The 143,595-nt window shown below is 35.1% G+C and overlaps 15 protein-coding genes and 2 long non-coding RNA genes across 24 annotated transcripts; 8 read left to right on the top strand and 9 right to left on the bottom strand.

Moving 5' to 3' along the window:
• Window positions 1-900: 900 nt before the first annotated feature.
• LOC110807445 (nucleic acid binding / zinc ion binding protein) lies at window positions 901-3,973 on the bottom strand. The gene is made up of 4 exons (XM_088215566.1): window positions 3,739-3,973; window positions 3,163-3,227; window positions 2,370-2,568; window positions 901-1,560 (listed from the first exon to the last, which is right to left on the bottom strand). The coding sequence occupies exons 1-4, from the start codon at window positions 3,865-3,867 to the stop codon at window positions 1,192-1,194; spliced, it is 762 nt and encodes a 253-aa protein (XP_088071692.1). The 5' UTR covers window positions 3,868-3,973; the 3' UTR covers window positions 901-1,191.
• Window positions 3,974-31,254: 27,281 nt separating this feature from the next.
• Window positions 31,255-32,817, top strand: LOC110807434 (Peroxidase superfamily protein). The gene is made up of 3 exons (XM_022032564.2): window positions 31,255-31,588; window positions 31,721-31,912; window positions 32,062-32,817. The coding sequence occupies exons 1-3, from the start codon at window positions 31,379-31,381 to the stop codon at window positions 32,629-32,631; spliced, it is 972 nt and encodes a 323-aa protein (XP_021888256.1). The 5' UTR covers window positions 31,255-31,378; the 3' UTR covers window positions 32,632-32,817.
• Window positions 32,818-33,226: 409 nt separating this feature from the next.
• Window positions 33,227-36,844, bottom strand: LOC110807427 (Major facilitator superfamily protein). Its single transcript, XM_022032551.2, has 3 exons — window positions 36,237-36,844; window positions 34,028-34,959; window positions 33,227-33,937 (listed from the first exon to the last, which is right to left on the bottom strand). Exons 1-3 carry the CDS (start codon window positions 36,567-36,569, stop codon window positions 33,430-33,432), a joined length of 1,773 nt encoding a protein of 590 aa, XP_021888243.2. The 5' UTR covers window positions 36,570-36,844; the 3' UTR covers window positions 33,227-33,429.
• A 2,698-nt stretch (window positions 36,845-39,542) lies between these two features.
• LOC110807441 (uncharacterized) lies at window positions 39,543-41,692 on the top strand. The gene is made up of 2 exons (XR_002538478.2): window positions 39,543-39,924; window positions 41,431-41,692. It is a non-coding gene; the product is annotated as an uncharacterized LOC110807441 (long non-coding RNA).
• Window positions 41,693-60,859: 19,167 nt separating this feature from the next.
• On the top strand, window positions 60,860-65,742 carry LOC110807419 (uncharacterized). Its single transcript, XM_088215616.1, has 2 exons — window positions 60,860-61,281; window positions 65,184-65,742. Exons 1-2 carry the CDS (start codon window positions 61,077-61,079, stop codon window positions 65,405-65,407), a joined length of 429 nt encoding a protein of 142 aa, XP_088071742.1. The 5' UTR covers window positions 60,860-61,076; the 3' UTR covers window positions 65,408-65,742.
• LOC110807421 (DUF3339-domain containing protein) lies at window positions 62,927-63,524 on the bottom strand. The gene has a single exon (XM_022032545.2). The coding sequence runs from the start codon at window positions 63,310-63,312 to the stop codon at window positions 63,106-63,108; it is 207 nt and encodes a 68-aa protein (XP_021888237.1). The 5' UTR covers window positions 63,313-63,524; the 3' UTR covers window positions 62,927-63,105.
• A 1,124-nt stretch (window positions 65,743-66,866) lies between the features above and the next one.
• On the bottom strand, window positions 66,867-72,424 carry LOC110807417 (uncharacterized). Of its 4 annotated transcripts, none has more exons than XM_088215602.1 (5): window positions 71,736-72,424; window positions 71,460-71,575; window positions 70,103-70,186; window positions 69,745-69,976; window positions 66,867-67,069 (listed from the first exon to the last, which is right to left on the bottom strand). In XM_088215602.1, the coding sequence occupies exons 1-2, from the start codon at window positions 72,190-72,192 to the stop codon at window positions 71,562-71,564; spliced, it is 471 nt and encodes a 156-aa protein (XP_088071728.1). In that variant the 5' UTR covers window positions 72,193-72,424; the 3' UTR covers window positions 66,867-67,069; window positions 69,745-69,976; window positions 70,103-70,186; window positions 71,460-71,561. The 4 variants fall into 4 exon arrangements, with proteins under 4 accessions (XP_088071728.1, XP_088071719.1, XP_021888232.2 ...); XM_088215598.1 differs by lacking the exon at window positions 66,867-67,069 and adding an exon at window positions 67,382-67,545; XM_088215593.1 differs by lacking the exon at window positions 66,867-67,069 and having other exon boundaries at window positions 67,228-69,976; window positions 71,499-71,575.
• On the bottom strand, window positions 67,228-69,764 carry LOC110807418 (uncharacterized). Its single transcript, XM_022032542.2, has one exon. The coding sequence runs from the start codon at window positions 67,618-67,620 to the stop codon at window positions 67,408-67,410; it is 213 nt and encodes a 70-aa protein (XP_021888234.1). The 5' UTR covers window positions 67,621-69,764; the 3' UTR covers window positions 67,228-67,407.
• On the top strand, window positions 70,111-70,499 carry LOC110807420 (uncharacterized). Its single transcript, XM_022032544.2, has one exon. The coding sequence runs from the start codon at window positions 70,111-70,113 to the stop codon at window positions 70,318-70,320; it is 210 nt and encodes a 69-aa protein (XP_021888236.1). The 3' UTR covers window positions 70,321-70,499.
• A 4,193-nt stretch (window positions 72,425-76,617) lies between the features above and the next one.
• On the top strand, window positions 76,618-86,379 carry LOC110807413 (uncharacterized). The gene is made up of 3 exons (XR_002538476.2): window positions 76,618-76,948; window positions 78,215-78,294; window positions 86,082-86,379. It is a non-coding gene; the product is annotated as an uncharacterized LOC110807413 (long non-coding RNA).
• LOC148269102 (uncharacterized) lies at window positions 81,355-82,267 on the bottom strand. Its single transcript, XM_088215618.1, has one exon. It carries the CDS (start codon window positions 82,091-82,093, stop codon window positions 81,632-81,634), a length of 462 nt encoding a protein of 153 aa, XP_088071744.1. The 5' UTR covers window positions 82,094-82,267; the 3' UTR covers window positions 81,355-81,631.
• An 8,452-nt stretch (window positions 86,380-94,831) lies between the features above and the next one.
• LOC110812970 (uncharacterized) lies at window positions 94,832-96,633 on the top strand. The gene is made up of 3 exons (XM_022039936.2): window positions 94,832-95,040; window positions 95,304-95,485; window positions 96,356-96,633. The coding sequence occupies exons 2-3, from the start codon at window positions 95,334-95,336 to the stop codon at window positions 96,426-96,428; spliced, it is 225 nt and encodes a 74-aa protein (XP_021895628.1). The 5' UTR covers window positions 94,832-95,040; window positions 95,304-95,333; the 3' UTR covers window positions 96,429-96,633.
• A 2,971-nt stretch (window positions 96,634-99,604) lies between these two features.
• LOC148269103 (uncharacterized) lies at window positions 99,605-101,926 on the bottom strand. Its single transcript, XM_088215634.1, has 2 exons — window positions 101,308-101,926; window positions 99,605-100,008 (listed from the first exon to the last, which is right to left on the bottom strand). Exons 1-2 carry the CDS (start codon window positions 101,787-101,789, stop codon window positions 99,831-99,833), a joined length of 660 nt encoding a protein of 219 aa, XP_088071760.1. The 5' UTR covers window positions 101,790-101,926; the 3' UTR covers window positions 99,605-99,830.
• A 5,127-nt stretch (window positions 101,927-107,053) lies between these two features.
• On the bottom strand, window positions 107,054-110,899 carry LOC110813054 (NAD(P)-binding Rossmann-fold superfamily protein). Its single transcript, XM_022040046.2, has 5 exons — window positions 110,750-110,899; window positions 110,554-110,657; window positions 110,229-110,428; window positions 109,172-109,401; window positions 107,054-107,548 (listed from the first exon to the last, which is right to left on the bottom strand). The coding sequence occupies exons 2-5, from the start codon at window positions 110,643-110,645 to the stop codon at window positions 107,270-107,272; spliced, it is 801 nt and encodes a 266-aa protein (XP_021895738.1). The 5' UTR covers window positions 110,646-110,657; window positions 110,750-110,899; the 3' UTR covers window positions 107,054-107,269.
• A 9,472-nt stretch (window positions 110,900-120,371) lies between these two features.
• On the top strand, window positions 120,372-133,038 carry ABCI11 (non-intrinsic ABC protein 14). 4 transcript variants are annotated; one of them, XM_088215657.1, is made up of 13 exons: window positions 120,372-120,628; window positions 120,738-120,798; window positions 121,083-121,162; window positions 122,324-122,375; window positions 122,471-122,604; window positions 124,233-124,347; window positions 124,443-124,529; window positions 124,659-124,707; window positions 125,311-125,395; window positions 129,139-129,194; window positions 129,309-129,540; window positions 130,003-130,082; window positions 131,854-133,038. In XM_088215657.1, the coding sequence occupies exons 1-11, from the start codon at window positions 120,540-120,542 to the stop codon at window positions 129,419-129,421; spliced, it is 921 nt and encodes a 306-aa protein (XP_088071783.1). In that variant the 5' UTR covers window positions 120,372-120,539; the 3' UTR covers window positions 129,422-129,540; window positions 130,003-130,082; window positions 131,854-133,038. The 4 variants fall into 4 exon arrangements, with proteins under 4 accessions (XP_088071783.1, XP_088071790.1, XP_088071803.1 ...); XM_088215664.1 differs by having other exon boundaries at window positions 120,373-120,628; window positions 129,139-129,235; window positions 131,854-132,122; XM_088215672.1 differs by lacking the exons at window positions 129,139-129,194; window positions 129,309-129,540 and having other exon boundaries at window positions 120,381-120,628; window positions 131,854-132,122.
• On the bottom strand, window positions 130,362-133,564 carry LOC110824638 (regulator of nonsense transcript protein). Its single transcript, XM_088215651.1, has 5 exons — window positions 133,308-133,564; window positions 133,164-133,230; window positions 131,825-132,591; window positions 130,920-131,199; window positions 130,362-130,565 (listed from the first exon to the last, which is right to left on the bottom strand). The coding sequence occupies exons 1-5, from the start codon at window positions 133,311-133,313 to the stop codon at window positions 130,546-130,548; spliced, it is 1,140 nt and encodes a 379-aa protein (XP_088071777.1). The 5' UTR covers window positions 133,314-133,564; the 3' UTR covers window positions 130,362-130,545.
• Window positions 133,565-134,301: 737 nt separating this feature from the next.
• On the top strand, window positions 134,302-142,223 carry YSL6 (YELLOW STRIPE like 6). 2 transcript variants are annotated; one of them, XM_088215646.1, is made up of 8 exons: window positions 134,302-134,467; window positions 134,583-135,715; window positions 138,474-138,646; window positions 139,091-139,188; window positions 139,676-139,813; window positions 140,050-140,239; window positions 140,462-140,594; window positions 141,136-142,223. In XM_088215646.1, the coding sequence occupies exons 3-8, from the start codon at window positions 138,500-138,502 to the stop codon at window positions 142,071-142,073; spliced, it is 1,644 nt and encodes a 547-aa protein (XP_088071772.1). In that variant the 5' UTR covers window positions 134,302-134,467; window positions 134,583-135,715; window positions 138,474-138,499; the 3' UTR covers window positions 142,074-142,223. The 2 variants fall into 2 exon arrangements, with proteins under 2 accessions (XP_088071772.1, XP_021895731.1); XM_022040039.2 differs by lacking the exons at window positions 134,302-134,467; window positions 134,583-135,715 and adding an exon at window positions 137,051-137,631.
• The last annotated feature ends 1,372 nt before the right edge of the window (window positions 142,224-143,595 follow it).

The following is a 143,595-nucleotide window of genomic DNA, read 5'->3' on the forward strand; positions in this document are numbered from 1 at the left end:
GTTAATTTTCGTTTGTTTTTTTAAAAGTGATATTTTCGTAATTTTATTGGGTATTCTAAATTTTATTATTTCACTTCCGCTTTTAATTTATGATTTTATTTTCTTTTAAGTTACGGATCTTTATAAAATATCTATTTATATAATTTCGTTTGTATATCTCTCTTTTTCTTAAAAAATATTTATTTATATTAAATATTTATTTTTGGAATGGTAATTTCCTTAAATCCAATGAAATTCCATAAAAAAAACTTAATTAAAGGCAGAAAATTAATATTTATCTTGTGTTCAATACCTAAATAATGTAATTAAATATTTTTATAAATAATACTTATATAAATTAAACAGTTTAATAATTACTTTTTATTTGTACTGAGTTAGAATTTATATATATATTTTTTTTCACAATTTTGTTATACTTGTATTGAAAAATTAAATATAGTTGCATAAATTCATATTAAGACAATTATGGAGAGAAAGACATAATCCATCACCCAATCAAACATGTCTAGTCTTCTGTATTCTAAAATTAAAATTCTCTTCTTTGTAAAAAGTTACTTTGAATTTCTATTTTGTAAATTCATGTTTCCACAAATGTATACATATATATATGTGTGTGAAAAGTTGCTATAAATTAAAAAATAAATGAAAAACAATAAATACTATAACACGAATTTAAAAATTATTCTACTCTATTTTTAGACTTGGAGGATAGTTTCATGGACTATATATAAACTTTCGTTTACAAAAATATATGAAGTTAAGAAATAAAATGTCAATACAATTTCCTTTCACTAAACATGGCCTGACAAATTATGTAAAGATTACTTTTTTTTCTCCTTTCAGAAAGGCTTAATGGTTTCTAAAGCTTTCAAATTCATCCATATAAAAAACAGAGAGGAATAGCATCAACTCATTATATGATTTTCTCGTATTCAGTAAAATTTCATACAGAAGAAACCAATCCTAGGTGGGTGCCAATATCCCATATATAGCCAATTTGAATGTTGAGATCAAAATGTTGTCACCTTGTTTGGTTGATTCATACGGGCAAATCATTTCAGAAAGGTTCTGGTACCATCCATCGCATGAAAGATTTTCGGGGAAACTCAAATGGTAATATCTGCGAGAAAATCCGAGGGAATTATGGCATGAAGTTCATGAAAAAGGCAGAGGAGGGACTGGATTGGCTGGCTATCCTCCTCTCCTACCAGTCGGTGACCCTGACCTTCTCTCACGCTGAACAGCTCGAGGGACGAACGTTAGTCCACGAGTATGGCGGCGGCCAAAGCTGACTGTTGAGGGAGTGGAATCAGCAGTGCTTAATTTAGACACAGCCGAAACAAGGCCATCAATGGTTTCATCTTCTACCTCCATGGTATTTGATGCTTCCTCCTTACGTACAGCTTGTTTACGATGGAGTTTTTGCCTTTGTTTCTTCGATGGGCGTGTCTTCTTGAATAACTCGAAGGAAGTTGGGAACTGATGCTTGTCCATTAGATGCTGTTGCCTACTTTTGTAGCTCTTGAACTTCAGGCCACAGCCTTCAACAAGACACTCATACTGTTTATCAATAATGATAACAAGTCATATGTAAGTTAGTCTAAAATAGTTGAGAGACGCACCTTGAAAATTAAATATGAAGATTTATCGTCATATAAGCTAACGTTGCATTTGGTTTAATTCCTTCTCAGTTTCTATTTTTAATACTCATATTAGTCTTAACCATATGAATAATAGGGTTTTTAGTATTCTAGATTTCGCAATTTCCACATTAAATTTGTTGAAGATGGGAATTCAATCCTAATTTTTGTCAGTTATATTCCCATCATCAAGAAATTCAAAATAGACTCAATAAATTATCGTCTTATTATGTCTTAAGCATGGTAGTTAGAACAAGTCACTAAATGTAAGTTGATTCAAACACAACATAAAGCCCTTTTGAGGTCCATACTTGCTATCATTTACCAAGTCATGAACTTTGGTAAATAAATTACCAGCTCAATTGTACTTGATCAATAATTCACAACACTCATTTCTTAACTTCAAATTCTCCTTAACTTCAGTGAAATCTCACTTTGAATTCTTTAATGGTGAAAATTTAATTTCTACCATTAAAGTTGAGGGTGAAATCTCACTGTCCAGTACTTCCATAGAGAAGTGATAGTAGCTCAATCACTAAAATCTGTATTTTGCTTATATAAATTATTAACTAAAATCTGAATGAGAATTGAGTCAAACACAACAAAAGAATATTTAGTATTGACTGAAAAAGAAAGAAAACCTAACAATCAGGAAAACAAAGTAGCAGATCATATAAAAATGTAAAATGACTAAACAATCCAGTATAAAAGGGTAATAAGTGATCATACCATTGCATAACCACGGGCAACTTTTGCTTGAAAGAAAGAATCATGTGCTTCAGATACATGCATGCTAAGCAGCCGCGAAGTAGGGTAGACCCTGGAGCACACCGAACAAGATGCAGAATGTCGTGCATTATAGTGATCCTCGAAGTTATCCAATGAACTCAATCTTGCCCCACAACCGACTATAGGACAAAATACCTCCCTGCTCAAACGTTAACTATTTTGAGATCAGGCACAAAAAAAGTAGCGTAAAGATTAAGGTGCACAATGCTTCATTAACAGAAAATTATCAAATTTATAAGGGCATCCATTTCTGTTGTTTCAAATAAGTTAGTATCAGCTATTAAAGAAAATCATTAAAAGGCAAATGAAAGTAAAATTTTGATCACCAGTACTATAAGGAAAGAACCAGAACTATCTTTCCTAAAGTGAAAATAAAAACAACAGCTCATAAGTGTGAATGACTGAACCCAGAACACCTGAAATGTAGTGCTATAAATTTCAACAACTACATAGCATGAATTAGGTTTGAATGAAGAGTCTATTCCGTTGATCACCACTTTTAGCTCTCCAAAAAATATTACAAATAGAGCATCATAATTCATACAACACAACAATTTGAAGAACTTGAAAATCATCACTTTCATGGTCATTATCTCTCAAATCTATTTAAAACCTAGACATACAGCAGCCTTGATGAAAAACAAATTTCCAGTTCCAACAAATAAAGCCATTAAAGCTAGGCCACAAAGAGGGACTAGAAAATTTGAGAAAATTCACATTGAAGAATCAATACCTGCTCTCCTCCACTATCATATTCTGAAGCTGGTTTTTTTCATCTTCACTTATATCTAATGCAACCTGCATACCAACATAAGAAAAGAATCTGTAAGATTTTGGATTCTCTTCTGAAAATAAAAGTGTAAATTAAAAAGAATCAGCAAGATCAGAAGAACCCCAAACAAAAAATTTGAAAAAAAAAATCAAGAGAAGAAACAGATAGAGGACTTGTATTGTACTTCAAAAGACCACCATATTTCTCAAGTAATAAACTACACCTCTAAAAAAAACTCCCCATCAAAATTCAAAATCCTGCAAATAATTTGTATCAGATCTTAGTTCATTAAGAAAACCTACCAAATTCAGAAAACAGAAGAACAAAAACGATCAAATTCATAATATGAAATTCAACAAAATTTAGTCAATCAACCGCATGAAAAAAGCCAAAAAAAAAGAACTAAATTCCTCTATAATCGGCACATCGCGACCAATTTTACATCAATTAAGAAAACAAAACACCAAAATAAAATTATATTTCGAACATATTAATAAAAAATAAGAAAAGGAGTACATAAGGTACTGAGACCAAGACCTGTTTAGCAAGAAGCTCTCGCTCGATATTTCCAGAGGCAAAGAAAGAAGAATCAGGACCAAAACGACGCAGAACAGAGGTCCAGTAAGGGAAACCAAACTCAGTCTTCGTGTCTACAACCATGGCCATGGCTCTCTGGTGCTTTGTGCGAGTGGTAAGAGAGGCTGAGTTTCAGTACGCCATTTTCATCTCCTTTCTAATTTCAAACGAACTGAGCGTAAAGCGGCTCTAATGGCTCTCTACTGTGCCGTTCAGGTTTCTAGTAGATTTTGGGCCTTTTCATTTACAAAAGCCCATAATCATTACGTGAGTGATCATATGTTTTTTTTCCTCAAATTTATTAAATTAATCCATAAATTTTATTAAATTAATAATAAAATAATCTAATAATATTATTAATTTATTAATATATTAATTTAATTAATTAATTAAAATTATTTATTTGAATTTTTATTATTAAAAGATAAAAATAAATTAAATATTTGAAATAAATAAAAAAATTGAGAGATTAAATTGAAACAAAAAGAATATTAAAAGCTAAATTTTAAGAATTAATTTAATAATTTATTACTTTTTAATAAAATATTTTAAATATTATTATTATTTTTTAATTTGATTAGAATTTATATTTATAGCAGTTTCTATTTTATTTTATTTTTAAGAAGCACTTGCATGTTTTCTTTTTGTCCAAATGGCAAGAGGTATATATTTTATTTATATACATTTCTTCAAGAAAGAAAATACCGTTTTAAAGAAAGTACTTTAAGCTAGCTACTAGGGAAAAATATGTTTAATTAATTTAATTATATACTTTTCTTGAAGAAATAAAACACTGTACATACTATATATATATATATATATATAACTACTAAAAATATCTATGAAGAAAATCAAGAATTTAATTTATTATTTTTACTATATTTAATATTTTGATTATATAAAAGTTAGGTAAAGATATATTCAATTACTTTAAATTAAAGCATGAAATTATTAGACAAATAGGTGTGAAAAATATGTTAAAAATTATGTAACATTATTTTCAAAATTTAAATTACATTAATATTACATAAAATTAAATTAAATACTTGAAATAAATAAAAATATTAAAAATTAAATTATAATAAAAGAAATATGTAATAACCAAGCCCAAAGAAGAGAAGGGAGCCCAGGCGTAGGTTAGGAAAAAAAAGAAAAAAAAAAGGAGATAAAGAAACCCTTAATAGAAGGAGAAGAAGGAGGAAAAGAACGAGAAAGAAAGGGGCATGACTTACAACGTCTGCTATAAAGGTCCAAAAGTTTTTAAAAATAAATTTATAATTTAAATGTAGAAGTGAATAATAATATTATAATTTACATTTCTTATACAATAAATTAAATTGCCCAATAGGGCTACGCGAATGTTTCTTCTACATGGTTTATAAAAGACAAATGGTAATTAAAGAAAAATAAACAAATAAGTATTCTAAGACAACGTCCACTAGTACTTGAATAAAATCTAGGATGTGCACTACTCCCAACACTCTTATTAATCGGGATCTGGATCTTGGTATTCTTGACATAAAATGGTTAATGAAATGGTGAGGTACATTAACGCAGTAAGAATATTACACTAATCATTGATACGAAAAATCGAATGGTGATAAAAATCAGAAAATAACTAATGGAGCCCTTATTTTAAATAAATACATTTAACTTTAAAACTTTTTATTCGATACTTACCATTACAGTTTTTTTCTAAAATTAACTTATGAAGACAATTAATCAAATGATATTTCAATTTTAAGCATAGGATCAACAATCCTTCCTTTTTAACCTACTTATTGAGACCCCTGAGGGTATATAGGGATATCTCTCTACTCGTAGACCTAGTATCAAGATTGATAATTAACCCCATCGTCTTCATACCCTGTCTGGTAATGAGCGCCAAAAACATCATCATCTCGATACTCCGTTCGGTATGAGGGTGAAACGTATCTCCCAAAACCCTTTTAGTATGGAATTTCTCAGTTTTGTTCGACTGAGGTAATGTTTACAGTAGGGTTTCCCTATATACTGGGTCTGTCCACCATTTCTTAGGATTGCCCACTAAGCTTTCATTTATTTAGACTCTTATCATCCAAGCAACTACTAAAACATGCTAACACTCATTTCGTATTCATAGATTAATTCAAATGGCCAAATAGCCAAATAAATAATATAGTTTAGTATAGCCAAATAACCAATAATTAGAATACTGGATAAATACTGCAGAAAGAACCAAATAACCAAATAACTGAGAAGACCATAAAAACCATCAATTCAATTACGTGCAATATAATAATACGCAAAATAGGCAGTACAAAAAAATAAACAAGGAATTAGGACAAATGTAAACTAACCAGTTCCGGTTTTACTAGTGACCTGTAATATTTTTAAGATTTTTTTAATTTTTTATAAAATACACAATTATCGATTATTAATCCTTAATTTACTGTAACCGAGAATAGGGTGATGGATCCTTACCCGAATCGGTATTTCGAGACGTCGTGTTGTCTCCTAACAGGTCTTGAATTTTTTAAATTTTTCTATAGGCATCCAAAATACTCGTCACACAACTAAAAATACCCCAAAAATCCTAAATCAATGTTGAAAACCCTTCCCAACCAATTTTAGGGTTCTAGCATGGCATCGGGTCCGCTGCCCGCAGTGGTAGTTCACCTCGAGCTGGCCGGTTTTGCCAATTTTACATGTATACCTACAAAAAAACACATTAAAGGGTCTCGATTGGCCAAAAAATCGAACCTACTAGCAGAAAGTTCTTCAGGTACGGCGGCTCTATAGGTTCTCCTTCACAGTTAGGGTTTCTTCTTCGACTAACCTGCACAAAAAAAGATTGTGAACATAATGATCAAAAAATTTTGTGAAACGAAAAATGTGAAGGGGTTCATCAGAGTGGTTTTAGGGTTTTAGCCACGATGGCTTCGCCGAGCTTTACCAACAGTTTTTGGCTCACTCACTGTCCCTTTTGCTCCAATATGGCCACGGAAAGACTTAGAATCGAATTTTGAGCGGGTAGGAGAGAATTTTGCCTTTTTTAGCAGTCATCAGTGGCTCTAGTGCGGCGACGGCCAGGGGTCGGTCTCCTTCTCCGGCAGCTGGTCCTTCTTCTCTAGTGAGGGCAAGGCGGTTAGAGTTGGGGTTCTCCTGTGATGCAATGTTTATATACCAATCCCACCTCGATCTAGGCCGTTTATTTGCGTCGATGTGGAGTGAGGAGAGTCGTCCGATCGTTACCTATTTAGGTTGATTGCGTGGGCAAATCTGGACCGTTCATCACGATTGATCTCATTCGTCCAATCGTGCATAAGCATGAAATGCATCTGAGCTGTTCACGCACACGGGATATAATTTGGGCTGTTGGATCGCTATGCACGCGGATTGCCTGCGTGGTGCCGATGTCAGCATGTTCTGCCACACGGTATGCTCTGGTTCGTTGAGGATGCTGACTGGGCCGTCCCACGTTGTCAAATTTTTTCTTTTTGTATTTTTAACCCCTTGTTTTTACTTTTTTTCAAAAATACCATCTGAACTCAATTTTTTAGCAAATTTCTCCAAAATTATTTTTAATTACGTCCCTAACCTATTTTTCTTAAATAATTTAATAAAAATAAATTAAAATAATGTTTTAAATTATTTTTATAACACAAAACTTGACCTAGGGCCAAATTTCGGGCCCAAATATTACAACTTTCCCTCCTAAAAAAGAAATTTGGTCCCTCAAATTTGTCACCCTCTTACTTACTGAAACAGTTAAGGATACTGGGCTTTGAAGTTTGATTCTAGCTCTCATATGGCCTCTTTCTGTGTGTGATTCTGTCATAGACCTTGACAAAAAGAATTTCTCTATTGTAAAGTACTTTACTTTTTCGGTCTACAATGCTCACTGGTACTTTCTCATAGGATAGATTCTTTTAAAGTGAAAGGGGCTCATGGAATAGGATGTGTGAGGGGTTCGGGTTGTACATGCGTAGCATGGATATATGAAACACATTATGACCCCTGGACAGCTCTGGAGGTAGTGCCAGTCTATAGATGGTCGTACTAATTCTGTCTAAGATTTCAAATGGTCCAATGAACCGATGATTTAATTTTTTCCTCTTGCCAAATCTACTGATTCTCTTAAAATGGGGGATCTTGAGAAACACTCAATCACCTTTCTCAAATTTTAAATCCCTCATCCGGGTGTCCGCATAACTTTTTTGCTTGTTCTGAACTGTTTGGATGTTCTTCTTAATTTTAACTATCTTGGCTATGGTCTTCTCTACAAGATCTGGGCCGAATAATTTTTTATCATCCATCTCTTCCCAACATATCAGTGACCTACATGGGTGGTCATACAATGCATCGTACGGGACCATGCTGGTACTTGCTTGGTAGCTGTTATTATAGGTGAATTTTATCAAAAGTAGGTGATCATCCCAATAGCCCCCGAAGTCAAAAACACAAACTCAGAACATATCCTCTAGTGTGCGAATCGTCATCTCTGATTGTCCATCAGTTTGAGAGTAATAATGCAGTGCTAAGGGACAGTTTTGTCGCTATAGCTTGCTGAAAACTAGACCAAAACTAAAAAGTGAACTTGAGATCTATGTCGGATACCATTGTCACTGGAACTCTATGTAACCTGATTATCTCTTAGATATATATTCTCACTAACTTGTCCATAGGGTCGGTCATCCTGATACCCAGATAGTATCATGTCATGAGTGTGCCTTAGGCAACCCTGTCACGAAATTCATTCTGATATGTTTTCACTTTTACTTCAGGATTAGTAATGGCTAAAATAGCCCTACTGGGCATTGATGCTCTGCCTTAACCTATTGATATACTAGACACTTGAAGACAAAGTCAAATATCTCTCTTTTCATATCTGCTCCACCAAAAATGGAGTCGCATGCTTTGATACATTTTAGTACTTTTAGAATGTATGATGAACTTTAAGCTGTGAGTCTCTATCATGATGTCCCTTTTCAGTTCACTGTCATCTGAAACACACACCCTGTTTTGAAACCTGAGCAACCTAGTGGTGGAGACTCGAAATTCTGGATTTACTCACTGTTCTGCATCCTTCTTGAGAGTTGCTATGGTAAAATTGGTTAATTAGGCTTCCTTTATTCTCTAAATCAATTCGGGTTGGACTGTCAGGTGGACCAAACATGTAATTCTCTTCAAGTCCTAAAATCGTATATGTTGTGCGGCCCCTATTACCTTGTATTCAGAAACCATTAGGTGAGCTAACATACCTGTACTTTTTCTGCTGAGTGCATCGGCTACCATATTGTTCTTTTCTGGGTGATACAAGATATCACAATCGTAGTCCTTGAAGAATTCTATCTAACACATTTGACGCATGTTGAGATCTTTTTGAGTGAATATGTACTTAAAATTCTCTTGGTCAGTATAAATCTCAAAAGTCTCTCCATACAAGTAGTGGCACTTGGTCTTCAAGGCGTAGATAATGGAGACAAGTTCTAATTCATGGGCGATGTACTTTTTCTTGTGACTCTTCTACTACCTGGACCCATAGGCTATGACATTTTCATGCTACACCAGAACACAACCTAACCCCAAGTAGGAGGTATCACTATACACTGTATATTCACATGACCCACTTGGTAAGGCCAACACGGGTGCAGTAGTCAACCACTTCTTGAGTTCCATAATGCTTCTTTTGCAATTCTCATTCTATTCAAACTTAACGTTCATATTTGTGAGTCGGGTCAAAAAAGCGGCTAAGGTAGAAAATCTTTCCACAAATCTATGGTAATAACCTGTCATTCTCAGAAAGCTATGAATCTCTTTAACCGAGGTCCATTTCTCCCAACCAAGTACTGCCTCAACCTTTTTTGGGTTTACTAATACTCCATCTCTTGATATGATGTGCCCTAAAAAAGTAGTCTGCTCGAGGCAGAAACCACACTTACTCAATTTTGCACACAATTTCTTCTCCCTAAGAACTTGTAAGGCTTGAGTCATGTGATGAACGTGTTCCTCTCTGCTCTTTGAATAGATCAGGATATCATCGATGAACATGATGACGAACTGATCTAGGAATTATCTGAAAACTCTGTTCATCAAGTCCATAAAAATGACTGGTGCATTAGTTAGTCCAAATGGCATGACCAGGAATTCATAGTGTCTATACCTGATTTTGAAGGCTGTCTTAGAAATGTACTCTGCCCTCATATTTACCTGATGGTAACTTGAACGCAAATCTATTTTAGAGAAGACTTGGGCACCCTGCAACTGGTCAAACAGGTCATCAATTCTGAGGAGAGGTACTTGTTCTTGATCGTGACTCTATTCAATCATTTGTAGTCAATACATAATCTTAACGTCTTATCCCTTTTCCTTACAAATGTGACTCCAGCACTTCAAGGAGACACATTATGTCGGATGAACCCACTGTCCTGCAATTCATTAATCTATTTTATCAACTCTTTCATCTCAACACGATTCATGTGGTAAGGGACAACCGAGATAGGCTGAGTGTCAAACTGAAGATCTATGTTAAACTCAAATTCTCTGTCCACTAGCGGTTTGGGTAGTTCATCAAGAAACACATTCGAGAAGTTTCAGACTACTGGGATCTCTTGCATATAAACCTCTTTCTTAAGTTTGCCTAATGTGGAAAAGACAACTGAGTTAAAATACTATGTAATAAGGAAATTGTCATGAGGGAATAATATTTAAAATTTTTATTAACTTATAAATGACTCTTCGTTAGGAATGTTGAATATAAATTTCTTAGGAAAATAATCTACGGTGGCATGATACGCCACTAACCAGTTCATTCTTAGAATTACATCAAAATTTTTATTGTCAATCTCTATTAAGTCCACGCTTAATTTTCTATCTGCTATGTCTATGATACAAGCTTTGTATATAACATTCCATAGTAGTGTCATATTTTCAAGAGTAGACACAAATAATACAGAATTAAGTCTTTCAAGTAATACATTCACGTTTAGTATAAAAGCAGGTGAGACAAACGAATGTGAAACACCAATATTAATCAAAACATGTGCAAGGTGATTGCAGATAGTATACGTACCTTATATCACGTCCGAGTTGGCTTTAGCATCCTGCTGAGTGAGGTTATAAGCTCTACCCTGGATAGAGGTCTGACTTGGTTATGATTTCACGGGCACTCTCTCACGTAGTGTTGGGAACTCTTACATATGCAGTAGGTATTATTGAAACAATAGCAGGATTGGTCCTCATAATCTTTGCTACAGTGCTAACAAGTCCTACCGCATCCTGTTATCAGAGTCTGAGGGGGAGCCTGAGTCACTAGCCTATGTTTCTTGTTATACTGAACTGGTGCAAAGGGTATTAGTCTGTAATGTGAAACTGGGGGTTTGAAATCCCCCACTGCTAGAGGAAATGTGCGAAGGTTTTTCTTCATTAGCTGTGCCTTGGTTATAACGATTGAGTAGGTGCTGAGTTCAAATGTGTACAACTATTATCTGATCTCGGGACGGAGGCTCTACTCGAACTTTCTTACCTTTCTGCCTTCATCCATCATACTCTTAAGAGAATACTAGCCAAATTCTAGGAACCTTCAAATATATTCTGACACAGTCATATCACCCTAAACTAAGTGTACAAACTCTATTTCTTTCAATTGCTAGAAGTGCTGTGAGAGGTACTCTGCATTGAAGGCCATCAGGAACTATTTCTAAGTGACTGAAATGGGTAAGGTGGCCTGCTTGAGCTGCCACCAACGACCTGCCTCTCCCACGAGCATGTAGATGGTAAGTTCAACTTTTTGTTTAGGAACCACTCTAAGAGTTACGAAAGCCTTCTCTATCTTAGCTAACCAATACTCGACCTCTTCGAAAAAGGATACCCCTGCAAAGGTAGATGAGTTTAGTTTTTTGTACCTTTCAATGTAGTATAGGTCCATCATGGGTGGAACTGGATCCCATGAAAAAGGGACTGGATTGTGCTGGAGAGGGGCCGGGTGGCCTTGTGGCAATGCCAGATGATATAGTAGAGGTACTAGATTGTACTGTGGCGGTATCAGATGATGTAGTGTAGGCACCATATTATTCTATGACGGTGCTGGATGATACGATGAAAGAGTAGGGTTGTATCGGGGTGGTTCCGGATCTTTCCACTGCAAGGGTGGCTAATACTGTGACAGCAGGGGAGGGTCAGATAGCTCCCTCCTTTCCTCCCGAACCTGTTGAGAAGAGATGAGTCTCTCTAGCATCTTAAAGAGTCGATCAACATCCTCTCGAAGCGAACCATCCCGGGCTGCTCGATTTAGTGGGGGCCTTCCTCTCCTTATATCTTTGTACCTGCATTTTACAAGGAAGAGTTGAGCAATAGTTTGTATTTAATGTTTGTAAGTCTCTGTGTAATGAATGATTCTGAGGAACGTGACTTTGATACTAACTATAAAGGTTCGGAATCTTAAAAGAAATGAATTTATATAATATATATATATATATATGAAAGCGAATAATAATATTAGGGTTTACATTCCTTACATAATAAATTGAGTTGCCTAATAGGGCTACAAGAATGTCCATTTTACGTGGTTTATAAAAGACAAACGATAATTAAAGAAAAATGAATAAATAAGTATCATAAAGCAACCTTCACTAGTACTTAAAGGAAGTCGGAGAAGTGGACTACTCATAATCCTCTTGCTGATTGGGATATGGATATTGATCTTCTTGATATGAAATAGTTAATAAAATGGTGAGTTACACTAATTCAGTTAAAAAATTACACTAATCACTGATACGAAAAACTGAAGGTTGGTAAAAATAAAAAAACAACTAATGAAGCTCTTGCTTTAAATAAATATATTTAACTTACCGTTACAAATTTTTCTAAAATCAACCTATGAAGACAATTAACCAAATGATATTTTAATTTTATGTATAAGATTAGCAATCCTTCATTTTTAACCTACTTATTGGGACACATGGGGGTCCATAAGGATATCTCTTTACTTGCGGACCCAGTATCAAGATTGACAATTAATCCAGTCATCCTCATACCCTATCTGATAATGGGTGCCAAAAATATTATCGCCTCGATATCCCGTCTGGTAAGAGGGTGAACCGTACTTCCCAAAACTCTTCTGGTATAGGACTTCTCAGCCTCGTCCAACTAAAGTAATGTCCACAGTAGGGTTCCCTATGTACCAGATCGGTCTACTTTTTCCTAGGATACCTATTAAGCTTTCATTTATTTAGACTCTTATTATCCAAGCAGCCACTAAAGCATGTCAATATCTCATTTCATATTCACATATTAATTCAAATACCACTAAAACAAGCGATATAGTTTAGCATAGCCAAATAACCAATAACTAAAATACTGGACAAACAATGTAGAAAGAACCAAATAACTAAATAACCGAGAAGACCATAAAAATCATCAATTCAATTACACACAGTATAATTGTAAGTAAATATAGGCAGTATAGAAAAATAAATAGGGAATCAGAAAAAATGTGAACTAACCGGTTCCGACTCCACTAGTGACCTATAATATTTTTAGAATTTTTCTAATTTTTTACGAAACACACAATTATCGATTATTAATTCTTAATTACTGTAACCGAGAATAGGGTGAGGAATCCTTATCCGGATCAGTATTTCAAGACGTCCCATGTCTCCTAATGGCTTCTGAGTTTCCTAGATTTTTCTGCGGAAATCTAAAATACTCGTAACGCAACTAAAAATACTCAAAAAATCCTAAATCGGTGTCAAAAACCCTTTTTGGCCAATTTTAGGGATCCGACGTAGGGCGCCATTGTGCTCCAGCACCGGCTCTGCCGTCTTGCCTTAGCCTGGCCGATTTTGGCCAGTTTTGGCAGATTTTACATGTATTCATGCGGAAACATACGTTAAGAGGTCTTGATTGGCCAAAAAATCGAACCTACCAGTGGGGGGGTCTCGGAGTGCAGCAGCTCCGTCGGTTCTCTTTCGCAGTTGGGGTTTCTTTTTTGGTTAACCTACACAAAAAAGGACAATGAACATAATGATCGGAAAATTTTATGAAACGATAAGCGGGAAAGGGCTCATCGGAGTGGTTTTAGGATTTTAATCGCGGCAGCTTTGCCCGCAGTTTTTAGCTCACCCACTGTCCCTCTTACTCCAATATGGTCACAAGGAGACTCGAAATTGAATTTAGAGCTATAGGGGAGAATTTTACTTTTTTTTATGGTCGGTGGTGCCTCCGGTGTGGCGGTTAGTGGTCGGTCTCCTTCTCCAGCAGCTAGTCATTTTTTCTGGTGAGGGCAGGGCGGCTGGGGATTGGGTTCCCCTACAACGGAATATTTACATACTCATCTCGCGTCAATCTGAACTGTCTATTCACATCGATGTGAAGTGAGGAGAGACGTCCAATCGTTGCCTGTTTAGCCCGATTACATTAGTGAATCTGAATCGTTCATCGCGATTGATTTTATCCGTTCGAGCGCGCCTAAAGGAGGAAAGCATATGAGCCGTTTATGCCCGCGGGATTGAATTTGAGCTGTCGGATCGCTGTGCACGTGGATCGCCAGTATGGCCTCCTGTGTGGCCTCGACGTTAGCATGTTCTGCCACGCAACGTGCTCTAGTTTTTTGGGGCTACTAACTGGGTCGTCCCACGTAGTCGAATTTTTTTTTGTGCATTTTGACCCATATTTCCAGTTTTTCTTTCAAAAATACCTCTCAAATTCAAATTTTTACCTACTTTCTCAAAATTATTTTTAATTACGTTCCTAACCTATTTTTCTCAAATAATTTAATAAAATTAAATTAAAATAATTTTTTTATAACACGAAAATTGATCTCGGGCCAAATTATGGGCTCAGGTATTATACCTGCGGACAGGAAAGAGGATGTCAAACACATAATATAGGGCGCGTGGCACGCACTGCCGAAGAAGAAGAAGAAGAAGAAGAAGAAGAAGAAGAAGAAGAAGAAGAAGAAGAATAATAATAATAATAATAATAATAATAAGAGGAAGAAGAAGAAGAAAAAGAAGAAAAAGAGGAAGGAGAATGAGAAGAAGGAAGGAAGTAGGGCGCGTGGTGTGCACAGTCAAAAAGGTAAAGTCGCTCGTGGTGCTAAGCGCACAACACACGGTGTTGAGCTCGCGATGCGCAATACTGGGCGTACAGCACACGGTGCTGGGCGCATAACATGCAACGTGCAGTGCTAGACGCGCGACACACAGTGCTGACGTGCGATGTTAGGCACGTGACGCGTGGTGCTGGGTGCAGCGTGCGATGTGCGATGTTGGCCACGTGATGCATAGTGCTAGGCACATGGTGCACGATGCGCAATGCTTGGCACGCTTTGCCAGGCGCACGGTGCGCGTTGCTGAGGAAGAAGAAACAAAACATGTGTTGGGTGGACTTGATCCGAGTGAAGCAAACCACGGCGTGACATTCCAGATCCGTTCAAAGATCCGTGCGAGGCCAAAGATCAGGGAACCGGAGAAAGAGACTGAAACTGCACTCTTTCATATAGAAAGTCCAAATTCGACACCGATTTCGGTAAATTTTCTAAAAGGTGTTTTGCAAAGTTTTATATATATGTGAGTGGGTGTGTATTGAGCGTCGGTATTTTATAGGGTATATGTATAATAATATGGATACAAATATATCGTGCATGAATGAATAGGTAAAGATGTAGTATACATAGGCTGCTATTTGTTTAACATATAGGATTTCATGTATAAAAAGTAGATGGATTCTGGGGCATGTTTACGTGTATAGCTATACATATATGAGTATGTACTATGTGTTTACATATGTATATGTTGATATATACAAAGCTGTATGAAAATATAAATAGATATATATGTATGTTGGTATGAGCATAAATAGTCCTACGCATTGAATCCGTATGTGTGCAGGTGTAAAATAATGTAGGTAGTTACGTAGGTGTAGAAACTACTTATATGCATATTTGAAGTGGGAATATAGATGTATGTATTTTGTATGAGTATAAGTGGTTTATGTATGTTAAATCATAATTAGATTAAATATATATATTGTAAGAAAGTAAGGATATGTACATAATTAGAATAGGTTTATGGTTAGATATAATGGTACCAATATAAATTTAAGTGAGCAATCTGTGTAGATGTGGATTTCGGTTGCTTATGTAGTACGTTGGGTGTATGTTTAATACGATGTAAACTGTATATGTTGAGCATACATGTATGCATGTGATTGGTTGCTCAAATGATTTTATGTAAGTAGTTTATTGTTATATATACCCATTATGGGTGGAATGAGTATGCATCTCAATTGTGTAAATAGGTGTGTGAGAGTGATGAGTTTGGTTATTGGCTGTGTGAGTGAGAATATAAATTGATACCATTGTCGAATGTGAATTTTTCTTCAAAAATATAAATCTAATATTTGGGTAGAAAAAGAATAAAATATCAAGAATGTTTTGGTTTTTTAAATTGGGATATGAAATAGAAACAATTTTTAAAGAAGAAAAAGCTTATTGGGTATTACGGGAGAGAGTGTACAGACTTGGTACATAAGGTGAACCCTACCATGGATGTGTCCTCAGTCGTACGAGGCTGGAAAGTCCCATATCATATGGGGTTGGAAATTGATTTAATTACGCTCATATCGAATGGAGTATTGAAACGATCTATAATTGTGGCGCCCATTACTGGATGGAGTATAGAGACGACCGATGAACTATAAAAGAAATATTTGTACATCCGCATGTAGCGGAGATCCCTATGGGTCCCTAGTGATACCAGTAAGGAAAATGACAATATGTAATGGCAATGGAAGTGATCTGGATATGGTGTGGTTGATAGTATTTGTGAAAAAAATAAAATTATCTGAATATGAATCCAATACTATATGGTGATATTTATAAATGAGAATGATATGTACGATATCTAGACATAAATATGTCGAAATAATTAATAAAAAAGATGTAGTTCTTGATTGTTTCTTTTGTTATACTTTGTGATAATGACGATGAGTATAGTTGTCTTGCAAATTGGATTTATATGAATATAAAATTTGCATTGGGTTTTATCAAACTTATATGAATGTGTATTTGTATATCTCTACTTTGAACACTACTTTATTCTTATTGAATCCGTAAAGTTCACCCCAATTCACATCCCCCTATTGTAGATTAGTTCAGGTCATGAGAGAGTTCAAGATCAAAGAAATACTTTAAAAAATCCTTTAACTATCTTGAGCGCTTATTATAAAATAAATCTAAATGTATTATTATGATGTAATTTCGAAATATTGTTGTGAGCTTCATGAATTAGGACTCCGTATAAAGGATGTATTGTTGATTTATAGAGATCATCATAATATTGCGCATAAATTTATGAGGTTCACATGTAAGATGAGATTCCTTTCTCTTCAGAGAAATTGAGTCGTTACAAAATATTAAAAGATTAAATTATAATAAATGTTAAGTTTTGAAAACTAATTTGACAATTTGATATTTTAATAAACTTATATATATTATATAAATATATTCACTATATAAAAAATACAAAAAGACTACGATTTATTAATCTAACTACCTAAACAAATTAAATATTTAATATTTATTTATTTATTTATATGTATACATTATATTTACATATAATATGTCACACACGTGAAAAAGACCAGCTAATTAGCAGTTGGATTCTGACCTATACATATACACATGAGAAATTTGGAAGCTTTATATGAGCTGATTGTCATATATAAACATTACTTAGTCATCTGAAATTTTGACTTTATAATATAAATAATTAATGACCATACAATTGTATTAAGCTAAATTAAGCATTTCCCATGTGAAATTATTTGGTATAGCAGAGCATATATCTGTTATTATATCACTTTCATTACGTAACTTACAAGAAAAAACTAGATCTAAAATTACATTTGCAAACAAATTACATATCTTTGGTATTTTCATAATCTTATAAGAGGTTATGAGTTTGAATTGAGATATGTATTTTTTATTTGTTTTTATTAAAAGATTATATTATAATTTAATATGTATATATTGTCTAATTAATAAAATATATAAATTTTTATTTTAAAAAAATATTTAAATTTTCTTTACAATTATAATTAAAAGTTAGAACGGTTTTTTTTTTTAAATTTCGTTTTAACACAGACTCAATTTTTATTATTTTATAAATTCTTATAATTAATCATGCAAAGTAAATTAGTCTCATGTACAAAATTATAATTATTTTAAATTTTATCACTATTTAATTTAACAGTTGGTGTGTAACTTTTTTTACAATATGTAATACTCGGGCCCGAAATTTGGCCGGAGATTAATTTTTTAAATAATAATAATAATAAATATATAAAAATATAATTTTTAATTTTATAAATTTTTGTTTAATTTAAAATTAGAAAAAAAAAATAGGTGGATGATTAAATTGAAAATAATTTTGGGAGAAAGAAGTGAAAATTTGGGTTCGATGGGTATTTTTGAAAAAAAAAATAAAAAATTAGGGGTCAAAATGTAATTTTAAAAAAACGTGACACGTAGGACTGCCCAGTCAGCAGCTCCGACGAACCGGAGTGCACTGCGTGGCAAGATACGCTGACGCGGCACCATGCGGGAGGCCACGCTGACAATCCGCATGCCCACGATCAGACGGTCCGAATTTATTCCCGTGCGTGTGGACGGTCCGGATCCGTTCCCTCCTCAGGCGCGATCGGACAGTCGTGATTAAATACGATGAACGGTTTAGATTCGTTCTCTCTTAAACACGATCGTATAGTTCAGATCAAATTGCGATAAACGATACAGATTCATTTTCTCTTTAAAAGTGATCGGACGGTCAAGATCAAATACGATGAATGGTTCAGATTCAAGAGAGAAGATATAAATACCTCACTTCACACTGAACCTTAACCCTAGCTGCCAGTGTAGCACCCTAACCCTTTCTTTTTATTTTATTTTTTATTATTGAAATTATTATATGAATATAATTATTATTTAGGTAATAATATATTGAATTAATTTAGTTTAATTTATTTTAATAGAAATAATTATAATAATAATAATAAAAAGGGATAAAAATTATTTAGGAATTTAATTGAAAATAATTTTGAAAAAAATGGGTGAAAATTTGGGTTCTGGGAGATTTTTGAAAGAAAAATCAGAAACTAGGGGTCAAAATACAATTTAAAAAAATTGTGCCACGTCAGCTGCCCGGTCAGCAGCCCCGGCCAACCAGGACGCGCTAGGTGGCAGAGACGCTGACGCAGGAGGCCATGCGGAAGGGAGCCACGTGGGCGATCCGCGTGCGCGCGATTGAACGACTGAGATCTGTTCCCGCGCGCGGACGACCCAGATTAAAAACGCGCATGGACGGCCCAGATTGCATCGCACTCGGACGGTCCAGATTGCATCGCACTCAGACAGTCCAGATTGAATCGCATACGGACGACCCAGATTGAATCGCGATGAATGGTGCAGATTCATTTCATATTTAATCGCTATCAGATGGTCCAGATTAAATGCGATGGATGGCTCAGATCAAAAGTGGATGGTTATAGATAATCTCATCCGCACCCAAAGCCTAACCCTAGCCGCCAGAGCCCCTCGCCGAAGAAGACAGCCCAGCCGCCGGGAAGCTGACCGTCGCCACCCGCCGCGGTATCGGAGCAATTTTCGGCCGCCAAACGAGGTAAAAATTCTACCATTTGCTCAGAATTCGATTTTAAACCCACCTATGGCCAAATCGGAGTGAAAGCACCAGCTAATTGGCCGAAAAATGTCGCCAAAGCCTAGCGGCGCCGCCGCGGGGTGTCTCGATTTTTACCTTCGATGAGGCCCTTCTCGGTTCCCGTTCGATGTGATTTTTCCACCTTTGTGATCACCGTTTCCTCCTTTACAGGTTGACCGAAGCAAAACACCCAACTACAACGTGAGCCGGAGGAGACGCCACACCGGAGAACCCCACCGCCGGTAAGTTTCAATTTTCTATTTTTTTTGGGCCCACCGAGGGCCTTACGTGTGTTTTCTCGTAGGACCTGGTGCAAGCTTGGTTGAATTCGACCAAAAACAGCCAACTCGAGGCGGATCGCCGCCGCGAGCAATGGCATTGTCGCCGGAGCACGGCGGAGCCACCGTGCTGAAATTTTGAAATTGGCCAAGTAGGCCCTGGGTCTGATTTTTGGGTTATTTGGGACATGTGTAGATATCGTAAGAGCGTTTCAGTTCCCATAAAAAAAATTCAGGGACCGCTCGTAGGTGCAGTGAAAATCTAATTTTCGGCGTCAAATCAGATAAGGACCCCTCATCCTATTTCATATCATGGAATTAAAGTTCGAATAAATGGTAATATGGTATTTTTACAAATTAATAGATATGTATAATTAATTAAGGTTGCTAATGGAGCCCGAATTCGGACATTATTCTCTGTCGATTCTTGCTTGATTTATTTTACAGTTTAAATGCATTATGGTATTTGGTTTATTTATTCTATAGTTTTGAATGCATATATCACTGCTTACTTCACTACTGTTTGATTTTGAAAATCTAAGATATACTTGCTTTATTGGATGCACGTTACTTGTTTATATATTCATGCTTAAGTTGGTAATGGAAACTAAGGAAAAATAGGAAAGGTGTAACGGCCCCGGAAATTTAAAAGAAATGAATGCATAAAAAGTTCTAAGTACGGAAGCAAAATAAAAATTCTGATTAAAATCCCTTACACAATAACCAAAAACGTATTCAACGTATGAAAGAATAAACTAACTGTGGTAAATACTAGTAATGAATGCTATAAATAAAACTATGAAATCCTTAGACGTTTACTTGTCGTCTTCCTGCGGGACGGGCTCGGGAACCAAATTCTCCTGATCTGAAATGGTTAAATAAGGAATGAGCTACACTAGCTCAGTAAAGACATCATATTATTTCACTGTCACAGAAGTGTAAAGGTTGGTAGAAAACAAAAACGACCAATTGAGCATAATTTATAACAAAATCATTTATTAATAATAAAAACCTTTACTGTCCACTTACCTCGGTGAGATTCATGAAAATAACATATGAAAATAATAACATTATAACAATCATAAAATCATATACACTTTGTAACATAACACATGTTATACTTTTGCACTTTAATAATCAGACAACAATTCTCCTCTTTTATCAGCCTACTAGTATCCATGGGGATCCATAGGGCGGTCCCCGCTACACGTGAACCATTAACATTAATAACTTGATTTCAGAGCCGTCCTCATACCCCGTCCGGTATGGGCACCAAAACCATAAATTTCAATACCCCGTCCGATATGAGGGTGAAACGGGCCGTCCCCATACCCCATCCTGTATAGGCGCCAAAACACATAAAGTCTCCATACTCCGTCTGATATGAGAGACCACGTTCCCGATTCTAAGGACCCGGTCCATCCACCATCTCCCAAGATATCTAGTTAGGCTGTCGATATTATCCATTTATCAATTCACATACCTTTTTTCATTTTTCTTGGTCTCAATTATCCAATCATAAAGAAACACGTAAACTAGTAATGAACACCAAACAAAACAACACAACATCGGGTTCACCATAATTCAAACCATAATAAATGAAACCGTAATTCATGCATACCAAACTATAGAATAAATACATCAAGTGTCATACTGCATTTAAAACTATAAAATAGATCAATAACAACTGACCGAAAAATACATCAGATTCGGTCTCTATCAGTAACCTTTGTAACGACCCCGGAAGTGTGAAAATGAAATGAGTATTTAAACACATAAAATGCGGAAGCGAGATCAAAATTTCAGTTAACATCCCTTACACGAAAACCAAAAACGTACTTAAAATATAAAAGATTAAACTAACTAAAAGAGAAACTCGAAAATAAAACTATGAGTATGACTATAGAATCTCTAGGCATCCCCTTCGTCGTCCTCCTGCGGAACGGGCTCGGGAACCATGTCTTCCTGATCTGAAATGGTTAAATAAGGAGTGAGCTACACTAGCCCAGTAAGAACATCACGATATCTCACCGTCACGGAGGTAAAGGTGGGTAGAAAAACACAAAAGACCAATGGAGCATGATTTACAACAAATCCTTTTATTTATGATAAAACCTTTATCATCCACTTACCTCGGTGGAATTCATGAAACAATATAAGAAAAACAATAACATTATCATAATCATGGAATAATATAAGTTGTAAAACATAGCATTTATCACGCCTTTTGTAATTCAATCATTGTACAATATATCCTTTTCTCATTTACCAGCCTACTAGTATCCATGGGGGTCCATAGAGGTCCCGCTACCCGTTAACCTTTAACATTCATAATCAGTTTCCAGGGCCGTCCCCATACCCCGTCCGGTATGGGCGCCAAAACCATAAACCTCAATACCCCGTCCGGTATGAGGGTGAAACGGGCCGTCCCCATACCCCGTCCGGTATGGGCGCCAAAACCATAAGATCTCCATACCCCGTCCGGCATGTGAGACCACAATCCCGGTAGGGTTCCCTACGGACCCGGTCCGTCCACCATCTCCCAGGATATCTAGTCAGGCTGACCCCATCATACAATTATCAGTCTACACAATCTTTCATTTTCCTTTTCCTCAATAAGCATCATCAATTCATATTTAAACAAGTAAATCGTAATTCATGCCAAACAGACAACATACAGTATCAGTTCTTCAGTCATTCAGTCAATAATCAATGAAATAGTGATACATGCACTCGAAACTATAAAATGAACACATCAAACCTCATAATGCATTTAAAGCTGTAAAACAGACCAAATAACAGTAAATCATCAATCACACTAGACTCGGGCTCCATTAGCAACTTTAAGCAATTTCACACATGCGTTAATTCAAGAGATACCGTTTTATCATTTTGAACTTTAATACCGTGATAGGAAATAGGGTGAGGGGTTCTTACTTGTTTTCGGGATCCGAATATGATTCACAGTGCGCCTACAGGCCATCCCTAATTTTCCCTGAATTTTTCCCGGGGAACTGAAACACACTAACGGTACCTGCACGTATTCCAAAAAATTTCAAATTAGGCTCAGGGCCCCTTTTTGGCCAATATCGCAACTCCGGCACGGCGGCTCCGCCGTGCTCCGGCGACGGCGCCGCCGCTTGCGGCGGCGATTCGCCTCGGGTTGGCTATTTTCGGTCGTTTTCGGCCGAATTCGGCCACACTCGCATCGGTCCCTGCGAGAAAACAACCCTAGGGCCCTCGGGGGGCCAAAAAATCACGGAGAAACAGAGCTTACCGGCGGCGGCGCTCTTGGGTGCGGCGGCTCTCCGGCGAGGTTCGTGGTTTGGTGATTCGGCTCCAGTCAACCTGTAGAGAAAAGAATGGTGATCACGGTGATATAAAAATTGCATCAAACGGAGGCCGGGAAGGGCCTCGTCGGAGGCAAAAACTGAGAGGGGGCGCGGCGGCGCCGCTGGTCTTTGGCCGCGTATTCCAGCCGTTTGGCCGGGATTTTGGCTTCGATTTGGCCACAGGAGGAATTAGCGTGGAAAAACGAGTCGGGGGTATGAAATTTACCTCGATCGGCGGTCAGAAATTTCCCCAGTGCGGCGGCGGGTGGCGGCGGTCGGCCTCTGGTTCGTCTTCTCCGGCGAGCGGCAGGCGGCTAGGGTTTGTGGTCTGGTGTGGGGTTTCTATTTATAACCCCTTGCCTTTTGATCTCAGCCGTTCATTTTGTTTTAATCTGGGCCGTTCGTTTTTTATTGAATCTGGGCCGTCCGTGCGATTGCATCTGGGCCGTCCGATCGCGCGATTGATCTGGGCCGTCCGATCGCACCCACGCGGATCGCCAACGTGGCCCCTTTTCGGAGCGACGTGGTCTTGCCACGTGGCAGGCCCCGGTTGGCCGGGACTGCTGACCGGGCCTGCTGACGTGGCTGCCGACGTGGCTTTTTTTTTTTTCCTTCTCCTTCTCGGTCCGGGCGCGACAACCTTAATTAATTATACACATGTATTAATTCATGAAATGTTATTTTATTATTTATTGAGTTTTAATACCGTGATAGGAAATAAGGTGAGAAATCCTTACTTGTTTCGGGGTCTGAAATCAGCTTTGCACTGCGCCTACGAGCAGTCCCTAGATTCCTTGAATTTTTTTTCAGAAACTGAAACACGCTTCCGGTACCTACACGTGTCCCCAAAAAATCCCAAATCAGACCTAGGGCCATTTCGGCCAATATTAAAATTCCGGCACGGTGGCTTCGCCGTGCTTCGATGACGGCACGACCGCCCACGGCGTTGATTCGCCTCAGGTTGGCCGTTTTCAGCCGGATTGGACCAAACTTGCATTGGTTTCTGTGATAAAATAACCCTAGGGCCCTCGTGGGCCAAAAAATCACGAAAAATTGAGACTTACCGGTGGCGGAGCTCTCGGGTGCGGCGACTTCTCCGGCGGGAGTCGCGATATAATGCTTTGCTCCGGTCAACCTGTAGAGAAAATGACGGTGATCACAGTGGTGCAAAAATTGCATCGAACGGGAACCGGGAAGGGCCTCATCGGAGGCAAAAACTGAGGGAAGCTGCGGCGGTGCTGCTGGACTTCGGTGGTGTTTTCCAGCCGATTGGCCGGTTTTTTGGCTCCGATTTGGCCATAGGCGGATTCAGTATCAAAAAATGAGCTAAGAGGAGAAAATTTACCTCGTTTGACAGTTGAAAAATCCTCCGGTGCGGCAGTGGGTGGCGGCGGCCGGCTCCTCCGGTGACTGGTTCTTCTTCTTCGGTGAGGGTACTGGCGGCTAGGGTTTGGGGTTTGGTGTGGGTGAGGTTATTTATAACATTTTCTTTTTAATCTCAGCCATCCATCACGATTTAATCTGGACCGTCCATCGCGATGCGATCTGGGCCGTCCGCGCGCATGAGATCTGGGACGTCCGTGTGCGTGAGATCTGGGTCGTCCGCACGCATGAGATCTAGACCGTTCGATCATGTGCACGTGGATCGCTCATGTGGCTCCGTCCCGTGTGGCCTCCCGCGTCAGCGTCCTTGTCACGCGGCGTATTCTGGTTGGCCGGGGCTGCTGACGTGGCACAACTTTTTTAAATTATATTTTGACCCCCAATTTTCGATTTTCTTTTTAAAAATACCCCCAGAATCCAAATTTTCACATCTTTTTCCCAAAATCGATTTCAATTAAATCCCACAAATAATTTTACTCTATTTTATTATTATTTTTATTTTTATTTCTATTAAATTAAATTAAATTAAATTAAAACCTTATAAATTAAATATTAAAATAGAATAAAATTAAACAAAAATTTCTAATAAAAATTAAAATAAATTAAAAAATATAAATATAAATTTTGGGTGTTACAAAAGGGGTGTGATTTGATAAATGGATAAGATAACAGCCTCACTAGATATCTTGGGAGATGGTGGACAGATCGGGTTCATAGGGAACTCTACCGTGAACGTTGTCTCATACCGGACGGGGTATGGAGACTTTATGATTTTGGCGCTCATACCGGACGGGGTATGGGAACGGCCCGCTTCACCCTCATACCGGACGGGGTATTGAGATTTATTGTTTTAGTACTCATACCAGACGGGGTATGAGGACGGCTCTGGAATTAAGTTTGCTAAGAGGAATGGTTCACGTGTAGCGGGGACCCCTACGGATCCCCATGAATATTAGTAAGCTGATAAAAGAGGACAATTGTTGTTTGATGATATGAATATAAAAGTATAATATGTGCTATTTTACAGATTATATATGAATTTATGATATTTATAATGTTATTGTTTCCATATGTTGTTTTTATAAATCTCACTGTGGTAAGTGGACGGTAAATGGTTTAATTATTGATAAATGAATTTGTTTAAATCTACTGTTCCATTGGTTGTTTTAATTTTTTACCAACCTTTACTTCTGTGACGGTGATTAGTGTGATGTTCTTACTGGGCTAGTATAGCTCATTCCTTATTTAATCATTTCATATCAGGAGAACCTGGTTCCCGAGCTCGATCCACAAGAAGACGGCGAGCAGATGCTAGATACCTTATAATTTTCTTTATTTTTTTTTAATTCTCGTATTTCTTTTAGAGAACTTATTCTGTGATATTGTTTATTACTTTTAAGTTATTGTGTAAGGGATATTAACTTTAATATTTTATTTCGCTTTCGCACTCAGATTATTATTATATATATTTCCTTTTGAATTTCTGAGGCTGTTACAGCTAGTCCCCCGCCGGAGAAGAAGAGCCAGTCACCGGAGAAGGTAGCCGACCGCCACCCACCGCCGCACCGAAGCCACCTCCGACCATGAAAAAAAGTAAAAAAAATTTTATTCGCTCAAAATTTGATTTTGAACACCTCCATAGTCAAATCGGAGCAAAATTATCGGTGGATGAGCTGAAAACCGCAGGTAAAACCCGGCAGCGCCACCACATAAAAAATAAAAAATCGCCTCCCATGAGCCCCTTCCCGATTCCCGTTTTATGTGATTTTTCCACTATTATAATCATCATTCTGTTTTCTACAGGTTGAATAAAGAAAAATACATAACCGTGAAGGTGAGCTGGCAGAGCCGCCGCACCGAAAAATCCTTGTGACTTTTTATTTTTCGACTTTTTTCGACCAACCAAGTCTCCTTAATGTATTTTCTTACAGGGATGAGTATAAAACTGGCCGAAAATGGTCAGTTCGAGATAAACCACCATAGCGTGTGATGGTGCCGTGGCTGGAGCACAGCGGCATCGCCGTGCCAGAATTCTGAAATTGGCCAGAAAAGATTTTTAACACTGATTTTGGGATTTTTTGGGTATTTTTAGGTACTTAAAGCGTGTTTTAACCTCCGAAGAAAAATTCAGAAAACTCGAAAACTGCTAGTAAGCGCAGCTGAAAGTATAGTGTTTTGAATACCGATTTGAGTAAGAATCTCTCACCTTATTCGCTGTTATGGAATTGAAGTTTACTTATAAATAATACGATATTTTGCATAATTTAAAAAACTTCGATAATCAATTACAAGTTACTAATGGAGTCGGAATCGATTATTATTTACTGTTTGTCCTGTTTTAACTGATTGATTGATTTTACAGTTTTAAATGCATAATAATACACTGGAGTTAGTAAGATGATTCAGTTGTATTTCCTTGACGCATGTATTGCTTATTTTGCATGATTTATAGTTAAATTGTGAAACTGAAAATTAAATGTAAATAAAAAATTACTTGATTAAGTGAATGAATAAATGATAGCCTTACTGGATATCCTGGGAGATGGTAGACTTAGGGAACCCTACTGTGAACGTTGCTTCATACCGGACGGAGTATCGAGAATTGGTATTTTGGCGCTCATACCGGACGAGGTATGTGGATGTAACGCCTCGTTTTTTTTTCAACAGCATACGATCAACAATTTTATGACCCAACACGCCAAACTCATACCAGTAGCATTCCCCATAAGTAAAACTGGTCCACAATTCATTATTCTAACTCAAGGTAAACTTGTAGTTCTACCTATACATCAATGACACCCCATACCATACCCTTCTAGCAAGTCAACATCCATACGAATATAAACTTTTACAGGCGGTAACCCGCCACAAGGAGACCCTGGCCCAATGGTGCTAAAGACTAGCCTCCGTACCCAACTACTCAGATCCCGGCTCCATCCCTACTTCATCTGGAAAACGACAAAAAGTGAGTTCACATAACTCAATACGATAAAAACCAAGTTGCAGGTATAATATGCAGTGATAAGACAGTTAGTATATCTATATGCATTTCTCTTACACTACCTAAGTCATGCTTTCGAACCACCCTACAACTAACCGTTATTTACCTACCCCGAAAGACCAACTATTCAATAACACATACAGCAACAGCAACTCCAGTACTCCCATAAGTACCTTGTCTATACCACCTACCTCCTGCCTCAACCCTACCCTAGTACAACACCAGCCCCCTACCCTGGTAGACTATTCGGGTGCCTATCCCACGTGACTCCCCAGCCGAAGTCACACCCTAAGTGCCCCTGTTCACATTCATCACCAATATCAACTACTCGTACGCCCTTCTTTCCTACTCCACCCTAATAGGCCACCCACGCACACACACCACCATCTCGTGTCACCAACAGCGGCAGCTCATATCCACCACCTCGACCCCAATAGGCCACACACAGACACGAAGACTATTACCACACGTCACAAACATCGACGACTCATACTCACATCTCTACCTCTCGACCCCATTGGCCACTCACACACACAATACCATTCTCGTGCATCACCAACATCGGCGACTCATGCTCACTCCTCCACACTTCGACCCCAACAGGCCATGCACACACACAATCCGTCCACACCTCGACCCTAATAGTCCACGCACACACCTAATCCGTCCACACCTCGACCCCAGTAGGCCATACACACACACAATCCGTTCTCACACATCACCAACATCGGTGACTCATGCCCACTACCCTACACTTCGACCACAATAAGCCACGCACACACACCATCCGTCCACACCTCAACCCCAATAGGCCACGTACACACACAACCTGTCCACACCTCGACCTCAATAGGCCACACACACACACAATCCGTTCCCGCACGTCCCCAACATCGGTGACTCATGCTCACTACCCCACACCTCGACCACAATAGGCTACGCACACACACCATCCGTCCACACCGCGACCCCAATAAGCCACGCACACACACAATCCGTTCTCGTACGTCACCAACATCGGTGACTCATGCTCACTACCCCACACCTCGACCACAATAAGCCACGCACACACACCATCCATCCACACCTCGACCTTAATAGGCCACACACACACACAATCCGTTCTCGCCGGTCACCAACATCGATGACTCGTGCTCACTACCCCACACCTCAACCATAATAGGCCACGCACACACACCATCCGTCCACACCTCGACCCTAATAGGCCACGCACACACACAACCCGTCCACACCTCGACCTCAATAGGCCATACACACACACAATCCGTTCTCGCACGTCACCAACATCGGTGACTCGTGCTCACTACCCCATACCTCGACCACAATAGGCCACGCACACACACCATCCGTCCACACCTCGACCTCAATAGGACACGCACACACACAATCCGTCCACACCTCGACCTCAATAGGCCACATACACACACAATCCATTCTCGCACGTCACCAACATCAGTGACTCATGCTCACTACACTACCTCTCGACCTTATTAGGCCACATGCACACCAAGACTTCCCGCACACACCGGCGATGTTCCCTCGCCAACCTTTAAATTTATAGTAACTATACCAAACCTTCTCCCCTCACCACACTCTCGTTATACCCCTACCAACGCGTCCCTACTCTCTCGCCCTAAACCATACTCTATAGTCCCCTCCTATGCCATCCCAATCTCCAGAAAATACGTCCTTATCCCTCGCTAAACCGACCTCTCCCTACGGTTCCATAAGCCTCTTCCCTCATTCGAAACTTTTCATACATGTCAATTTCTATTCCATAGTCCCCTCCCTCTCACAGTGCGAACTCACACCGTCCCACTCACTACGCACGTCCCTCTCACCGTCGCACAATCCGAACTCACACTGTCACACTCCCCACACTTACCCCTCTCACCGGACACTCACCGAATTCGTTCCTCCTGCTCATTCTGCTCGCGACTCTCTCCGCACCCCCGCTCCTGCACACGACTCCCTTCGTCATCTCGTATTTCCCCATACACGCCAAACTGCTCACTCCCTCTTCCTCTCAGTGACCTTCCTTCGGTGCTCACACTCACCGCACACAACCTTCTCTCTCTCTCATAGATCTCCCGTACGCCCCAATGACGCCATCCTCTCCTTCTCACGACCTCCTCCGCGAACGTCTCCGCCATTCCGTCCTACACTCCACCTCTCAGCTCCGCCCAGCTACCTACGGACTCCCTGGCCTCGATAACCCGCAAATAGCATCATAACTCACCCAATACCTACACAACCAAAGTTTTTACCGTACATTCCATTTCCACTTTCCTTTTTCTTGCCGATCGCACCGTTCGTCGTTCGCGGCTCTCTTCACTCTCCCTTCTCGCTCCTCTCTGCTCCGACTCCCCTCTCTCTCTTCTGGAACCTTCTTCCCTCTCTGCCTTCCTCCTTCCCACTCTCCTCCTTCCCTGCTTTTCTCTTTTCTTTTTTTTTCCTCTCTCCCCTTTCCTTCCCGACCCCCATTCATATCCTACCAACTTACCCAAAACGACATCGTTTTCCCCTTCCCAAAACGACGTCGTTCTCCCCCTCCCAAAATAATATCGTTTTCCCCTCTTCAAAACGGCGTCGTTTCTTCAAACAAATTTTTTTTTCTTTTTCCCTTTTTCAGTCATTACAGTGGACAACCCGTTTTACCCTCATACTGGACGGGATATTGAGGGATGATATTTTTGGCGCTCAAACCGGACGTGGTATGGGGATGACCCATTTCACTCTCATACCGAACATGACGCTCATACCATACGGGGTATTGGGATGGCCGGTTAGTTGACAATGTTGAATAAGAGTTCGCGCGTAGTGGAGACATTCCTATGTACCTCCATAGATACCAGTAGGTAGATAAAAAGAAAAAGTTGTTGTTCTAACTAATTAAAAATGAGATTATGATATTATTTCTGTTATTGACTCTATAGGTCGATTTTAGAAACCTTGCTACGGTAAGTATGCAATAAATGATTTTATTTATGATAAACGAATTTGCTTAAAATAAGAGCTCAATTAGTTATTTTTATGATTTTTAACAAACTTCATTTCTGTATGGTAAGTAGTGTGACATTCTTGTTAGGTTAGTGTAGCTCACTCTTTCATTAACCATTTCAAATCACGAGAACCAAAATCCAGATCCCGATCTACAAGAAGGTTGTAAATAGAATGCCCAGTTGTTTATTTTTTATTTATTTTTTTGATTTTTCATGTATTTTTTTAGAATAGTCATTCCAATATCCCTATTGTGTATTTTAAATTGTTATGTAAGAAATGTAAGTCCTAATTTTATTATTTCACTTCCGCATTCAATTTATAATTTATTTTCTTTTAAGATCTGGGTCGTTTTACAAGAAGTTGTAAAGTTGAATTAAATTATTTTTTTATGTATGTCATTTTTAAAAGTTATTTGTATTATATTATGGTTAGTTTATGTATATTACCTAATTGATGAATATTTTTATTAAATAAATTGTAATTGCACTCAAAATTCATAAACACACTTATAATTTATTTTATATATATATATATATAAACGTGTGTGGGTGTATGTATTGTTGGAGAAAAGAAGAACTGGGTTATTAAAGACAATGACTTATACCCAAACAGGATTAAAGTAAGAGTTTTAGTAGACTAGGGTATTCAGTTTTTAGAAGCAAAGACCAAGTAAACAAAACAAACCCTTTAATTTGTTTAACTATAATTGACAGATATTACTTTATTTTTTTTATAAACTTTTCCAATTCCTTTCTACTTTCTCTTATTCCTTTTACTCTCATATATATATATATATATATATGTAAATGAATATGACGATGATCATCAACAAACCCATGTAGTATGTTAGAGCAATTAGAAGTTCAAATAGAGAATTAGGAGATGGTGGAGAAATGGAAAAGAGGGTTGATTTTGATAGTTGTTTGTGTGATTTTGCAGAAGGGAGATGGACAATTAGCAGAAAATTTCTATGGTGTCACTTGTTCAAACGTGGAATCCATTGTTAAGCAAGCTGTGCTTAACAAGTTTAGTCAGACTTTCACCACTGTCCCAGCTACTCTGCGCCTGTTTTTCCATGACTGCTTCATTGAGGTATACATACACGCATTCAAATACATGTATATACACATTTTTATAAAATTTTACATTGATGGTTTCTTTTGTTCTTTTTGGCTTCTGGGTGTTTTTTCTTTTTAATCGTCAAATTTGTTGATCTTTTTGAAGGGATGTGATGCGTCAATTTTGATTTCATCGCGAAACGGGGATGCAGAGAAGGATGCTCCGGACAATCTTTCACTTGCTGGAGATGGATTTGATACGATAATAAAGGCGAAGCAAGCAGTCGAAGCACAATGTCCTGGTGTTGTCTCATGTGCTGATATCTTAGCACTTGCTGCTAGAGAAGTTGTTGGCCTAGTAAGTCACATTTTAAATCATGATCTCGAAATTGAATAATCAAGCATTTAGCTCGCATGAGAACGTGGAAATGGCCTGATCATTACTCTTTTGTGAATTAAATTTTCAATTCTTTCTATGTTTATGCATATATGGATCAAAATTTTCAGGCAGGAGGTCCTTCATATAGCGTAGAGCTAGGACGTCGTGATGGTTTAATATCTCAAGCGTCAAGGGTACGAGGAGCTTTGCCAGAGCCTGACTTCAATCTTATACAGCTTACTGAAATTTTTGCAAGGAATAACCTGAGCCAGCTTGACATGATTGCGTTATCAGGAGCTCATACTGTTGGATTCTCTCATTGTAGTCGCTTTGCAAATCGACTCTACTCTTTCTCTGCATCAAATCCTGTTGATCCTTCTCTGAATCCGGACTATATGAAGCAACTGATGGCTGCCTGCCCTCGGAATGTAGACCCAAATATAGCCATTGACATGGACCCTGAAACTCCAAGAACTTTTGACAATGTATATTACAAGAATCTGGTTGCAGGGAAGGGCATGTTTACTTCTGATCAGGTGCTGTTCACTGATTCGTCAACACAGCCAATTGTCAAGGATTTCGCCAACGGTGATTTTAGCGGAGCTTTTGTCACTGCAATGACAAAGCTGGGCAGGATTGGAGTGAAGACTGGTACTGAAGGGGAAATAAGAAAAGACTGCACTGCTTTTAACTCATGAAGAAGAAAGAGAATCTTGTTAGAAAATAATACAGAGCATAGTGATTAAGAAAGATTTGAATTTGGTCATGAAATAAATGTTATGCAGAAGATTTCTATGTATATTTTATAATTTTAGATGAATATTGTTAATTATTTATGTATTTATCATAATTTTTATAAAGAATTGAACTATGATTTTCATTTATATCAGAATTTTAAATGACTGAATCTGAAAGAAATTTCCATAAAAGGATTTCCTTTTTCTTTTCCCAAGTTTCCTGCTAAACAAGATTAGCCTCTGAAAGAAATTCCCATAAAGTCATAATCTCAAAGGGACATGTTATACACATGTATACATATAGCAATCATTTCTAGAGGGATATTATCATCTTATCCTTGTTAATCACAGAAATCACAACTGGGTTCTTGATAAGGTCAACAGTCACAGAAAGCTTCAACCGAGTTTAGAAGAGAAGAACACAAAGAAGAATTTACAGTAATCTTCTAAAAAAATCACCCTGATTGATTGTCCGAGGAAAATGTTGAGAATATACATCAATTGAACAATTAAAAGCAGAATCTTCCATAACTAGTACCTAACCAACAATGGCAAGTAAAGAACAAACAAGACAGGCTTTGTGGTTTCTTGAAAAATAAATTGTAACATATACTCATCCCCATCCTCCTTACAAATACATATAATGACGAATCTGAGACCATAAGACACATCATAGTAGTTCGATTTTACGTATACACCACCATAAAAATGGGTGAGATGGCATATTCATAGAATGAACGAAAACTCGATTTTCAGCCATCAACTGCGTGGTTTTCCATACAAGTTGGAGTAGACAATCTTAGTGCGATGTACAAGGATCAAGCTTAAGACAAGGGCAATAATGCAAAATCCGGACATAATGATCGAAGTTAAGAAGAAACATACTGCTCCTTCACACTTAGGCGGTTCATCCAGAGCAGGCGGGGATGAGAAGATTGAGCCTGAGTAGTGGAAGACATGGTGGCGATGGTGATCTTGCTTCTCAGCTTCTCGGTCATATATACTACTTGCGATCAGACCTGAGAAGACAAGGGAGCCTGCAGGGTTTGCCAGTGTGAGAAAATTGTATAAAGCTCCGAATTTTTTCAGGCCAAATAACTCGGAAGCAGTAGCTGGCACAATTGCCCAGTGAGCACCATAGCCGAGCCCAATCATTAGAGTGCCAATGTACATTGCTCCAGGCCATCCGAAAGCATAGAAGATATGTCCAATAGCCATAATGAATTGGGCAACAGCCATTGCAATTGGCCTTGGATAAGCATAGTCTCTGATATAAAAAGAAACATATAAGAAAAGTTTATCAAAAATCAAAATAGAGGATTTAATCAGCATCGAGAACATACAAGATCAGGTTTACCTTATTATGATCTCCGAGAAGTACCCTCCACCAATTCGGCCGAGGAAGTTCCAAATGCTAAACATGGATACAAATACATGTGTATTATCATACCCTAGAGACTGGCTCATCTGACCTAGATTATCAATCACTGTTAACCCAGATCCGGAACCCAATAGAAGTGAAACAAAGATAAGCCAAAAATCAGCCTTGATCAAAGCCTGCATCAATGTAAAATCTTCCCCTCTATGTGGACCTCGTCTCCTCTTGACCCTCACTGCACCTTCTGCAGCTGCTTGGAATAGTTTTGCTTGCAACTGAGCAATTCGTTTCTGCCTCTCTGATGCTGGAAGCAAGTCTACTTCCTTAGGTTTCTCGTCCTCGAGCTCACTTAATATCACCTCATGGCCATCTGGTTCTGACTTGCCTGCTTCTTCTTTTTGTTCCTTGGGCAGAAGAGGTTCTTCTGATGCATCTATTGGGTCCAAGAAAAAACTCAACGAGAGAGGAATCACAATGGGAATTATTAGGAGGATGAATAAAATAACTGTGAAAATTATGATCACTTTGTGGCTCAACTCAACTAGATCTTCGACAAGCATAACCCCCATCAGGTAAGCAGCCAACAGAAGGCACACGCTATAAACAAAAGTAAAGCTTGTTCCGTCTGAAGGCCGGATTTGTCTGTGACCTCCAACTGGTCTTATAATGAACATTAGACCAATAACTACCATTGTTGGCCCAACTGCAACCATGAATATAAGAGATGCATGATCAGGGGAATGGATCATGGCATATATCTGAGTCAAAATTGCCCCTCCTAGCCCAGCAAAGCCCTTCAATATTCCCACAACAGGACCTCGGCTTTTCGGAAAGTTTTGAACGCAAGAAACTAAAGCAGCAGTATTGAAGTAGGTTTCACCATTATTTCCCACAAATATAAGAATGCACATCTGCATACTGATACGAGTTAATAATTTAACCATTTCAAGATTGCATAATGGATAAAATTTTCCGTCATATCAATTAAACAGTAAACGATCCAAAACTAACTAAATACATCTGAAAGATAAAGAAACCTATAAACCTATTCATTTTTTCTTTAATCAAATTCCCCAATCTGGATATACCTTATAAAAATTCAACTACCACCTTATCCATTCTACCAGACAAATCTCCAACTGACGTTACTGATTCGGTTCTGACTAAATAAATGAGAATCACACATACCATTCTTCATCTTCAGACATTAAAACATCAACAACTCCAAACTTGATCACCATGAGGAAATTTCCCCGGAAAGTATGAATCAAAATTTGATAATTCAGACAATTAGTACAGAAAATGCATAATTTAAATAGTAAAATCCAAATCCAACCTCACTCCAGATCCTGTTAAGGCCCATTCAAGTAGTTCAAGAACAACAATCTACCACATAAACAACATAAAAGCTTTTAAAAGTCTGATAGATCAACTTAATGCATTGAAAATAGAATCCACGACAATCCTGACATGGGAAAAGAAACCCATTTCTGTCAAGGCATTAAATGAGGAGAGTTTCCAATATTCACAAAGTAGATTCACAAAAGAAACGTGGCTGAAATGGAAAAAAACAAACTTTTAATAAGAACAACCTAAATTCAGAGCCAAACTCAGATCTTCCCACCTAATTTTTTTCAGAAAAAGATTAAAAAAGAGAACGTGAACGAAGAAAAAGAGGAAGAAAAATTCAAATACAGAGATGAAAACTAAAAGAGGGTTGAAGATGAAATCAATTATCTATTAAAAAATTCAATCCAACCACCATTAAGATGAGATTTAAGCTTTAAACCCAAAGAGATTAAAACACTTCAGGAAAATTCAACCACCCAAATCCTCAATTAACTCCAACCATTAAGGGAAAATTTAAATTCAATTCAACCTTTTTTTTTTTTGGAAATAAAATTCAAATTCAACAATACAGAGGAAAACTAAAAGAGGGTTGAAGATGAAATCAATTATCAATTAAAAAAATCAAACCAACCACCATTAAAATGAGATTTAATCTCTAAAAACCAAAGAGATCAAAACATAGAAGGAAAATTCAACCACCCAAATCCTCAAAATAACTCCAGTCATTGAAGGAAATTAAATTCAAAACCACAAACAGAAAACAAAATTGAAACGAGAGAATGAAAGATCAAAAGGCAATTAGTAAAAACCAAAAGCAATCTCGGATAATGATACTTACTGCCCACAAAGGCAAAACCGGAGCTCGACCAGTTACGACCAGCCAAACCCAACCATATCCAACAAAATTCTGAAAAGCTCCGACAAGCAAAGCACCCCATAGAGGCAAAACCTCGCATAAGCTCCCAGCCAAAAACCCGACACTGTCTCCGAGATCCTTAGCAACACCGAGCCTGGCAACCTGTTTCTGATTATAGTTCAATGAACTCTTAATCACCGGCGATATGCTGCCGAACAAGTAACCAACACCGGCGACGGACTGTATCCACATTGCCGCCACAAAAACCAGCCATCTATTGGTGATGAAAGCTCCTAACTTCTCTCGCAGACCCATCGCGATTATTCTGTGTTATACCCAGTGAGAAAAAGATAAAACAACCGATGATTATCTGTTCTTTGCTTAATTGCTTCGAGTTTATGGATTTTGCTTCTGATTATCAAAAAGAATTTTGAGAGAACAAATAGAAAAGGAAGAATTTAAATTGAAACAATTGATATTTTGGAGACGATCATTACAGTCTCTCTGCTCTAATGAGGAGCTTTTGGAATTTAAATTTAAAATAAAAAAGAAAAACAGAGAGAAAGAAGATAATAATGATGAGGTGTTTCTCTTCGCAGGTCAGCAATGGATCGTCGTCAACTCGTCGGCCGTATTTTATTTTCTCTTTTTTTTATATAAATTTATATTTTTAAAGGCCCAAAATTCCACGTGATAATTGATAAATTTTTTAGGGAACTTAATATTTATAAAATTATTAAATATGCATTTTTTACCTCTTAATTTTCAAAACATATGATTGATAAATTAAACATATATTTTTAAATTTTTAATTTAAACTTTTAAAAGAAAATAAATTAGGGTAATTAAAATGTAACACCCCAATCATTTTCTTTATTATTATTATTTTATTTTAATTTTTGTAATTATTATATGAATATAATGATTTATTATGTAATAATAAAGGATTTTAATTATTTTAATTTATTTAAATAGAAATAATAATAATAAAAATGGGTAAATTTATTTAGAGATTTAATTGAAAATAATTTTGAAAAAAAATGGGTAAAAATTTGGGTTCTGGAGGTATTTTTGAAAAGAAAACTAAAAATCGAAGGTCAAAACATAATTTAGAAAACTTGCGCCACGTCAGCAGCCTGGTCAGCAGCTCCGGCCAACCAGGACACACCGTGTGACAGAGACGTTGACACGGGAGGCCACGCAAAAGGGAGCCACGTGGGCGATCCGCGCGCGCGCGATCGAATGGCTGAGATTCATTCCCGCGCGCACGGAAGGCCCAGATTGTATCGCGATGAACGGCTCAAATTTATTTCTTATTTAATCGCGATTGGATGGTCCAGATTGAATCGCGATGGACGGCTCAGATTAAAAGCGGATGGTTATAAATAATCTCATCCGCACCCAAACTCTAACCCTAGCCGCCAGAGCCCCTCGCCGGATAAGATAGCCCAGCTGCCAGGGAGCCGACCGCCGCCACCCGCCGCCGCACTTGAGCAATTTTCAGCCGTCAAACGATATTAATCAAATGGTATCTGGTTTATTAATCAAATGGTATCTGGTTTATTTTATTCTATGGTTTTGAATGCATGAATCACTGCTTACTTCATTTTGGTATGATTTTGTGAATATAATGATATGTTTGCCTTGTTGGACGCTCGTTAATTGCTCTAGTATTCATGTTTATGTGGGAAACGGAAAACTAAGAAATAATAGGAAATGAGTGTGAATTGATAGATGAATAAGTTGACAGCCTCACTAGATATCTTTGGAGATGGTGGACGGACTGGGTCCATAGGGAACCCTACCGGGAATGTTGTCTCATACCGGACGGAGTATAGGGATGGCCCGCTTCACTCTCATACTGGACGAGGTATTGAGATTTATTGTTTGGCGCCCATACCGGACGGGGTATGGGGACAACCCTAAAAATTAAGTTCGTTAGAAGAATGGTTCACGTATAGTGAGGACCCCTATGAATCCCCATTGATACTAGTAGGCTGATAAAAAGTGGATAACTATTGTTGATGACTGAAAAATAAAAGTATGACATGTGCTATGTTACAAATTATATGTGAATTCATGATATCTATGATGTTATTGTTTCTATGGATCGTTTTTATAAATCTCACTGAGGTAAGTGGACGGTAAATGGTTTGATTATTGATAAATGAATTTATTCAAAATTTGTGCTCCATTGGTTATTTTTAGTTTTCTACCAACATTTACTTCTGTGATAATGATATAGTGTTATGTTTTTACTGAGTTAGTGTAGCTCATTACTTACTTAACCATTTCAAATCAGAAGGATCTGGTTTCCGAGTCCGATCCACAAGAAAACGACGAGTAGACGCCTAGATGTTTATTAGTTTCCTTATAATCTTTCATTTATAATATTTTTTTTAAAGAATTTATTTTTTGATATTGTTAGTACGTTTAAGTTATTATATAAGGAATATTAATCAAAACTTTTTATTTCGCTTCCGCACTCATATTCTTTATATACATTTACTTTTAAATTTATGAGACTGTTATATAAAATATTTTATGAAATTATTTTACATTTTTATTAAGTAATTAATAATATTAAGTTATAATTTTTTTCCGTATCAATTATAAATACTAATATTTTAAATAATTAAACAATAAATAGTCAATTCAAATTTTTAATAACTAATATTTCCGTCCCCATCCTTCCTTCATCCTAATTTTTTATAATAATTTATTGATATTATTTTTATATTATTATAAATAAATTTTTAAAATTACAACTTAGACATATGTAATATCTTGTAAAGGCGAAGGACTTGTTAGGAATTTTATGTTGACCGTTTCAACAGCTGCTGCCGTGACAAATGCCTGCCGTTGCTGTTCCTTGGATGATGATTTGATCATCTGGGCGCTTGCCACGTGGCATGCTCACTTGGATTTTATGATCGTGGAGATGATAGATACAAATGATTTCATCTTACATGCATGCATCTCTCATGCTCCAACAAACTAAAATACAAAACTGAAATGGAACCAAATTTACATATATATGTACATATGAAACAGATTTTTAAAGAAAAAATATTATAATAAAAAACATATACAGTATAAAGAATATTATAAGATAAAGTAGATTTCATCTTAACTCTAAACAAATATACTATTGTTAGAAATGTATATACATATAGTTTAATTTTACCATCGAAAACTAAATACCAAAAGAAAAAAAAAACAAATACTTAAATTTCATTTTAATACAAACAATATTTGTAAGGACTAGAAAGTAGAAAGAATAGAAAGAAAAATAATAATAATAATAATAATAATAATAAAAACGACGTCGTTTTAGAGAGTGGAAAAACGACGTCGTTTTGAAAGAAAGAAAAACGACGTCGTTTTGGGATGTAGGAAAACGATGTCGTTTTGGGGTAGGCTGGCAGAGTATAAAAGGAGGTCGGAAAAGGGAGAAGGAGAAAGAAAGGAGAAAAGAAAAAAAAAAGAAAGAAAAGGAAAAAGAGAAAAAGAGAAAAGGAGGGAAGGAGGACAGCGGAGACGAAGAAGAAGAGGAAAGTTCCAGAAGGAGAGAGGAGAGAGTCGGGGCGGAGGGGAGCGAGAAGGGAGAGGGAAGGAGGCCGTGGACGGACGACGCGACCGGCAGGAAGAAGGAGGATGGAAACGGGAGGTACGGTGAAAATTTGAGTTGTTTGGTGTGGTGTGTGTGTGTAGAGAAATTTGGTTGCAGGTTGCGGCGTCGGCAATGGCGCGACGGAGTGGAGCAGTGAAGGTAGGCCGTAAGCGTGGGGTTGTCCCGCGCGCTCACGGAGGTGATCGGGGAAGGAAGGGAAAGTATGGCGGTGTTGGAGGCGTGTGGGGGGGGCCGTGGGGAAGGATGGGGGTGGTACGGGTAGAACAGAGTGAGGAGGATGTGAGAGAACAATCTAGGGAGCGCGGGTGGGATAAAAACTCGAGAGGACAGAAGAGGTGTGTGTGTGGTGTGTGCGTGGGTGGGGATGTGGAGGGAGCCGTTAATAGGCGGTGATGTGTTTCCCCGAAATGCACGGTGGTGAGGGCGTGTATGTGGCGTGAAACGGTGCAAGCTGAGAGGTTAATCGCCCTAGGTAGGCAAAAGTGTATAGGAACCGGGAGGAGGCAGGAGGATGGGGGAGGTAGTGGGTAGGGGGCAGTGGGAGAGGGAAGGGAGCTGGAAGGTACGGCAGAGGGGACTAGGAAGCAGGATTTGAGGGGGATTGGATGGGAGAAGAGGAGTAATGTGGTCAGTAGGAGTTAGTAAGTTAGAATGCTTGGGACTAGCATGGTATAAGGGGAGATTTGGAGGCCGTTGGTAGGGGCGGGTTGAGTTGCCGATGTTGGTGGAGCAGGGAGGGGATATGTATGTGAGTGTGGCCTAGCAAGGCCGAGAGGGGTAGAAGGGTGCATGAGTCACGGATGGTGGTGACGGGAGGTGGAAATGTTTGTGTGTGTGCGTGGCCCAACGAGGTCGAGAGATGGAGGAGTGAGTATGAGTCGCCGATGTTGGTGACGCGAGAGGATGGTATTTGTGTGTGTGTGTGGCCTCTTTAGGTCGAGAGGTGGAGGAGTGAGTATGAGTCGCCGATGTTGGTGACGCGAGACGATGGTATTTGTGTGTGTGTGTGGCCTCTTTAGGTCGAGAGGTGGAGGAGTGAGTATGAGTCGCCGATGTTGGTGACGCGAGATGATGGTATTTGTGTGTGTGTGTGGCCTCTTTAGGTCGAGAGGTGGAGGAGTGAGTGTGAGTCGCCGATGTTGGTGACGCGGAATAATGGTGTGTGGGTGTGTGCGTGGCCTATTAGGTCGAGAGGTGGAGATATAGGTGTGAGTCGCCGATATTGGTGACGTGGAATGAAGGTGGTTGGGTGTGTGTGTGTGTGGCCTCGTGAGGTCGGGAGATGGGGGAAGAGTGTATGAGTCGCCGATGTTGGTGACGAGAGTTAGTGGATGATTGTTGGGTGGGGGGGGTTGTTTGGCCGTGCTATTGCCTTGGAATGGGACCTTGATAATTAGTGTAGGGAGAGGGTTATGAGTTGTTTGGGGTTGGGTAGGATAAATGCATATAGACATTTCTGGAAATTCTTGTCACTGCATATTACACTTACAACTTGATTTTTATCGTATTGAGTTATGTGAACTCACTTCTCATCATTCACAGGTGGAGTAAGGACGGAATTGGGATCCGAGCGGCTGGTAACGGAGCCCCGTCGGTAGTGCCATAGGGCACAAGTTTTGTTTGTGATTTAAAGTAGTTTGAAAGGATGGTTTAGTCTGGATATTGAATATCTAGGAATGTTTGATATTGTATTACTATGTGTTGTAGAGGTGGAGATGTATGTACAATTGATTTGGAACATGGAAGGTGGATAAATTTCTCTTGTGCATGGTTGGAATAATATGGATTTCGGTATTGTGTTGTATGGGTGCTTTATCGTACACTGTTAAGAAAAAAAAACGGGGTGTTACAACATTATATCGTTTTAATTAAATTAATTATATAAAAATTTAATTTATTATATTTTTAAAATAAATAAATATTTTATTACGGTTAATTTTTATTAATTTAAATAATTATAATAGATTAAAAATTAGATGTAATATTTTTTTATTTAAAAAATATAAACAAATTAGCTATGTTTTATTATTTTTTATTTGTCAAGTGACATGATCCAAAAGTACGTGTCATGTGATCCACTAGTAACAAATTAATTAGCTCCAATAACATATCGTGCAAACGTATATAAGTTGAAAAATAAATCAATCAATCAATTTTGTGAGAATTATTATAAGTAAAAATACTAGATTATTTTATGTGCTATTTTAGAATATTTAAATTACTCTTTATTTTATATAATTTTAGTCTTAATATTTTTAAACATTTTAATTTAATCCCTTTTTTTTAATAGGTACTAATATTGGAAGTAGTAAATTAAAACTAGTGTCTGCAAAAGTAGTTTTTATATTTTTAATTTTTATTAAAAATCAAATTATTTACGTGTCAAATTGTGCTCAAGTACAAATAATAAAATTATAATATGTGTTTAAATTGAATTCATATGATGTTTCTACTAACAGTGTTAATATACATTAATATATAAGTATTAAATGAGAAAAATCTTTAAAGCTCCAAGAAAAAAAAACAAAGTTGGAAAAGTACATGGGACAATTTTAAATATTTTAAATATTACAATTAGCAGTTTAATATTGTAGCATATATATATATATATATAAGAGAATAAACAGACAAATGAAAATCACATGGCACTGCGGCAGACTGCCAAACTTGAGTAAGATTTGTGATGTGGATGCACGCAAAACAACATTTTATTTTTTCAAAACCAAATTTAAATGATTCTTTACTTATAAAATAACTATAGATACATACATAAAGAAAATTAATTGTAGATACAAAAAATATTCAATTTTGTTTTATTTAAAATATTATCTTATTTTATTTAAAATTATAGCATTCCAAATATGAGATTTAGATTTGAATTAATGTAATTTAATCTTTAAAATAGTAATATCATGGTAGGGTTTAAGTTTAGTTTTTTTTTTTTTTTAAGATATATGAATTTTGAACAAATTTGAAAATAATTTTAGAAAAAATGGCGTAACTGTAAATAAATAGGGGTGTATTCGAAAGAAAAGTTTAAAAATAGAGGTCAAATTGTAAAAAAAAGTGTGAATCACATAGGACGGCCACATCAGCAGCACAGCTAGTCAAAACGCGTCACGTGGAGGACACGCTGGCACGAGCTCCATACGAGCGATCCCCGTGCCAGGACGATCCAATAACCCGTGTTCACTCTTGCGTGCATGAACGGTCCAGATTAATTTACCGGATAAGCGCGATCGGACAACCTATGTGTCTTCGATCAAATAGTCCATATTTGTTTCCCTAATAAACGCGATCAGACGACTGAAGATGATCCACGCGGGCCCAGATGGATGGTCCAGATTGAGGAAAGGGATATTTAAGCATCTATTCTGACCGAAATCCTAACCATAGCCGAACACACCTCGTCTAAGAAAAACAAAAAGAACGGCTGATGGAGAAGCCCACCACTAAAAGATGTCGGCACCACCGCACCAAAGACCTAAAACGAGTCGGTGAGTATGATTTTTCTTCTTGTTCTTTCTATTTCTCCGTCTTTTAGTCGCCTAACACATTTTCGATGTAGAATAACCAAAAATAATCACAACCCGTGAGGAAGGAACAGTTGAGCTCGGCTAAGCCACCTCATTGAAAGGTCGAAACTGCTAATAAGCTTCAATTTTTGGGCAATTTCTCACGTATTTTTACGTTATTTCGACGTACGTTTCTATCCTAACAGAAAAATATAAGAAATTAAAGAATAGAAAATCATCGAGAACTGTAATGAAAAAGGCAGTGTTCTGGACACCGACTTAGGATAAGAATCTCTCACCCTTTTTTCCTATTACGGTCAAACTGAAGCCAAACTAATAATAAATGAAAATTTTAGATAATTGATAGTCCTTTGATTAATTAAGTACAGGTTACTAATGGAGCTAATAACCGGTGAGTTTATGCTTGTTTTGAGTTTTAATTGTATTAATTATTTCTCTAGTCGTTTATTATACTTATTTATTCACTGTTCTATTCACTCTAATTTGTTCGCTTTAAATCTATGGGTAACATGATAAAGTTCTTAATTTATGTTGTCATGTCGCTCTATTATGTGCATGATATGTTTCTGTCAGTATAATGCATATTTATTCCACTCATGAACTCTGAAATATGAACTTCGTACTCATGCGTTGCTTGGGATGCATATATACGTGCCTTTTAGAGCTTAGTAGTAAATAAAAAAAACAATATGCATGAATCAACGATGTTGAATTAAAAAGGGCTTACCACGTGTCTTGGAAAAGAGTGTACAGACTTGGTGCATAGGATGAACCCTACCGTAAACATTACCTTCAATTGTATAGGGCTAAGAAGTCTTATATCGAATGGAGTTGGGCATTATTTTAATCACCCTCATACCGGATGAGATATTGAGGCAGTTGTGTATTATGGCGCTCATTACCGGATAATGTATGGGGACGACTATTTAATTATAGGGAAAATGTTCGCGTCCTCGTATAGTAAGAATTCCTATGAACCCCCAGCGACACTCGTAGGAAAGGTAAAATAATAGAGATGAATATGATAAGGAATTCAATTTTGAAAAATAGCGTAGGGTCAATTACTATATGTCTTTAGAATACGTATTGTAAATTTTTATTATGATTCTTACTTTAATAAATAACATTTAAGAATTTACAGGTGAGTTAAGAAACTACAAATATTTTCAGTTAAACGAATAATGAATGCACTAGCATTCGAGTTCTATTAAGAAATAGCTCCATTAATTGTTGTGACACTCAGGTCCGAAATTTAGTCCGGAATGATTTTACATTAATAAAATAATACATTAAAATAATTTAATTTAATTTTTATTTATTTTATTAAATTTTTTGAGAAAATTAGATTTAGAGATGCAATTGAAAATAATTTTGAAAAAATAGATGAAACTGTGAATATGGAGGGTGCTTTTGAAAGAAAAATTTAAAACTTGGGTAAAATCACAAAAAGAAGAAATACAGCCACATGAGACGGCCATGTCAGCAGCACAGCGAGTCAGAACGCACCGCATGGCTGACACACTAACACCGGCTCCACGTGAGAGCCACGCGGGCGATCCGCATGCCTGGGTGATCCGACAGCCTAGATCGTATTTTGTACACATGAATGGCCCAGTGCATTTCCTCTTCAGGTGCAATCGAGCGGTTAGATTCAATTCGATCATGAGGTCCATATTCATTCTCAGAAAAAGAGAGATCCAACGGACGAGAGAAGGTCACGTATCCCTGCACGGACGGCCCAGATCGACTCGAGAAGGGTATTTAAACTTTGCTTTCTAGGAAACCCTAACCTTAGTCGCACCAGTCCTCACCGGATAAAACAAAAAAAGGGTGGTCGAAAAGAAACCGACCACCATCGTCATCGTACCGGAGTCACCACTAATGCCAAAAAGGTAATTTTTTTTCTCCCTTCTCGTTCGAAATTTGATTCTAAACCTAGCCACACCCATATCAGAGTAGAAAGGGTAGTGGGTGAGCCGAAAAACACAAGCGTAGCTTGGCCAAACCGCAACCCGAAAATCCCTTCGATAACCTCCTTCATGTTTCTCGTTCCTCGTCATTTTCTGATAATTTTGTTCCTCATCCCTTTATGTGCAGGTTAGTCGAAGGAGAACCTTGACTGCACCCAGAGACCCTTCCACCAGTAGGGTTTTGGTTTTTGTTTTTTTCGACCAAAAGAGGCACCATAACTTCATTTTTTGCAGGTTTTCATGCAAAACTAGCCAAAATCAGCTAAAACTGGCTAAAAATGGCCAGGCTGAGAAGAACAGGTGCCCTGAGCGGCGGAGCTGACATCAGAGCACGACGGCAACAGCGCTGTGCCGGAACCCTAAATTGGTCGAAAAAATTTTAAAAAACCTATTTTGGCCTTTTGGGATATTTTTAAATACGTGATAGGTATTTTGAATTTTCACAGAAAAAACCAAGAAATCTGGGATCACCAGAAGACGCAGTAAAAAGTACGATATTTTGGACGTTCAATGTAAGAATCTCTCATCATTTTCTCCGTTATGGTAAATTAAAGCTTAATAATCAATAACATTGTGTTTTGTGAAAATTAGAAAAAAAATCTTTAAATTAATTACAGGTTACATCAATGGAGCCGGAACCGGTAAGTATATAATTACCCTACCTTATGCGTGTTGACTATTCATTTTCTTATACTGCCTAAATTGCTTATTATTACACCGTGCGCTTTAAATTGTAAATGTTAATTGCTTTCTTGTTTATTGATTGCATAACCATTATTTTTATCTATTAACTTATTTGAAATAAATACCCTAATTACGTTTCTTGATGGTTAAAGTATAAATTGTATTGTCTGTTTAAATGTCATTCTATTGATCTGTAATATAAAATGAGATGTTGGTATACGATTGATGATTGGTTGATGATGTGAATCTATATGTGTAAGGTTTACTAGGTACCCTAGAAAATGGTGGATGGATCCGGTATATACGAAAATCCTACTGTTGACATTTTCTTAATCTAACGGGGTTGAGAAGTCCTATACCGGAAGGAGTTGGGGGGTATAGTTCACTCTCATATCAAATGGAGTATTGAGACAATGGTATATTTGGTGTCAATTACTGAATGAGTTATGGGGACGACCGATTGATTAATAAATTGAATATTGGGTTCACGTGTAGGAAGATATCCTTATGAACTTCTAGGGACACTAGTAAATAGATAAAATGGTAAGTTTATTGTTATTGTTCATTTAGATAAAGAATTAAAATACGATTCGGGTTATTACTTTCGTAAGTCGATTTTAAAAACTTATAAAGATAAGTATGAAATTTACATTTTTATATAAAACAAATTTATTTAAGAAAGATAAATGACTCCATTTGTTATTTTATAATTTTTTATCAATATTAGTTTTCCATATCAGTGTTAAGTGTGATATTTTTTATTAGGCTAGTGTAGCTCATTCTCTAATTTAACCGTTTCAAAATTAAGAAGACCAAGATTTAGATCCTGAACCGTATGAGGGTTGCAGATAAATGTTACCTCCCAGACCCCATCAGAGTTGCCCAGCAGAAGTTAACCCCGTAGAATTTTTATTTCGTTTTGTTTTAACTATTCGTTCCGTTACTATGAATTTTTATAAAGGGATATTTTCGTAACCCTATTGGGCATTCTGATTTACTGTGTAAGGAATGTAAACCCTAAATTATAAATTGCTTCTGCTTATAGTTGATATAATCTAATATTTTCATATCCTTAAGCTTTGGATCTTTACAATTATTTTATATTTTCTATAACCCTTTAAATTTTTGTATCAATAGTAAGGTGTTGATATTCTTACTGAGATAGTATAGCTCACCCCTTTATTATTAATCATTTCATATCAGGACAACTAAGACCCGAATCTTAAATAACAAGAAACTAGTTAAGAGATTGTCTCTTCCGTTTCGTCAATTTCGAGTAGAGGTTAGTCATATTGGGCATTTTAAGTAAACTGTGGAAGAAATGTAACTCTAAACTTTATTTGCTTCTGCTAAATTATAAATTTCAATATTGTTCATTTGACTATTGCTGAGTTATACGTTCGGAATCCCTAATAGGGATTTGAACTTTTACAAAAATATTCAATTCTTATCCAATAACGTTTTTCTAAGTGGATCACTAAAAATATCACGATGGTGACAACTAAAATGAAAGATTAAATTTTAAGTAATTAGTTCACTATTTTCTGTATAATTAAATTAAGATAAATTTTAATGAATTTATTATATATTTTTAAAAAAATATATTTTATAAAAATCAAAATTTTTAATTAATATAATTGTAACGAAAAATTTAGTTATAGTAATTAAATTGAGATAATTTTTCATAAATTTATTATATTATATTTTTAAAATTTTTGTGATAATTAAATTTTTTTAGTTGAAATAATTAGATTGAATATTTACATTATTTAATAATTAACAAATATTCGAATCATTTCTACTCTAATCTATATATGTATAATGTATATATAATTACTTATATGCATGTAGGTAAAATTGAGAATGAATATATCAATACTATATTTTTAAGATATGATAATTTTTTTTTTATATTTTCATTATTTTTTTTATTTTAATAGTTTTGTTTTTTGCACTTATAGTGACACGGAACTTTAAATGAAATAAATTATAAATTGAATGTGGAAGCGAAATAATAAAGTTAGAGTTTACATTCCTTACACAATAATTTAGAATACCCAATAGGACTAAAAGAATGACCATTCTAAAAGAAGAAACGAAAAATCAAAGAAATAAATGGAAAGCAAACAACTAGGCATCCTATTCGCAACCCTCTTGTGGATTAAGATCTGGATTTTGGTTCTCTTGATCTGAAATAGTTATAAAAGAGTGAGGTATACTAATCTAGTAAGAATGTCACACTACTTACCAATACAGAATGAAAGTTGATAAAAATCATAAAAATAACTAATGGAGCTCTTAATTTAAGTAACTTCATTTATCATAAATAAAATCATTTATTACATACTTATCGTAGCGAGATTTCTAAAATTGATCTATAGAAGCAATAACACAAACAATATCATAATCTCATTTTCAATTAGGCAGGATAACAACTTTCCTTTTTATCTACTTACTAGTATCCATGGGGTCCATAGGGATGTCTCTACTACACATGAACCCTTATTCAATATTATCAACTAACTGGCTGACCTCATACCCCATCCGTTATAAGCGTAAAAAATATCATCCCTCAATACCCTGTTCGATATAAGGGTGAAACGGATCGTCCCCATATCCCATCCGGTATAAACACTAAAAATATAATCCTTCAATACTTCGTCCGGTATTAGTGGCAAAAATATCATCCCTCAATACCCCGTTCAGTATGAGGGTGAAATGGGTCATCCTCATACCCTATCCGATATGAGCGTCAAAATACCAATCTTTGATACCCCGTCCGGTATGAGGCAACGTTCACGGTAGGGTTTTCTATGTACCCGGTTCGTCCACTATCTCTCAGGATATCCAGTAAGCCTACCATTCATTCATTCGTTCACTTAATTAAGCAATTTTCCGTTTATATTTAATTTTCAATTCCACAATTTAACTGTAAATAACATAAAACAAGCAATACATGCATAAACGAAATACAACTGAATCATCTTACCAACTCCAACGTATTATTATGCATTTGAAACTGTAAAATCAATCAATCAGTTAAAACATGATAAATAATGATAAATAACCAATTCTACCTCTATTAGTAACCTGTAATTAATTATTAAAGTTTTTTAAATTTCACAAAATACCGTATTATTTATAATTAGACTTCAATTTCATAACAAGGAATAAAGTGAGAGATTCTTACACGAATCGGTGTCCAAAATACTAAACTTTCAGTTATGCCTACTAGCGGTTCTCGGGTTTTCTGAATTTTATTTCAGAGATTAAAACATGTTTTAAGTACCTAGAAATACCCAAAAAAATCCAAAATCGGTGTTAAAAACTTTTTCCAGCCAATTTCAAATTTTCAGCACGACAGCACCCGCACGCGGTGCTAGTTTGCCTCAGATGGCCGTTTTTAGCTAGTTTTGGCCAATTTTGGCATATTTTATACTCATCCCTACGAGAAATACGTTAAGAGGCCTCAGTTGGCCCAAAAAAATTGATAAACAAAAACTCACCGGCGACAGAATTTTTCGATGCAGCAACTCCACTAGCTCACATTCGCAATTGAGCATTTTTCTTGAGTCAGTCTATAGAAAACAGAATGGTGAATACAATGGTGAAAAAATTACACGAAACGGGAATCGGAAAGGGGCTCATCGGAGGTAATGTTTAATTTTTCCTACGGCGTCGCTGCCCGGGCTTTATCCATAGTTTTCGAGAAGGGGCTCCTCTGGCACGAGTCGCGATTTGACGTTTTACTCCGGTCAACATGTAGAGGAAAGGACGGTGATCACAGTGGTGTAAAAATTACATTGAACGGGAATCGGGAAGGGCCTTATCGGAGGCAAAAATCAAGAAAACCTGTGGCGGTGGCGCTGGGCTTCAACTTCATTTTTCGGCCAATTGGCCGGTGGTTTGGCTCCGATTTGGCCACAGGGGGGTTCAGCATTGAAATCCGAGCCAATGGGAGAAATTTTACCTCGTTTGGCGGCTGAAAAGTGCTCCGGTGCGGCGGGGGGCGGCGGTAGTCGGTTCCTCTGGTGGCTGGGCTGTCTTATCCGGCGAGTGCTCTGGCGGCTAGGATTTAGGGTTGGGTGTGGATGAGATTATTTATAACCTTCCCCTTTTAATCTGAGTCGTCCATTACGATTTAATATGGATCGTCTGATCGCGATTAAATTAGAAATGAATCTGGATCGTCCATCGCGATGTGATCTGGGCCGTCTGTGTGTGATTCAAGCTAGGCTGTTCGCACGCGTGCAATCTGGACCGTCCGTGCGCACATTTGATTTAGGTTGTTCGTGCGCGCGGGAACGGATCTCAGCCGTCCGATTGCGCGCACGCGGATCGCCCACGTGGTCCGTATTATGTTATACAGTTTATATATGATTTCATGATGATGATGATGTTATTGCTTTCGTACATTGTTTTATGGATTCTATCGAGGTAAGTGAATGGTAAAGGTTTTATTATTAATAAAAGGATTTGTTGTAAATTATGCTCCATTGGTCTTTTTGTGTTTTCTACCCACATTTACCTCCGTGACGGTGAGATATCGTGATGTCTTTACTGGGCTAGTGTAGCTCATTCCTTATTTAATCATTTCAGATCAAGAGGACATCGTTCCCGAGCCGGTTCCGCAGGAGGACGACGAAGGGGACGCCTAAAGACTCCATAGTCATATTCGTAGCTTTTACTTTCAAGTTTCTCCTTTAGATAGTTTGTTCTTTTATATTTTGTGAGCACGTTTTTGGTTTTAGTGTAAAGGATGCTATTCAAATTTTGACTTCGCTTCCGCATTTGATATTTTTAATATACATTTCATTTTAAATTTCCGGGGCTGTTACAGTTGGTATCAGAACCGCATTTCCTCGGACCCATCCCTTACACAATAGTGCCTTAGAGAAATATTCACCGATATATCGTTACTCAATCATTCCTTGTGAATGCAGGTACACGGGAATGAGGAGAGGAAGGCCCCCACTAAACCGAGTGGCCCCAGATAATTCACTTCGGAAGGATTTAGATAGACTATTCGAGATGGTGGAGGCTCTCGTAGCTGCCCAGCGAAGGCAAGAGGAGAGAAGGGAGTTACCGGGACCTCCTCCGCTAGCGCAGGTTGAGCCCCCGCTATAGCAGGCTGATCCCGAGCCACCCCGGCAGGAGCCTGTTCCCCCACAGTACCACCCGGCACCACAGCCGCGGTACGACCCAGTACCACAGCCACAGTACCAACAGGTGCCGCCACAACACATTCCAGTGCCCCCACCACATCAGCAAGTGCCACCACAGGGTCCCCCAGTTCACCCTCAACCGGCCCCAGTCCCTCTACCTCGGGACCCTGCTCCTTCCTTGATCGACCCCGGCTTCATAGAGAGGTACAGAAGACTGAACCCTTCTACTTTTTCAGGGGGATCCTCTTTCGAAGAGGCCCAATACTGGCTGGCAGAGACTGAGAGAGCTTTCGAGACCTTGGGAGTAGTTCCTGAGCAAATGGCTGCCATTTCCTCCTACATGCTGGTAGGGGAAGCAGTACGCTGGTGGGAGCTCAAGCGGGCCACCCTGCCTGCACCAGTTACTTGAGAGCAGTTCCTAGCGGCCTTCCATGCGGAGTACCTCCCTAAACACATCCAACATCTAAAGGAAATGAAATTTGCTCAATTGGTCCAGGGAAATATGACAGTGTCGGAGTATGCCCGTAAGTTCCTGGAGCTGGGCCGACATGCCCCGGAGACATTGTTGGATGAGGGCCGAAAGGCCAGGAAATTCCAGTGGGGTCTCCGCCCGGAGATCAGACAGCACTTACTGGTGATGGAGCTCGAGACATATTCGGCAGTCCTGGCAAAGGTGCAGATCATAGAAATGAGCTTCGACACCCGCCCTCAGCTAGCAGGAAGTTCCCGACCCTCAGCCCCGCTCCGCAGGCCAGCACCTACCATGTCTGTCCAACCCAGTAAGAGGCCCAGACCCGCCGTCCAGGCCCCTCCTCAGGCTACGGGGGCAGCACGTGGGAAGATCTGCCAGTACTGCGGCAGGGATCATGGGGACCGACCCTGCTACCGCCTCAACAACACCTGTCGCATATGCGGCAGTGCCCAGCACTATGCGAGGGAGTGCCCTAGGAACCAGAATCAAGGGAGGCCTCCAATCCAGGGCAGAGTTTACAACCTTACCCAGAAGGATGCCGACGCAGACCCAGACGTGGTACATGGTAAACCCAAGAAAGAAGTTTGTATCCAAGAGATTTCAGTAGTCCGAGACTTTCCAGACGTATTTTCGGATGAACTGCCCGGTCTACCAGGGGACAGAGAGGTCGAGTTCACCATAGACTTACAACAAGAAACCCAGCCCATCTCGGTAGCTCCTTACCGAATGAGCCGCATCGAGATGGAAGAACTAAGGAAACAGATCACTGAGCTACAAAACAGTGGCTTCATTAGACACAGCATTTCCCCATGGGGTGCCGGGGTTACTTTTGCAAAGAAAGGGGATGGAACGTTGAGACTGTGCATTGATTACAGAAGGATAAACAAGGTAACAATTAAGAACAAGTACCCTCTTCCCCGGATTGATGACCTTTTCGATCAGTTGCAGGGTGCACAGGTCTTTTCTAAAATAGATCTACGATCAGGTTACCATCAGGTAAAAGTGAGAGCAGAATACATCCCCAAGACGGCATTTCGAACCAGGTACGGACACTATGAGTTCCTGGTTATGCCGTTTGGGCTAACCAACGCCCCGGCCATCTTTATGGATCTAATGAACAGGATCTTCAGAGAATTCTTGGATCAATTTGTCATCGTGTTCATCGATGATATCTTAGTCTACTCAAAAAGTAGGGAAGAACATGTTCATCATCTTGCCCAAGTCCTACAGGTACTCAGAGAAAAGAAGTTGTATGCGAAGTTGAGCAAGTGTGGATTTTGGCTCGAACAAACCGCCTTCATAGGACATGTTATATCGAAGGAAGGGGTGTCGGTGAACCCCGAAAAGGTTGAAGCGGTACTTGGTTGGGAAAGGCTGACAACAGTTAAGGAAATTCGCAGTTTCCTAGGGATGGCAGGTTATTACCGCCGGTTTGTCGAAGGGTTCTCTAGTCTAGCAGCTCCTCTAACCCGACTCATAAAGAAGAATGCAAAGTTTGAATGGAACGAGAACTGCGAAAGGAGTTTTTCAGAGTTGAAGAAGCGATTGACTACTGCACCAGTGCTGGCTCTACCGAGTGGATCAGGAGGGTACACAGTTTATAGTGATGCCTCCTATCTGGGCCTGGGTTGTGTTCTAATGCAGCATGGAAAGGTTATAGCATATGGGTCTAGACAGCTAAAGAATCATGAGAAGAACTATCCTACCCATGACTTGGAGCTTGCCGCAATCATACACGCCTTGAAAACCTGGCGCCATTATTTGTATGGAGAGACTTTTCAGATCTACACCGATCATAAGAGTTTGAAGCATATCTTCACTCAGAAGGATCTCAACATGCGTCAGAGAAGGTGGATGGAACTCCTCAAGGACTATGATTGTGACATCCTATACCATCCAGGTAAGGGCAACGTAGTGGCCGATGCCCTCAGCAGGAAAAGTGCAGGCACCCTAGCCCATCTGATGGTTTCAGAATGTAGCTCCATTGGGGCTGCACAGCAGGTTCGCCTGCGAGATCTGAAGAGAGTCACATGTTTGGGCTACCTAGCAGTCCAACCCGAGTTAATCCAAAGAATAAAGGAAGCCCAGTCAGTCGACCCCGCCCTAGTAACCCGCAAGAAGGATGCAGAACAGGGAGTGAGCTCAGAATTTTAGATCTCTGCCGACGGATTGATTCGTTTCAAGGACAGAGTGTGTGTCCCAGACGACAGTGAGTTAAAAAGAGACATCATGACAGAGTCCCATAGTTCAAGGTTCGCCATGCATCCAGGAAGTACGAAAATGTACCAAACTATGCGACCTCGGTTCTGGTGTAATGGGATGAAGAGAGATATAGCCGACTTTGTATCTAAGTGTTTGGTATGTCAGCAGGTCAAAGCAGAACATCAACACCCAGGCGGGTTACTTCAGCCTTTACCGATTCCAGAGTGGAAGTGGGAACACATCACCATGGACTTCATATCGGGACTACCCAAGGCACGATCGGGACATGATGCTATATGGGTAATTATTGACCGACTCACTAAGTCTTCCCACTTCCTGGCCATCAGAATGACTGATTCTTTGGACAAGTTGGCAAGAATGTATATCCGGGAGGTAGTCAGACTGCATGGAGTTCCAGTAACAGTGGTATCCGACAGGGATCCCAGATTCACTTCTCGGTTTTGGAATAGTTTCCAGCAAGCTATGGGAACAAAGCTATCTCTTAGTACTGCCTTCCACTCCCAAACCGATGGACAATCAGAGAGGACAATTCGTACGCTGGAGGATATGCTCCGAGCTTGTGTCCTTGACTCTGGGGGCCATTGGGACGACCACCTACCCCTGATAGAGTTTGCTTACAACAACAATTACCAAGCAAGCATCGGCATGGCCCCATACGAGGCGCTATACGGGCGTCCGTGCAAGTCACCGATTTGTTGGGAGGAAGTGGGCGATAGAAGATTGTTTGGCCCGGATTTGGTAGAAGAAACCACGTCCAAGATAGTCAAGATCAAGAAGAACATCCAGATAGCTCAGAGTAGGCAGAAGAGTTACGCTGATACCCGGAGGAGAGACCTGGCCTTTGAGAAAGGCGACCGGGTGTTTCTTAAAGTCATCCCCTTCAAGGGAATTAGTAGGTTCGGCAGGAGGGGAAAATTAAACCCCAGATATATTGGACCCTTTGAAATCTTAGACAAGATTGGTACCATTGCCTACAGACTTGCACTGCTTCCTGAGCTCTCCCGGGTTCATAATGTGTTTCACGTATCTATGCTACGTAAGTACAATCCGGACCCTTCTCATGTCTTGGCTCATGAACCGCTTCCACTCCGAGAGAACTTATCTTATGAGGAAGTGTCGGTCGGTATCATGGACCGAGAGAGCAGAATACTCCGCAACCGGGAAATATCATTTGTAAAAGTCGTGTGGCAGAACCACACGCCCAGGGAGGCTACTTGGGAACTGGAATCAGAATTTAGGGCTCAATATCCCCATCTGTTCGATCAAGAGTAACAAGGCAAATTTGGGGACCAAATTTCTTTAAGAGGGGGAGAGTTGTAGCGCCCGGGAAATTGAAGAAGAAAAAAAAAAAAAAGGGGGCCACGTCAGGAGACCCAGTCAGCAAACCCGGCCAACCGGGACCTGCCACGTGGCAAGACCACGTCGATCCAGGACGGGCCACGTTGGCGATCCGCGTATGCGTGATCGGACGGCCCAGATCGAACGTGCGATCGACGGCCCAGATCGAACGTGCGATCGGATGGCCCAGATGCAATCGCACGGACGGCCCAGATTCAATCAAAAACGGACGGCCAAGATTAAATCAAAATGGACGGCTGAGATCAAAATGCAAAAGGGTATAAATAAGACCCCCACACCAGACCCTAAACCCTAGCCGCATGCCCTCGCCGGAGAAGACAAACCAGAAGCCGGCCGCCGCCACCCGCCACCGCACCGGAGGAATTTCCGACCGCCGATCGAGGTAAATTTCATACCCCCGACTCGTTTTTCCACGCTGATTTCTCCTGTGGCCAAATCGGAGCCAAAATCCCGGCCAAACGGCCGAAAAACACGGTCGAAGCCCAGCGGCGCCGCCGCGCCCCTCCTCGGTTTTTACCTCCGATGAGGCCCTTCCCGGCCTCCGTTTAATGCAATTTTTATATCACTGTGATCACCATTCTTTTCTCTACAGGTTGATCGGAGCCGAATCACCAAAACACGAACTTCACCGGAGAGCCGCCGCACCCGAGAGCACCGCCGCCGGTAAGCTTCGATTTTCCGTAATTTTTTGGCCCCCCGAGGGCCCTAGAGTTGTTTTGCAAGGATCGATGCAAGTGTGGCCGAATTCGGCCGAAAACGGCCAAACCGAGGCGAATCGCCGCCGGCCGTCGCCAGAGCACGGCAGAGCCGCCGTGCCGAAAATGCGATATTGGCCGAAAGGGGCCCTGGGCCTAATTTTGGATTTTTTGGAACACGTGCAGGCACCAGTAGTGCGTTTCAGTTCCCCGGGAAAAATTCAGGGAAAATTAGGGACAGCCTGTAGGCGCACTGTGAAGCCGTGTTCGGACCCCGAAACATGTAAGGACCCCTCACCCTATTTCCTATCATGGTTTTAAAGTTCAATAAATGATAAAATGGTATTTCATGAATCAACGAATGTGTGAAATTGCTTAAGGTCGCTAATGGAGCCCGAGTCTAGTGTGTTTGTCGGTTAACTGTTATTTGGCCTGTTTTACAGTTTTAAATGAGTATGAGGTTTGATGTTTTCATTTTATAGTTTCGTGTGCATATTGTACTGTTTTATTGATTATGGATTGAATGACTGGGATATTGATGTTGTATATTGTTTGTTTGGCATAAATTACTGTTTTGCTTGTTTGTATGTGGATTGATGATGCTGACTGAGGGAAAAGAGAATGATGGATTATGTAAATGGGTAATTGTATAATGTGGTCAGCCTGACTAGATATCCTGGGAGATGGTGGACGGACCGGGTCCGTAGGGAACCCTACCGGGATTGTGGTCTCCCATACCGGACGGGGTATGGAGATCTTATGTGTTTTGCGCCCATACCGGACGGGGTATGGGGACGGCCCGTTTCACCCTCATATCGGATGGGGTAATGAGGTCTATAGTTTTGGCGCCCATATCGGACGGGGTATGGGGACGGCCCTGGAAAAATGATTTCAAGTGTTAAGGGTTAACGGGTAGCGGGACCTCTATGGATCCCCATGGATACTAGTGGGCTGGTAAATGAGGAAAATATGTTGTGTAACGATTGAATTACGAAAAGTTTGATAAGTATTATGTTATACAGTTTATATATGATTTCATGATGATGATGATGTTATTGCTTTCGTACACTGTTTTATGGATTCTATCGAGGTAAGTGAATGGTAAAGGTTTTATTATTAATAAAAGGATTTGTTGTAAATTATGCTCCCTTGGTCTTTTTGTGTTTTCTACCCACTTTTACCTCCGTAACGGTGAGATATCGTGATGTCTTTACTGGGCTAGTGTAGCTCATTCCTTATTTAATCATTTCAGATCAAGAGGACATCGTTCCCGAGCCGGTTCCGCAGGAGGACGACGAAGGGGACGCCTAAAGACTCCATAGTCATATTCGTAGCTTTTACTTTCAAGTTTCTCCTTTAGGTAGTTTGATCTTTTATATTTTGTGAGCACGTTTTTTGTTTTAGTGTAAGGGATGCTATTCAAATTTTGACTTCGCTTCCGCATTTGATATTTTTAATATACATTTCATTTTAAATTTCCGGGGCTGTTACACCCTTCTCCGGTGACTGGTTCTTCTTCTTCAGCAGGGGGCTGACGGCTAGGGTTAGAGTTCAGTGTGGAGTGAGATATTTATACTCGTCTTCCTTTAATTTAGACCGTTCATTACATTTGATCTTGACCATTCGATCGCATTTAAAGATGAAATAAATATGAACCATTCATCGCGATTTGATCTGGACCATACAATCGCGTTTAAAGAGAGAATGAATATGGATTGTTCATCGCATTTAATCTCGACCGTCCAATCGCGCCTAAAGAGGGAAAGGATCCGGACCGTCCACGCATGCGGGAACAAATATGGATTGTTCGATCGCGGGCACGCGGATTGCTAGCGTGGCCTCTCGTGTGGTACCGCGTCAACGTGGCTTACCACACAGCGCGCTCCGGTTCGTCGGGGCTGCTGATTGGGCGGTGCTGCGTGACACATTTTTCTTAAATTGCGTTTTGACCATCAGTTTCTGATTTTTCTTTCAAAAATACCACTCGAACCCAAATTTTCACATCTTTTTCTCAAAATTATTTTCAATTTCATCATTCACCTATTTTTTTCCTAATTTTGACATTAAATAAGAATTTATAAATTTAAAATTTATATTTATATGTATTTATTTTTATTTTTATTTTTTTTAAATTAATCCCCAATTAAATTTTGGACCTGAATATTACAGCACTTGTGACTAAAATATTGTTCTTAAGAACTATTAAAAGTATCTCTTAATAAAAAATTATACATATTATTAATAATTAAATATAACATGTTCATTAATTATAATATAATTTATTAATAAAAATATAGAGTCACACAAGTTAAATTAAATTTATAATCTGTTGTACTCTTACTCATTTTTATCATATCCTTTCCTAGGCCTACATTATATATATATATATATATATATATACATATATACATATTATATGCAGATTAAAAGTTTGCATTGGTGGACATGATCTCCAAATATTTTAAAGATTTAATTATAATTTTATTATACTTAGATATTTTGCTGAATTTTTATTTGTAAGGTCGGTAACTTGGTCCCGCAAAAAAGAATACTATGAAAAATATGTGTTTGTATATGTATATATATAATTTAACTTTCACTTTCATTTTAAATAAAGAAGTCACTAATATAATTGTTAGTACAAAAAATTTCATTATAATTAATCGTTTAAGTTTTTTTTTGCTTCATTTTCTTTAAAAATAAGTAGTTTGATATTATATTAATTTAATATTTGTAGTGTTTATTTGTATTTAATATTTATAAATTAAATTTTAATTATTTTGTATAAAATTACTAGTTTTTCAAAATGTTAAAAACCAAAATTAAAAGAAAAATGAAAGTATTAACAAAAACTTAAACTAATAATTTCATATAAAATAACAAAAACTAAGCTATGATAAATAAAGTTATAATTTTAAAGATTAATTATATAATATATAAATTAAAATCAATTGAAAAATAAATATTAATTTTACATTTCAAAGATTAAGTAGATAATTATTATATGTATTATTAAAATTATTTTTAGGTTTAAAAATTATATAATGTATAATTTATAACTAATTAAAAATTAAAATTTATTTTTATATTTTAAAATTTGAAATAACTAAATATTATATGTATTAGTATAAGAAAAAGGTCAAATCACATGATCATCAATAATGCAAGTTGTGAGAGAATAAGTTTGTCATTAGATCCAGTTGACAAAATCAGAAGACATAATTTTTTTTTGCACAACAATTTTGCTTTTGATGGTGATATTGCAACTTAAGTTGATAGATACATGTATGTACGCACACACACACACACACACACACACATATATATATATATATACACGTGTGTTTGAAAATATACAAGAACTAAATTTTAAAAAATAATGAAAAAAAACAAAAACAATATATAATTAATATATATATATATATATACATACATACATATATAATTTGATTGATAGATAGTTTTAGATAAACTTCCCAAGGTGTCTTTTGCTTATCCTTCACTCTCTCTTTGTCTTAAATGGGGTCTATACATGGTCCCAATTAATTATCAAATTAATTTATAAAATTTGAAACTTATTATAATTTGGTCCTTTATATTTTCTTTTTTTTTTTTGTTACAACTTTATTTTGAACTTTTTATATTTATTTCAAATATCTAATTTTTTAATTAAAAAATTAAAATAATTAAATTACATTTAAATATTTAAAAATTAATTAATAACAATAAATCGTTAATTTAAACTTAATTATTCAAAATCATTTAAAACTATTTTAATATATTTCAATTAGAAAATTTTACAGACTAAATTGTGACAAAAAAATATTGAGAGTCAATGTATTAAGTGTTAGATTTTAAATACTAATTTAATAATTTATCTTAGAAATTAATTTTTTTTTATCCAATTTAAAAGTGAGAACAAAAATTCATAATTATGGCATGAGAAAATAAGCTGCAAAACTTGATGGGCCCAAAGGAGAATGGGTCAAACTTTATGGGTCTAATAGAAAAACATATAATCATTGTATTGGAAAAGAAGCCCCTAAACTTGATGGGTCAAAAAGAAGAATGAGTTTTCATTATAACAAAATAAGCAGCTTTTTTTTTTTTTTTTGGTTGCAAAAGCCAAGAATAAGCACTTATTGTATATATGGTATCTCCCAAGCAAAGTATATGGTATCTCTGAAAGTATGAATAGCTTATTAGGGACTGATCTCATTTTTCAAATGGCAGTTCCCAATTAAGGAGAGAAGATTGAAGAATGTTGATCTTGTAAGCAACCAAAATATGCTTTCTTTCAACCATTCAAGCACTAGACTAAAAAGCACTAATACTATACTTATTTTTATTTTTTTATTAATATTTAAAAAATTAATTTTTTTTTTAATTAATGATTCCTTTATATTCAGATCATATAACCAACAAACGCAACAAAATTCAAAAAAATAAAAGTAAATTCATAAAATCATTCAAAAAATTTAAGTTTACAACTCATAAAAATATATTAAGTTTATATTTGTTGACACTTATTCTTGAACCTGTCATAATTAAATCTCTTTCAATTAATAACAAAAAAAAAAATTAAGTTCATAACTTATAAAAATATACTCATTTCGCATTCGGTGATGATTGAATTCATTTTTATTAATAATTAAAAAAATTAAATTAATAACTTATAGAAATGAATCCAAGATGAAACTCACAAGCTAAAATACATCCAAATTCCTCCAACAACTAAGAAATTTCCTTCACTATTAAGACTTATAAAACATTGTAAAGCCCATGTGCTCATGTTGAGCACTAAAAAACAAAAAGGGTACATACATATATATATATATATACATAATTGAAGACATATAAACATTGTAATACCTATGAATCTCAATAGCTTCATTCTTTAATCTTCACTTTTCCAACTCACCAATTTCTTATCTCTTCTTCCCAAAGCCATTACGCCTCCTTGCTTCCTTTATAATCATCTCCCTACCTTCCCTCATTTCCACCCTCTAAAGAAAAATTCAACATCAATATCAATAATTAGGAACGAATCTCTCTGTGTCTGTGTGAGTGATTGTAAAAAAAAAATGTCGGATTGGGGGCCGGTATTCGTGGCCGTTGTGCTTTTCATCCTTTTAACGCCCGGATTGCTGATTCAAGTACCGGGGAAAAGCCGGTTCGTGGAGTTTGGAAATTTTCAGACAAGCGGAGTCTCCATATTGGTTCATTCAATTCTCTACTTTGCTCTCATTTGTATTTTCTTGCTAGCTGTTGGTGTCCACATGTATATTGGTTCTTGATCCTAGTTACAAAAAATTTAATAATCAAAATAGTGATTTTAAGTGTGTGTATTAACTGGGTTTTGTGATTAAATTTTAGGGTAATTAACGTTTTTTTTTTTTCAGAAATTATAATTATATCTACTTGGAGTTTTTTTTTTTTTTTTTTTTCTGAAATTTTTCTTGTAATTAGTTTCTGGTTTTATAAAGTGAGATCTGTATATTGAAGTCTTGTGAATTTAAGGATTTAATTTGTTTCATATTTTCATCTGGGTTTTTTTTTTTTTTTTTTCTTTTGAGTGAATATGGCAAGTGGATTCTCATCCGCACACTCACACGTGTATGTGTATATATATATACGTATATATTATTAAGGGGATAAAAGATCAATCAAGTATCTTTTCCACTACTGCTAACTAGCGAATCTGCGTATTCCTTAGATCCGTAAGGTTTGACTGAAAATATTGCTAATGCATGTATATATGTATGTATGTATTTATCCTGCTGTTAATCAGGCTGTTTCTTCAGCAACAAAAACTGCAGCGTTTTTTCTCCGTACACCAAAAAGAACTAGTAAATTATCCACTGCAATATATGTATGTTTATATATGCGTATATATAACATACATAGTGTATCAAGTTGATCTATAAAACTTCCTCTGCTATTTGCTTGATATATATAACATATATATTGTATCAAGTTGATCTATACATGTATCTAAAGATATCATTACCCAAAAAAGAAAAAATAATAATAAGGGTATAAGTGCATCTCATTAGTCTTGATTTGAACAGAAACTCATATTTTGTTACCCTTTCACTCTATACATACACACACACACACACACAGGCATATATTTGCTTGCTTGACAATAAGCTACAAGCACATACAAGAGCAAGAACCAGAGTGATTCTAGCGGGGTTGCCAAGTTCCAAATCTTCAATAGCAAAAGAGAGCTTACAATACCAAGTAAAAGGGTGAATCATGAAATTTAACTTTTCCTTTTAGTATGAAAATAACTTTTTATATAATGTTTTTATCACAATCACTACTAATACTTAAAAAATTTAAATTTTAATTATTGATATTCCATGCGAATTTAAGTATCACAATTTTCACCACTCAAATATTTAATATCTTTATTAAGTTCAAAACTTTATAATATAGTTAGAGTTATTAAATTATCACAAACTTTGATACCATTTATAATATTTTTGACTAAAGTATCGTATTTTCATTTCGGGTTAGTAGAGTACGAGTGTGTATATATGCGCGCGCATGTATATTGTTTTAAGGTAAGATTATTTGGTGAGCTAGTTTTTATGCATCAAAATTAAGTTTTTTCTTTCAAACAATCTTAAAGGGTAGACTCTTCTATGGAGCACACAAGAAATAACTGTAGAGATTTAGACCACCTGGACTACTTAAGCTTTTTTTTTTTTTTCTTAAACCTTCCATGATTTCTTGATAGTTACATACATATATATATATATATGGGCTTGAACAAGAACCGAATAACTCTCTTTTCCTGTTGATCTATTCACAAATATAACCCTCTATTAAACAAAATCAATCGATAACTACTTTTTCCTCTACATATCCCCGTAAGAGGATGGATATACATACATATACACAGATAAATAGCAAGAACAGAGGGTACTTTTGAACGGTTTCTTCATTAACAAATAGAGCTTACAAGGCTAAATCTAAAGGCAAAAGGGTGTTCATCAAACTCTCTTCACTTTTTTTTTTTTGGGGGGGTCAAGAACACAAATCTTTTTGCTTTTAGTACTTTTGCTACATATATATACATATACGTGTATATATATATATATCTTAGAGGTAGAGATGAACATGAAGAACAACAAGAAACAACATAAGAAACAAGCAATAGAGAACAGTATGTACAAAGATTGCTGCCACACTTGTCTTCATGTTCACGAAATCAACTGGCCTTTGCTTCCCTGGTATTTGAAAAACCAGTCCTGGTGACAGAAACGCAAATAGAGCAGCAGCAATCAATGGAGCAGCCCAATCATTCATCTTCTTTCCCTAATTCCCAAGAAGAAGAAGAAAGAGTAAAGAGAGAATATATACATATATACATTTATAATAAAGCTTTCATGTTCCTAAAGACATTAGTTGGTTGTGGTTATTAGAAGAGGAGAGATGAGAATAAGAATCCTGAAAAGCTAAAATGATATAAGTTATCATTTCTCACTACTTTATTGTATTTGTTTTTCTTTTTTCGTTTGTTGGGTAAGGGAAAAAGCATGTGTGTCTATTAATATTGTTTTTAAAACTAATTTTTTTTAAATTACCACTTTTAAATAAAAATTTATATCAAATAATTAAAAGAATATAACTAATACCGTGATCTATTAGTTAAATTTTTTTTATTTTATTTAAAGATTACGAATTTCAATCTCACTGAATTAAAATACAACTCACAAATTTATGAATGTATCATGAATTTATATCGACCGGCTTATAACATTTATTTTAAATAAATTAATAACTTAATTTATTAATATATTAATAAAATTATAATAACTAAAATAAATTTTATTTTAACGAATCATAACAAATAATTCTCTTCAAAAATTTTAGAATCATTCCAAAAATAAATTCTTTTACAATCAACTAAGAATAGATTTGGATGTATAAAAACCAACTTCATAATTGTTGACCTAAATAAAGAAGGATACACTTGGTTAAGAATTAGTATATATATATATATATATATATAGAAAAGGTATATTTGTGTGTATAAATTATTGAGACATCAATTCCACATTCACTAAAGGTGGGGTTGTTGGTGCATAATTATATATGCCTTTCCCTTTTGCAATCAATTTAAGATTTTGATGTACCATTACAAAGTTGGTCTTGGTCTAGTTCTATCGACATTTTTTAATTTTTTTTTTTCAAAAATGATGATAAGTGTACAAAATTTTATTCCCTATATAATACTTAAATTATAATATTATTTAAAGTAAATATATACAAATATGCATTCAAATTTTTTTTAATAATATTCTCTTAAAATATTATCTAAACTTTACTCTATTATATAATATTCTAAACTTTACTTCTATAATTAAAATATTAAATTTTTGTTTAAAAATTAATTAATTAAGAATATAAAGTTTATTATTTTACAAGTGCATAGGCAAATTGGGGTCCATCTACCACTTCCTTTAGGCCTCATATTCTCAATTAACTAAAAGCCGAAAAACCCCTAAAAAGAGGGCATGAAAAAAGCTTCACTACCAACAAAAATTAATACAATCGAATTTGGACTTTTTTCAATCCCATATAAATATATAAAATTAGATAAATATTAATAATTTTATTATAGAATGAAAAATACTTATTTTTTTTTAACAAAGTAAATACAATTCTCTTTAATTCTAAAAATAAAATAAAATCTTTATACTTCAACAAGATACAGTTCACTCTTTTTTTTCTTTTAAAAATAAAAAATTATATTAAATTTTTAATTAATTATAACTATTCTAATTAAAAAAATAAATTAAAATTTTAATATAATTGAATCAAATATTTTAACAATTTAAAAATATAATTAATTTATTAAAATTTAATAAAAGTAATATGTTAATAAATATTTTAATTAAAAATCTTAATAACTATGCGACCGACTTGTTTTCGAGTCACTCTTTGAAGCGAGTAAATTTCCCATGTCAAGAAGCGAGGCAACTCAGACAAAGCCACGTTCACGGGTGACTCACTGTCTTTCTCGTGCTTGAAGAATAATTTTTTTAAAATAAATAAATATTTCGCCTCAACTATCGCGATCAGTCTCCACAACTTCCCTTCCCTATCCTCAGCACTGCGTTACCTCAAAGCTACTAAACTCCAACGGATCTCCGATTTCTTACTTGTACGAGGAGATTTCAAGGCTTTAATGGCGGACTGGGCTCCCGTACTAATCGGGGTTGTGCTCTTCGTGTTGCTGCAACCGGGACTTCTGTTTCAGTTACCGGGACACCACCGGCAGCTGGAGTTTGGAAGCATGAAGACGAATGGAAAATCCATTGCGATTCACACTCTCATCTTCTTCGCCATCTACGCCGTTCTCATCCTCGCCGTACACGTGCACATCTACACCGGCTGAGCCGGTAACCGGTAAGGTGGGAAGGGAGGGGGTGGAGTAATGGTGGTGGTGGTGGTGGTTTCTGGTTAAGATCTGTGGTAGTTCTTGTTGTAATTCTGTTCTAATCGCTGATTTTTTCACCGGTTAAGCTGAAAATCTTAGTGCATACATAAAAGCACAGATCTTTCATGTTGCTTTTTTGTTCCTAAAGAAATGATTTTTAGAAGCAGTTTGATTTTATTTAGTTGGGTAAGCACTTCGATTAGGTTTGGAGTGTGTAGAGGGCATGATCATCGTAATTTTTAAATACAGGGTTTCCATACTAAGCCTCATTTTCAATGCAATTTTTTCCATAATTTAATTGTATTATCGGAGGGAGATTTAGATATGCATAATACATGTGTGTATGTGTGTGGTGGGGGGTAAAAAATTCGACTTCGTATTTTATAATTAAAAAAATTCAATTTGCTTGGAATGCAATATTAGCTTGATTCTTTGGAATTATATTCTAATTTAGATAATATAATTTTTTTATTAGTTCAAGTTGGAATCATATTCTAACCCTTGTCTCCAAAAAAGAATAAAAGCTTTGAGCTATTCGGGGACTTTCAGATTGGCTTATAATTTTAAGCCTTAACTTTGTTTTAGTTTATGGGTAAGGCATATTATAAATCCAGCAAGTTTATTCAATTTCTACATGTGAGATTGAATTCCCATATGTTAAAATTTGTTTAAGATGAGAGTAGTGAATTCTTATTTAGATTTAGTTTATAGGTTAAGTAAGGTTTATAAGTTATGGAAGTTTAATTTTTTCGATTTCTACATTTGAGATTGAATGATTTCCTATTATTAAAACTTTTTAAGAGGAATTTAAGATGAGGGTTACCATAATTCTATACCATATATACATATATATATATTGGTTAATGTGGGAATTAGAAATAAAAATTGAAAATTGAATTTTACATTTAAGCTCAAAACAATTTTTTAAAAGAAATAATTTATCTAAAGTTATACTGGTTTTTAAAACCCGAATCATCAACCACTCCTAAAGTCTCTCTCTGAAAAATAATTTTTATTTTTATTTTTATTTCACATAATAAAATAAGAACATCACTATATGAGTTAATGCAATTATTATTATATATATATATAAGGATATTGTGATGCAAGGAATCCCATTAATGAGGGACGGATGTACCCACTAGCAAGAAATGTTATGGGTACGTCCGTGCCTTGTTAGTAGATTCAAGACGTTACAAATATTGAGTGATAATCTAATCAATATATAGATTTATTTATCTCTCTCTCTCTCTCTCTCTCTCTCTCTATATATATATATAGAGAGAGAGAGAGAGATAGATAAGATGTATGATTTAGCATACCTATTTGTGTTGTTTCTCTTTATTCATTAGTTTTCCAAACTAAAAATTGATTCTATCTTCCCACAATTACATAGTAAATGTTAGTACTTACAAGGTTAGTTCAAGCTTGTTCATATTATTTACTTCTCAACATCCAACCAAAGACAATGTACAGTAATCCCAAACTCACAATATTAACTGTATGCATCAATTGGATATCAATGTTTAAAACTAACAATTTTTAAAAATTGTAATCTAACGGTTAAAGTACTCTTGCTTCGAGCTAACATTGTAAGTTCGATCTTAGAGTAACACTACCCTGAAAAGGAATCAACCAGGCAACCAACCATACAACAATTAACAAGGCAGCCAGTCTGAAACCCAATTGAAAGGAAAAACTCAGCAATCTCAGTATTCAAAAAAGGAAAAAAGAAAAAGAAAAGAAAAGACAAGAAAATTCTGTAGACAACATGAAAGTGAGAAGAGAAGGGAGAGTTTTGATATTAATTGACATGTATATGGATTCCAATTGCAATCATCAAGATGGTGAGTGTGCAGAAGTAGTTTTCATTCAAAAAAAGAAAAAGAAACGAAAAGAAAAGAAAAGAAAATTCTGTAGACAATATGAAAGTGAGAAGAGAAGGGAGAACTTCGACATTAATTGACATGTATATGGATTCCAATTGCAATGATCAAGATGGTGAGTATGCAGAAGTAAATGATTGCATGAACCAAAATAGCAATCCCACTTGTAGACATGTTACCAAACTCCACTACTCTTGTCCTTGCTGGTACCTGAAACAAGAGTCCTGGTGACAACAGAATGAACAAAACCACTGCTACAACAACTGGTCCCCAATCAGCACCCATCTGCGTTTTGTCTCTCTCTGGTTTTTTTTTTCGGGTGCTCCTCTGATTTTTGCAACTTAAACACAGAGCAATGAAAGAGAAAGGGATTTTCGCTTGAAGAGAAATTTGGAGAAGAAAGTGAGGCACATTCCTAATAAGTAGTAGAAGAAGACTAATTTTCTTGAGGGTTAAGGAGATGATGATGCTAAACTTAGTGACAAAGAAGAGCAATGGGTTTAAAAGGGAGGCAAGGTATGGTGTGGCATGTGGGTCTTATTTTGCTTTTATGTGTAAAGGTTGAAGAGAGAACGAGAGAGAGAGAGAGAGAGAGAGAGAGGTTTTGTTGCATTATTTTGAAATCACTGTTCATCTCTGGCTACTTTTTTTCACTTGCTTTTGAAAATGATGAAGTTTGCTTTATTAAAGGGATCATAAAAGAACAAATGGGAATTGAAAAAAATCTTAAAGAGAGTGTAAAGTTGGTGGTGTTAAGTGTAGGCCTCTTTTGAATGACTTGATTGTTGGGTTTACCTTTTTCTCTCATGTACTGTAGCTAAACGCTTCTATTAAGCAAATGTCTTCTATTGTATTGTCGTTTCCTATTATTTTTATAAAAAAAGAATTACAACCAAAACCCTAAATTGACGAATCAAATTCTGACTTAAAAATACAGAAATACAAAACGTTTGTAATTTCATTCTATAAACTGTAAGTACTTATGAACATTTTGTAACCATTTATTGGTATTAACATTGACAAGATTTAGAAATTCTCATCTGGAATGAAGATGTGATAAATAGGCTGACAGGTTTTCTATACAACATGATAAAAATATGACAGAAAGAAAAAGAAAAAATCCGATAAAAGAATATACAACACAAGACCACAAAAACATATTTGATACAAAATGAGTCATTTTAAATGAAATCTATTTGAAGAAAGGTCTAAGTTTGGCAGAATAAGATGTAAATGAAACATGAAAAGGTCCATCCTCTCAATTATGTCCTTGACGGTAACTTATGAAATATTTAAGGTAATTGGTTTCTAATCTAAAGCAAGTATAAGCAAGTCCAATTATTTTCATAGAAGTTTTCTAATCATATATCAGCAAAGCCTTTTTAAAAACTTGGCTGAATTAGAATTGTGATTTACAGTAAAAGCCTGTATTCCATGCTTACAATGATCTATTAGAAAACTTCTGTGAAAATAAAGGCCTTATTAAAAGTTTGGCTGAATTAGAATTGTGGTCTATAGTAAAAGCCTGTATTCCATGCTTATAATGATTTATTATTTACTTTCCATCATTCAGGCGAGGATTGGACACAAATTTACGCAGATGATAGACCATGACTTCTATGAAGAACCCAAAGGTGGCTAGGGTTTCATGGTTTTATTCCTTGGGCTCAACTTGAACTCAAAGAAGAATAGGCAAGCCCAAGGTCCACTCCCTAATGAATAACTACACTTGGATATAATCAACCAAATAAAACTACAAGTCTACACGGATCTATCAACTCCACTACTAATGTTAAGTGTCATATTATTATATCTGCATGAGTACCTAACAGTTCAAGATATGTTTTAAATTATTAAATTTTGATTATGTATATTATCATTCATTTTGAAGTCATTGTTTGTGATGCATCTTAAACTGACAAGTCATCAGTGCTAGTAATATAATATCCATGTAGGAGCACATAATTACTCAAATGTTGTAATCCCAGTTAGCGTTAAATTGAAAGGAACAAAGAAAAAAGAAATTTCACCCAACACATATTAGTTTACTTGACTAAGAGATTTGTTCTCCATTTTGATCACCTAGATTTAATTGTTATAAGAAGTAATCTGACAATTAATTCTTAAGTGCATTATATTTGTTAGAGAGTAAGCTTTTAAAATTGTAATATAAAAAATGTAATCTTGATGAGCAAGAATTGACGAACCTTATCACCAAACACCCCCTCCCCTCCACCCCAAAGGAAAAAATCCCATCTAATTGTGTACTTCAGATCATGAATGGAAGCAAATCAATACCTTTTCTCTCCCTTTATTTTCCCCTTTGACCCTTTTGTCCCCTGATCTGTTCATGCAGATTGCAGTAAAACTATATAAAAAGGCAAGAAGAACCGAGTAGAGAATGCTTACTCAATGTGACAGCCGTCCAACGAAGAGGAAGATGCCAAATGCATGCCGTCCTTGGGGGTTGTAGCTGTCAAAGCAACGTGGAAACCTATGCACCCTTCTGAGTCAGCAGCCTTTTCTTCTTCCTCCACCTTTTTCTTTGTCTCCATTCCTCCGTTTACGTCTCTCTCAAGCTACTTACTCCACTCTCTTCCTCCCCTCTTCTTTTTTATGCTGGTTCAGTTTGTTTTCTTACCTGAAATCCATCTCATATTCAAAATTACTCTACCATTCATCACATCAATAAACACCCACAAAGAAATTAACATATTCTTGCATTATCTGATATAGAAAGAGGAAGTTAATTAAAGAAACTGATAACCTGCAGAGATGGCGGATTGGGGGCCAGTGGTGATAGCAGTGGTGCTCTTTGTGTTGTTAACGCCAGGACTGTTGTTCCAGCTGCCTGGCAAGAACAGAGTGGTTGAATTCAATAACATGCAGACAAGTGGTATCTCCATCTTGGTCCACACCATCATCTATTTTGGCCTCATCACTATTTTCCTCATTGCCATAGGCGTTCATATCTACACTGGATAGTTGTTTTGTTCTATTCCTCTGTCTTTTTTTTACAAGAAAATCTCATTTTGCCTTGATCTGCTTGTGTGACTTTTGGTGAGTTAGATCATTTGTGTTGAATTGATTATTGACAAGCTGCTGCTCTGAAACCTCACTACAATTTTCACTTATAAATTTTCATGAAAGTTTTTGTGTTAATCTACCTCATCATTCTCAAGCTCCTAAGTTTGTGATTTTGTATCGTCTACATCATCAATGGAGAAAATTTTTCTTGCAGACAATTGAGACTATCTTCATAAACTTCTTGTTGACTAAAATTATCAAAGAAAATACTAGGAAGATAACTTGTGAACATAGTACTTGTAAGATCTTCTAGAGGTTAAGGAAACAGTTAATATAAGGCTATAAAGTCATCTATTGCTTCAATTCTCACTCAATTTTTGTAGTCAATTCTTAATTCTAATTCTCATTTAAGTCTTAATACATATAACTAGAACATGGTATTTTATATTTGAATTAGGATCACTCACCCTTAAATTCTTCCTGATGGGAATTCAACCCACAACTTAAAAATAAGAATAAGATTTTTGCTACTACGAAATTCTTTTTGTTTTCTTTGACAAAACTATTACGAGATTAAAAGTGTGAATGTTACGAAGTTCATGCAAGATTCACATAGCTAACAAGTCCAAAGGGCTGTTTGAGAAGATGAAATTCTCATGACCAAATAGCTGAGATAACCACATCAGTGTTGGAACTTAAAAAGGAAAAAAAAAAAAAAAAGAATGAACTCATAAGAGAGGAAAAGAGAAAATAGGTATTGATCATATTTTTTATTTGAATTTTTCAGTTAATTGACCAACCTTTAAATAAGTAAATTACATTAAAAAATTGGAAAACACTAATCTCTACTTACTGTCATTTTTATATGATAGTTATTATCCTTACAAATGAGATTCATCACATATCATTTTCTTAAAATAGTAAATAAAATTCCTATTGATAACTTCATCACTTATTAACTTCTTAAAATAATACATAATTCAAATTAACTAAATTTTAATAAAATTAAATACTAAATTTATTCAACAACAAGAGTTCACAACAAGAACAGCCATTAATAAACAAGACAAGACAATAGGGACCTCAACCAAGTTCACCTCAGTATCCCATAAAAGTTTTCCCAACAAGCAGCTGACCTCAAAACCATGTCCCATGTCCTCTTTTGCAGCTCTTTATGTTCCAATCCATGCCTCGGCATATCAAAATTTCCATGCTGCAGGAAAAGAAAAATGTAAACGTGAAATTATAGTTCACAACCTTTCAATCAAAACCCAAATCGATTTGTAATTTCAAAATCAAAACCCAAATCACCATTAAACATCTACTTAGCATACATTCTGAAAACTTAAGAAACAAAGAAACAAGAAACTAACCAGGAACGTCTGCAGGAGAGAAAATGGAGCGACTCAGATGTGATAAGCTGGACATAAACCCAACAAAGTAAAAGAAAATAACCAAACCCAGAACCCAAGGCAACAAAACAAAGCCAATCGCAAAAGCAACCGAGCCAAAGACCATCAACGCCACTGAAATCCCAAGCAACAGCAACGCCAAATCCACCAGAGAGACCCGTGGCCACGAAACGGGTAAACCCGGGTGAGCCTGCAGGTGCCTCGAAGACGACGAAGAAGAAGCAAAGGAGTAAGTAGGTGAGAACGCGAGATGAGTTCGACGAGGAGGCGACTTAAGGATTTGAATTATCAGATAACATAGCTCGTAAAACACTCCCCATTGCTGGTCTTCTGCTGCTCTCATGGTTACCCTCTTTTCTGCTTCGAGATTGTTGAGAGTAGGCCTTAGCCTGTACTGTTTTTGAGCGGATATGTGCATCTCTGAATCTTATCTTTCGTGGATGAAGATAACGAATCGGGGAGGAGAAAGGATAAACTCTGAACAGATTGGAGGAATGGATGGAATTTCCGCGGGCAACTTTTGGGATTCGTGCAGATGAAGATGATATTTTTTTCTTGGAATTGACGAAGAAGTATACTGCTGTGTCATTTCTGTCGCATCCAATTGGGCAGGATGAACCTGAAAATTTTGAAACAATTTGGAAAAATCCGTTTTGTATAGGAAGATAGCAGTTAATATACGTATTTGAAATAATATAAAAATGTTTTTGTTTAAAAATAATTAATTTTTCAACTACTCTTTAGTATAAAATATTATTTTTATTTATAAACTATTTTAATTTGTTATTAACTTTTTAATTTTACAAATTATTTTTCTTAAATATTTACCTATTTATATAAAGTGTATATGTAATACTCTTAATTAATTTTAATATATTTAAAATTAATATATAAATATAATTTTTAAAGTTTTAAATTTTTATTTAATGTACAAATAAAGAAAAATGGGTGAAGTATGAAATTGAAAACAATTTTGAAAAAAATAGGTGAAAATTTGGGTTCTGAGAATGTTTTTGAAAAAATAATCAGAAACTGTAGTTAAAACGCAATTTAAGAAAATTGTGCCAAGAGCCCAATCAGCAACCCCGGTGAACGAGCACGTCGCGTGGCAAGGCACGCTGATACAGTGCCACGTGGGAGGCCACGCTAGCGATTCGTGTGCCCGTGATCGGACGGTCCGGATCCGTTTCCCTTTTAAATGCGATCGGACGATTCAGATTAAATCGCGATGAACGATCCAGATCCACTTCCAATTTAAACGCGATTAGACGATTCAGATCAAATCACAATGAACAGTTCATATTTATTTCTTATTTAAACACGATCAGACGATTCAGATCAAACGCGATGGACGGCCCAAATTAAAAGGAGACAGAAATAAATAACCATCTTTACACCAAACTCTAACCCTAGCTGCCAGACCCCCTCGCCAAAGAAGAAGAGCCAGTCGTCGGGAAGGGAGTCGACCACCGCCTGCCACTGCGCCGGAGCCACTTCTGACCGCCAAAAGAGGTAAAATTTTCTCCATTCACTCGAAACTCAATTTTGAACACCCTCATGACCAAATCGGAGAAAAATGACTGGCGGATGGGCCGAAAACCGTAGGAAAAAGTTAAATCTACCTTCGATGAGGCCCTTCCCAATTTTCGTTTTGTGTAATTTTTTCATCATTGTAATCATCATTCATTTCTCTATAAATTGACCGAAGCAAAACACCCAACAGCTAAGGTGAGCTGGCAGAGCCGCCGTACCGAAAAACTATGACGCCGGTAAGCTTCGGTTTTTCGACTTTTTTGGGTCAACCGAAGTCCCTTAACGTATTTTTTTGCAGGGATGGGTACAAACAGACCGAAATCAACCGAAAACGGCCAACCTGAGGCAAACCGACGCTGCGAGCGGTGGTGCCGTTGCTGGAGCACGACGAAGCTGCCTTGCCGGAATTCCAAAATTGGCCAAAAGGGTTTCTAACACTAATTTTGGATTTTTTTGGGTATTTCTAGGTACTTGAAGCGTGTTTTAATTCTCGGAAAAAAATTTAGGGAATCCGGGAACTATCAGTAGGCGCAGCTGAAAGTGTAGTATTTCATATATCAATTTGAACAAGAATCGCTCACCCTATTCCTTTTTATAGAATTGAAGTTTAATTATAAATAATGTGGTCTTTTGTACAAATTATGAAATATCCATAATTAATTACAGATTACTAATTGTAACGCTTTGTTTTTTTTTTCTTTTAACGACGTAGTCTCAAACAGTTCAATGGTCAAATACTAAAATCTCATTCAAAATCAGTCGCACACATAGAAAAGAAACTACCACAATCTACTGCTCAATATCAAATATAAACCTTTAACCATAAATGTGTCATTATAGTGAAATACAAACTCATATATCCCTAGTAAGCACACAATCTACACTACTACTAACTATTTATATACTCAATTCTACCAGTAGAAATTCTTGCACTGTTGCTCTATACGCTAGGCTTGGAAACTAACAACTCCGATCCCGACTTCATCCCTACTTCATCTATGAATAATAAAAAGTGAGTACATATAACTCAGTATAGTAAAAATTAAGTTACAAGTATCATATGCAAACCAATTTAAAACCCCATTTTTATATGTTTTCTTTTTCTGTAGCCTAAGTCATACTTTCTTACTACCATTTAACTACACAGGATTAATACGTATCCCCCGGTATTTTAAGTGTTGCTCATGCTAGGTGTGACCGTCCCCCGACTTCACCCCCTCGACTTAGGTTAGACCACTCAACCGTACAAATATTCTCATCCGTCACCAGTATCGACGACCATCAATGAATTTTCTATCACTCGACCCCTAATAGGCCACTCACACACACCAATACTATTTTCTTCTGTCACCAATATCGGCGACCTAACTCCTTACCCGTCGGAGACCCCCAACTATCACCACTATCGGCGATCCACTTACTCTTTCTAGATAGCGACAACCAATATCGGCGTCCCCCAGTGCAACCACCTCAAAAACAACTTCATCCCGTTCTTACTCAAGTTACCCAGTAAACTCGCATACTTGATTTTCCCCATTACTGGTATACCATTCTAAACAGTTCATACACCACAACATTGTCATAAAGCTCTTCTATACTTTTAACATGTGTACAGGACCTACACACGTCTCCCCATATAACACATACTCACACTTAGCACGCATACACCAGTACACCCCTATCCCTAATGCTCACTTACCAACTTCCTAAATTTACAGCAGCTATACCAACTTGCATGCACATGTAACTCACACCTGCACACAACACATCCCCACCAATACACCTCTATTCCAATCCCTCACACACACCCGCTACAGGTCTCCCTTTCCTACTCCTTAATTTTCAGAATACACACACTCCACCCCTACATGCCTACCTTCTCTGTTAGCACTCAACTCACTCTCTATCCCTGCCTTCACTCCTCTCCAAATTGCCTCGGCTTTCCATCCTTTCCTCCTAGAGGTATCAACTCTCATAGTACCCTACCTTTCCTATCCTCTTATGCCAGCTCCCCCTCTACTACTCTCCTAAACCTATTCTGTCCCTAATCGCTCCTCTCTCCACACCTCTCTCACCTCTCTTCACTTACCTCATTCCGTGCGTTTCTGCCCGTCGTTACTCACTCCTATTCACCTCATCTCCCTACAAACTCCCTTACACATTTTTAATCACCGTATTCCTCTCTCTCACGGAACTCACTCACTCACCGAACTCCTCACTTTCTCTCCTCTCGCGACCTCCTCCATGCACCTCCACTCACAGTTCATTTTCACACCTCCATGGTTTCACCGTCTCTTTCCACCTGCCTATTCCATCTATCACAGTTTGTTTACCTTAAGTAAAAATTTAATTTTACTTAAATTAAGAGTTTCGTTAGTTGCTTTTATGATTTCTACCAATTTTTATTTATGTATCGGTGAGTAGCGTGATATTGTTACTGGATTAGTATAAATCACTCTTTCAATTAACTATTTCATATCAAGAGGACCAAGATGCAGAGTCCGATCCACAAGAGAATTGTGAGTAGGACGTTCAGTTTGTTTACCTTTTATTTATTCCTTTGATTATTAGTTGTTTTTTTAGAATGGTCATTCATGTATCCCTATTGGGTATCATTAATTATTATGTAAATAATGTAAACTCTAATGCTATTATTTTGTTTCCGCACTTAATTTATAATTTATTTCATTTCAAGTTTACGGACTATTACAGTATAAGTAAAATGAATATGCACTAGTTAAAGCCAAAAATTCACTTAAATTTTTAATAGTTTATTTACTTGTGAAATTAGTTAACATAAGTGTTATAAAGTATTGTATAATTTATCAATAATTAATTAGAAACCCAAATTAATTTTGTATAATTAATATGCTGTCAATAAAAATGCAATAAAAAATTGATAAATCATTAAATTAACTTTTAAAATTTAACATTTTTTATGATTTAATTTTTAATATTAACTATTTATAACATAGTTGAATTTATCTTTAATTTTTAATAAACAATTAAAATATTTAAATTATATTTTGATACTTTAGCAATAATTTTTAATAATTAATTAAATCAAATAAGTTAATAATAAGAAATTAATAACACTAAATTGATATTAATTTATTACTTTAATTAAATAATTGAAGTTACTTTTAAAATTAATTTTTTAAAAAAATTAAATATGATATAATTATTTTAATTTTTATTATAAGATAAAAAAAATAGATATTTAAAATAAATATAAAATATTAAATTGTAGTAATAAAAAAATTTGAAGGGTAATTTAGTGATCTCGATATTCAGCTCAATTAATTTTTCATATAGCGCCACTCGCCGCGCGCCCAATCTATTAGAAGGAGAGGCAGAAGGCTGCGACCTTAGCATTAAGTAGAGAGAAAATGAAACCAGAAGAACGGAAATGAGCCCAAGAATTTTAGAGGGAAAAATCTGAGAGTAGTAGACGGAGAAAGAGATGAATCGTCGTTGATGATCGATGTTGAAGGTGAAACATTCTGCTAAGAAAGCTCCACATCGATTGTGGAGTCAATGAGCACCAGAGATCTGCCCGCGGGGACAATGTAGGGATTTGTAGTCGTTGATTCATTGGCGGCCGATCGGATGGATAGCGGCGGCGTGAATTTCAATTTCTGGTAGGATCCCGATGTACGCACTGAATATAACTTTTGTAGTTGAATTTTAAAGGCTCTGGTTCTGTCCTGATTAATTCAGTTTTATGATATTTTCATGTTTCTGGTAACTTTTAATTGAGATTCATTTTAAATAATTTTGCAATTTTCTTTTGTTTGTTTGTTTGTTTTTGTTGATTGTAGTAATTCTATGGCTGATACTCTGGTGTAGTAAAAGAGTTTGTAGTGAGTTAAAGTGGGGTACATTGATGATTTTGAATAAACGTAGCTTTACTGTTTTAAGCTCACTCGAGCCTGTAATTTAATTGATATCCCCAGTGTTTTAAACAGTATATTATAGTTCTTACAACTTATATATATATTATTGTTTTCAGCTTACTCGAGCTTGGAATTTAATTGATAGCCCTAGTGTTTTCAACAGTATGTTATAGTTCTTAAAACTTATATATATATATATATATTATTCTCTCAGTATTTACATTTAATAGTTAAAAACTATCGTGTATAGGTAAAATTGGAAATCTAACTAAGTGATATTCTCTTTTTGGACAATTTTGCTTTTTAAGATCATTTAGAAACTCCTTAGTTAGTTGGCTCCTGTTTGCTAAGTTTCTTATTTGACTTTGTATTTTCGCAATGCAGTAAATATTGTGATCATGGCCAAAGAGTTTGGATAAAGAACTTGTGGTTGCTTTCCTTGTAATTGTGGTAGCACATATATATATATACACATATATATATAAAACATAGGCAAAATTACTTGAGAGTAATTGATGTTTGAGTTTATTTTTTTTTAAAAAAATAAATTAACATTCCCAAGTAAAACTAAAATACATTTTTAGTTATCATACTCATATTAACTTGGATGGCAGGTCACTTTGTCAAGAAAATGCCTGTTTCGTGCCTTTGTGTTTTATTTTTTGCAAGTTTTGTTTTTCTAGTTCATGCGAAATACCATCATTTATACATTGTACAATGCAGCTGTGATCCTCCTTCAAAGTAACACAGTTCAGGAAAAAATTTTAACACAACATATGAATTAGTTTTAATCTTTGATGACCACATGTTAGTTATTCAAACTGTTAGACATTAGAGACATATTTTAAGTTTAGCAATCGAATTGAATTAAACTAAAAGGATTTCTCACTTTGTCTAACATTATTTTTGGGCAATTCCTTGGGTTTAAATCTTGGAGTAAACATATGAAAAACCAGTTGTATAAACTTTCCCAAGTCTGATTTAAGCATCCAAGAAATATTGTTATTTCAGGATCTAAGGCAACACATAGGAGCTTAGGTGTTAAGTGGAAGCTGGGGTGTCAGTAGCCGAACGCTGGAGCAGAATGCATGGTTTGAATTTCTATTCCCCACTAAATCTGCAATTAGTTTCTGTTTACTACTTGCTATTTGATATTTGATTTATAGTTATTAACTGCTTAACTCATTGTGTTCTTTTGCTAGTCTAGTTTTTTGATTCTTTTGTATAGGGGAAGTTTCAATCTATTAAACATATTGTCGTTTTGGAAAATATGAGAATACAATGAGCTAACCAATCCTCATTTCTTCAACTCTATCTCCATTCTACTATTTTTTCTCACAAATTCTCTTCTGCAATCTCTGCTACTTACTCCCTTTTTCTTCCTAAGTTACATCTGTGCAGATTCATGACTCTAGGAACCTGATATTTTGGTGTTATAGCTATTCAAACCTCGGCAACTAGGATTTCTTCTTCTTCATCTTCTTTCTCTCATCAACATCATGTTTCTCTCAAAATCTCTCTTCCTTCTTATGTGATTTATTCCTATTTTGTTTGCTTCTCTCCTCTCTCTAGAATTCTGTCTGTAAATGCCACGGGAACAAGCCATATAGTGACTTAGCAAATTGAGGGCTCCACGGGCGTGGAAAGCTCAGAAATAAGATGTATTTCATTATTTGAAATTAGAAAAGTTTTACAATTTTCTCGCTCCTACCTCTTGCAAAATGCAAATTTCCTAACTCTTAAAGGAGTTAGGAGATTGACGGAGCAGGACCTAGGATTAGAACAATATGCACTGGATGTGCATAAAAAATTTTTGTTGAGGAATGTGTTACACAATAGGTTATGATGACAATAATTATGTTAGTGAGGACAAATTTTGAATCTGATTTGAAAGGTGAAACGTAGTTTTTTGTAAAGTATGGATGTTTGATAACTTTAATGGAACTGAAGTAGAAAAAGGGTTATATCATATCGAACTGGTTGGGAATAGATGTGATTCAATGAATGACAACCGGTGTTTGTTAAAATTTCTCAACCAAAAGGTTAGGCTGAGAATCATATTGAAATGACAATTTTAGAAGCTGTTACTTCCAAGAATTTACTAGAATTCCTTTACAAGAGTGTACCCTTAGTGATGTTTGGATGCATGTGAAACATCATTCATATAAGCAATTGATGCTCGTCTTCTGCCAAACTGTTGAACAGTGGAAGTGCACTAGCATCTGAGTTTGATGTGCTCAACAACAGGCCACCAAAAGACTCATATATGATTGATGATGCAAGTGTTCTTGGTAGACTTATGTCAAACCCAATAAATTACAACCAGGAAAGAAGAAGTCAGTTAAGTTAGTTAAGGAAAGAATACACCATAGTAAGATATATTTTCTTTTTGTCCCTTTAATTTAGTTATTCTACATTGTTGTTTCCAGATGCAAGGTGGTTACTGCCTGTGTGCCGTTAGGACCACTCTGCCGTGCAGAACTAGGGTTGCATGTACTACATATCACCGACCAATGGCTAGAAATAAGCCATCTCTGTTGTAAAGAATTATGAATCCATAAAAACATTTTCACTATTATCTGGTTCTCTATTCTCTCTTCTCTGTTTTCTCGATATTCTGCTTCTCTCTTTCTTGCTATTTCTCCCTAACGTCTCTAAACGCTCACACAAACTGCCGGTTACCAGCGAAGCTCACTACCAATGCCAATGCTCTTGAATATGCTGACTTAAGTTATTGGCGCACTTGTATCTGACTGTTGAAGAGGGAAGTAAAAAGTGCAAAAAGTAGTCAATGGTGGCCCTGCTTTTTCTGAAGTTGTTGGAGGAATTATTCTTTATGCCATTATTTCAGAAAATCGTCCTGTCTTGGCTACAAACTAAAAGTACAGGAAAGCTGGGAAAGGAGAAAGGTGTAGCCAAAAGTTTGGCAGTGAGGAGGACATGGCTACTTTTGCAATCTAAGGATTGAGTCCTTCTGTGTATTCTTGAGGACAAGGATGCCTTCTCGGGGAGAGTAATATCAGGATTATCTCTGCTACTCACCCTCTTTCTTCTTAATCCACATCTGTGTAGATTCATGACTCTAGGAACCTGGCATGTAAGTACTTGGCAACCTAACCCAGAAAGAACTTCTACATCAATTACTTAATTCAGAGACAAGATAAGTTTTTTGAAGCAAACTCACAACGGTTAAGGTCTCAAAGCCATTCTCATTTCTCAGAGAAAGAAAAAAAAAAAGAAAACATTTGCCGAGAACGATTAAATACATCATTAATTAATCATAGTTATATACTAGACATTCGTCAAAATTTTACCATAATTTTTTAAAGAGACATCCAAGTTATCTATCTTTTCAAGTGCCTAAAACTAATTATTTATACATAATTCACTTAATTAATAATAAAAACCCTTCAAAATCATCTTTTGTTTTTTTGATTCAGTGGTCCCCTAAATTTTCAAACTCTCACTCCATTGACATTAGTAAAACGCTTTCGCTAACTCCATAAGTGAGTCTCAAGAAGCTGAGTTTAGCAAGTTGGTCCCTTCACAATTCAGTCATCTGAAGACTATCTTTTCCCTCATTTCTGTGTTTGTTTTGCTCCTTTTTCTTTAAAAAAAAATTCTCTTTAAAAAAGAAGAGATGGCATATACTTATATATGCATCGCTGTAGGATTCTATCATGTGAAGCATCATTTTACATATAAAAGGTTTTGAATTATTAATTTTGATGTTTCTGTACAGTTGAATCTTCTTTTTTCTCTTTGAAGTTGGCTCTTATAATTTGTTGGAGAATTTATTCGAAAAGGAAATTGCACCCATCTATATATTCATATTTACCTTTTTACCCTCTCAAGAATTAGATTTTCATTGCTAATTAATTATTCATAAGATTATTGTAGGCTTACAATGACAAAGAAAAGCCAAACCGAACCTTACTTTTTACACCATTCATGTTTGCAAATATTTTCTGTCTGTACATTGAACCTTACTTTTTACACCATTCATGTTTGCAGATATTTTCTATGTATCTGGACCCCCTTTAATTCTATTGTATATAAAAACTAATATTCTTCATATATATACACACATATACGCACACACACATATATATATGAAAAAGTGAATAATGATTATTATCTTAGTCTATTAATTAGTCACAAAGATAACGGCTTAATTTCATTCTTGCATGCAAGTACTCATCAAAATCCATAACCAAAACAATATGGCACTTCCAAGTGTTTCCCTTACATATTATAACAGATCCTCTCTACCCAAAATAAAATCTACGTACATCTATCCCTTTTGGATATATATATATATATATAACATGCATATTCATATAATTATTAATTTATTTAATATGACTAGGTAATTATAAAATATTATAACTATTGTACTACAAGTCGCGGTAGAATACACCTTAATAATTAGCTTGTAGTTTCTACGGCGTTGTTCCCTTTAACACGCTCCGACTGAAGCCTGAACCGCTCTTTCATCAAAGCTATATAACTCGTAGCTTTAATATCGACACTCTCATCTCCTACCACCCCAAACAAGTTCTCTATCTGGCTTAGCTTGTAGTGATCCCCTGCTGCATTATGCACCATGAGCGAAACCTTGTTGCCCTGCAGCTTTGCCTGATGATGATCACGATGATGATGATAATTGACCTTGTTGTGATAATCATGGTACTGAACGTAATATCCAGTTGTGGAAGTTGATGATAATGGTGAAGAAGATGGGGAAGAAGAAGATGACTGTCCAGGCTTGTAGTGCAGGTGGCTTGAAGAAGAAGAAGATGATGATGATGATGAAGGTTTTGCTGCTTTGTAAAATGGCATCAGCTTTCCCTTCAAAAATCCTCTTGATCTCTTCCTGTTAGACTCCATGATAGGATTTCTGTAGAAGTACCCACTTCAAGATCTCTCTGCAACTTTCTTTTTTGTTTTCTTTGAAGCTCAAGGTAGGCTCAGATGGTGGGAATGGAAGATGAGGAGGGGGATATTTATATAAAAATATAGATAACAAGTGTATATGTGTAAGTAGAGTAGAGTATACTACCATATTTCTTGGGTTAGATATCCGGAAAGCATAATCTGTGTTTGGCAATATATTCCATTAATGATTAACTTAAAAGAGAGAATTTTTTTTAGATTTAATCATATAGCAACTTTTTTAGACACAGAGTATTACTTTAATTATGCTACCAGATCAAGCAAATAGATTAATCTGTAGAAATCTATTACATATCCATAAAAAAAATCAAAATAAAAATATGGAGCTAAAAATAAATTAATATCTTTATCATCATAAGTATTATAATATATTGGTATCTTTTACATGTATGTATATACATTTGAACTTAAGATTTTATGTTTAAACTTTATTTAATTTATGTACATGAAATGTTTTCTAAACTTGTATATTAATATGCTTTTGATATGCAGTCCCTCAATATATTATTTTTATATATTTTCATAAATTTATTTACATGTATAAATTTAAAGTAGCAATTAATTTAATTAAAACAATATACTAAATCGAACATATAGATGTTAACATATAATTGAAATGTGAATAGAAAATGTGTCAATAATTTATAAATAATTATTACGTTAATGGATTTGCGTAAAAGAAACTATTTAAAGGTTCTCTTGTATTTTTTTTAATTTGTTCTAATCTAAGGTTCTCTTGTATATTTTATATACAGATAATTATAGATTAAATATATAGATATATACACTTGTGGAGGGAATCAACCTGCTGTTAGGCAAATTTAGCCAAAAGCTTAAACAAATGAGCTTATCAGTTAGGCAGTATGGTGGATGCTAATCATAATTAATTAGCAACCGGAGAATAAACGTGATCTTGTTAAAGACTTTTGAGGCATTGAGCCATTGATTAGTTCTAGAAGTTCTGACATTAACAAGCGTGATTTAATTTTATAATTAATTAAGTTGTCTCCTAATCAATGCGATTCCAGTTCTGATACTTTTATTTGAAACTGACTGGTCATTTGTCTAATTTAAAATCAACCTAGAATTGAAAACAAATCAAAATGGAGAAAAAAAAAAATTCTTCTACATTGGGTGCACCTTGACGCTGTGTCACATTTTTATTAATAATTTATTAAAAACTATATTTATCAATACAAATTTAGATGTAATATGTATTGTGCTTTTAATAAAAATATATTACGATATTAATGTATACTTTTCATACAAAATAACTACCGATTTTGAGAAGCGCACACCATTTTTATTTAAGAGTAAAGTATGATTTGCTTCAAAATCCAAATAAGTTAGTCCAATTGATAAAAAAAGTATATTTATTTATATTTTATTGAGTATTGGTAGATAAAAGGTTTTCCCTTCAATATCAATTAGAATTAGAATTAGAATTAGAAAAAATTTACTCATAAAAAAAATTTACTTTCTCTTTCGAATAAAATGTTTATCGAGGTAGAAAATTCGAACATAATAAAATTTTTCTAAACTTGACAACATACTCATTTAGGAGGCTGTGTTGACACTTTTTACGTGATAAAATTTTGATAGAATAATATTTCATTTGGGTTCGAAAAAAATTCTATTCGCATCAGATCGATTATCTATTGATTTTTATATGTATTGTTCTTAGAATAAAATCTTAAACGTATTTAATTAATTAGAAAGAAAAAATAGTTTCTTAGAAAAATTTAATTAATATGATATATTTATCATAGTTAGGAGTGAGTAAATGGTTGATTTGACTAATAATCGAAATAAGTTAAAAAAATTAAAATTGTGACATGAAGGAAGAAGGTCATTGAGTATAGAAGGTTAGAAGAGAAGTTGAGGTGTTGAACTATGTTGGCTAGTGAGTGCTAAGTCATATTCATGCCAGGGAAGGAGATTAGGGTGGAAACCTAGAATTGAACTTGGAAGAAGATTGAGTCGTGCTAGTAGCTTGAGTGTTGAGTCAAATTCATATCATTTACTCGTTAGACAATGGAATTTAAGAAGGAATTGTGGAATGTTGGAAGAGTAGTTTGGAACTGGAACTTGGAAGACAATTGAGTTGCTAAGAGTGAGAGGTACAAGTTGGAACACACTGGAGGAAAAACTTGGAACTTGAAGAAAGTAGAGCCACTGAGAATGAGAGCTAGAGATAGAGCGAAAGTTAGGGGAGGAAGGAAAAGGATGAGAAAGATACGATGTAGCAGTTTAATGATGACATGTACAATTTTACTTTTTGTTCAATATATTTTATTATATATGTAATAAAAAAATTTGATTAACAATCAGTTTTAGTTTTCAGAAATCGAAGTGGTTGGAGAACTAATTTTTATAATTGAACTAGTTTCTTATAATCGATTTGGTTCCTATAATTTTTTTTACTTTAGTTAGATTTTGTTCATTGCAAATCACAAAAAAATGTATCACACCATAAACCTACTTATATAATTAGTTCAATTGTTAAATATGTATTTGTATATGTGTTTATATATTTACTTTGACTTGAGTTGTAAATAGTAATTTGAGAGTAAAAAATTGTTAATGCACATCATTACTTTAGGAGTGTACTATAGAAAAAACATAGTTTTCATATTCAAAAATTAATAAAAACAAAAGTTATCACTAAAATTAAAAAAAAAAATTAAAAATGTATAAAATATTCAACGATGAAGTAAATAATATGAACAATCAATATATTTAAATAAAAATAATTAAATATTATAATTATTTATATTCTAACAGTTACAAGTATGTGTGATAAAATAGAAGAAATAAACTTGAACATCACTATATTCCTTTAACTAAATTGTAGACGAGGATCAGGGGACACTGATCATAATAGAGTTTCGATTGCTCACTTAACATATATCTTATAATTTACTAACCTATAATAAGCCAAAGCTTCTAATATACACTAGTAGTACATGCAAAAAAGCAGTAGATCATACACACCCAATATTTGAAAATGAATAAATAAACAATTTAAATATTCTCTAGTTTGTGATTTGTCTTTTTATTGAAGGACTATCTAGGTATTGTATAATAAAAATTGATATATATGTATTTATATTATGAAATATCATGAAAACACAAATTAATTAATCAAATGCTTAGATTCATATCTGAAATTGAAATATATATTAGTTTCTTCCTATGAAAGTGAATAACCTTAGGGGAAAATAGGTGTATTTTAGGGGGTATAATATTAATCATGATAAGATGAATGTCTTTTTCAAGTAGTACTGTTGATACTTTTTATATGAGTTAGCACTTTCAAAGAATAAGAGGATAAAAACCTTTTGATTAAAAGTTGCATAGTAGATGCAAATTTAGTAAAAGATGCATACTATACATGCACAGACATATATGAGATGATGATCTGTAGAGTAACTCAGCTAGCATGGATAAGCAACTCATACAGGTTTTTCTTTCTTTTCTTTTATTTTTATTTTTTTAAGACAAAAGTAACTCTAGAGGTTACAAGGCATAATATTGTGATTGCACGTAAATATAGGCATGTGTATAAATAAATAAAATTAGGTTGTCTAATTATAAGTTAACAACTTACAGTAGTTACTTGTAATATGGGAGTTCAACATTCTCTTCCTAAATCTTCTTAAATAAAGAATTACGCTTAAATATATTATTTGAATTGGGTGATTTGAAAATTATATTAATATATGATACTGACTATCTAAATCTGATAAAAAAAGTTAATATTTGAATTAAGTATTAATTTAGGACATACATATATATTCTACCTTATGGGTGTATATACTTATACAGATATAGATATATGGGTTAAATTTTTTTCAAGTGAACCCGTAGGATTATATACACAGGGTTGATGATGTTATGTTATTCTCTTTGTATGATGTAGGTTAGCGATGTGCAAGTTGGATTGGTTTACTTTACTGAGACATTTACTAGACAGCGGTAAAGTTTCTCCATTTGTCTTTCATGGATAAGATATTCTACATGATTGATTGACAACTCCACACACGCACATACAATCCAACAATTCCCAAGTGGTCATTTTGCTTTTATTCTTCCCTATAATCTCTTTTTACCCTTTTGTTCTTATTATAACTAATTAATACTCCATTTTCTACACTTGAATTTTTCTTTTTTTTAAAAAAAAAAAATTGAATTTAAACTTTATGTTTATCCAAATAAAATTGGATAAAGTGACCAAATTCAGGTATGATATTATTTAAAAATCTTAACTCTAATATTTAAGTTTTCAATTAATATTAGTAGTAATAATATAAAAATAATGTTAATCATTTTATTTTAAGTTATTTTTTATTTTATTTTAAAGTTTTCTTATTAAAATACAATTCACATTAAAAAAAAAAATAGGAATTGAGTTTTAATTTAAAAAAAAAAAAAGAATTAGAGTATTAAACCAAACACAATAATAATAATTATTATAATTATAGTAAATGGCGATTTAAATCACGTTTTTTCCACCTAATGTAAAAAAGCTTTAAAAAATCAATGTTTAACTCTTGTTGTATAACTCACTAATCCAAAAGAACAAGCACCAACATATCCGATTAATAAAAAAAGAAGAAGTCTCAAAATTCTTTTCCCAATCGATGAAACCATTGTTTTTCCTTTCGGGGGTGAAATAGCTTTTATTGGGAATTTGGAATGATCTTAATTAGTAAAAAAGATAGAAATTAAATGTCTTAATAAATCATTTGCCTAAACTGAAAGGTACTTAAATCTATCTTAAGCTAATTAATTAAATTTTCCCTTTCGGTATTTGTTGACCAGAATAAACATGAACTGTTCGTCACATGTTAGCTCTAGATTTGCTTTTGATTTCCAAAGAGAGAATAATATTTTCATGGACCCAAAAGTGCACTTGCTTTTTATCCAACAATATCTATGTACATTTGAGGATTGATATTTGATCTACTTTGAAAGTTGCACAAAAAATATATTACATGCGTACATCTACACACACACACACACGTAATCTTAAATTTGTTTTACTGAATTATCAAATAGTTTTTTTTTTTTTTTTTTTTTATAATCCGTTAGTAAGTACATCTCTTTATAAATTAGATTATAAAAATAGACTAGACGTGTATCTTCAAATCTCCATTTTTTATAATCCATTAGCAAGTACGTATTGTAATACATTAAATTATAAACATAGAGTAGGTGGGTATTTTCAATTTCTCCTTTAAATTTGTTATTGATATATTGGTTTGATACAAATTATTTGATTTAAGGCTACTTTTAGAGTAAGTTGAGAAATCTTTTAGAATTCATTTATAATTCTGTACTTAATTTATTAGGAAAAATGTAATATCTTATCCCAAAAGTTAGTTCGAGAATAATTTTAACATTTTAAATATATTAAAAAAATTATTTTTAAATTATTTTATTTTAATTTTTGTTGAAATTATGAAAAAAAAAAAAATAGATTATGAATGAAATTGAAAATAATTTTAAAAAAAAAAATGGATGAAAATTTGAGTTCAATAGGTGTTTTTGCAAGAAAAATTAGAAACTAAGGATAAAAGTACAAATAAAAAAAATTTTGTCATGTATGACTGCCCAGTCAGGAATCTCGACGAACCAAAGTACGTCGCGTGGCAAGGCATGCTTACGTCAGTGTCACGCGGGTGATCCGCGTGCCCTACGATCGAACAATCCAGGATCGATCACGTGCGCGTGGACGACCCGAATTTATTTTCCTTTTAAATACAATCGGACGGTCGAAATCAAATCTTGATGAATAATCCAGATTTATTTTTTCCTTAAACACGATCGGACTGTCGAGATCACACACGATCGAATAATTGAGATTAAACACGATGAACGATACAGGTTAACGCAAGATGGGTATAAATATTTCGCATCACACTGAACCCAAATCCTAGCCGCTAGCCTCCTGCCAGAGAAGGGAGTCGACCGTCAATCGCCCTCATACCAGAACCACCTTTGATCGCCAAAAAAAAAAAATAAAAATTCTCCTACCTGCTCAGAATTTGATTTCAAGCATCTCTGTGGCCATATTGGAGCAAAATAAATTGTGAGTGAGCCGAAAACCGCGGGTAAAGCCCACTACCTCCTCCAATGAGCACATTCCTGTTTTTCGTTTCATACGATTTTTTCACCGTTATGTTCACCATTTTGTTTTCTACAGGTTGATCAAAGAAAAAATTTCAACCGCGAAAGTGAGCCGGCGAAGCCACCGCATTCGAAAAATTCCACCACCGTTAGATTTCTGTTTTTTTATTTTTCGGCCAACCGAGGTCCTCTAACATATTTTTTTGCAATGATATGTATAAAGGTGGCCGAAACCGACTGAAAATGGCTAGACCGAGGCAAACCGCTACCGCGAGCGATGGTACCATCGCCGGAGCATGACGGTGCTGCCGTGCTAGAATTTTGAGATTGGCCGAAAATAATTTTTAACATCGATTTTGGATTTTTTGGTGTATTTTTAGGTATGTGAAGCGTGTTTTAATTTCCGCAGAAAAATTCAAGAAATTCGAGACCATCAATAGGCGCAGTAGAAAATTCGGTATTTTGGACACCGATTCGGGTAAGAATCTCTCACTTTTTTCTCTGTTAAGACAAATTGAAGCTTAATAATTAATAATTATGTATTTTTATGAAGAATTAGAGAACCTTAAAAATAATTACAAGTCATTAATGGAGCTAAAACCGGTTAGTGTACAGTCATTTCGATTTCTTATTTAATTTTCTGTATTGCCTATATTTATTTATTATTATACTGTGCATAACTCAATTAATAATTTTTAAGGTTTTTTTTTATTATTTTGTTATTTGTTTTCCCTATATTGTGTGCCGATATCCCCGTCATTGGTTATTTAGCTGTGTTAAACTATATTATTGTTTAAGTGAACTGTAACAGCCCCGAAAATTTAGAATGGAATGTATATTAAAATTATCAAATGCGGAAGCGAAATCAAAAATTCGATTAACATCCCTTACATTAAAACCAAAAACGTGCTCACAATATAAAAGATCAAACTACCTAAAGGAGAAACTTGAAAGTAAAAGCTACAAATATGGCTATGGAGTCTTTAGGCGTCCCATTCGTCGTCCTCCTGCGGAACTGGCTCGGGAACAAGGTCTTCCTGATCTGAAATGATTAAATAAGGAATGAGCTACACTAGCCCAGTAAAGACATCACGATATCTCACCGTCACGGAGGTAAAGGTGGGTAGAAAACACAAAAAGACCAATGGAGCATAATTTACAACAAATCCTTTTATCAATAATAAAACCTTTACCATTCACTCACCTTGGTGAAATTCATAAAAACAATATACGAAAGCAATAACATCATCATCATCATGAAATCATATATAAACTGTATAACATAATACTTATCAAATCTTTCGTAATTCAATCGTTACACAACATATTTTCCTCATTTACCAGTCCACTAGTATCCATAGGGGTCCCGCTACCCGTTAACCCTTAACACTTGAAATCAGATTCCAGGGCCGTCCCCATACCCCGTCCGGTATGAGTGCCAAAACTATAAACCTCATTACCTCGTCCGGTATAAGGGTGAAGCGGGCCGTCCCCATACCCCGTCCGGTATGGGCGCCAAAACACATAAGATCTCCATACCCCGTCCGGTATGGGAGACCACAATCCCGATAGGGTTCCCTACGGACCCGGTCCGTCCACCATCTCCCAGGATATCTAGTCAGGCTGACCACATTATACAATTACCCATTTACATAATCTTTCATTCTCTTTTCCCTCAGTCAGCATCATCAATCCACATACAAACAAGCAAAACGGTAATTTATGCCAAACAGACAACATACAGCATCGGTTTCTCAGTCATTCAATCCATAATCAATAAAACAGTAAAATATGCACGCGAAACAATGAAATGAAAACATCAGACCTCATACTGCATTTAAAACTGTAAAATATGTCAAATAATAGTTAACCGACAAACACACTAGACTCGGGCTCCATTAGCGACCTTAAGCAATTTCACACATTCGTTGATTCAAGAAATACCGTTTTATCATTATTGAACTTTAATACCGTGATAGGAAATAGGGTGACGGATCCTTACTCGTTTCGGGGTCCGAACACGGCTTCACAGCGCGCCTACAGGCTGTCCCTAATTTTCCCTGAATTTTTTTCGGGGAACTGAAACGCACTACTAGTACCTGCACGTGTTCCAAAAAATTTCAAATTAGGCCCAGGGCCCCTTTTTGGCCAATATCGCAATTCCGGCACGGCGGCTCCGCCGTGCTCTGGCGACGGCGCCGCCGCTTGCGGCGGTGATTCGCCTCGGGTTGACCGTTTTCGGCCGTTTCCGGTCGAATTCAGCCATACTTGCATCGGTCCTTGCAATAAAACAACCCTAGGGCCCTCGGGGGGCCAAAAAATTACGAAAAATCGAAGCTTACCGGCGGCGGTGCTCTCGGGTGCAGCAACTCTCCGGTGAGGTTCGTGTTTTGGTGATTCGACTCCGATCAACCTGTAGAGAAAAGAATGGTGATCACGGTGATATAAAAATTGCATCAAACGGAGGCCGGGAAGGGCCTCATCGGAGGCAAAAACCGAAGAGGGGCACGGCAGCGCCGCTGGATTTCGGTCGTGTTTTTCGGCCGTCTGGCTGGGATTTTGGCTCCGATTTGGCCACAGGAGAAATCAGCGTGGAAAAACGAGTCGGAGGTATGAAATTTACCTCGATCGGCGATCGAAAATATCCCCGGTGTGGCGGCGGGTGGCGGCGGCCAGCTTCTCCGGCGTCTGGTTCGTCTTCTCCGGCGAGGGCAGGCGGCTAGGGTTTTTGTGGTCAGGTGTGGGGGTTCTATTTATACCCTTTTACCTTTTGATCTCAGCCGTCCATTTTGATTTAATCTGGGCCGTCCGTTTTTGATTGAATCTGGGCCGTCCGTGCGCATGCTTGATCTGAATCGTCCGATCGCGCGTACGCGGATCGCCAACGTGGCCCGTCCCCGGTCGACGTGGTCTTGCCACGTGGCAGGTCCTGGTTGGCCAGGACTGCTGACTGGGTCTGCTGACGTGGTTGCTGACGTAACGCTCTTTTTTTTTAAAAAAAAAAAAAACTTAATAAAAATATTTAATAATAAAATAATAAATTTTTTCAAATTTTCCAGACGTTACGCAACAATCGTTTTTATAAAAGTATATATTATTGTAATTGAACAAAAAAGGCTCCACCTATAGCACAAATTTAAGGTTTGATTTGAATATATATATATAAAGTTAATTTAATTATATATTAAATATTTAAATGATATCCCATATGTATATATATATATAATAAAACATGAGAATTGTACAAGAGCAAAATAAATTTAAACTAAATACAATTTTTATAACTAAAATGACAACATGAACATTGAGTGCTTTATGAAGAACTAATTAACTATTAACGAAGCTAAAAAATAATTAACGCAAATAAAAAATTTCGGTAATCATGTTGTTCAATGAATGAAGAATCTGTGTCTCATACGACACATTCTTTAAAATTCTTTAGTGGAATGAGTCGTGCAAAACAAGAGATTACGTTACATATATATATATATATATATATTAAAAAGCCAAACGAAAACTTATTTGGTGGCCTCAAACTTTAATAGGTTCATACATATATATATATATATATATATATATATAATATTAACAATAATTGAGAGAAAATAGTTAATTTATGAACATAATAAATTATAAAATTTTATGAACATGTGTATGTGTGTGTGTGTGTGTGTGTGTGTGTGTACGTGTGAAAAGCCCATGCTACTAGCTAGTTTCATCCATTTTTGTTTCTTCTTCAAAAGAGCCCAAAATTCTTGATGAATCAAACCCATTACACTTCTATTGCCGGTTGATTTGTTTCATGGGCTCAGTAAAAATTCCAATTAAATTATTGTATTCATTTAGATAAATAATAGTTTTTTATTCTCAAATTTTAATTTAATTATATTACAAGAATTTAAATAGTAAAAATAAATTATATAACATAAAAATAGTGTAATCTTTGAAATAAATCATTATATTAATATTTACCAAATCTAATATCATTAAACTTATAACTTATTTCAACTTATACTCGGTTAAATAAAATAAAAGCCAATTAAAATTTTCATTCTTTAATGAATTAGTAGCCACTATGAGTCTCTCTTATATACTTATAATATATATACCTATAAACAAATTTTATTACTTTAGTAATTCATTTAATAATTGTTTGGTACGTAAAATCAAATTATTAACACAAATTTTTTCAATAAAATTTTTATTATTAGAAAACAGAAGTAACGTGGATTATTCAAAAATTAAAATTGATTCATTTTATAGAAAAAAGTATATATATCAATGAACCTTCTATAAAATAATTTCACATAATTTAACTAATTGTCTCAATTGTGAGATATCATTTAAAATTAGAAATACGTGATCAAATATTGTTATTCCATTAATTTCAATTTTTTTCTAACTAAATTTAGATTAGATCATAGACAATTACCCAAATCACAAACTGCAATTAATTTGTATTTTATGTGCTAAGATTTTTATATATAATTAAATAGATGATGTTGTGGTGACAGCAATCTCTTGCTGGGCAATTTAACCTATATATAGATATGTGTGTGTGTATAGAAAAAGGCAATCTAAATTTGGAAATTGGGTTGGGAGGGACCATTTAAAACTAATAATTTCACAACCTTTATTAAAAAAATATATATGTTAGGTGTAATAAAGAGAAAAAAATTGAACTTTTACTCCCCATGATACACGATAAATTTCTTCTTTTTTCATAGATTACCTTATTATTATATATTTTTTATATACAACTCTCACTTTCTCTTCCTATATAAAGCTTCAAAGATTTAAGAGGATAAATATATATCCACAACATATATATATATATATATATATGTGTGTGTATACTATCATATATGTTGGAATTCCAACAATATTACTCTTTCATATTTATAGTTTAATGATCGATTGATTTATACTAATGTTTTTTAATCATTTTTCTTATATTTTATGTACTATATGATTGAATATATAGAGTTCGTGTATGTCTAGGCGAACGATGATGATCGGCATCTGATTTTTTAGTTTTATTTTATAGATCATGGATATGTTATGTATATAGCTCATGCACAACATATATATATATATATATGTAGTTATCTTCTGAAACATCTCCCTCCTGATATTGATCTATATTGATGTTGTGTGTGTGTGTGTGTGTGTGTATATATATATATGCAGTGGTGGAGATCTATGGATGATCATGATCATATACTTGTGGAGGGATGATAATCATGATGAAAGTTGTTGGATGTTGGCATGGTTCAATCAAATTAAAGCTCTCATTAATGGCTGGAGATATTCATGTTGAGTTCTTTTAGTCTGATTGAGCCGTGCCAATATCATTTTCACTCAGCCCTAATTTCCTTCATGACAATCCATTCCTATTTCACCAACATCATGTACATAAACATACACATATACATATACATATACATATACATATACATATACATATACATATACATATACACACACACGTATGCTTCTTCATCATTTAGCTGCATTCATTCTAAGTTAGGATAAGTTTTAAGTTAAACTTTTTATAAAAATAGATGGGTTTGAATTTGGTGAAATTTATCCTCAAACAGATATCGATTTTGTAGCCATCTATATGTATATAAAATATATATACATATATATATATATATGTATATAGGTAGAGGTGTTATGTACGTTTGGAAAAGGCTTAAAGTGAATTTTCTTTTTTTGGTAATTGAGGAATGTCATAAAATGGATGGTGGTTTAATTTCTATAAAGGATCTCAGACGTCTCTTTTAGCTCTCTTTATAATGACAGCATAACCACCAAAACAATCCGCATTGATTTTAACATTATAATATTTAATACATTATATTATATAATTGTAACACTAGCTTGGCTGTCCAAGCAGTAAATATTTTTCTATTAATTTTATTGAAACTTAATTTTATAGAGTATATATAAAAATATATCACAAATAAGATAAATATTTAAATGAAATTAATATTATAAAATATTATGTTATTTTTTCAAAATGAATACATTAGTGAAATTTATATGACTATATATTAAATAAATAAATAATAATTAACTGTTGCCGCAGGACTTTGAAGTACATTCAAAATCATGTTATTGTATGCTTTAATATTAATAGAAGAGGCTATTTGGCCAATAGATAAATAGTGATTAACTTCTATAATTAAGATTATAAAAATTTAATGAAAATGCTGTGATCTTATAATTAAAATTATTAATTTTGACTTAAATATTATTGATTTCAGTATTGTCGAGAGCGATGAGCTTAGTATTTTATATATGTATAATGAACTGACAGTAACTCGTCTATGATAATTTATTTAATACAATTAATGATTTAATTCAGTATTGTATTTATAAAATTATAATGACAAAAGTTATCGATTCTAAAATTAAAATTAAAAAAAATATCAATAAAAATAAAATGGATAATCAAAGGAACAGATTAATAAAGCCCAACTTAATTTCTCTGCCTCCGTCCAGCCCAAAAACCAAAAGAAGAAAGGGATTCACACAGAGAAGCATCTGGAGAAGAGAGAAGCTGAAAATCTCGCACAGAGAGAGGCTGCTAGGAGATCGAGTGCGCGAAGAGCAGAAAACTTGCAGAGAGATAATCGAGAGCCAGCGATGACTGATGTTTGAGAGGAAATTGGAGCAATTTTTGAGGGAGGGTTAATTTTCTAAGCAAGAGTATAGGAATCCGGAGGAGAGGAGAAAGCTCGGTATGTAACATTGACTTGGTTTCAATCGACTGATGATTAAGAATCATATATTTTTTAATATTGTTTCTGCTATATTTCTGGTGGGCTTCTATATTTTAAGAATTTGTGTTGAAACTAGGCATTTGATGTGAGAGTGTGAGCTGAACTAGGGTAACGAGATTGAATATCATGTAATTTGAAAAAAAAAAAATGGCAACTTTTATTTTCTTACCTCTTTCCTGAAATTGAAATTTCGGTATTCGTTTTAATTTGTCCATCTCTAGAAATTTTGGGACGAAATCGAAAAAGTGAAAATGGCGTTAACAAATTTCATACTGACTGTTGCGGGAGTTGGTGCGGTGGTACTTCTGCTCAGGAGTGATGTTAAGCAATCTGCCGCCATTTTCAGGCGCAACGTCAAGCATATCCGTCAGTGGCTTGAGGAAGAATCTGCTTCTGCTTCCAAGTTAGCTCCTGTCTCTCTCGTTATTTATGTCCGTTGGCTTTATATATCTGTATATGTTTTCTGGTGATTATGCATTCCACTTGATTATGAAGTTTTATTTTTCTCCAAAGGTAGCTTTTTGAATGAATAAGGATTGTGGGAGCTGGATATTTTAGGCTATACATCAGAGATTTGTTTTTGGTGCTGCATAGATCGGTTCCTATGGAATTGCATATGATTATGTGTATTATTGCTCTATTGCATCTAATAGATTTTTGCTTTCAAGATATTATGGTCTGGTGGATCGAATTGTTGAAGAGTGTCTTTTATATCATTTAACTGAACTTTGTGCAAGGAGCAATCCTTGCTTCCTCTAAATGGTGGTGGCAATTATATTTCCAATGTCGCTGGGTAAAGTAAATCTAATTTTTATCACCTTAATATATTTCACTGCTTTGCATTGTGTTTCTAATGGCTCTGTTTATCAATGCTGCCGTGACAGTTTATGCGGCTATGTTGGGAATAAATCAAGAATTATTTTGGAATTTGTTTGGAAATTTACACCTAGCTCTACCATGAAATAACGAAAATCCAATCTAAAATGAAAATTGAGCTCATAGGTAACCAAGTGAAAGTTAGATAATTTTACAAAAATTTGATAGAATTTAAAATATATTATTTCAATGGTACATGGAATTCTCCAAGAGATCATGTTTTTATCATCTCGTTATAAAATTTTCATCTCATCTAAGTTAAGTGAAGCATGAATTTTTAAAGAAATTGTATTCTTGTTATTTTTCAAACATAGCTTGCTTTTATTAGTAAAGCTTTCTGTAAGTTATACTTTAAATTTGATTATCACTTGCTCACTTAGGTTGATGTCCTCTGCAGGGCCGCAGAGAAGATGAAACCCAAAGAACTAGAATCGAAGGTACCTGAGAAGGATGTCCGCAAGGATCATTAGGTTTGGGGATTGACAGTATGTATAAGATCTGCAGTATTTTTCCCCTTTTGAGTAATAAAACTTGACTTTTCGTAAATAGGTTACTCTTGCAGTTCCTTACTGAGTTTTCTGATCCATTTTTTATGGATGAATTTTGTGAAATATCTAGCACAGAAACTTTATCAATTCAGTCACGAGGAAGATGGCAGGCAATGTTTTGTTGAAATTTTTTGACTTTTAAACCTATCCTTTTGGCATACCAAGCAAAATCAACTGATTTTCCTTGTTATGTCACCTATATCTTGCCAAATGAAGTTTTGAGGGGAAAAAAGAGTAGAACTTTGGGTTTGGGACATATTATGTTTAGAGAAATGCTAAATGTATAATGTCTTCTTTGTACAAACTGATGTTACATTTATAGACGTAAAAAAATTTAGTAATTGACACACATGAAATGTCCCCCAATGAAGCCAGTTTATGCATGCATAGAATTACTCTGTTGTTTAATGGGCAGGAAAAGCTTGTAGTCTATCCTGTTAGAATGAACCTATAGGAGCTTGCACATGGGGTTAAACATCAGTCTCATATTGGAAAGTGATACAATCTTTTGCAAGTTTCTGTGTGATAGCTCATTTTTTCGGCTATTTGATTATATATAGACTTGAGTTTTGGTGGTCATGTGATTGCACCAGCAATAGCTCTTGGAAAGTTCACACGGACCCTTCCCTTTTATGCTTTTGTCTTGATTCTTTTGTAGAACCAACAATTATTTAACTGGGTAGTATCTTATTCTTAAGAGATTGTGGATTCAAGTCGTACTGTGTGTTTCTGTATATCTCGGTTACTGATCTGTCTTTTAATCGGTATATATATATATATATATATATCGCATGATTAATAAAATGTATGTATCTTTATTCACAAAAAAAAAAAAAGAAAAAAAACTTGCTTCTTGGTAAGCACTGAGGTGGTAGCCTTAACTGCTAAAACATTTTTCGTCGGAGAACTTTTCGGAATAGTTTGTGTTTTTGATCGTTGTGCTGTGCTGAGGGTTACCTTTCAGTGGAATTGCAGTGATAATTTTCCTCTTTAGTTATGATTCAGAAAATACTCTTTAAAGATATGAAGACATCTATTTTAGTTTTTGGTTTAGAACTCATATAATTCGTAATTAATTTCTAGCTCTAATTATCATATTTGTGTTAATTAACTTAATTAAAATATAATTGATTGTATTTTGATTAACTTTGAATTTTATTATAAATTTTTACTAAAGAAATAATTAATTCCAATTCAAATTTTTACTGTTTTCATAATTTTTTACTGAGGGAAAAATCTTACCGTAAATTTAAACATATAAATGAAGATGATTGAGCTAATAACGAGTTCACATTATCAATAGTAAGTTTGTTATTAAGCAAATGGTATGTATAATTGACAAGCCATGTGGTGTTGGAAATTCAATAGCAAAGCAATGGCATTAGCAGAAGACTATATACAAGATTTGAGAGAGAAAGGCTACCAAGTTCTTAGATTGACCCATATTATTGACTATAATATATATACATAAATACATATATATAAACACACACGTATAGAATGTTAAGTATAATTAGAAACCGCTGGTTTCATATTATTTTTCTAAAAATTAAATAAGATTACTCACCTGCAGAATTAAAAAAAAAAAAAGGTCAAATTAAATGACTTTTTTGTTCCTTAGACTTGCTATTTTATTATTGTGTTTTTATTTTATTTTAATTTTATTTTCTCATCACCGATGTCGTCATGCCTTTCAAACTAAGATTCTTTTTTTGAAAAAAAACAAAGATGGAGAAAAACAAGACAAGCAGAAAAGAATCCCATTGTTTCAAAGAAAGGGACAATTTGCCTGCTTACAATAATTCTCTAATTACATACACATACATAATATTCAACATAGATTTCTAACCCACTTTTTGTATACATATATAATATATATATATATATATATACTTATTTTTACTTTAGATAAAAAATTCAATTTTTAATTTTTACTCAGGTATGTAGTAAAGAAATTGATTAAAAGAATCTTTGGTGAAATCAAAACTCTAAAACTAATCAATCATCAAATTAAGACTCAATTAATTAACGACATGTCACTTGGAAATTAACTTCTCTCACAATATTGACTTTGTAATAATAGAAATATATGTGCATATATATATAATTATAATAAATAATATCGCAATGTAAAATATAATTAATTTAATTTCTAAATTTGACAATAAGGTTATTTTTGTATTTGGTCCCCTATGATGAATTATTCTATAAATATTAATATTAGAGAAGAAAAATTAGATTAAATTGATGTCGCTTCTAAGGAGAAAAACTTTTGTAGATATTATGACCAACGCTATTTTTTTATTTTATTGTTCATGTGAATTTATTTTTAAAATTCAACACATATTATAATTTAATTTCTAATATTTTTTTATACTTTTTATTTTTTTTTTTAAATGTTTAGTTTACTTTTATTTTCTAACGAAAAAAAATTAAATAATTTATCATATTTAAATTCTTCAAAAAAATAATTCAAAAATATTTTGATTAATTAAATTAATAACAATTAATTTAATTAATTACACTTTTTTTGTTACTTTTAAAAGGATCCAAATATAATCTAATTATTTAATTTTTATGTTATGAAATGAATGAAAATAAGGCGTTTAAAACAAATATCAAATATTCAAACTTAAATTATGAGGAGTAAATTAATTTAGCGATATGAAAACTATTAATTAAGTTGTAAATACTGGGTTGTCATGTCTGATATCTAAGTAATAGTAAGAATATCATATACAGAAATTAAAAATTTTAAGTCTAACAATCACGTAATTTACATAGAGAAACAAATAAATCATGTAAATTTAATTTCGATGAGACTGCTTTAGTGCACGAATCAATAAAAACAGTAATTACGAGTACAATAACATAAAAATGTAGCGGGAAAATGATGATTGTAGAATTGTCTTTTACCTCTTGTTGTTACCTCTTTATGAATACTCAAAAGGTTGCAAATTTAAATCAATTGTTTTACCTCTTACTGCTAGAAAGTTGTGTTATAATTAGTGTATATATATATATATATAACTGTTAATTAATAAAATATATAAATTTTTATATTTCATCCAAAGCAAAATTAATTAGCAATCGAAAAATGAAATACGAAAAGAATACAACATTTGATTAAATGTTCAATTCAAACATAGATATCTTCTCTCTCCCTTAACAGGATCTTACAAAGAAGCAAATTCAAAATAATATACACATATATGAGTCCTAGTACATATATATATATGTATATAATTTCATGCACACATGAAATTATAAATATAGATAAGATATATATATATGTGTATAGTCTACATAGAATTAAGTATAGTCTTAAAAGGGGGCATAGATTTGCATTTGAGTCAAGATATGTTCAAAATTATCAGTAGGCTTCTCAATGGGATGAGAGTGAATGCCTTCATATGTTGTCACCACAACTCCTTCATCTTTTGTTAGCCTTTGTACTTGCTTCTTCACATTGCACCCTTGATGTGTACACCGGTAGTAGCTCCTGTGAACACACACACACACCATATCATATATATTATATATATATACACATCACATATGTCCATGTATAAATACTTGAAAAATTAAGTGAAAGTTTTATTGTATCTTTAATGTTGTTTACACATGTACGCACCAGCACTAAAATGATATAACTAAAATAAAGTACAAGAAAAAGTTAAGTATATACTTATATGCATGTATATGAGTGTGTGTCTATATATATATATATATATATATATATATATGTATCTCTTGTTATGCAAAACCGATATCAAATTAATTATAGTGGGTCATTTTGGAAAGTAAGTTAAAAATGGATTGTTTATACTAAATTATTTGTATTTAAACATAAAATACATATACATAGATATAAACTCATTTGCCACTCTAGCTAGAATCTCATGCAAGTCTTTAGTTATGGTTAAATAATATATGTACTTATACACTTATACACCTATACATATGTATATTTAGTGCCTGATATATTATGATGGAACTATTTGTACAATTAACACAATAATGTTTTGATATCTAAGTGACAAATTTACTCTATTATACAGGCAATAATTAGGGTTCAAATACCAAATTCTCATAAGTAATTGACATATTTCCATATGTATACTTATTTATTTATATATAGATACCTAAGTAATTAATTTACTCCCTACAGGCAATAATATCAAATTCCCTGAGGAATATATTCGCATATATATATATATATATACACACACATATCTATGGTGGAGAAGAAATTTGGGGAGGACAAGATCAAAGAAATTAGAGAAACCCTAGATAGATAGCTAGCTAGTGGAAAAACGCAGTATTAGTGTATCTATAGTTAGCGTATATATAATGGATATCAAATAGTTCGTACATATGTGTATACATATATATATATGTTGTAGTTGAATACTCTAGTCATCTCAACAGGGTTAGATTTCAAGTTTTAGCTTCCTTTTTCCGGGTGCAGGGAACTTTCAGAGGATAATGGTGGGGTACTCTGTCTGCTGATAAGATTAATTTCAAATCTTTTCCATATATGTACACACACCTATACAATCATGCATATATATTCATATACATATGTATGTTCAAAAACTAAAGAAATCATAATCAAAAGACCTGGATGCTCGCCAGAACAAACCAGTACTAGTTGTTATTGCTAATAATCTTTGAATTAATTAACTAGCAATTTAAATAATTTATATTCAACCATTAACTGAAAAAAAATTCTTTGTATATGTGTGTGTATACATATATAATCAATCATAATTATCAATAAATTTAATAAATTAATTACCTGGGAAACTTATTGTTCTTCACAGATTTCTGTCCATATTTCCTCCACCTATATCCATCATCGAGTATATCAACCTGGCTTCTTGTCTGAAAAGCATATCTGGGTTTTCTTATCTTCTTCTTCTCCGATCCTTTCTTCTTACTATTTTCCGCCACTGATTTTGCTTCTTCTTCTTCTTCTTCTTCATAAGTTTGACAGCCGCCATTAACGAAGCTTCTTCTTCCTCCTTCTGATCCTGATCCTGATCCTGCTCCTGCTCCTGCAACTTGACCTATTTCCGGATCTTTATTATAATCATTAAATGATTTTGGGATCAGAAAACTGTTTTCTGTCTTCAACCCTAAGAACCCAGTTGAGACTTGTCCGCCATGAAAGTTGCTGTTGAATACCTGTGAAGAATTCGCCGCCATGTGAGTAGGTGTAGGGTAAACTGGTGAAGATCCAGTGGATGAACATGGAAAAAACATTTGATAGCTCTCCATGTGTGTCTATATATATGTCAAGCCACTGTAAATATATGTATGTGTGTAAGTATATATCTGTTTATATATTAAGAAATCTAAGAAGATTAAGAAGAAGAAGAAGAAGATCTAGAGAGAAGGATTAAGAGGTAAACCCTTGTTGGCCAAATAGCAAATTGATCAGCCTTTTGTAGTATTTGTAGGTGGGAAGAAAAGACAGAAAAATCCAAAGAGGTATATACATGTATATACATATATTTATTTTATATATATATACGTGTGTGTGTGAGAGGGTTTAGAAAATGTTTCGTAAACGGCACGAAAATTTTCTTAATCCGAAGAAACTATTAAATTATCTATTCGGTCCTTTACTTTGACCTTAATTACAATTTTAAGTGTTAATATTTTTAAGTTATTTTTTTAATTTAAAATTTTCAAATTATATATTTTTTTCATATTTTTTTGGATTTAACAATTTTAAATTATTTACTATTTATGTCGATTTAATCAATTTTTTTCCAAATAAAATTTTAATTAACTCAATTAAAATGAAATTAGACTCTGGGATCGGTTGAATTTTTAATTAATTTTAGAAATAATAATCAATTTAAATGAAAATAAACTTTTTATTAGAAATAAACTAAAATATATATAATTAAATATATACATAGATAGATATCGCCGTACAAGAAATATGTGTATTAGCTTCATCAGCGCGCGGATTGATTAGATAAAAAGTATGGTGCAATTGGAAAGTGGAGCTGGCGGCTTCATCATTAAAGAGGAAAAAAGACATATACATGCATATATATATATATATATATATGTACCAAACCCACATAAATATTATTTAAAAAATTGCTGAAAATTTTCTAGCTTAGTTTGAAGCTACCAGAAGAGGTTGAATCATGCCTTTGAATTCATGATATCACACGTGTATATACATACATTTTATATACAGAACATATATAGCGTTCATCTTGGACTACCTGCAAAATTCTTCTGTTGCTATTTTAATGAAATATTTTTCTAATAAAAAGTTCCAAGTACATATATATGTACAGGTGTATGCATATATAATCTGGTGGGCGCAAAAAGTTGTGTGTTGTTAATGTATGTCTGCGTCTTTGTAGCCGCGGATATATATATATATATATATATATATATGTCCGATAGAGAGTTTCCATGAAGGTCACCTTTAATGGTGAATGCACTTGGCTTCACTTTATGCTACACCTGTCTTCATCCATTTCTACTATAATAAATTTGACTATTTGACTGCATTTCCATTTATATATATATATATATATGTGTATGTATATATATATATATATAGTATTTATATTTATCTTCTCGCTGATTTTAGTCAATATAGGATCTGCATATTGATTGAACAAATATAAATTGATTAATTTAGTAAAGTTAATAAAATATATATTAACTAATATAAAATTAAAATTCAACGAGTATATATTTTACTATAGAAAAATAGATTATCATAATCTTCACCACCTAAACGCTAATATTCTCATTAAAATAGTACATTATATAATCAAAAATACTAAATTAAATTTTTTAAAAAAACAATTAATAATATATTTTTTTCAATATGAAACTTATATATTACGATCTCTATTATCTAAACTATTAACATTCTTATCAAAATCGTACATCATATAATTACAAATATTAATCACATTTTTTTTATACGAAATTAGATTATTGCAATTTTCATTGCTCAAATTCTTAATGTTATCATCAAAATCATACATTACATAATTATATATACTAATTGTATGTTTTTTCAATACGAAACATGGATATTACAATCTTCGTTACTTAAACTATCAAAGTAGCATATTGCACAGATCGTAAAAATTAGTTACATATTTTTTTTTTATATAAAACTAAAATATCATAATTTTCGTTGCTCAAACCATTAATGTTCTCGTTAAAATCACACATCACACAATCACAAATACTAATTGCATTTTTTCAATATAAAATTGGGATATCACAATCTTCAGTACCCGAACGATTGAGATTCTCGTTGAAGTTGCACACTATATAATAACAAATACTAGTCGCACATTTTTTCGATATAAAATTAGAATATTACAATTTTTACTATTTAAATCATTAATTTTCTAGTCAAAGTTGTACGTAAATATTACTCGAATAATTTTTCGATATAAAACTTGGATATCACAATCCAACCACTCTATATGGTCACATCAAATAACCATAAATACTATTCAAACTAATTACTATTTATAAATATTCTGTAGACACATTCTTTTTTATATATCATTTTACTTTTCAAATTAAACAATATATATATATTATCTCGTAAAATTGGGAAAATAATTAATGATTTATATAAAAAATAAATTTATCAAGAACATGTGAGTTTGAATTTTTGAAAAAGTGGACCGAAAGCCTCCTTCCTGGTTATCTCCTGGGCGCAGCCCTTCTTCACAAATTGGAAAAAAAGCAAAAGGGAAATTTATGATCTTTCTTTCTTCTTCAATGTCCCACAGAATTTTTTGGTCCATCTGATTTTTCAAAATAACTTTGAAATGTCAAATACCCACTCCATACAAACTCATTAATTTACTAATTCCATTAATTATTTTACTTTTAAAATTAAGTCCAATTTTTAAATATATTATAAGAAACTTAACTCTCTCTCTGCATAAAATATAATATATAATTTTGGAATGCTGATAGGATCTCCTCGGTTAATTAAGTCGCTAATGATTCTTCTCTATTTATTTCTAAAACTTAGATTTTTGTTTGTTTTCATTTCTAGTTTTTGATGAATTTTTCAGTACCTATCAAATTTTATATCTCATTAAATTTACGGCTCAAGCGCGCCATAGTGTGAGCGAAATAAGCATGTTATTGGTGGATCCATACGAGGTCGGAATCTCTGGTAGATTACTAAGAAAATTGTATAAAAATAACATTTTGATCTCAAATTCTTTTAATCTAATTCGTTCAAATTCGATCTTATATATTTTTTTTTAGATTTAGATTTGAGTTATTGAAATCTTTCAAAACTCATTCCAACTTAATTTATAAAGGTTCGAAACTTAAAATAAACGCATTTATATTTAAAATGTGAAAACAAATAATAAAGTTAGGGTTTTTATTGATTACACAATAAATTATAGTTTCCTACGTCTGGTTCTTCTTTTCTGACGATGGCTGAGCGGCTAGGGTTAGGTTCTCCTGCAAATAGGAGTTTAAATACTTCTCTTTTCTTCGATCCACGTCGTCTGTTTGTGTCAACGTGAAGCTAGGAGGATCGTTCGATAATTTTTTGTTTAGGCATATGGCATAGACGAATTCGGACCGTCCATCATGATTCATCTCGTCCGTCCGATTGCATTTAAAGAGAGAATACATTTAGACCATTCACGTGCGCAGGATGAGGTCTGGATCGTCAGATTGCCAGAAATGCAGATCGCTCATGTGGCTTCCCGCATGATGCCGATGTCAGCCTGCCTGCGATGCAGCGTGTTATGATTCACTCGGATTGTTAAATGAGTTATCTTACGTGGTCAAATTTTTTTTTTACAATTTAATTTTATATTTTTAATTTTTTTTAAAAAAATATCTCTTAAAATTAAAATTTTACTCTTTTTTTTTAAATTATTTCAATTTCGATTATAGTCAATTTTTTTTATCAAAAATTCACTAAAATTAAATTAATTATTGATATAATTTTTATAAATAAAAAAATTATACCGAATCATAATGTATTAGATACGTGTATATAAATACCTATTTAATTTATCATTATTATTAGTATTATGTAGTGTTGGACGATGAGATTGGAAGCATCCCTTTCAATTTCAATTTCACTTTTCAATAGTCAAACGTCACGTTTCTTACATCATGGTAGAGAAAAATTAGGTATGTTGACAAAAAAAAAAAAAAAAAAAAAAGGAGAAATCAAGAAATATTATTCTTGTGGTTTAAATAATTATACTCTTTGGATTGTAGTAAGACCAGGGTGTTTTGTTCAAACGTAAAATCATTGTATACATAGATAGATGGGTGCATCCCCCCTTTGGAAAATAATGAATTTAATTAATGTCAGAATTTTGAAAATGATAGATATATGTGCATGAAATTAAAATTTTTATAATACCCATATTACTCTTTCTTTAAATTATTATTATTTTTTTTAATTTTATCTTAAATTATGACACAATATATAATATACAATATATTTTTTTATTAAAACTAAATATTTAATTTAATAAGTCTATGTTGATCAAAAGTAAACTTAATTTTATAAGTTTTCTTTGTTGGCAACAATGGGTAAATTTTTACATTCGTGTATTATTTTTTTACTTTTTAAATGTATTATAAATAAATTAATATTTAATTTATAATTTTTGATTTAGTAAAATTAATCTCTCAACCAAAATAATATTTTGAAATGATTAAATTTTTTTTGAATTGGGATAACCAGGCTAACACATAATTCAACCTTTTTTGAAATTTAAAAATTATTAGAAAATTTTGGAAAATTCTAGCTAAATTATATATATATATATATATATATATGTAGTGTTTTTTTTTTCTTTATTTTGAAAGAGAAAAAATGGTAGGTTGGATCTTTCACCCACTATGATTATTCCAACTAAAAAAAATTAATTGTCACAAAATAATTTTATTTCCTGAAAAAACGCAGTAACTTCACTCAAATTTAATTTAATTTGATCACAGCTGTCCTAATAATATACTAATTAATTAAGCCTCTAATTTTACTAAATATATTTACAGTCTTAATAAATAATAAAAACTTTCGATTAGTCAATATAAGGACAAATCTGCTTGTCAAAAACAAGTCATTAATTTTTGTAACATAAAACTGAAGAGAATTACAATTTTACACTCAGATTAAAGTAAAATTTTATTAATTGGACATTTAAAATTTTAATAAAGCAAACAATAATTACAGCCAAAACTGAATTCTCTCTTAGTTGTGGAAACATATATATACATATATATATATATATATATATCAGTGTATCAGAAGATATCTCTTACTGTTGCTTCTAGATTATTTTTTGATTAGGTAAAATCCTATTTAGACAAACAAAATCATTATTATATTCTTATTGTAAATTTTGGTTGCAAGAATCCACCAGACTTCTCTCATGTATCTGGTTTTTCTTAGTTTGGAATAATACTTTTTTTAATTCAAAAAAACCGAAGTATTTTTTTTTTTTTTTAAATTTTAGATATATTTTGTATAATAATGAACAAAGCAGAAAAGCAAAATTCTCATTCCATCACACAGAAGTAATATTCTGATATGTATAAGAATCTAAACACTTAATTCATTATTGTGATGCTGGGTTTTAAGTAATCAAGTTGGGATAAATCTCAACTTGATTCAACCAAGTCATTTTTAGTTTTTCATAAGATCTATTGAAAAAAAGTGGATAATTCAATTTTATCAGATTTACCCGAATGACTTACTACATATAGGAGCGCATCCGAGGCCTTGTCAAAGACTGACCACCATCAACAAGAACAATCGTACCTGTCATATATCGAGAATCATCACTGATAAAATAGATAATCGAAGAAGAGAGATCGTTGTTAACATCAAGCCATCTCTCAAGTGGTGCAGCATCCTTCACGAACTTCTCTGCTCTCTCCTTCCCTACCATCTTTGGGTATTCATCATCCAGGTGCAACCCGCGGGAAATGGCATTAACCCGGATGTTGTACTTTCCGATGTCAATGGCCGATGTCTAAGAAGAGTAATCAGGAGGGTTAGGTATTAGCAACCAAATCTGAATATATAGAATTGGGATGTCAAATAATGTCTGCAGAACATGGCCTGCAACGAAACCAAATAGCTTATCGAGGCAGTAATGTAACAGTGTTCCTAGCCGAGGGTTATGATGATCTGGAGGCATAATGCCATTAGCAACTTTGTCAGTAATCAGTAATCTTATGAACATCACAAAGTTAGGTGATGGTGTCTCCAAGGCACCATATAGAAACCCGACAAAAGAGCTTATTGCTCGAAAAACCTTTAGTAACTAATAACCCTGTAGCTTAAAGTCATTGTGTTTGTTTTATCAGTAATCAGTAATCTTATGAACACCACAAAGTTAAGTGATGGTGTCTCCGAGGCACTATATAGAAACTCAACAAAAGAGCTTATTGCTCGAAAAACTTTTAGTAACTAGTAACCCCGTAGCTTGAAGTCATTGTGTTTGTTTTGGCTTCTGCATAGTCAATGCAGAAGCAGCCTTGAGAAAGCCCAAAAGATTTAGCATTCAAATCCACATATAGAAAGCCTGAAAATGTAGAGAGAGCCACCTAGAAGAACTTATTACTAACTAGTAACAACCCAGTAGCTTTAAGCCATTTTCTGTTTGGCTTCTGCTTAATCAATGCAAGGACAACCAGAAAAAACCCAAACAAAGAGCAGACTACTTCAACTGATTTCATCTGTTTGCCTTCTGCTTAACCCATCAATAAGCAGCCTAGAGAAAGCCCAGACAAACAGTAGTGAGTGGACAAGTAGCTTAAATTTGATGGTGTCTGTTTGGCTTCTGCTTAACCAATGAAGAAGCAGCTTAGAGAAAGCACAAACAAGTAGTAGAACTATAACTTGGGCCTAGCTTAAGCTGAAGGCCCCAAACCCATAAAATGCAAACCATCAAATGTCTTCTTTGATAAATAAATTTATCAATGAGATAGCTGTGTAAGTTCATGTTTCAACTTTTGCAGACAAAAATTTCTCCAACTACCAGGACCAAAGGGACATCCACTAAGCATATACAGGTCCCATGATACTGTTCATTTCATCTATAGCTATAATCTAACAGAACGATAGAAACTTTACTTTGCTCGGTCCACAGGACTACAAATCCCACTAGCAATAGCTATAGATTATTGAAAAAAGGACAACAAATTCACTTCTGATCTACTATTTTTATAACAATGACTTATATTCATGCAAATAAATCAACAAAAAGTTCTGCTATAGCTCTTTTTTTTTTGTAACAAAAAATAATGTGTTTAGCCTTGTAATTCTGCATAATCTGAAAAACATGTAAATGTAATATAAAAAACTAAGGAGATTATGTAATTACTAAATGACTTAACAAATCCTAGTTTATACATTTCTAGTCCCATGCTCTGGTAGCTCAGGAGATAAGTTAACGCTTTTGCATAAAGTGATATTAAAAGTCAACTTGGAGCACCTAGATCGAGAACTAGAAGTTTATTTGTGTTGTTCAATGAGATAACAACTCAATTTGTTATGTAGCTTGGAGGCAAAACTTTTTTTTTTCTTTGAAATAACTTGGACGCAAAACATAATATTCAAAGAGCAACGGGACTGTTACCGAATAACTTACCCTGACCAACTGATGAAGTCCAGCCAAACATGAACCATAAGCAGCAAATCCTGGATAAAGCCCTCTCTCAGCACCAATTATCGAAGTCAAGAATATAATGGAGCCTCCGGTCTGATGATCCCTCATTCTTTTCGCAACAGCCTTTAAAAGAAACCACCCAGCCATGAAATTTATTTTTGTTATCTTTTTGAACTCATCTCCATCTAATTGCAGAAGATTCTTCATCTTTCCTGTTTCACATTGGCAAGATGTTAAATTGGCATACTTCCAACTATATTGCAGCCAATTTGAATCTCATATTCATAGTGATTACCGATGGAAGTTAAATGGGCAAAAAAGAGAATATAAAGCATGCGTAATACATGGAGTCCTGCAATTAGTCGTAGTCCAAGAAATTAACCATGACATACTAAGGTTGCCTTTCACTCAATACTTATTCAATTCCTAGTCATATTCTCAGTTGTAATCTTCATATCATCTTTAATATGATTGATTCCTTTACCTGGGTGGTGGTAAAACAATAAATTATTCCTTTAATGGTTGGAATGTAATTCCTGTTTTCGAATAAAGGGATTGACTTTTCACCATTAAGGAACTCAATATGGAATGATGATAATAAAAAAATCCAACAAATTGTGTTCTAATTATGCATATTAAGACACGTGTGAGAATTAGAACCAATGGTTCATTAAAAATTGAACCAGAATTGAACCAAATGGAGAGTACCTATAGTAAGCAAATACGAAAAGGATAGCATGTAAGGTCAGAAAATCCTGATCTACAAACAAATGTAGGCAAGAATTAAGTATCTTAAATCACAGGTTGTCGCAGATTATATTCATTACCCAAATCATCTCTTGAATAATCATGAGTTAAGTAATGCCAAAACCACAAAGAAAACATGAAATGCTCACAAATTTTCCAAGAAAATCAGGAATTCTTAGTGATGAAGCAGTACTTTCAAAACTTCCTAGTTAATAATCATTATTAATATATATATACAAATAAGTCATATCAACTTCTCAGTTAACAATCACACAGCCCAAAAGGTTTTTACCTTCATATGTGTAACCATGGACAAAAGCATCCAAATGGCCCAAAATCCCACATGCCTTGTCCACAGCGTCATCAAAAACTCCTTCCTTCTCCTCTTCCATATCCACTCCAACCACCTCTACTGGCCATACATCTTTCTCTGAGTCCATGATCTTATCCCTAACTATTCTCAAACAGTTCTCATTGCCCATCAAAACCAACCTAAACAAATCAATCATTATCAGATCAAAGCATTGGTCAACTCATCCCTATGGTTAATTGATTAATTTTCTTTTCCATTTTCTCGGGAACCAAACAATACTATAGTTCAGAATCTTAGAGTTAACCTGCATCCCCGTTTGGCTAAAGTGAGAGCAATATTCTGCGATACATCATCTCCGTTCGAGGTCATCAAAACTCTCTTCACTGAATTTGCCATTGACAAAACCACCTGCACATCAAAATCAAAGACCCCCATTACTATTAACCCACATAACCAAAAAGCAGATTTCGATTTAGAAAAAAAAAAAAAAAACCCCCCACCTAAGGAAAAAGAATAATACGTTTCGAACTCCTGCCAAACCGAAAGAGAGCGCGGCGGAAATATAATGAAGAGCAGGGAGAGAGAGAGAGAGACAAATACGAAAAAGAAAACTAGAAACAACTAAAAAATAAATAAAATCTCCTATTGTACTTGTCTTTCCCTATACGTCAAATGAACTCTTCAGATGTCTTTTACGTCGGCTCGAGATGCTATAACCCGCCTTCTGGCATGCGGTGCGAAGCCAACAAAGCAGTGAATCAGTGTATGAGAAATGAAAAATAATCGGGTGTGACTGGCACAAAGTGCTTCCTTCACTTTTGCCACGTGTCTTGTTTTTATTGGATTTAAACGATTTTTTTAATCGTTGACCATGGTAAAAAGGGCCAGTGAAAAAGGTACGAATCAGTGGTGACGGTGAGTTGGTGGTGGCTGATCGACTCGGATCATAGTGCTGACCTGAGGTCTGCTTGACAAGAATCTCCCAACCTACCTTCTAGTGTCAACACAATTTAAATTTTAAATTAATTTTTTTAATAAATAAAATACGATATATGATTTTTAGTGCAACATTACTATCATATTTAAAAAGATTTAGTTGTTAAAATATTCTGAATAGTGGTATGTTTTTAAACATAGTTTAATTTATTTATTGTAATCATAAATATTAATAAATTAAATTATAAACTATAATAAATTTTAAGTATTATGGGTTTATTGTAGTTAACTCGTATCACATCCAATTCTTCAATTAAGGATGGTCCTCGGATGGGTTACACACACTCATTAGCAAACATGAACTCAAGCGGTTATGTGCATATATTGTAACGATGCGAAACTTGAAATGAAATAAAAATATGAATTGAATGTAGAAACGGAATAATAAAATTAGTATTTACATTTCTTACATAATAGTTTAAAATACTTCAATAAGGCTATAAGAATGTTCATTCTAAAAGAATAAATAAAAATTAAAGAAATAAACGAAAAGTAAATAATTAAGCATTATAAGATGACTTTCACTAGTTTTTGAAAGAGTCTCGGTGATGAATTATTCAAAACCCTTTATTAATCGGGATCTAGATTTTCATCCCCTTAATCTGAAATAGTTAATGAATGGGTGAGTTACACTAGACTAGTAAACATATCACACAACTCACCAATATATAAATTGAAAGTTGGTAAAAATCATAAAAACAACCAATAGAATTATTAATTTAAGTAAATTCATTTATCATAAGTAAAACTATTTATTGCATACTTACCGTTACGAGATTTCCAAAACTGACCTATAGAAACAATAGCTCAACAACATTATAATCTCATATTCAAGTAAGCAAGAATAACAATTTTCTATTTTTATTTGTCTACTAATATCCATTGAGGTCCATAGGGATGTCCCACTACGCGTGAACCAACATCAAACATTGTCAACTAACTGGTCGTCCCTATACCCCATCCGATATGAGTGTTAAAAATATCATCCCTCAATACTACGTTTGGTATGAGAGCGAAACGGCTATCTCCATACCCCATCCGGTATTAGCGCTAAAAATACAAAATCTCGATACCCAGTCCGGTAAGAAGTGATGTTCATAGTAGAGTTCCCTATGTATTCGGTCCGTTCACCATCTCTCAGGATATCCAGTAAAGCTACCATTCATTCACTTAATCAATCAAATTTTTATTTACATTTAACTTTTAGTTTCACAATTTAATCGTAAATCAACGCAAGACAAACAATACATGCATCAATGAAACACAACTGAATCATTTTATCAATTCGAGTATATTATCATGCATTTAAAGTTGTAAAATCAAACAATCGGTTAAATAAAACAACAATAATAAATAACTGATTTTGGCTCAATTAATAACCTATAATTAATTCTCGAAGTTTTCTAAATTATACAAAATATCGTATTATTGATAATTAAACTTTAATTCCATAACAAGGAATAAGGTGAGGGATTCTTACATGAATCGTTATTCGAAACATCAAACTTTCATGTAACGACCCTAGAAACATCCAAATGAAATAAATGATAATTAAAGTGCATAAGTGAAATAAATGTTAAAGGTTTACATTCCTCATATAATAACTTAAAGTACAAAATAGTGTTACGAAATTCACCATTTAGAAAGAAATACAAGAAATGAAGAAATGAAAGGAAAATAAAGAAAACTAACATTTTACTCGCAATTCTCTTATGGATTGGGTTCTAAATCCTGGTACTCTTGATATGAAATGATTAAATAATTGATGAGCTACACTAGTCGAATAAGAATATCACACTATATCACTGACAAAAAAATGAAAATTGATAGAAAATAAAAAACAACTAATTGAGTACTAAATTAAGCAAATTCATTTATCAATAATAAAATCATTTACCGTCTATTTACCGTAGTGAGATTTATAGAAAATAATAACATTATATATATGTAACACCCCAAATTATTATTATTTTTATTAATATTATTTTATTGTATTTTAAATTTTATTGTAATTTATTATGTAATAATATATGTTTTTAATTTAGTTTAATTTAATTAAATAGAAATAAAAGTAATAATAATAATAAAAAGAGATAAAATTATTTTTGGGATTTAATTGAAAATAATTTTGGAAAAAATTGGTGAAAATTTGGGTTATGAGGGTGTTTTTGAAAAAAAAAATCGAAAATTGGAGGTCAAAACGCAATTTAAAAAAATTGTGCCACATTAACAGCCCGGTCAGAAGCCCCGGCCAACCAGGACACGCCGTGTGATAGAGACACTGACGCGGGAGGCCACGTGGAAGGGAGGCATGTGGGCGATCCGCGTGTATGCGATTGAACGGCTGAGATCCGTTCCCGTGCGCACGGACGACCCAGATCAAAAGTGCGTATGGACGGCCTAGATTGCATGCGTACATACAACTCAGATTGAATCGCGCATGGACGGCCCAGATTGTATCGCGATGAATGACCCATATTCATTTCTAATTTAATCGCGATCGGACGGCCCAAATTAAATCGCGATAGACGGCTCAGATTAAAAGCGAAAGGTTATAAATAATCTCATCCACACCCGAACCCTAACCATAGCCGCTAGAGCCTTCGCCAGAGAAGACAGCCCAGCCACCGAAGAACAGACCGCCGCCACCCGCCGCCGCACCAGAGCACTTTCTGACTACCAAACGAGGTAAAAATTCTCCCATTGACTTAAATTTCGATTCTAAACCCACATGTGGCCAAATCAGAGGCAACACACTGGCCAATTGGTCGAAAAACGTTGTCGAAGCCCAGCGACGCCGCCACAGATTTTTTCAGTTTTTACCTCTGATGAGGCCCTTATCGATTCCCGTTCGATGTAATTTTTACACCATTGTGACCACCGTTCCTTTCTCTACAGGTTGACCCAATCAAAACACCAAATCGCGACTTGAGCCGGAGGAACTGCCGCACCGGAGAGCCCCGCTGCTGGTAAGTTTTGATTTTCAGTATTTTTTCGGCCCACCGAGGGCCCTAGGAGTGTTTTATCACATGAACCAATGCAAGTTTAGTCGAATCCGGCCGAAAATGGTCAGAAACGGCCAACCCGAGGTGGATCGCTGCCGCGTTGCCGGAGCACGGTGGAGTCGCCGTGCCGGAATTCTGAAATTGGCCGAGTAGGCCCTGGGTCTGATTTTGAGTCATTTGGGGTCATGTGCAAGTACCGTAAGTGCGTTTCAGTTCATGTAAAAAAAATTTAGAGAATTTAGGGATTGCCCGTAGGCGCAGTGAAAAACTGATTTTAGACTTCGAATCAAGTAAGGATCCCTCACCCTATTTCCTATCGTAGAATTAGAGTTCAATTAAATGAAAATATCGTACCTTTGCAATTAGTAGATATGTATAATTAATTGAGGTATCTAATGGAGCCTGAATCTAAAATATTTTTCGGTTAGTTCCTGTTTTATTTATTTTATAGTTTTAAATGCGTTACGGTATGTGACTTATTTATTTTATGGTTTCGGATGCATGAATCACGACTTACTTCACTGTTGCTTGATTTCGTGGATTTAATGTATGCTTACCTTATTGAATGCACGTGCTTGTTTAAGTGTTCATGTTTATGTGAGAAACAGAAAACTAAGAAAAGAATAGAAAAGGGTATGTGAATTGATAAATGGACAAGTTGACAGCCTCACTAGATATCCTGAGAGATGATGAACGGACTAGGTCCATAGGGAACCCTACTGGGAACGTTGTCTCATATCGGACGGGGCATGGAGACTTTAAATATTCTGGTGCCCATACCGGACGGGGTATGGGACGGCCATGGAATTAAGTTGTTAAAGTTAATAGTTCACGTGTAGCAGGGACCCCTATGGATCCCCATGGATATTGGTAGGCTTATAAAATAAAGAAATTGTTATTTGATTATTGAAAAATAAAAGTATGACATGTGCTATGTTACAGAGTATATATGAATTCATGATATCTTTGACGTTATTGTTTCTATGCGTCATTTTCATAAATATCACCGAGATAAGTGGACAGTAAAGAGTTTTATTATTGATTAATGAATTTGTTAAAAATTGTGCTGCATTTGTCGTTTTTGTTTTTCTACCAACCTTTTACTTCTGTGACAGTGATATAGTATGACGTCTTTACTGAGCTAGTGTAGCTCATTCCTTACTTAACCATTTCAAATCAGGAAGACTTGGTTCCCGAGCCCATTCCGCAGGAAGACGGCGACTTCACCCGGGATTTTTGGTCAATCGGTCGGTTCTCTTGCTCCGATTTAGCCATTGGGGTGTTTAAAATTGAATTTCGAGCAAAACAAATTTTTTTTTACCTTTTTTGGCGGTGGGAAGTAACTCCGTCACGGTGGCGGCTGGCGGTGGCTCTCGTTCCCAGCGGTTGGGTCTTCTTCTCCGATGAGGGCGACTGGCGGCTAGGGTTATGATTTGGTGTGAAAATTGTTATTTATACTCGCTTATTTTTTATCTCGGCTATCCATCGCGTTTGATATGAACAATTTGATCGTGATTAAATAAGAAGTGAATATGAGCCGTTTATCGCGATCCAATATGGGTTGTCTATTGCATTCAAATATGACCGTCCGATCGCATTTAGAGAGGGAACACATCTAGGCCGTTCGTGAGCGTGAGAACGGATCTGAGCTGTTTGATCATGGGCACGCGGATCACCCGCGTGGCACCGCATTAGCGTCCGGTGCCACGCGACACGTTCTGGTTCGTCGAGATTGCTGATTGAACATCCTACATGGCAAAACTTTTTTAAAATGTATTTTGACCCCCGATTTCTAATTTTTCTTTTAAAAATACCCATATAACCCAAATTTTCACCAATTTTCTCCAAAATTGTTTTGAATTTCATCCCCACAAAATTTACTTCATTTTTGCATTAAATTAAAATTAAAAAATCAAAAAATTATATTTATAATTAATTTAATTTACAATTAAATTAATTTTGGCATTACATTTCAGCTGCACCTATTGTCGGTCCCTAGATTCCTTGCATTTTTCAACGAAAATTAAAATACACTTCACGTACATAAAAATACTCCCAAAAAATTCAAAATTGGTGTTAAAAATATTTTTTAGTCAATTTCATAATTTCAGCATGGTGGCACCACCGTGCTTCGGCGACAGCACCATCGCTCAAAATGGTGATTTGCCTGGGACTGGCCATTTTCGACTAGTTTTTGCCGATTTTAGCCTATTTTATACTAATCATTGCCAGAAAACACGTTAGGAGACATCAGTTGGCCGAAAAAAGTTAAAAAATAAAAACTTACCAATTATAGAATTTTTCGGTGCGGCGGCTCTGCTGACTCACCTTCACAGCTGGACATTCGATCAATCTGTAAAAAACAGAATGGTGAACACAATAGTGAAAAAATCAAACAAAACAAGAAGCGAGAAGGGGCTCATCGGAAGCGATTTTTGTTTTTGCATGTGGTAGTGCTGTCGGGCTTTACCCACAGTTTTCGGTTTATCCGCCATTTCTTTTGCTCTGATTTAGCCATAGGGGTGTTTGAAATCAAATTCCGTGAGGATAGAAGAATTTTTACATTTTTTGTCATTCGGAGGTGGCTCCAGAGTGGCAGCGGGCGGCGGTCGGCTCCCTTCTTCAATGACTGGTTCTTCTTCTTCGGTAGGGAGCTGGCGGTTAGGGTTTGGGTTCAGTATGATGTAATATATTTATACCCGTCTCCCTTAAATATGGATCATTCATCGCGTTTGATCTCGACCGTTCAATCGCGTTTAAAGAATAAATGAATCTGAACAGTTCATCGCGATTTGATCTGCACCGTACGATCGTATTTAAAGAGAAAACAAATATACATCGTTCATCGCATTTTAATTAAAGAAAGTTTTAATACTATATTAATTCATCTTATCTACTTTATTTTTTTTATTTTAAAATTTGTTAACGAATAAAAATATGTTAATTTTTTTAATATGTTATAATTATCTTAATTTAAAAAAAAATTAACTTATAATAAAATCTAATGTATGAATAATATAATTTTTTAGATTATATTTGTAACACCCAACCTTTCTCTTTTTCTTTTTATTTATTTATTTTTATATGAATATAATTATTTTTTATGTAATTTTAATTTAATATAATAATAATAATAATAATAATAATGGGTAAAATTTATTTAGGGATTTAATTGAAAACAATTTTAGAGAAAATAGGTGAAAATTTGGTTATGGGGGTATTTTTGAAAGAAAAATCGAAAACCAATGGTCAAAATATAATTTAAAAAAGTTGTGTCATGTCAGCTGTCCGGTCAGCAGCCCTGACCAATCAGGACGCGCTAGGTGGCAGAGATGCTGACGCGGGAGGGAGCCACGTAGGTGATCCGCGTGCGCGCAATCGAACGGCTGAGATTCGTTCTTGCGCGCAATGACGGCCCAGATCAAAATGCGTACGGACGGTCCAGATTGAATCACGCACGGACGACCCAAATTGAATCGCGATGAACAGTCCAGATTCAATCTCTATTTAATCGCGATCGGACGGTACAGATTAAAAGCGATGGACGGCTCAGATAAAAAACGGATGGGTATAAATAACGTCATTCGCATCCAAACCCTAACCCTAGCCGCTAGAGCCACTCGCCGGAGAAGACAGCCCAGTCGTCGGGGAGTCGATTGCCGCCACCAGCCGCTGTACCGAAGCAATTTTCGACCGCCAAACGAGGTAAAAATTCTACCATTTGCTTAGAATTTGATTCTAAACCCACCTATGACCAAATCAGAGCGAAAGCACCGGCCAATTGACTGGAAAACGCCGCCGAAGCTCAGCGGCGCTGCCTCGGGGTGTTTCGATTTTTGCCTCCGATGAGACCATTTTCGATTCCCGTTCGATGTGATTTTTTCACCGTTGTGATCAACGTTTCCTCCTCTACAGGTTGACCGGAGCAAAATATCCAACCGCAACGTGAGCTGGAGGAGCCGCCACACCGGAGAGCCCCACCGCCGGTGAGTTTCAATTTTCTACGTTTTTCCAGCCCACCGAGGACCCTAAGTGTGTTTTCTCACAGGAACCGATGCAAGTTTGGCTGAATTCGGCCGAAAACGGTAGAAAACAGCTAACCCCAGGCGAATCTGGCGGCGGCGCCGCTTGAACACGGTGGAGCCGCCGTGCCGGAATTTTAAAATTGGTCGAGTAAGCCCCGGGTCTAATTTTTGGGTTGTTTGGGACATGTGTAGGTACCGTAAGCGCGTTTTAGTTCCCAATGAAAAATTCAGGGAACCTAGGGATCACCCGTAGACGCAGTGACAATTTAGTTTTCGGCGTCAAATCAAGTAAGGACTCCTCACCCTATTTCCTATCATGGAATTGAAGTTTGAATAAATGATAATACTGTATTGTTTACAAATTAAATAAATATGCATAATTAATTACGATTGCTATTGGAGCCCGAATCGGACATTATTCTCTGTCGATTTCTGTTTGATTTATTTTACAGTTTAAATGCATTATAGTATCTGGTTTATCTATTTTATGATTTTAAATGCATGTATCACTGCTTACTTCACTATTGTTTGATTTTGGGAATCTAAGATATGCTTACTTTGTTGGATGGACGTTATTTGTTTATGTATTTATGTTTGAGTTGGTAACGGAGTCTAAAGACAAATAGGAATGGGATGTGATTTGATAAATGGATAATGTGACAGTCTCACTAGATATATTGGGAGATGGTGGATGGACCGAGTTCATAGGGAACCCTACCGTGAATGTTGTCTCATACCAGTGGGGTATAGAAACTTGGTAATTTGGCGCTCATACCGGACAAGATATGGGGACGACCCACTTCACCCTCATACTTGATGGAGTATTAAGGTTTATTATTTTGGTGCTCATATCGGACGGGGTATGGGGACAACCCTGAAATTAAAATTGTTAAGATGAATGGTTCACGTGTAGCGGGGACCCTTATGGATCCCCATGGATACTAGTAGGCTGGTGAAAACGAGAAACGGTGATAATCAGTTATTGTTAATGAATATAGATTTATGATATGTTTTTATGTTACTGATTATGCATGGAATTGTGATCTGTATGATGTTATGGTCTTTATACGTTGTTTTCACAGGTTCTCCAATGGTAAAAAAAAAAAGGTAAATGGTTTTATTTTAAATAAATGTATTGATTTAAAATTTGTGCTCCATTAGTTGTTTTTTGTTTTCTACCAACATTTACTTATGTGACGATGATATAGTATGATGTCTTTACTGTGCTAGTGTACCTCATTCCTTATTTAACTATTTCAGATCAAGAGGATCTGGTTCCCGAGCCCCATCCATAAGAAGACGTTGAGTAAATGCTAGATGCTTTATAGTTTCTTTTATTTTCTCATTTCTCGTATTTTTTTCAGATAACTTATTCCGTAATGTTGTTTAGTACTTTTAATTTATTATGCAATGGGTGTTAACCTTAATATTTTATTTCGCTTCCGTACTCAGATTATTATATGTATTTCCTTTTGAATTTCCAGGATTGTTACAATATTATACGTGATTCGATAAGGCAATGACAAATATAAAAGACTCGAATGTTAATATATAATTTTTTTCAGTTTTAGTATTAAATTTTATTTTAGAATATAATTAAAATATTTGAATCAATAAGTATATTTTTATCATTAATATAATTTATTAAGATCTATATGATAATGTTGTTAAATAATTAAGATATGCATATATAATTAAAAAAATAATTTATTAAATCAGTTCTTAAAATTTAACTTTTTTTTATAATTTAATTAATAATTTTTATTGAATAAAAATTTACACCAAATATGTTTTATTTGTCTTACATGGACAAATTTCAAATGAGTATGAGGTTTGAATAATTATATAGTCGATACTTATTCCAATTAGAGCTACCTAAAATCGATTAGTTAGATTGGATTGGACAAAGAAAATCGAGTCATCAAGCTTGTCTTATTATAATCCAAACAAAAAGTTTTAAAAACGAACAAACAAAATGATAATAAGATTTTAATAAAAAATATATTTTAATACAATGTAATATATATATATATATATATTTATTTTTGTGTTAGAAACCCCTACACTTAGCCCACGGAGCCACTTTCCCAAATCAGCCCGTTTCAGACTGGATGGGGCAAGTGGGTCGGGCCGCCTTAAAGAAAGAATCCTCTAATGAAAACGCATGGTAGCTTGGAGATCTCATGGAGTTGCTCCATAATTTATATCAGAATCGCGCGGGTTTAACTTGATAGCCACAAAAGTCGGAATCGATTTGTGCAGAAATGGCGATATCCAACTTCGCAGTCTCTATCTCTCTTGGCTGCAAACCTGTCGAATCTTTATCGATAATCTCCATCAAACCACGCTCCACGTTAGTGTTGATTGTTTAATTTGCGCTTGATTCATCGGTTACTCTTTGAACTCGTAAAAATTCAGGTTAGATTATCGCTCGAATAATGTAATAGTTTTGCTCTCAACAGATTCAATTCGAGAAGAGCTCCTCGGCTAATCAGAATATCATGTGATTACTTTCGCTTCGAAGTGAGTCTCTATGTCGTTGTTTATGTTTTTTTTTCCTTCAGTTGTATATAGTTTTAAAGAACATACATACACATTTATTTACACATATATATGTGTGTTTATATATGTATTTATGTATGTAATGATTGTTTTCATAATTTATATCGCGCTGATGTAGACTAACTGCGCAAGGTTCAATATATTCTTCACTCTTTTCATCAGCAAGTATGAACAGCTTGGTTATTGTAATTGAATGAAAGGAAGTATTCTAGTTTTTGAAAATTTCTACAATGCCTTACTTATAGGTTAAGAATGTTTCCTATCGACCTCCCGGTACTGAGCTCAATCTCTTGAATGGAGTTAGCTTTTGCCTTCATGAGAGAAGGTAAAAAAAATGTTTGTGGTTTTGATTTACTGTTGGATATTGGAACTCCACAATGGTGCTCGAAATTGGATTTGCATTCATTTATTCAGCTTGTTTTAAACAGTTTATCTTGTGGCAAAATCATTGGCATATTTATGTATCTGGTATAGGAGACGATTGATTTGTGGGTGCGTTAATTACTTTTGATCAAATTGTTTTATATGATGTTGGAGTGGAAGTCCCTACATTTTTTTCGTCTCCTGTGGAAATGCTAGCCATGCTGTGTTAGCAGTTGACATTTTGGGGTCTCGTAGGTGTCACCTCGCACCCCACTTTCCTCCAAATATCAAGGCATTTGTTCTTCTCTCAGCAATGTTAGTAGGAGGAAGGAAATGTGAGGATGTTGTTGCTTATTTATTGTGATCATTTTTCTCCTTCTAAGCATCTTTGGGATTGGCTGTCTTTTTATGGCGTCTCTTCGGGCCAAGGCGCATGGGAATTTTAAAGATTTTTGTTTCACTATTTTACACAAGATTGGGTGGCTAATTTGCATTGAATCTTCTCATTTTATGTTTCTTACCTTTTTACCTATTGCCTTTTGTTAGGATATGTAATCCTTAATCACTGAATTTTCCTTCCTTCTTCTGATAGTAGTTATTTCTCTATTTAAAGAAAAAAAGCTTGGACTGGCTTATTTTGTTGCCAATTTTGAAGGAAAAAAGCTTGAGTATTTGGATACATTTTCAAAATGACTAAAAGGTATATGTAAAGTGGGAGAAAAAAAAACAAAACAAAGAAAACTGGTGAGACTTAGAATTTTTGACATGGCACTAAGTGAAAAATAGAAAGCTCATTGGCAACCCCTTTAGACCAAAATACCCTCAACTAATCTTTAAGATTACATTTAACTAAAAAGATCAATATATATTTTCTTTTTCAAATTTACTAAATTTTCAACGTTAAGTTTTGGTTTCACCAAATTCTTTATAGCTTATCAGATATTACAAACTTATAAAAATATCGGATAGCCTTATTTTTTTAGCTTAAAGCTCGTCAAAACTTAAAATTTTACGAGTGTAAAGCACAAAAAAAAAAAAAAGAAAAACCAAATGTGTTCTATATATTTGATCTAAATTTGGTTTACCTGTCTCCATGACTAAATTGTAAATGAAATTTCTGCAGTTTTGGCTTAATTTTTGGAAAGAGTGGAAGCGGAAAAACTACTCTCTTGCAGGTTCATTTCCCTATTAGTGTTTTATCTTATAGATTCTCGTCAAACTCACTTCATTTTCCCCTTGCACAACGTCTAATTTCCCCTCCCTACTTCAGCTTCTTGCAGGGCTAATCAAACCAATATCAGGTTCCATTTGCATCCAAACATATGGATATGATGGCAAACCAAAACTTTCTCCAGAATTATTGGCTCCAGAAAGAGTTGGCATTGTCTTTCAGTTTCCCGAGAGGTAGAAAATACTGATTCTCATGTGTTTGTGTCTTCTATTCACAAGAACAGTAGGTCTGTAAAAGTAAGTGAATTTGTGACTTTCTTGTTTTAAATGAATGCTGCAGCTCACATTACACATTTACTGAACTGTATGCTTTAATATCACCAACTTTTAATTTGTCAATGTACTTTCTTTATCTTCATCCCTAGATTGAACGGGATTCTAGTTTATTTTGTCAGCTTACAAGACATCATACTGCTCATGTTTGTTTTCGTTAAGTTAGTCAGCAATGTTACTGTTGCAAGATGAAGGCACCACAGAGGATTGCTTTCTTTGCTTGGGAAGTAAGCAGGGAGTGCATTTGACAATTAACAACTTGAAGAGGAGGGGGAGGGTTATGGTTACCTGGTGTTCTTTATGTAAGAGGGCTGAGGAGTCTTGCAATCATTTGCTCATTTTGTGTCCGGTGGTGTATATGTTATGGTCTTCGGTGTATGGGTTGTTAGGTGTTAAGTGGGTCATGGCCAGATCTGTGAAAGAAGAGTTATGGGCATGGAAAGGCTTGGCTGCAAAAAAAAGATGGTTAGGCTTAGTTTCTTTGGCAGTTTTTGGGGTGGTGTAGAAGGAGAGAAACAGAAAAGTGTTTGAAGGGATTGAAGAGGGTATGAACAGGATTCATGAAAGATGATTACATACTCTTAGCACTATGATTAGGGTTAAACAGATTGACTATTTGGAAGAATTAGGAGAGTTAATTGATATAATCACAGAAATGTAAATAATTTTGTACATGGGTGGCACCACCTTGGTGCCTATACAAAATGATACTTTCTTCTTTTTATTTCTAAAAAAAGGCAAGGTTACGGTTGTAGATAAATAATAAAGTTGAACTATTAAAGGTAGTTGGATACCTGACCCAAAATTTCCCATTTATTAGAGTTAAATGTTAAGAGTTCGAAAACTGATCGTCTTATTTATATTAAAAAGTAAATTTAGCACAACATATGAATGGCTCGATGCTTCGTTCATTCCTTAAACTTGACAGGCTTGTGTGCAACGGAGTGTTGGAGTATGTAAATAGATACTGAAGTTGGGACCTTTAACATGTTTTATGGTATCAAAATTTTGGGATAAATTCGTCCCCCAAAATTTTCCCCTTTTTTACTAGAGAGTTTAAAGTTTACTATGTTAAAGCATAGGAAATGCTGGCTAAAGATTACAGTGTGCAATGTATGCATTTGGCAAGGGAAGGGAGTAGATATCTAGATTGGCTCATCAACTTTGTTCAGAAGCTCATGAGATTTGTTCACAGTGAAATTTGTGGCATTGCTTGGTTAGGTCTAGTTAGGATCTCATTCCTTTTCCTCTTGTATAAAGAAAAAGCAATCTGCTAACCTCATGTATTCATTATAGAACCGTGCTTGTTTTGCTTATGTCTTCTGTTTGATAAATTTGCAAGATTTTATTCTGTCTGTTGTTACAAGGTAATTTGAGGCAGTTGATGTCCATGACAAAGTTATTTTCAGACGGCCTATGCAAAGGGCTGGCATTTAATCAAGAGCATCTATCATTGAATCTTATAAAAATGTGCTAGGTTCTGTTTTTTGTTTGTTGAATTTCTAAAACTGGTCTGTTTATCACACTAGGTACTTTGTGGCAGATAATGTTCTTGAAGAAGTTGTTTTTGGATGGCCGAGGCAAAGGGCTAGCATTCAGTTAAAAGAGCATCTGGCATTGAATCTCCAAAGAGCTATTAATTGGGTATGTGTCTTATGTATCTTGAACAATATCCCCTGTTCTTTTGTGGCATTATTTTCTTTTCATCTATTTCACTTCCCTTTCAAATGATATCCTAGGTTGGATTGGATAGAATCTCCTTGGATAAAGATCCTCAGTCATTGAGTGGGGGCTACAAACGTCGGCTTGCTTTGGCTATTCAATTAGTAAGAATCTATATATTATTCTACAATGAAGTTTGATAAACAAACACCAGAACACAATATTTTTGTTAAAGATCAATGCTTATATTCTGTTCATAATGATATGAATTATCACTGGCTATTGTTATTCAGGTGCAAACTCCAGATTTATTGATATTGGATGAGCCCCTCGCTGGTCTTGGTATGAAGTTAAAGTTTGGTTTCTTCATTTTATGTTATTGATGGGGTCTATTTTTATATTCCATGAGCACATTATATGGGCTATATTCAAAATTGATCAGGCAGACATATGTGCCATATTGCCACTTGATAGCCGGCCAAGAAAGATATGAATCCTTCAAAAATTATATTCATACAAGACAGTTTGTAACAATTTTGAGACTTTTTTGCAACAATTTTTTTTGGAAAGGACTTTTTTGCAATAAGTATTATGCAACTAACTGAAAAAACTTACTTTTTGAGCACCAAACTGAAGAAATCAACTCTAACACCCCTTGATGATGTTATGCTCCTCATCTAGTTTTTTAAATTTTTGGTCACCATGGAGGTTTTTTTTTGCCTGCTGCAATTAAAGCTACTTCTCTGGAAAATCTACTTTACATTGAGTAAGAAAAGACCAGCTTTATTTAGGAAGTAGTCTAGAATGTTTAACTGCTTTTAGAATATCGATGCTTATGCTTCCATTATATATCTCCATATATCCTATGTCTTTATTGAGCAATAAATTTGCAGACAATTGTATCATTTATTTTAAATACATTACTAGTTCTACTCTTCAAATCAGATTGGAAAGCACGTGCAGATGTTGTGAAGCTTTTGAAGCATCTAAAGAAAGAATTGACTATACTTGTTGTCAGTCATGACCTTAAGTAAGTTCACCTTCCTTATTCTGATGAATATTGTTAGTATATGTTTTCATTTTCTCATCTAGTATGTTGTCACTTGCATGGTTGTGGTGCTGCAGCATTTGAAGACCAAACATGATATCTTTGTGTCTGGTTCCCTCATCAATTTAAAGCAAAGAACAATTTGCTTTTGGTTGTAATTTCCCTTTTATTCGTATTGGGATTGATTTCTTACCAATTTACTGTTTGCTTATTGTGAATATGTTGGTTAGTATGTATAGGAGTCACTATCAGGGATTTGAAATGGAGTTGCACTGACTACTAACTGTTGCATTAGGAAATATTCTTGTAATAGTTATTTAATTTTGCCCGCCCTCTTATGTCTTTGCACTTATTGTCAATGGTACGTCTGAATTGTGGTTTTGTGATTCTTGGCATGTTAGACAAGATGACCTTTTTACCCTGTTCCTATTTACAATGTGGTTGATGTCCATAGCCAGATGTTAACAAGGGGATCAGACAGAGGTTTGGTACCTATATATATTGGGGAGTATAAAGGTGGAGGATCTTCAATTGCAGATCATATTGTTTACTTCAGAGGATGAGAAAGCAGTCAATAATGTTCTCATGTTCATTCATGTTACCTGTGTTATTTTAATGTTACCTGTGTTATTTTAGCGAGGATTTAGGGGACCTGATAAACATTTTGTTAGACTTGTAAATATATTGTATATAGGTTACACCTCTTTGGTGCTTGTGAATATAATCCATCTTTTATCTTTTTTTAAAAAAATGTTCTCACAGTCGTTCAATTTTTTGAGTCTATCTCCAGTTTTCATATTAACTTGAATAAGAGCAACCTTGCAAGTATTAATATGGGTGATATTGTCACTGTTACTTTCCAAGGCTTTTTGATGTGTTTGGTTATCTTGGCCCATTACTTATCTAGGTCTCCTTTTGGGAGATAATTCTAGGCTGGAATATTTCTTGGATGAGGTGGTCGATAGGGTTTTTAGATGGCTTAAGTGCTGGAAGGGTAGTCTTTTCTCTCTTGGAGGTGGAGTCACTCTTATCCTAGCTTGTCTTTGTAGTATTTTGTTGTAATATCTTTTCTTGTTTAGGATGACTGAGAGTATGGAGAATATATAGAGGGTTATAAGGAGGTTTTTGTAGTCTGGTACATGCAACAATTTGAGGTCACTTGGAGGATAGAAGAGGGGTCAATTATCTAGAGGAAGGCAATGCTCATCAAGAATTCTCTGGGCAACCTCCCTCTACTATATGTTTTTGTTGACCATTCTGAAGAGTGTGGCTAAGAGGCTGGAGGTTTTACATAGTAGATTCCTATGGGGTAACAAGGAGGAGTGTTGGAGGTATCGTTTAGTGGCATAGAGCGAGATCACTAAGTCTTTATTTCTTGGTGGTTTGGGTTTGCGTTCCTTATGAGAGATGAATGAGGCGTTACTGGCTAAATGACTGGAGATTTTTGACCGAGGAAGATGCTTTGTGGAGAATAATAATTGCAACAAAATTTGAGATTGTGGAAGATCATCCAAAGAAAAGTCAACTTCTAGGAGTGTATAAAGTGAAAGGTGGGAAGAGGAAATATAGTGAGGTTTTGGGAGGATATTTGGATGGAAGGGGATACTTTCATGGCACGTTTCCCATAGATTTATGCAATAGCACAACAAAAAAAATTAAGACCTGCGACTCTCTTGTGGTGAATAATGGTTGGAAGGAAGGAGAGGCAGGTCTTGGTATTGAGATTTCTTAATGATTAGCAGACTGGTGAATATGAGGAGTTATTTCAGAAATTATCTTGCATATCACTGGATGACAGTACTGACTCTCCCCTTTGAAGTCTTACACACAACGAGTCTTTTTCGGTTAAATCTTTCTATAGAAAGCTGTACAAGTACAGTGATGATGGTACTCGCTTTTCTGTCAAGCAGATATGGAAGACCAGAATTCCTTCCTCCTCCCGGATCTCTTTTTTTGCTCGGGAGGCTAGTAGAGAATGTTTCTTGACCATTGACAACCTGAAGAAAAAGGAAAAGATCTTGGTTAATGTCTGTTTTCTCTGTAAGAAGGATGAGGAGACTTGTAAGCACGTGTTACTGCATTGTCCGATGGCTTACAAGCTATAGACTATTGTTTATGGGCTGTTGGGTATAAGTTGGGTGATGGCAAGTTCCATGAGGGAAGAAATTTGGGCATGGAAGGGCATTAGAGCCTGGAGAAAACAGATGGACTTTATCCTGCTCACTATCTTTTGGGTTGTTTGGAAAGAGAAGAATAGGAGGGCTTTTAAGGAGATTGATGACTCTAATGGTTTTGACATTTTAAATAATAGATAGATACAAACTTAGAGATGGGTGGTTTACATATTTTGGGTCTTTCTTATTGGGGCATGGCATCATTAGAGATGAAGATTTTGGAGATGTCATTTATACCTTACTTCACTGTAAATCCTTGTGTATACGGGCAGTACTCCCTTTGGTGCCATTCTAATTTGTTCTTAACTTTTTCTTTAAAAAAAAAATAAAAAATAATAGATATTGTCTAACTCTTGGTCTTTTGTTATAGGGTCATCCTCTGGTTACTATGGAGGATTTTGCAGAACTTGTTGATATGTTAATATATTTGTAAATATTGTAAATAGGTTGCACACTCTTGGTGCCTATATTAATACATGATACAATTTTTATTTCCAAAAAAAAATAAATTTGAGATCACTTGGTAAAATAAAAGTGTTTTGTGGTGCTAAGCAGGATGGTGATAGGGAATTTGATTTCAAACAATTTGTCTTTATTGGCTAAACGATTATGGCATTTGTAGCATGAACCTCATTCTTTATGGCAAATGGTGATCAAGAGTATCCATGGTATGCTTAGGAATGGATGAGATTTTATTGCTAGGAATTCCAAAACATATGGAAGTCCCTAGAAAATTATATCTCAGTATTATGACTTTTTAATTGCTTTTAGATGTTTCTAGCTGGGGAATGGATCTGATATCTTTTTTTGAGTGTACCTCATGATTGTCAAATGGCGACTCATTTTCCTTGTCTTTATTACGTTTCTCATAATTTTGTTGACCATGCAAATAGGGATGTTTCTTGGAATTTGCATTTCTTAGAAATCTGAATGGTCGGGAGTCTATGGATATGTTGTCTTGCTTAATATACCTGAGACGCATTATATCTATTTGGATTCAAATAGCAGACTTAGACCCTAGATTCTTCTGATATTTATGCCTCCAATTCTTTGTTCAGCCACCTCATTCACCACTCCAATAGCCAGAATGATCTTCTCAACTATAACCGTGGAAGGTGAAAATTTCCTTATTAGAGAGGTGCTACTTTTTCTAAGCTTTGGATTTTGTGATTGGAGCAAAATGATAGGATCTCACCTCTTCCCACCTCAGTTTCTTTTGGGATAGATTGACCTTTTTAGTGACAGTATGTAGAACAACACCTTGAAATCTGTTTTTGTAATGTAATTGTAAATGGATGGAAATGGATCTCCTCTAAGAACATGAACCTGAACCTGGTTGTACTTAATATTCAACCTGGCCAAAAAATCACATTGTCTTGGAATCTGGTTGTATATGTTGTATATGCTGCTTGACGCCGTGGTAGTAACCTAGTTACTGCCATAATCCTCTAAGTTCAAAAATATACTTTGTAATTATCATCTCAGCTTGTTTCATTTTAGGAACTTCTTTCAGTAACTCAAATATCTAACATTCATTGCACTTGGGAGTAGGTTTGAGAAGCGCCATCCAAATCGTTTGAGCTGTATCAAGAATAGGATAACCATTGGTAATTTATGGTTGCATCGAATTAATCTGTCAAGACACAAGGTAATTCTTTGATTCACATCGACTAAAAGATAAATCAGTGATTGCTGGTTTCTTTTGGTCTCCCTTAATGTAGGCTTGCAGTCCCTGAGCCTGAATCCCATGCAATTAGTAGGATTAGTTTGGAGAGAGATTATCATTGAAGGATCCAGCCACTTTGTCACTACCCTATTCCTCAATGGCAGTTGACTTCTCTTCTTAAGACATGTCAGGATCGTAGAATGAAGAAAACTACAGAGAGAACGATGGCAGTGCTGCTATGATCTGTGGTCAAAATCCTTGGGGATCATTCTCTGATGCTATAGGAAGTGAGTAATTGCTAGAAAGGGTTTTAGTATTTCATAGACCCATGATGTTGTTTTACAATAATTTTGTATAGAAGATCAACCATTATAAGTCAACCCTAGGCAATTTAATTAACACCCAAGTGTTTCCTAGTATGCAACTGTTAACTGTAAATCTGTCATCTAGTATCTAAACTCAATATATTGATCATAGATTAAGCATGTTGCATCTTACTCACTGGGACTATCTAGCTGGTGACTTGAACCAAACATGCTTCAACTGAGCTTTTGATTTTGATTCAAAACAGCAGTAATTAATGATTTCCATTATCCAACCTACACTTTATTCAATGTTGCAATATATATTTGCTTCTCTTGTCATTCTGTTTTGCTTCATGCTTAAATTTTATTTCTTTTTCTTATGGTTGGGGGCAGGGGGTTCTGTGTTACTTTTTGTACTTTTTCTGATTTAATTGAATTTTTCAGGGAAATGGCAGCTTTAGTTGACCAATCTTGGAGAATGGAAATGGGTGGAGTTTTGCGGGAAGAACCTTTACCAGTTTAAGGTGGGACTCAGTTACTCACTAAACTTTATTCTTGAAAATTGAGATTGGTTTTTGGTAAAAAAAAAGAGGTCTTATCTTCCGCTGTCTCTTCTTATTTACTGGGTTCTATACTAGTTAGGATGCAAGGAGCATGAGTTCCAAGGCCAAACCTTGTTACACGACTTGCTACTAATCACCGCCAAAGTTAATTTTAAATACAAGCACTTCATAACAGGATGCTGAGATTGGATTTGGATGAGACATGCAAAGTATTATAATCACATATGCGACGATGGTCACTTATATGAAACTTGGTGCTAGAACTTTATTATCACACTGAGGAATATAAGACGAATTCCTCCTTTTATTCTGTCTCTGTCTTAAGTTTATCACCTCTTAACTTGCAGACAAAATAACTAAAACACCAATATTAGCACAATCTTATAAAGGATGAAGCCACCAAGCATCTCTTGTAGTTTCTTTGCTACAGCTCCAACACTAAGTCTGCAGTGGCAGTAACAGAAGAGAGTTAGGTGGATAGATATATCATGCTTAATGGTAGAATAAATATGTTATTGTCAATATTAATGCACTACTCTGTTGTTATAAGTATTTAGGTCCATCTTATGCCCTTAACATAATTTTTTCCCTGGACTTCTGTAGACAGCATATTTCTTCTATTTCACCATTAGCTTTTTAGTTTGAGATAACGTTAGTATATTGTTTATACTCTTCAACAAAGTTCTTTTCAACAGTTTTCCCATCAATCAATGACCAGAATGGTCAACCCTCAAAGCTATGTCCTTAGATTAATGGAGTATTTATAATATTGGGACTGCATATGATGATGGTACTTACAGTCTGCATCTGTTTTGATCCAATGCTCCCCGTTTCTGATTGAATTACTTACATTGAGCCCATTCTTCGGCAATTCTGAGTTGTTCTCATAACATAAGATCCCTTCTTTAGACTTTGATCCCCAAGGAAACCTTCTGTTGTTGTTAGTAGTGTGGGTCAGGTCTCCATTCCTGTAGCCATCAGAGGAATTGCCAATAGTCTTGCATCTACGGGACTTATTAAACTCTCTTTCAGCTATTGAGTTTTCAGGATGTATCTTTCTATGGAACATCTGAATGACCTGCATCTCACACTTAAAATTATACATCTCGAAGAAAAGTTTTTGTTCAATTCATTATCATAATAGTGAAGAGTCAATCCATTAATTATACTGGTGGGTTGTAGTAACCATGGCTGGAGAATCCGTCCATTTATCATGATCACAGAGGATGATCTTTTGGGATGCTGTGCTAGCATCATTATCCTGTTATTAGACCAATTATTTTTCATGTAAAGATTCATACAGGGCATCACATATGACTTTCAGGTCGATACAGCAATGACTGTTACCTTCATATTTATAAGAATTTCAAACAGCTGTTTGATTTCTCATACAGAATTTTCTATTCTTAAGATGCTGAAGAACCAGATGATTCGATCTGTTTGAAATTTATAAACGTGTGGGTAGAGGTCATTGCTCTATCAACATGAGTCGTATATGATGCTGAAGAACCAGATGATTCAATCTATCTGATCCTTGTCATTGATTTCTTTATCCCCAATGTCCTGATGTCTATTTCTGGAACAAATTTCCACTTATTATGCCATAAGTAAAAATATAAAAATTTTAATCCATATTTTTTCTTAAAAAATGATAATCTGTTTGCTGGTTTTGATTGTCATTTATCTAGCAACAGAAAACTCACCTTATGGAGCTTTCGTTTTGTTGGAACAGATTCAATTTTGCTAGAAATGGTAGAGCTCCTTGAAGAAGCATGAAGCTTTTTCAGCACCTTCCTGATGGGATTTTTGGAAGATTTATGTATTGGGTTGACTTGAATCTCTCCTTTCCCGCACTGTTTTGTGGAGTACTCATCTAACAGTTTTGTCCTGTGAAATAGCTCTGCAAGTGATGTCTTTTCCTTCTTTAACTCAAGTGTTTCTGGAAGTTCTATTAAAGACCCGAATAAATATCCTTGTAGTGGACATAACACCTTTTCATTATCTTCAGAATTTTCTCCCTCCATTTGCTTACTGCTAAGTGTAATGATGCTAACCTGACTGTTTCTTCCTGGTGATTCATTACACCATTCTTCTTCAGCTTCAGCCTCAAGGAACTTCTCCAGCTCATCATTTATGAGCTTCAAGTCATTCTCTGTCACTGTTGTATTTCCTTCGGCTATGTTTTCTAAGGACATGGAAAATGTAGGTGTTGCAGGCTCACTGATGACTGGTTCAGCTCCAAGAGTTCCAATAGTGAGAAATCCATGGAAGAGATCACTAGTAGCAACTGATGCTTCAGGCTGAAATTTCTCCTCCACTCTCTTGGTTTTGAATCCTTGAAAGGAGTCTTCACATTGCTGTTCGGGCTGCTGTAAGGATCTTGAGCTGTTTCTGGATCTTAAGCATGGCTTTGCATATGAGTCTTGATCATCATAGGACGACTGAGCTGAAAGACAAGTACAATAGTTCCCTGAAATTGGAGTTCCGGGAGGAATCAGGAAATATGAAGTGATTGAAAGGAGGAAAGACTTGATTGTGGAGCTTGCATAAGATGCATTTATATTTCTTCTGTGAATGAAAACTAGAATATGCAGAGACAAGGACCGAGTTAGCCCGATTTATCGTGATGGAGAATCTATACCATCTTTTAATTGATCTGCCTCTTAAAAAAGTTCTTCTTGGAAAGAGCTCAGATGGTCCGGTTACCACTTAAGAATATGTGGGCTCATGCAAATTTTGTATAATTATGAAGGTTAAATTGTTTTGACCAATAACTACATGGCTGTCAGCACCTATATTACATTCATCGAACTGCCTATTTTAATTTTTTGCTTGAGGTTGGGAATCACCTAGAAAATACCTGTAATTCTCACATTATTATCAAACTTAGTCAGTACTACTCTTTTCTAGTGTATAATTTCCATGCTAGACAATTAGAGGATAAGTTCTTCACTTTAACTGTTAATTATGTGATGATTTTTGAACTGACAACATGTTGTGATTGTTTAAGAAAAGCGTTATGGAGTGAGTTTGTTATGTTACCGATTGTGAAATCTTTGAACGGCTCCGTGCTAGGTGGCCGAAATTTATGCCGCATCCATCCTAATAACTGCAGCAACAACGGACATAGATGAAGTCTAGAACTGTATAACAATTTGGAAAACTTTGTAGAGTTGGGGGACTTACCGTCATATTTAATCACTTTGGAAAGCTTGATGTTAGGTTGCTGTGGTTGTCATAGAAGATTTACGTATAGATAGATTTAGATATTTAAAGGGAAAGGGACTTAGAGGGAGGATTATGATTCCGAAATAGGAAGGAACTGCGATCTCTAGTCATGATTGCAAGGAGTTTGAGAGTCACTGGTTGCTAGAAGGATCTTGTATTCTTTCATTAATGTTCATAGAGAGAAACAACGAGAAAGATACAAGATTTTGGTTGGCTGTTCTTTGTCAAGATCAAATCAAGTGGACATATTGGAGAGTGGCTTTAAGTCCCACAAGATTGTGGTGGGACGTTTGCCATGCAAATAGGCTCGTCGTTGGAGTAGGTTACATGTATACATTGATATATGCACAATCAGCCTTAATTAATTAATTAGTAGAGATATTATTATATTTTAGATATAAATGCATCAATCATATCAGTCATTCTTCACATGCCATCTTGCATTTATCCTTGTAAGCACATTGATTTGGAAATGGATGCAAAATGACCTCGGTTGTACACGTACGAACATATTGAATTCTGTATGGAAGTTTATTACCTTTAATGAAATTATTTCGAAGGAGCACATCCTACACGTACAACCCTATGATGAAGTGCTTTCTGCTGTTTAAATATGAAGATATTTTTTCAGGGACCCATAACTTGGATCTATTTTAGACCTTTTAGTAGACAATAGCTCGTGTTAATACTGTTAACTTGAGATATATTATGTTGTGCTCCTTTGCCATGTGATTGCCCCTGGTAAATAACAAAATATATTCACCATTTATGCATAGACAAGGCCATTGCATCCATTTTTCTTATTGAGCCAAATTGAGCTGTTCTTGTGTATGTCTGCTTTATCAGTTTGTTTGTGTAATCAATTCTGTAATCTGTTTGGAATTGCAAATTATGTATTTCAAGAATTCTTATATTCTTAATTTGACTTCAATTTGTTGGTACTTTTTTTCAGGATTGAACAGCAAATTCGGGTATGTAAGTTCATGCTCTTTAGCTTTTAATTTTATGCTGTAGAATAGTTAAGTGCAGACGTGTGCTTATCTTATCTGAAAGAGCCACAACAAGGTCAGTTATGCTACATTGGAGAATTAAAAGCAGAGAACATCAGAGCTCCACATGTAAGCGTGCATGGGTTGGTTCAAGTTATATTTTCTATTAAGGGACCCAAGATTGCAACGTGCTTCTCTTTTGTTCCTTTCACTTACTTTTTTCCTTCGTCATATTTTTATACAGCCCCTTTTGCGTGTGCTATGTTTTGGAAGATCGTTATGCCACGTGGTTGCTCTGTGAAAATTGAGTTTAGCTCTCTGCTGTTACTTATTATGTAACAGTACACTTGAATCAAGCAGGATTGTGACATATTGTCGTGTCAGTTGCAATGGTTGCCTCATGTAGCCTTTTTAATTGAGGTGGGAACTCACTGGGACTTGTCTGCCTATCCAATTGCCTCTTATGAGCATCTAAGGTGAGTTCAGGAGGAAGCCTTTGTAAGCGTGGAGACAAAAGTCATCCAGTTGCCTTAAACCAGAGACATCTCTGTCTGAGCAGGGATTGGACAAACCATGCAGTTGACAAAACGTGCAACACTGTAACCTGATTGTACGTTTTGGTATATTCTGTTGAACAAGCAACTGTTATCTTCTCTATCTTTTCCTGTTCTAGCTACTAATTTATAGATTCATGGTGACTTGGTAACTACCTCCAGTTAATTACATCATTGAGTATGACAAGTATATTTGATTTTCAATTTAATGTGTTTCCATGATCATGACCCCTGATACTCAATTCATCCAACGGTGTTCCCTATGTTAGAAGAGATATTTTAAATTAAATTTAACTTCATTCTTTTCAATTCTCTGAGATGTCTGATTCTACATTAATGTGATTCCGAATAAGAATTCCTCTTATTTCCATGTTCGGACATCTGCTAGTTTACGCAGTTTTATGTTGACAGTTATGAAAGCTGAGGACATTGGAAATTGACTTCGTATTGGCAAAAAGTGGTGGGAGTATTTTTTAGTAAAGTGTGCTCGGACTAACTCCATTATTGCAACCAGGAATCGAGCTGCGACCAAATTCATCAAGAACCCTATCAGGTAAAGGGTGGTGATTGAAGAAATAAAAAAGGGATCCTCATCTCTCGCTACCCAACAAGCAGCTAGAAAACATGTAGAATTGCATGTTTTGGATGAAGTAGAGACAAGAGAATCGCCCACCTGTTCCAAAAGTATACACAAAAACAAAAGCAAAGCCTGCAAAATTGGTGAGTCAGTTTGTGGGTCTGCAATCACAGAAAGCAGCAGCATCCATTCACCTCCATGATTCGACCTCGAACATGTGAATTCCACGCCGACACGAAGAAAACTGTGAGTGCTTTTCAATACTCTCTCTTTATTAGAATACTGTGCATGTTTGATCATTAGAGGGTCCTTCTAGTACCGAAGTAGATGGGAAATTATGCATGGCCCTACCTTGACTCAATGGAGCTTACTGTTACTCAACAGTCAAAGTCAGGCTTTTAAACCTCCCCCCCCAAAAAAAAAAAGGGTTAAATCAGGCCAGAAAACTGTTCGGGCAAAAATTATTGCAGGAACCAAACTGGTTGGCATGATTGATTCATGTAAAATTTTTACTTGTCTAGTTTAATTTTCAGGAAGTTAGAGACACTATATTTTCAAGAGTTGTTTCTATTAACACCTGGCCTTAACTGAAATAATTTATACTTGTAAATTTAATGTTTACTTTTTTTTACAATAGTTTGATGTGTTGCATGCCAGCCATTAAGTTAGAATCTTCTCTTTTCTTAAATCTTCGAAAAAAGATTTCCCTTGTGATGTCACAGATAATAGAAATACAGTGGAACTGGATTTTTTTCTGATCTGCTTCAGAGATGTTTTGGTGTCTGTCTGTCTTGAACAAAAGAGACGAGGAAAGGGAATTAAGCTGTAACAACTGTTGGAAAACACTTCCCCTTCTTTTCTTTTCGAAACAAAACACTTGTGTTGAATTGGTTAACATTTTCGATTAAGCAAATGTAGTTGTAGAATTTTAATGGACTCTATTGAGTTTGCATTTCATAATTTTATGAATACATCATTTTCGTTGAACATATTTTCTGTGCATAATTTTATACTCAAATCGGATGTATAATAATTCTATTACAATCTCCCAAATAATAAATCTCAACTAATTTCTCCAATTATCTACTCAAATAATTACGATTCGATTTCAAAATATTTCAATTCATTCCCTCATTTTTGTTAATGGGCTCTAAGGTTTTAGCCCATTTTGAACCGTACTGGATATGTGAGGATCTAGGTGAGAACCAGTCGGCCCATTCTCTGTTACTATGGGCCTAATGGACAGACTTCTAGGGTCGGATTGTGTAATATTTTAAGTTCTTTTTCCAAATATATATATTTATTACTTTTAGCTTAAAAAAATCATCTTAATCATGTCAAATATTATTTATGAATTAATAATTAATCCATACCTGTCTGCCGCAAGTATCCTCCAATGGTTTCTAAGGGAGAAAAAAAAAATGAATATACTTTTTTCCGTGCAAGTTGCAGAGCCTGATCCACAGCCGTAAATCAACGTTATCAGTCGCAGTTCACCGACCCAAACCAAACACCAACTGGGTAAAAACTCTAAGTCGTGGCAACTTATCATTGGACCGTTGTTGTATTCTCATGTCACTTTTAAATTTCCGTAATTGATTATCCTTTTTTCTTACATTTTCCTTTAAGTTCAACAAACCGTCAGCTCTCTCTCGATCACGTTAACATCACACGCAATCTCGGCCCCCAAAGCTCTCTCTCTCTCTCTCTCTCTCTCTGTAATTTCAGGGGCTGTTTTAAGTTTTTCCGGTGACCAAGCGAGAAGGAGAGAGAAGAGGAGAATCAGAAAACCATGGGGACTGAGAATTCTAGCTCGGCGGGGGTGGAGATATCAGAGCCGTTACTTCTGGATACGGAGAAGATCAGGGCCGTTGATGATGATAAGGAGCTGATACCGGAATGGAAGGACCAGATCACGATCAGAGGGCTGGTGGTGAGCGTCTTGCTTGGCTCTCTTTTCTGCATCATCACACACAAGCTCAATCTCACGGTTGGAATTATCCCTTCCCTCAACGTTGCTGCTGGATTGCTCGGATTCTTCTTCGTCAAATCCTGGACAGGGTTCCTGTCGAAGCTGGGATTTTCCCTAAAACCTTTCACCAAACAGGAGAACACCGTTATTCAAACTTGCGTTGTTGCCTGCTATGGTCTTGCCTTTAGCGGTAACTAATTACCCCGAATTAGAAATGTATGGATAAGATTTTGTCTTTTTGTGAGGTTTGTTTCCAAAAAATATTGACTTTAGTTTGAAATTTTATTCACTTAGGAAATGGATTCATATTGATCCTTCTAAAATTACTACTTATTATTGGTGAAGTATACGGGTTTCTTTTATTTAATTTTAAAAGGTTATCAAGTGCTGAATTTTAGTGTATTAGACATGTAAGTTTCAGTGATATGACTTTAGTTTTTTTTTTTTTTTTCTTTTTTCTTTCTTTTTTTAATAAAGGATGGTTTGTTGTCAAGTTAATTATCTCTACACTGCAATCATTTGTTTCCTACATTCTAATCCTCATATTAGTCTTCAGATGCCCTTTGTGTTTGACCACCTGTACTTAAATTCGTCTTGAATTATTTTGGCGTGAATTCAAACCCGCCCTTCACGCCTTGAATTCCTTGTGGTGGAAATTCAACCTTACTTTAATGTGGGAATTTAATTCCCACTGTCAAGAAATTCAAGGTGGAATGAATTAGTGGTGGTTCTTATATCATATTTTCGGTTTTTGCTTTAAAAGAGGAAGAAGCTACTCTCTTTTGACATTATCTTTGTTATTTAAAACTCTGTAAACCAATTTTTACAAAATGAGAAAAAGAACACGTTCAAAAGTGGAGAGTGGTGTTGGATCACTTAAATGTTTTGGGAACAACTCAAATATGCTTATAGTGAAAAGCTTAACTATTTTCAGCAGTCTCGGTTTCTAGAAAAGAAAACAGCATAATATAAAGATGAAACTCAAAAGTTTTCTTCAATTTGATGTGTTTGCCAATGCTTAATTTTTTACAGGTGGGTTTGGTTCATATTTGATTGCAATGGATGAGAAAACATATAGGCTCATTGGTGTTGATTATCCTGGTAACCGAGCTGAAGATGTAAAGAATCCGGGTTTGTGGTGGATGACTGGATTTCTATTTGTTGTCAGCTTCCTTGGCCTCTTTAGCCTTGTTCCATTACGTAAGGTAAGTGTCACCTTTGTATTGGTGCTTCAGTTGTGGAATAGTTTAGCATTTTTGTGGCCATAAATGTTCGAAGAAAGTTTGGAATTGATTTAAAGTCATGCTGTTTCATTGAGATGGAGTCTTGTCCCATTGCTCTCGTCACTTGCTCTCTCTATATTTTTGCATACTTCTGTTGTGCATACAGCTTTTCTGAATGGAATATTGGGTTCAATAGTTAGTTTCTAAAATGAATTCTAGTGTGGATGACATTTGTTTATTGTTAAGGTGATTGCCATGGCATATATTTGCCACATAAGATATTGAAGTTTGCTGCAGCGTCTCTGCCCTTGAATGTTTCTGGCTGCATTGTGTGCTCCATTTCTGCATTTTTTTTTTTGAGGAACATAGATTGGCATTTTTGAGTATCCCTTTCATACATCTTATCGTTTCTTTTTCTTTTCTCAGGTAATGGTCATGGATTATAAACTTACATATCCCAGTGGGACAGCAACTGCAATGTTGATAAACAGCTTTCACACCAACACTGGAGCTGAGCTTGCAAGGTAATTAATTGTCTGACCTGTACACAGCTTTTTACTTTCTTTTGATATAGAAAAAAAAAATTGTAGGCAGGTTACAAGAAATAATCATGTAATTTTGGGAAGAATCTAAATGGAAATTAACAGTGATCAAGAAGACTTACGCAGAATGCAATATCTGCTTGCTAATTACTAGTGTGAATAAATTTGAACAGTAGGGCTCCACGTGAAATGGAACATCTCTTGTTCGTTGCAGACGCTCATGTCTTAGTTTAAGAAAACTTTCATCTGTCACAGTAGTGGAACTAGTAGTCATTGACATTGATTTCTTCATAATATTTTTTGCTGTATCATTTACTAGCTCTTTTTTCTGATTTTTTGTATATATTACTCCATATTACTGGAGAATTACTGCTACAGAGGAGTTTGTGTTCATCCTGCTTCCCCTTTTCTCACTTTTGAAACATGAGTATATGCCTAAGTATATTTCTGTTGTCTGCATGTACTCCAGGAAGCAAGTCCGTTGCCTTGGAAAATATTTGAGCATTAGTTTTTGCTGGAGCTGCTTTAAGTGGTTCTTCAGTGGTATTGGAGATTCATGCGGATTTGATAATTTTCCGACTCTTGGTCTGATACTATTCAAGAACACGTGAGTTAATTGTCATGCTCTTTCTCTCATACACACACATGCGAGCTGTTCTTATTCTAAGTAGAACATGTATCAGTAGGCTTCTTGGCCAGACTGCATCTATTAACCAGAGCAAGTAGATTATGGTATTGAAAGGTTTCAAACCTTCATTCTGATTATTATATCACAACCCTACTCTGTAAACTGTAATTTAGGCATGTATCACTGAGTTGCTAACAAGACTTACTTTAATGCAGGTTTTACTTTGACTTCAGTCCTACTTATGTTGGATGTGGTCTTATATGCCCACACATAGTTAACTGCTCAGTTCTTCTTGGGGCTATCATATCTTGGGGCTTCTTGTGGCCATTCATTTCACTGCATGCAGGGGACTGGTATCCGGCTAACCTTGAAAGCAATGATTTTAAAGGTCTTTATGGGTACAAGGTATGTGAAAGAGTCATTATATAACTGCAAAATGGGAGTGCGCTTTAAGAGAAAAACAATGTTAATCTGTTCATGAGGATGTCTTCCTCTCCCTTCCTCTTCCCCCGTGCTTCCCCTCTCTCCTACTCATATGTAGGCTTGTTGGGGTCCTTTTCTGCCTTTCCTATGGACTTGTCATTTATCAATCTTGTAAGAAGTTTTTCCAACCAACATTTTCTGCAGGTCTTTATAGCCATTTCTCTTATCCTTGGGGATGGTCTTTATAATCTCATCAAGATAATAGCTATAACTGTGAAGGAAATCTGCAACAAAAGGACAAAACAGGGGAGCCTTCCTATTGTAAGCGAGGTCCTAGGTAAGGGATATTTGCTCTTTTTTATTTAACCATTATGTGTCCTCAAATTGTTTGAGGGATATATTATCAATTTAAATTTGGGTTAAGATTATGTTATAGTCTGATAAAGATAATGTGGTTTAAGTCATTTTTTTCTGCTCCTAATTTCAAAATAGCAAACTAAATTCCAGAAATACAAGAAATAATAAATTATCTATTCAGTGTTTTTAAATGATTTTGATTAACTAGACCTGTCCAGTGTTTTTTAAATTCTTTATATACTGTATCTTCGAAGAATAAGACATGTCTAGTATTGTTTCAGATATCATGTATAATAGTCAATTTGTCTTTACATTTTGGCCCATGCTCTGTGAAGTTTGGAGTTATTTTGGCAAGGGATTCTTCTGTTCTTAGTCATGAGGCATAGACAAGTGACTTCACCTAAACGTTTTAGACAGTCATTTTCAACCGCAATAAACTTTTGGGAAAAGTGCATGATAAGGTCCTTGTTCGAGCTACTTTGTTTTCTACCAGGAGGTAATTGCTCTTTCTCCTATTTCAGCTGATAGCGAGACTTCGGAATTGCTAATGGAACAGAAGAAAAGAGATGAGGTATTCCTTAAGGACAAGATACCATCTTGGTTTGCAGCTTCTGGATATGTTGCCCTGGCTGCCATTTCAATAGCAACAATCCCAATGATCTTTCCACCTCTCAAGTGGTATCTGGTTCTCAGTTCATATTTCATTGCCCCTGCTCTTGCCTTCTGTAACTCTTATGGCACTGGGCTTACGGACTGGAGTTTGGCTTCAACCTACGGAAAGATTGGTCTTTTCATCATAGCTTCCTTAGTTGGAAAAGACGGTGGTGTTCTGGCTGGTTTAGCAGCCTGTGGGGTTATGATGTCCATTGTCTCAACTGCAGCTGATCTCATGCAGGATTTCAAGACTGGTTACCTCACATTTTCGTCAGCCAAGTCCATGTTTGTTAGCCAGATAGTGGGAACAGCTATGGGGTGTGTTATTGCTCCACTCACGTTTTGGCTGTTCTGGACTGCTTTTGATATTGGGTCACCTGATGGTCCATATAAAGCACCATATGCTGTGATATTCAGGGAAATGGCAATTTTAGGTGTTGAGGGCTTCTCAGAATTGCCAAAGCATTGCCTGGCTATTTGTTGTGGGTTCTTCGTGGCTGCTTTGGTCATTAACCTGCTGAGGGATGTGACCCCAACAAAGATCTCGCAGTTTATTCCCATTCCAATGGCAATGGCTGTTCCGTTCTATATTGGAGCTTACTTTGCAATCGACATGTTTGTTGGGACTGTAATATTGTATATATGGGAGCGAACCAACAGGAAACACGCAGAAGACTATGCAGGTGCTGTTGCTTCAGGTTTAATATGCGGTGATGGGATCTGGACGATTCCATCGGCTATCCTTTCTATTTTCAGGATCAATCCGCCCATCTGCATGTACTTTGGACCTTCTGTGAGTAGCTGAGCGCAGAGATTGCGGGTTGTGCTACATTTCAATGATCTATGCATTTATCGGGATTCTGTAAATATGTAACCTATGCATGGAAAAGAATCGTTCTTTTAACTCAAATTGTTTTTTAATGAAAAACTAAATCTGGGAATAATTAGCAGGGAACTTACATGTGGAATCCATGTAAATGGGTTTTAGTATTCCAATTGAGTTTTTACAACAAGGCTGGAAGTCTGAGATATTTAAAATCCCTTGGAGAACGTGGCTGTGCCACTTGTCATAAGTTCATTTTTTATGAGGAATGGATTTTGATGCAGGGAAAAAGGTAACGGATTGTTGAGCAAGCTTTTGATGAATCATGTTGCCATACACGATGACAAAATGTTTTGTTTTTTCAAATAATTGAGACCCACCACCTCTCAATTCTCTTCTCTACCCTTTTTTTTTTTTTCTTCAAGTTCATATTCTTGGCTCCTATAACACCCCGCACTGACACTATATATATATATATATTTTTTTTTTGAGTCTACAGAAATGAATATGGCACATGGCATTAGATTGTGACATGTTATATTTTTGAGGACCCTCCCTTGGAATCTTTATATATTCAATGAATTTTAGATAAATCTACAAAATCTAAACCACCCATTTTCTTTTTCTGCTTTATTACATTGCCGCTGTTAGATTTTTGTCATTTTCTGTTTCAGTCCGATTGTATTTTAAGATCAGCCTCAAATAAGTTATCAAAATTGTCTTTTTTTTTTCTTTCTTACATAAATTATGGAATTAATTTCAAAAATTGACTTTGGCAGTATTATTATTATTATTTTAAAATTTTTCAAGAGTAGTTTCATAATCTTCACGTATGCAAATGACATTAACAAACCCATGAAAAGAGAATGAATGAAAATTTCCCTTCTAATTAATCAAAATTTCTTGGTTAAGAAAAAAGAGAAAGGGAAAGGCTAAAAAAAACAAGTAAGGAGATGTGACTTGGGAAGGGAAAATGGTGGTGAGTGAGGGTCCATCTTATCAAAAGAAGATATTTATATTCCCATTTTAGATTCTATCTTTGGTTTTATTGGAGCTTACCAAATTTTTATATTCACATTGTTTCTGTGGTTCTCATTTAACATCATCAATACTGTATATATATATACATACATACACGTATGTATACACACGTATATATATTACCTCGTTCTCAAGGATACTTTTATCTCTCTTCTAATATGAGAATATCGAACCCAAAAAAAAAGATTCAATATATGTTTATTTTGTGTGTATGATATGTATGTATATAGACATATATGTGGCTGTATGTATATGTGTGCGTATTTCTGAAAAGCTTTACGTGCAACTTGGTGGCGGCCTAATCTGCCTTCTCGCTTTGGCTTGAAAAAGTTTATGGCATGTTTCTCCTAATAACTTGGAGTTTCGACAACATGATTCAATGAGCATAATCAAAGTATATTGTGCGTTTTCTTTAACTTGTTTATTACTTCTTCTTCTTCAAAAAGTGAACCATGTAATTGAT

Source organism: Carica papaya, chromosome 1, assembly GCF_054855325.1.
Source record: "Carica papaya isolate Zhongbai chromosome 1, ASM5485532v1, whole genome shotgun sequence".
NCBI classification, from domain to species: Eukaryota; Viridiplantae; Streptophyta; class Magnoliopsida; order Brassicales; family Caricaceae; genus Carica; species Carica papaya.

Coding starts and splice junctions, on each gene's coding strand:
- LOC110807445 (XM_088215566.1), bottom strand. CDS start 3,867: ATGGCCATGGTTGTAGACACGAAGACTGAGTTTGGTTTCCCTTACTGG. Junction 3,228..3,738: donor GAGAGCTTCTTGCTAAACAG/GTCTTGGTCTCA, acceptor GTTGGTATGCAG/GTTGCATTAGATATAAGTGA. Junction 2,569..3,162: donor ATGATAGTGGAGGAGAGCAG/GTATTGATTCTT, acceptor ACGTTTGAGCAG/GGAGGTATTTTGTCCTATAG.
- LOC110807434 (XM_022032564.2), top strand. CDS start 31,379: ATGGTGGAGAAATGGAAAAGAGGGTTGATTTTGATAGTTGTTTGTGTG. Junction 31,589..31,720: donor TCCATGACTGCTTCATTGAG/GTATACATACAC, acceptor ATCTTTTTGAAG/GGATGTGATGCGTCAATTTT. Junction 31,913..32,061: donor CTAGAGAAGTTGTTGGCCTA/GTAAGTCACATT, acceptor CAAAATTTTCAG/GCAGGAGGTCCTTCATATAG.
- LOC110807427 (XM_022032551.2), bottom strand. CDS start 36,569: ATGGGTCTGCGAGAGAAGTTAGGAGCTTTCATCACCAATAGATGGCTG. Junction 34,960..36,236: donor CGGTTTTGCCTTTGTGGGCA/GTAAGTATCATT, acceptor ATCAGTATGCAG/ATGTGCATTCTTATATTTGT. Junction 33,938..34,027: donor TTCTCGGAGATCATAATAAG/GTAAACCTGATC, acceptor TTTTTATATCAG/AGACTATGCTTATCCAAGGC.
- LOC110807419 (XM_088215616.1), top strand. CDS start 61,077: ATGTCGGATTGGGGGCCGGTATTCGTGGCCGTTGTGCTTTTCATCCTT. Junction 61,282..65,183: donor TGGTGTCCACATGTATATTG/GTTCTTGATCCT, acceptor TTGTACGAGGAG/ATTTCAAGGCTTTAATGGCG.
- LOC110807421 (XM_022032545.2), bottom strand. CDS start 63,312: ATGAATGATTGGGCTGCTCCATTGATTGCTGCTGCTCTATTTGCGTTT.
- LOC110807418 (XM_022032542.2), bottom strand. CDS start 67,620: ATGGGTGCTGATTGGGGACCAGTTGTTGTAGCAGTGGTTTTGTTCATT.
- LOC110807420 (XM_022032544.2), top strand. CDS start 70,111: ATGGCGGATTGGGGGCCAGTGGTGATAGCAGTGGTGCTCTTTGTGTTG.
- LOC110807417 (XM_088215602.1), bottom strand. CDS start 72,192: ATGCACATATCCGCTCAAAAACAGTACAGGCTAAGGCCTACTCTCAAC.
- LOC148269102 (XM_088215618.1), bottom strand. CDS start 82,093: ATGGAGTCTAACAGGAAGAGATCAAGAGGATTTTTGAAGGGAAAGCTG.
- LOC110812970 (XM_022039936.2), top strand. CDS start 95,334: ATGGCGTTAACAAATTTCATACTGACTGTTGCGGGAGTTGGTGCGGTG. Junction 95,486..96,355: donor GAATCTGCTTCTGCTTCCAA/GTTAGCTCCTGT, acceptor TGTCCTCTGCAG/GGCCGCAGAGAAGATGAAAC.
- LOC148269103 (XM_088215634.1), bottom strand. CDS start 101,789: ATGGAGAGCTATCAAATGTTTTTTCCATGTTCATCCACTGGATCTTCA. Junction 100,009..101,307: donor AAGAACAATAAGTTTCCCAG/GTAATTAATTTA, acceptor GTGTGTTCACAG/GAGCTACTACCGGTGTACAC.
- LOC110813054 (XM_022040046.2), bottom strand. CDS start 110,645: ATGGCAAATTCAGTGAAGAGAGTTTTGATGACCTCGAACGGAGATGAT. Junction 109,402..110,228: donor CCATGGTTACACATATGAAG/GTAAAAACCTTT, acceptor AATGTGAAACAG/GAAAGATGAAGAATCTTCTG. Junction 107,549..109,171: donor GACTTCATCAGTTGGTCAGG/GTAAGTTATTCG, acceptor TACTCTTCTTAG/ACATCGGCCATTGACATCGG.
- ABCI11 (XM_088215657.1), top strand. CDS start 120,540: ATGGCGATATCCAACTTCGCAGTCTCTATCTCTCTTGGCTGCAAACCT. Junction 121,163..122,323: donor TTTTGCCTTCATGAGAGAAG/GTAAAAAAAATG, acceptor AAATTTCTGCAG/TTTTGGCTTAATTTTTGGAA. Junction 129,195..129,308: donor CAAGAATAGGATAACCATTG/GTAATTTATGGT, acceptor CCCTTAATGTAG/GCTTGCAGTCCCTGAGCCTG.
- LOC110824638 (XM_088215651.1), bottom strand. Junction 131,200..131,824: donor CAAAACGAAAGCTCCATAAG/GTGAGTTTTCTG, acceptor TGTGAGATGCAG/GTCATTCAGATGTTCCATAG. Junction 130,566..130,919: donor GATCAAAACAGATGCAGACT/GTAAGTACCATC, acceptor CTGCCACTGCAG/ACTTAGTGTTGGAGCTGTAG.
- YSL6 (XM_022040039.2), top strand. CDS start 137,262: ATGGGGACTGAGAATTCTAGCTCGGCGGGGGTGGAGATATCAGAGCCG. Junction 138,647..139,090: donor GCCTTGTTCCATTACGTAAG/GTAAGTGTCACC, acceptor TTCTTTTCTCAG/GTAATGGTCATGGATTATAA. Junction 139,189..139,675: donor ACTGGAGCTGAGCTTGCAAG/GTAATTAATTGT, acceptor CATGTACTCCAG/GAAGCAAGTCCGTTGCCTTG.